Here is a 141,998-nt window from a genome sequence, read left to right on the forward strand (position 1 = left end):
GGTGCAGGAAAGGAACAGCTGAAAGCATCTATCCATCCCGGAGTCGCCCCACTTTCCGGCCCATTTTCCTTCATCGCAGGCGTGGCCAACTTGAAGTTTCCCATTTGATTGAATTTCCATTTCCATACGAAGCGTGCTCGAGCCGAACGGTAAGGTTTCCGGCTTTCCAGAAACATTCAGGCACACTTTCGTGCTACCTTTTCCGAGCTGAATGCAAATCCCAAGTGCTGCCTTCAACTAAACGGATCTGATATGTATTTGTGTGCGCGCGTGTATGTACGTTTGGTGGGTGCACAGTTGGAAAATGTTATAATTAATATTCCATATCTGTGTCCCCCTCCTGGAGGCGACGGTAGCTAAATTTAAATCACGTCCGATCGTTTCTATTAAAATTTGCATCGATATAGCAAACCCCTCCGGTGTCGAGCGCTTCGTTTCCGTATTTCTCCCCATAGAGCAAGGGGATGGACCCCGCTCTCACACCCCGGCCTTCCCCCGAAAGTCGCGAAAGCGTGTGAAGCTTTCACGTGATCCTCTTTCGTCGACCGATGAGCCACTTGAAGCGAACCCGGCAAACGCTTACCGCTTTCGGCGCGATTCCACTCGAAAGTGGACCAATTCTACTTAGTTCTGCTGCCAGCAAGTAAACGCGTCCGGAAACGGTAGTAAGGCCTAAGAAGAGGAAGAAAATAAATCCAAAGCACCATCAAATCCTGCCTAAAAAGGCAACTTCATCCCCATCCTTCGCCCTCGGGCGAACACCGCTTACTTCCTTCCAAGCGCTAAAGGATCACCGGAGGGAGCGCAAGAAAAAAAGCACCCAAGAAAGGAAAAAAAACACCAACCCTCCATAGTCCAAAAAAGAATCAATACATTCCCACCGGGCACGGGGTGGTGCGGGGTGCAACGGTGCAAGGGAAATCCAAAATAATCGAACCAGAAAAGCTCTCCTTCGTCGAAGGTCGACCTTGTCGGTGGGATTGGCAAGCGACTTTTTAAAAAAACCGTCCCCAACTCCTAGGCACGGCAAAAAGGGGATGACAACCCACCACCGGAAAACCGGGTCCAGGGGGGAAGGGGGCGGGAAACAAGAGGCTGGAATGTGTCCGTTGCCATGGTTGGTGGAAAAATCCGAAAAATGCTTTCATAATACAGTCGAAAATTGATGAGAGCGGGCGCTCCTGTTCGTCAACCTTGCGGAAGGGTTTCACCGCGTTTTAAGGGCGACGTAATTCTCGACAGTCCGGACGAGATGGAGCGATGAAAAAGAACGACGTAACCTTGCCCAAGCTCTTTAACTCTCTCTCGTACGTTCAAAGGGAAAGCATCATTTGGTAACCGTTACATACGGCCAATTAAAGCGAGACATTGTTGACGTGATTAAGCGATCTTCACTCGAGTTCAGCCCGTCGCGATGGAGATTGTCCACGTTGCTCTTGCGATGGGAAAAGAACTCCGAGAAACCAAGTGGCATGATGTTGGAGACGAAAAAAATACTTCTTTTTAATTAGTCTCAATTGAATTTTTCGATATTCATCTCCTTCGGTATACACCTAATCAAAAAGCTTCACTTAATCTGCTCACCGTACTCAAGGTGCCTTATTGATCCCAGCAGGTTATGCAAAGTAATCTAGCAGGCTAGAAATGTTTCCTTAGCAACGACGCCGGAAACACGTGCTCTTCGAAGCCTATCTATTAACTCCAATTTACGAGCCGTTCAGCAACGGGGCGGGAAAAAAGGGACCGGCATTAGAAAATTACTGCTCCACTTCTTCCGCGTCCGGAAGCGCCCAGAACCGGAAGCACCGATCCGTAGCCCGGGACCTGGTTGAGCAGTCGATCGGAAATAAACCTCCCGAGTAAATGGATAGCAGTGACGAATTTTAATACCGGTAGTTGTAATAAATATTCCCGTGTGCTGCAACGGCTGAATGGCGTCCGGCTCCAATCGAGCGCGGTGGCGTCGTACGTGTGTCGAATCTGGAATTAACGTGATTTTTGGATTCCCCTTCCCCGATTGACGGACGAACGCAACCCCCGGGTGGAGCGGGTGGGGTTGAGAAAATCTTTGACCCGGTATAGAAATGCCTTCCGATACGATATTTCCTTGATGGGTTATTTTCTCGATAGCACCGTTCCTGCATGTTGAGGTGATTTTTGACGTTTGGCACCGGTGCGAGCTCGATTTCCTCACTTGGGATTGGACCGTTTTTCCCCGCCCACCCGTTGGACTCCCCCCACCCAACAGAAATCCTTCACAAATCAAGCCATCGGATGGCGTAATGGAAGCGAGCCATAAATTCTCTTCCCTCCCCGGAATGCATTAGTGTTGAAAGGGTGTTCGGAAGTTTTTGATTTTCACATACTGCACCCGATTGAGAATCGAATTGTACCGGAAACGGAACCACCAAACGTCGCAAGCACCGTTCCGGAACGTTCCATTTTTCAAACCGGAAATGAATTAGAAGGTGCAACAACAGCTTAACGTCTAACCGCTTGTAAATAATTACACACGGCGTCGTGCTCCATTTGGTGGCACTCTGGCGGGTCCTGTTCAACATTCCTGGTTGCTGCTCTCACCATAATAGATTTAGGGTGCTTTCGTTGATTTAATGGAACATACAAAGTGGTTTCTTTTTTAAATTAAAAGTGATCGTTTTAACGTCCAGCCACATTAACGTATCGGGTCGGGTAGAGATTACTCAACCACAGTCGCGATGTTGAACTAACCTTTTACGTTGCAGCTATCGATCGTTTGAATCCGTGTCTTCACCCCATGGGTAATAAATAATTCACCCAACACCCCAACCTTTCGCCCGGCGCCTAAGCGCAGCATAAATTCTTCTAATTGCATCGTTGATTAATCGCTGGTGGCGCTACATTTGCGGCTGGTCAATTATCAATTCCTGACCCGCGTCGACCCATCAAGCATTCCGTGTCCCGTGCAAACGACACCCAAAACCGCACGGTAGCCCCTCGCGAGCAGACAACACCAGCTTAACAGCGTGTACTATGTTCGACCGTTTTAAATAAACCAAACCCGGCAGTTGCGATTGCGGCCCCTCAGGGTTTCTGGTTGAATTTTTCCTCAAACAAACTGATTTGGTGGTTTTGTTGCGCAATCCTACATCCACGGGTGAAGCCATTGGCTGATTGTAGTGAAGGGAGCCCTGAGGATGGATTCACGAATTTACTGATAGCGCTGCCTTTCTGAAGCCGGCTTCGAACCTGAGAAATGAATGCATTTGCCTCCAGATGCTCCGTTGAATCTGGATGTATGCACTAAATCCTGAATGTTTCTGTGGAATTCGGATGGCTTATATTAAAACCGGATGGCTGTGGTTGAATCTGGATGAGTCGGATTTAAATCCGAATTACTCGAATCTAATTTAAGTTCTAGTTCAAAGAACAAGTTATAGAGAAACTTACTCTCCTACGGAACCAACGGAACTTACTCCCACTGGTTATCAACTTATCGATTTAAAATGGTATATTATATCCCTTTAATATTGGTAGAACTACCGTCCATACGGAGAGCATATTGTTGTGGAAGTGTCCCGGCCTTTACAACCATTATTTTGACAGTTAGTTTGAAAAGTGTTTACGAATATTCCTGCACTATGTAGTAGATCTTCCCTAGAATCTTAAGCGAAACAGGTAACTAGAAATTCGATATCACAGTATTTTAGTTGTGACACACAGCCTCGCGGGAAGTGTCGTGAAATATAGAGATATCTCAAGTAGTCAAAAGTACTCCTCGGTGCGAAGTCATGGGATGTTGATCGCCATGATATAGCAGCAAACAAGTGTGAAACCCAATCTAACGTGTAAAATATACTAAGTTCTCTGTTTTACTCAAACATTTCGAGCCGCTCATGAAAGGTAAACAAAATTCAAACCAAGAGTCAAACATTTTCACATGGTTCAGCATGTTTCGACCGATCTTGATTTAACTTAAGGTTGGTAAAGGGATCCATAAATCTTTTCACCGGAGAACGGAGTTGATTCGGATTCGAATCCTAATGCAACCAGTGTCGACTGGATCCGACTCCGGTGGAACATCCATCTCGCCTATCACTAACCGATTGCTGTGGCCTGTTTTCACACCGCAAGCAAACCGTCCGGTTGACCGGTTGTGGTATCGGGCATGGTTGTGGGCGGTCTATTTTTCAAATCGGTGAATTGCAAAAACCCGCAACTCCTGGCATCGGCCCACAATGGCAGGCTTTTTCGAGGCAGGCCATCCTACGCGTTGATAAATGGGCACACTTTGTCTCTCGGCGCCCGACAACCATCGTTCGGCCATTTGCAAAAGGGGTTTTGATTTGTTTAAAAACCCAAAATTAACTTTATGATAACAAGAACGGCCGGGACCCTGGGAACAAATGGCTTACGAATTCGAACTCCCAAATGAAATGAAACCCGGGGAAGGCCGAGTTGAAAAATCACACCCCCGCCGAATGCAATATATTACCTTTCCGTTCGAGGGGCACAGCATTTGTGTAAAATGTTGCTACACACACAATGCTCGCGCCAAATGAACATCCGAAACAATTATGCTTTCGAAGCGCACAACCATTGGACGTCGCTTCTTGCGAAGGGCACGGTTTCCCAAGAAGCGGGCCCGCTAACGGCACTGTTTTCTGAGAAAACAATTTTAATTGATTCTGCCATAATTGGTTTCTGGTTCGCTGACAAACGCTGACCAGCTGTGGCCTCGGACGGAACGGTGTGCAAGAATGTGGGAATGGACCACTTTCGCCGTTTCTTCCTTTCAACAGCGCACAGGGAAAGAAATTGCTGCCAGCTTGAACTTATTCCGTTCGTTGCTTTTCCATTGATGATAACGTCAGTAGCACGATAACGTTGAACGCGCTAGAAAACGGAATAACGAAACACGTGCGTCTAATATTTGTAGCAAAATCACTGACAGAAACATAGGAGAACAGAAGGCAGAGACTCCGAGTGTGCGTGCAAGAAAATCTTTAAGTGGATCCGTGCGAGCGAGGCATCGATTCGTGTTTCCACCCTCCCCCAACTCTCTGGTGAAATGATTTCCGATTTCTATTCTTAGTCAATTGTTAGCTCGATCGAGCCGGCGTACGCCCGCGCCCGACCGAACAAGCCTAATATGCTGTAATCGGAAAGCCACAGCATTAATGTATTCATAAAACGAATGCCTGTAGCGCCTGCCTGCGTTACGGATCAGCTTCCCGCTTCGATCTTCTTCCGTCCCGGACTGAATCAAAAGCACACACACACACACACACGCACACATACATAACATTCACAGCCATTTGAATTTTCGGTCGATAGTCATGTCAGCCGAAGTCGGAGTGTAGTTCCTGGTAGACGAAAGGCATGTGGTTTTTCCCATTTCCGGATAATCGATAAGAAAACTAGCGTGGCCATGGGGACGACCGTCTGTGTGTGCGTGTGTTTGAGTGTGTGCTAAAGACAACCGAAGGTGGTGGGGGGGGACGTCGGAAGTTCCTGCGCCGGGTGGTTTCATTTAACTATATTCCAACTCGACGACCAACTTTCCCACTTCACTCGGAGACCACACCGAGATGCCACCGAGAGCTCCGGTTGCCTTTTGCTTTGCGTGGTGGCTCACCCGAACAACAAAAACATCCAATGCCAGGTACGTTTAGTATTTCTCTACACCGAGCCCCCGGTACCCACCCATGCAACCACGGTTTTCCCCGGAAGCCGGAAGGCCAGGGCGACCAGTTTCCCATTATCTTACCGAAAGCAAGTACACACCGTAATCCTAATCTTTGCCTCCGGCAGAAACCAGGCCCCGAACCTGGTGCCAGTTGGTGTTGGTGCGCAGTTATGCTGCTCTGCTGCTGCTGCTGCTGCTGCTACTTTTCAACTTTCAACCTCAAGCCCTCAAGGAATGGTTCGGCTTCTGCCCCCTGCCACTTCATTTCACCACTTCCATCAAGGAAACGGAAGAAGATCGAAATGTTGAAATCTTGTTTCGACTTCAATTAGTGTCAGCCGGGCGTCGATACCTTTTCTTCCCGCACCGTTGCCCTCCCGCACCGAGCCCGTGGCGTTTCGTTTCGCCCAAAGGAAACACACACAAGAACGCTCCTGAAAGATAACAGCACCAATTATGTACTTAAGCGCAGCCGAAGACGGCTGGAAAAATAACTTACCCTTTCCGTATCGTGGGCTCTCGGATGGACTTTCGGAAAAGCATTTAAAGTTCGCAGTCGATGAGAAATTTTCTTTTTCAACATTTTAAACTAGCATCATTTAATAAGATCAATTTAAGCAACCGTACCTCCACTCCTAGTCATTGAAAAACGTTTTGAAAGCCTGACCTGTCCCTCGCGCCCCTTTCTGTACGTCAAGCAAATGGTTTGTTCATCCGAGCGTAGATCCACGATTCAATGTTCTGCTTGTTCGGGGCGCCTTTTTGGGGGTTTTTCCCCGCACCCTAGCCAACCAACACGCAACACGTTTGCCCATCGGTGCAGTCGGTGGCCGGCCGCTGGAGGGCTTGAGCGCAGCGGTCCATACAGGCTCCCCGGAACTCGTGGCAGGTGAGGTTTTTGGCTGGTTTTACTGATAAAGTCAAAATTAAACCATGGTTAGCTCGAGAGAAAATCAAACATTTGCCCGCTTTCCGACGGTTCGGTTGGACTCACCCTCGTAGCAGCAATCCACGCCGAGGTGTGCATTTTCCGGGCACAGGCCACTGTTCGCCGTCCGATGGCTGCACTCGCTGGTCTGGACGCACAAACCGCCGAGCATGGCGCACGGTCGTTCCACTTTGTACAGCTTCACGCCGAGATAGGCTGGGAAAAAAGAGAGGCAAGCGAAAACGGAGTTGTTGACAAGAAGGAATCATGGTTTAGACACGGTTTGTGAAGAAAAAACGTTATTGTTTCATGAATGCTGCCGATCTCAAACCATCTTAATTTTAAAGTAATAATTTTAAAGAGGACGACAGCAATATAAACAATCAATTACAAATGCCATGGTTTTTTGATAATTTTAGGAATAAATTTCGAATTCCATCCAGAACAAAATCGAACAATACAAACGTCATTTAAAATTCGAATTTGAAATGAATGAAATTAAGGTTGTCGTGGAAAAAGAGATCGCTTCATTCGATCAAAAACAAATTCGAACTCCTTTCAAATAATTACCAGCGCTATTTCAACTAACATCTTTAATGATCGAAAAGATACAAATTCGAACGGAGTCAGTCGTACAATAATGGATAATTTTACTGTATCCTATAGAAAATAATGCTTAGAGTCGTAATAAAATAATGAAATGATGATCCGGTATATGATTAAAGTTAAATAGCAACAGTAGAACATTTTTTTATAGTTAAACAATTGAAAACAAGCATCTATTGGCATCTAAAAAACAAGAGTTTTGAATATATTAAGCATAGGACTAAAAGAATGCGAACAGTTTTGTCTATTTCACATCGAGCTATGCATTTTTGATATATCCTGTAAAATATTACCACACATTGGAAAAAGCTACACACCAGCTTACACACCTACAACAAACTAAGTGTTTAAACGAATATTTCTTGTGTATCTTAATCGAAAAAGTCAAATTTAAATATTTTTTTTACTCTACTTATTAAATAAAAAGTGTTAGAAAACATTGATAAACTCAAACTTCAAGGAGGCTATCAAATCACTTAGTGATTGCAGAATAAAAATAATTTGATTTCGTTAAAAAGCATATAAACAAGACGAAAATGTATAATTTTTTACAGTATTGCGTTGGTTGTTTTGTAAATAAGTGTAAATCTGCCACCAAAACTGAAATATTTGTTTTACTAAATTTTTTTCCAAATGCAAAATGTATTCAAAATTGTTCTTTATTTTACATTCTTTTGATCTTTTTTATGCTACAAATCAAACAAGCAGATCGTGAGTGTACCGGAAGAACTTTCACTCGCAAACACTTCTAAGGTCGTTAGTATTTATTTCCTTCGATAAATATTGATGAACTGTCGTAATGGGAAAGGTTTTTTCCCAAGCACAAGGGAAAAAAATATGAGCCGTAATTCCAACAGTACACGATCCAAGAGATCCACGCAACAAAAGAATCAACCTTAGGCACCAAAGTGAGCTCTATTATCTGTTGGTGACGCTGAAATGTGGTTTCCATCCAGCCAGAGTGGAATGCCAGTGACGGACTGCTGGCAGCATAGATTAGCTTTGACGCATCGGACACACGCTCCTGATTGGATAAATAACGATCGGTGTGCGCTCGAGCATGCATGCTGCCCGCGGGAAACCCGGTCACTTTGCTGACCTACATTCCAAGCACCACCTAAGCGCCACCCTAGCTTGGGTTTGTTGTAAGCGGCAGCGACAACCCGAGCGAACACGCATCCTTGACTGGTGTTAATTGAACCGCTACTAATTCACTCCGCTCTGCTCCAGTAACACACAGCCAACGACACCCACACGCACACACACACGCATGCTCGCACAGATGCTTGGCTAATGCTTGCCCAGCGGAGGGTTGCATTGGGGGAAGAAAACGGTGTCCCAATACGACGACGATGACGTCCGAAACGCTCCGGAACGCGTGAGCAACCATGCGCCTCCATCGGACTCCATCGAGTTCAATCACCGGTCACGCTTCGGTTAGCGATTTGCTAAACTCCATTTGGTCCGAAATCTACGTGCGCGGCGAAGAACGGTGCATCTGGCCTGAATGTAATTGCTACCCCGCGGGCACCGTCGACCTTTCCCGCCGGATACCTGTGTGCATTCGGTGCTCATTAGTGTGCAGGCCGGTGTCCGATGGCGAGCGCACACTCTCCCGGTAGTAAACGGGGCCCCTCCACTCTGCCGGGCACAAACGAGAGGATAAATGGGTCCCAGATGTAACGGACTGGAATGGGAACCGGGCGTGCACATTTGGGACCAAAACCTGGTCCGACATGAGCGCAAAAAGTGACACAACACAAAACGTGCCCACCACAATTCACTTTCAGCACGACCATAAATAGGAACGGTGCGGCCGACAGTGTTCGAACCAGAACCGGTGAGTGCGAAGTGAAAGAGTTCAGAAAAGAAAATTAAAGGAACAGATGTTTACACGTACCTGGTGCAAGTGAAACCGAGACGTTTAAGAATACTCAAGCATTACTAGCAAGTTGTTGGTATGAAAATTCTTCCAAACAACATTGTTTTCGATAATTGAAACAATGTCACAATCACGGCAAAAACTCTCAAATCTGGCCCACCATAACCAAGTAAAACAATGTAGAGCAAATGTAATACCAGCAAATCGTCCGGTTTGGATTGGGCGGCTTAGTGCTTTCATAAACAGCTTCAATGTATTGCTCCGGTTTTGTGCGGACGTTTGGGAAATACTAAACGGATCATATTTATCGAACGCTCGTGGTTTCAAATTGGATCTCTGGTAGGGGAAGGTAATTTCCCACACGGAAAGGGGTGTTTTTCTTATTTATTTTTTTTTTTTAGTTTCGATTGTGCTCGCTTCGTTCACTTTTGGTCAGTGGTTGGCAAACTTTTATTCGGATTTGTTTTATAGGATCATCATTTTGTATCAAAACTAGATTTCTTGAATATCGTAGAGTTCTTCTAGAAGATTATTTATTTTAATTTGACTTTCAATTTTCTTTTTTTATGGCTTCATCATCATTATATAACATTTAAACTTTTCTAAAATGTATAAATCTTTTTGATTTTTGTTTAAATTATTACATGTGACATCCCACTCAACATATTTGGTATGTAAATCGAAATACAACTTGAAATAATCGTGTTTGAATGCAATATGATTGCTTTGTATAAGATGCTAAAATAATGCTTATACGTACAAAAGTTGCGGCGCTAACCGTACATTGTTCAAAACGTATATGTTTAGTCGTATATCTTTCTATGTCGGCATCATATAGGACTTACGATTTACGCTAACAGTACATTGCTCGTTCATCTGTACATATGGATAAAGCAAATCGTATTACAGTCTTAATCGGTATCATATACATTCGTTAGGAGGTCCGCGACAGCCGAGCGGTAGCGCCGGTTAGAAAATCGGCCCATGAGCGCCGGGGCTCACCACCTCGACGGCGTGGGTTCGAATCCCAACTGAGACCGGACCCACCCCTGTACGAGAGGACTGACTATCCACGTACAACAGGGAAACAAGTCTCGTAAGCCCTTTACAGGGCAGGCATGACCAAGAGGTCGTTACGCCAAGAAGAAGAAGAAGAAGATACATTCGTATATTGTTCATACAAATATTCCATTCTGATTCGAAATGTACTGATTTAAGATTAAATTCATACTTTCTACGACTTCGTCTTCTATTACGTACTATCACTTGATTAAAACACACTTTTACGTGTTTCCACACCTTTGGCAATCCCTGTTTTTTACCATATTTAAGGCTCCCCATTCACCTCCCTCCTTCTTTAATATCTTATGCCCACTCCATGTTCTAAGGAATGCAAACCTCTTCGTGACATAAAAAAGGTAATTTTATATGTAGTTTTCTTTCGCTTGTTCGCTTTTCCCACCATCGACGGTGTATCGAGTGCCCGTCTTGACCGAGTGTAGGCAACGAAATGAAAAAAAAAATATGGAAAATCTATCCTCTGAAACGTTCTAAACGAATTTTCACGATCGACATATTTGATGGCAGCGTGCTGTTCTTGAATGGAACCATTAAGGGAAACGAAGGTAGTTGGGAAAAGTCAGTGAGCGGTGGAGGAAAAATCGAACCCCGCCTCTCGTCGCTCAAACAGCGCCGGTGACCAACCAGAATAGGTGAAAAAATTGCCCTCCACTCCTCTTCTCCATTACCGAAATGGGAAGAATAAACTTTCCTCGCCGTGTCCCTGGTTGGTGTGAAAAACGTGATGCGCGCTAGGAAGCCGCCACGAAAGCAAACAGAAGCACCCAGGTGTCCACTGCCGACAGTTTTCGGACGATTTCCCGCAATCACGAGCAAGACAAGATTTGCCTCAAGCTGCGCAAACCGGACGACACCGAACTCACACCGTTCGTGGCTCGGGGAAACTGGAGCTTTTCCTACGAGGCTTACGTTAGTTCCACTAGCCTCAGAGGTTTGCGGACAGCGTGGGCATAAATAAACGAAGTCCAAACGGGCAGCTTCCGGTAGGAAAGCTTCCGATGGGAAAAAATCACACAGGCACACGAACATGAACATACTTGTGTGGAAATCAGGCAGCGAAAATGGAGGTAGAAGGTTATCCGCGGAACTGATGCGAAGCGAAGTGAAAGGACGGTGTTTTGAAAGCAATCGGAAGAAAGGGAAGAAATCACACACGTTAGCGACTATTTCCGGGTTTTCTCGGTACAAAAAAAAAGGTGGAAAGCGCGTCCATTCATTCGTTTACTTTTCACTCACATCGATAGGATCGTTGCCGATGACGATGATGGTAGCGCAGGTGGTGAATCTTCGTAACGCCCGCGTGATTTCTTTGCTTTTTAAACCCTCCCCACTTCAGCAAATGGCAATCACAAGCGAGAGTTCCTTTCCCGATTGGAGCCCCGTTACGAACGATCGAACGAATCGAACCTGACCGCGGGGAGAAATGGAAGAAAAGCGCGCAGAATGCTAGGCCTGAATAGGACGAGCAATTATCATGCGCAACGTCCCGAGCGCTTCATCCCGTCGCTCGATGCCATTAACATTAATAACATCATAATAAAAATAATTTTCCGGCCTTCGGATAACCATTTCCATCCATTTTCATTTGCCGCTACGGTTCGCGCGGCACGGGTAAAAACCTCATCAATGGGTAAAATATTTTCGCATTCAAACCGAACCATCCTTTGGCGGTGGAACGAGCCTCGGCAGCAGCACAAGCATCCATCCGGCAGGCAAATGGGTAATCGATCGAGCTGGAATGGGCCAGATTGCGGATTGCCCGTGGCCGGGATGCATATTTTACGCTGATCTTTCACCGAAACGTGCACCGGCAAAGCTGGGGTGGAAAATCTTTGCCAAGGTGGTCGCTTTCGGTATCAAAGGTGCACCTGCACCGGTTGCACATTTTATGACCACCGCCGGTGCATCGAAGAACGCGCCCATTGCAGTGGAAAGGAGGCAGGCAAAGACGGTTTGCTGTGGGGTGGTGTATTTTTACGCTTGTTCTGGTTGGGATTGCCTTTTTCCTTCACTTCATCCCATCCCCTGGTACATGTGTCATTTCATCGCTTTATCGTTCGACGTGATATATCCCCGGGCACACCCACACACACACACACACGGACACGGGATGGCCGGGTGGTAAATCATTATTGAAAACAGTTAAATGGGTCCCCGCTGACGTGCGCACGGCTGAAGTGGAATTGTTTTCCGACATGTTACACCCGCCACGGAAGTTTATCACCGAGAAGTTGAACGCTGATAAACGATTCAATCTCACTTTATATTCCACTGGACAAAATCCGGTACTCTACCGTTGCATCGCTTTGCTTACACGGAAGATAAATCTGTGCGAGTGATTGCATTTGAAACGGGCGATAAATTTTGCTCATCGCACGAACAAATACACTAACATGGCGATCGCAAACCGGGGGCCATTTCAATTTCGTTTTACAGTCCGCTCGAAATGGTACAAAAATGGAAGAAATGGAATTAAAAGCTGAATTGATTTGGTGATTGATTGACCAAAGAAACAAAAAAAACGCAGGGAAAAGGTAAAAGAAGGACATTGCAAAAAAAATATAAATATACCATATTGAATCAAATGACACAAACCGAATCCACAATCAAATATAATCCGCTCGATATAGCTCGTACAGAATGAACATCGCACCCATTAGCTGAGCCCACCATGAATTATGTAAGAAAAAAAAGGCTCCACACCATCGTTAACATCATACCCGGTCGTTGATCAATATTGACACACATTTGCTTGATTCAACGCGGACAAAGCGGTCAATAGAAGCGCCTGTCATAAATATCGCATCACATCCGAGACCGATAATTTATTATTAAACAAAGCACCAGACAAACAGTGTAATGACACGGCAATAAAGAGGCGAAGTCAGTGAGAAAAAAAAACAACTGTGTGGAAATTCATTATCCATTCGCTGGAGCCCGGGAGGGTTGGAAAATCGAGCCCCCGAGAACAGAAACACACACACCCGTTCCATTCCGATGTTATGATAAATAGATATTCTATCAAACACGGCCGGCTAACAACCAATCATTAGTCATTCACACCCACACCCGCATGTGGCCCAATCCTTCCGTAGGGGGAAGGGAGGGTGCAAGAAGTTCGTGGTGGGTTGGAATCGACTTCTTACGACTTCCCCGCCGTGTTACATGCTACGGTGATTACGTTCCTGTCAGAACCGTTTACCAGTTCATGCAGGGCCGAGTTTCTATTGGGACATGGCTTACCGACACAGATGGCTTATGGCAGTTGGGCTTGAAGGTCCCAATTGCAGTGGGGGGAAATTGAAACTCAACACACGATAATTGGAAAATAATGTGACTGTTTTGTCGAGCGAATTGATCCCCCGGGAGTACCAACCGACATCGTACCGGACGAACGATTGCAATCGTACCACCGGTTAATGTTTTTGTCGACAATAAACATTTACCAAACCGGATGTAGGCAAATAGGATTGTACTAAACCGATTGCGGAGGCAAAACCACCAACAGTGTATGCTGACCTTTTACACACCTTAAAGTTTTCCGCACCGCACGGCTTTGCCACTTCAAGAAAAAGAGTGAATGCGCCTCGGAAAGCATGTCCGAGGAAAACCAAACATGGCAAGCGCCACCGGGGCAACGCAAAAAACCAAAAACAAAAAACCGAGAGAAGGCACAGAGGCTATCGCACAAACAATTGGAGTGCAATTACCGAAGTACAGCGCTGGTTGGCCGGAAAAATTGGAACCTAACGATCCAATCAGCGTGGAATTGTTCGCTTGTTTTTATTTCCTCCCGCCGGAGAGAGTGCCTTCTTTCACCGCCCCTTTTGCGCTGCGAAATCATGTTTTTATGCGAGTTTTTCCTGACCCGGCTTTCATATGTTTTCTTCTCGGCTCTTTTTCGACTTTCCATAAACTTGTTTGCGGTAATACGAGTACGGAATGCGCTCACCGAAAGGCTTTTCCATCCCGTTTGCCTCGGTGCGTCCGTCCGGCTTTGGAATGACCGGAAGTGATGAGTGGAAAAAAAACGGGGGAACTAAATTTGAAAGCAAAAACACAGGAAAACAGCGGACCTCATCCCCGCACCGGCACCATTTCAATGGCGGATAATGGTGGTGCAAATGAGCGGTGCAGCGAGAAATGACCGCAGGTTGAAGGAAAAAGTGCCAAAGAGATGCGAACAAACACACAAACTCACAAGCTCGACCCTTGTCCCTTGGAGTTCGGGTAGGAAGTTGCAGTTTTGCACCGGCATTAGAATGCATTGCGCTTTTCCAAACAAGGGTAGTAAGGTCAGGGCTCGGTGATGATTAAAGGGTGCATTCAAACGGACTGTGGAAATTCCAGTTCGTGCTTTAGATGCAATAAAGTTTTATGCCCGCTTTGCGCACCGGAAGCATAGATCTATATTGCAGAATCAACAGATGGGTTTATGAAATAATTTAAATGCAAACTTATTCCTTCTGCCTCGGGACAAGTGACAACAATTAAGAGCATTAATAAACATGTCGACCGGAGTCATTAAAGCGCTTTTCATGATATCCTTTTTATCCGCCAGACTTACGGTTTGCTCGGTCCTCGGTTTGTGAACTCAGAGGCGATAAGGAACTTAATAAATCCTAGTGCAAATAAGCACCCCCCCCCCCCCCTCCCCCTTACTACCACCCAGTATACCCCCACCGGGACGACTCTATTAATCGCTTCGATCGAGACCTTCGTTTGCCACCACGAGCGCAAACAATCTCACCATCGACACTCCATCCGCCCGATTTTCGGAAGCTCATCACCTCCAACTTCGTACACGATTCGGTCACTAAATCGATCACAATGGCGCGAATGAGGAGGCCGTGTAGGGGAAAATAAACACGATATTATAATCAATCATCATCGACGCCGGCCTCGCCACGATGGTGGAACGATCGCAGGCCCGGGAATTCACGCCCGGGAAGTGGCCCGGGAAACGATGACGATCCGGATCGATATACGCACGCATGCCAATTCCAACCCCCCAGGCACTTCCGGCCACTGTGACATCGATCCCGCGTCTAATGGCGAAGGAGGTGGTGGACATATCCACCGAAACCGTTTCGATTTGCAATCAAACCTTCCGCACAGGCTTAGATAAACGGGACGTCTGTGCGTAGAAATCCAATCTGCCGGAAATGGAGGTGATGGGTTTTTCTTCTTCGTGGCCGCACCACTATCAATCAATGCGCGTCAGCAGTTAAACTCCTCGCAAAGCCACCGCGGAACGGGCGTTACGTGCGGTGAGTTTCAAATGTAACGATAATGGCAAGTCGCCCGAAAGCGAAGGAAAATCCTGAGCCTCCCGGGGGCGGAGAACGAGGCCTACCGACCAAACGGCGAGCCCTACGAGGGAGGATTACTCCGCTACATGGGTAGCTCATGCCGGGTAAATGATCACAGGCTTTATCGGCAAACTTCGGCTCCTGAATATTTCACTCCCTTTTTATCGCTTTTGTAATTAATGATTTTATTCGCGAAAATAAAAATGTACACCAGTTTTGCTTGTGATTTACGATCACTCCTCAGTCAATACAGTGGTGCGCAATTTTTAATTCGGATACAAATTGACTTACACTTTTGAGCCCATTCCTTACCCGGTTCTTCCCCGGACCGGTGATTTCTTCCCAGTTCGAATTCTACTTTCCGAAGCGAAAAACTTTCGCTGTCACTGCTCGAGCTGCATCAACGAGTCCGTTTCCCGATCGATGCAGCAACTTCCACGATTGCTCGTCAGTAAACTCCGCGCTGCTGAATGATTTATGAGCGCTGCCAGTGCGCAATGTTACTGCCGTTCCGTGTACGGTCGCGTATCCGGTTCCCTGGGATTTTTCTTCCCCCGTCCCCCCCCGTCCCCCCAAAACTTCCCAATAGGACGTGTACCGATTTTATTAAGTCGGGTAAAAAACAGAGCAACTGTTTACTTTCGATGACACAAGCTGACGCGGCATGTCTAGGATATTTATGAGGAAAAGTTTGGTTCATTTGGTGAGTTTTGCGCTCGAGGGGGTGTAGAACTTTGTGTCTTGAAGGAGCACCGCTTGTCTTCCGACGGTCAGAACTAGATTTTGTACAAAAAACTTTTAACATTTATATCTATACCAAATTTAAACTCAATCCATTGAATTAGTGATGTGCGTACTGAGTAAGAATGAGTGACAGAGTTGAATCTTACTAATGAATGATTGATTTAAATCCTAACGAATAGTTTTTGTTACTCATTTTCTGTTTGAATCCTTCGCAGGGATTAGGAATCCCAAAAGAGAGAACGAATGAGTAAAAGAGTTGCTAGTTGTCATAGAGATTCGAATCCCAAATTAAGATTCGAATCCCAAATTAAGATTCGAATCCCATGGAGAGATTTGATTCCCATCTAAGGATTCGAATCTCAAGAGTGAGTAAAAGAGTTGCTTGGTCCTATAGGGAGTCGAATGAATACACATACAATTTGGGATTCGAGTCCCTATTTGAGATTCGAATTCCAGTTTGGGATTTGGCTCTCTGTGGCAACTAGTAACTATATTATTCACTCTTGGAATTTGAATCGTTATTTGGGATTCGAATCTCTAAGACGACCAGCAACTCTTTTACTCACTCATTCACTCTTTTGGGATTAGAATCCCTATTAATGATTCAAATCTTCTCGACGACTGATAAATCATTCTACACGTTTCAAAATAGCAAAGAGTGGCTTAAAGATTCAAACGATCGTGATGATTGTTCACTCTTATTCAGCGTTTTGAAAAAAGTTGTTATTCTCATCACTACATTGAATGCAGAATTTAATGATTCTTGATCATTATATTGTAATAATCTTGTCTCTGCTCGCCAAATTCATGTTGTTTGTGAACTTTTAAAGAAATATTTCCTTTTTCTAAAATAATGTCAACAGGCGGGGTTTTGTGTTCGTTGTTTCGATTTCGGCGGAACTTTGACATCGTCCCAAGTTTAATAGTCTTTCCCGGCCACGTGCCCGGGGATCCATATCAAACGCAGCACACGGCTCGCCTGTCACCGAAATGAGCCGGTCTTGTGGAAATTGAAAAGACAAGCTGCAAAAGCCGTACCGCCGAACAAACTTAGCTTTCACGGCCGCCCGCCTGGCGAGCGGAACTTTCGGCAGCCTCCGCACTTTCTGGCCCGAAGTATGTCGCTGTAGCTCATTAAAATCTATTTCAAATCCTACGTGCATCATTACCATATTTCTTTTGGCGAAAAATAAAAACTACGGAGCGGCTGTCGGCGGGCACAACGCACAAAAAACTTTCCATTTCCACATCAGGCTCATCAGCCAGCCGCCGTTGAATGGGAAGGAAAGCGCATCGCTCAAAGCAGCTGCTTTTAATGTATCATCAGCAGTCGGCTTTCGGAAGGAACGAAAACTTTACCTAGCAATTTCGTCCGCTCCTTTCGGTTGCCGGGTGAACTGCAACCCCCACCCCTTCGGGGGATGTGGAACAGCGGCCCGATGGGAAATTTCCATCCAGAAAACCCCCCCAAGTCCCCCACGAAAAAAAAACCACCCGAGCCGACATTACCTTTCACCCCAAAGTCGTCACCGGGCTACCCTTTCGTCGAACGAGCGATGGTTTTACAAAAACCCGTTCTTTTCGAGCCTCCCATCTTCCGCTGCACCTCCTCCTTCGCCACACCCGCTCCGGAAACCCATTAGTTTCCGAAAGTTATTCAAATTGCTGGTTGCGGATGACGCTCTAACGGCTTGTGTCGTTCTGGTTAAACTTTTCGTCCTGAAATCCGCCGGAAAATGAGTCGACCAAATGGAACGACGGAAATGCTGCAGAACGGTTGAACATCAATGGCTCCGGCCGGGTCTAAGAGCCCGGTCCCGGTGGGATGGGCTGCTCCGCCAACGAATGCTACGAACGACACTTTCGTTCGTCGAGTTCTGTCCTAATTGCCACGTATCTTCTGCCATGACAGCTGTTTCGGGGGTTCGCTATTTCGAGATCATTTTCGAACGAACGAGCACGCTGGGAGAGGCTGGAAAAACGTTAAAAGCGGAAAAAAGCTGCTCCCCAGACAAACCGCGCTCCAAAATGTGAACCATCTATCCGGATCCGGAACGACCATGCATTGTGATTGTAATGATTCGAATCCGCTAAGCTGCGATGCAATCGTCACCTTATCGGCTTATCTCCGCTCGACAAGAAATAAATCGGCTTTTTAATATATTTGATGGCTTTTCAATCCTACCAAAAAAACATCAGAACGCTGTGCAAACGAGTTTTGTTTGACTGATTTTGTTGTATAAATTTGGTGTTGAACTGTATGTGAATGGTTTTAAAAAGATCTTCTCTAATGAGACTTGGTTTATTATAATCATTTTAAACTGTAATTAGAGTGAAATTATGAGGAGGTTCCTGTTCGAAAACAAAACCATCAGGGATCTGCACTCAGTTGAAATGATATGAGCGTTTTTCTTTAATTATTTCCTGGATTATATTTTAATTTGATTTTGCAGGTTAAAAGACATATGAGACATTACAAATGTTTTAGCAAAAATTGATATTTTCAGGAATTTTCATTTAATTTGACAATGTTGAAAAGCGATTCTTTTTACTTGGCTAATTGCAGCTGTAATCTATCTCATCAACTCTAGTGTTAATTCCTTCTAAGGTTAGTCATTTTAGCCAACAGATCTTGTGTGCTTTCAAGTAATTTTAATCATACTTTAGCTGTATAGTGGTTTCTAATTTTTTACATCCTTTCTTATACCTCAAAAGATTATACCAGAATTCAAGCTGGCAAAAAGTGCTCTCCTTATTCTCAAGGCAGTGATTTGTTTCAATGTTCCAACCATATTTATGCAACGTAAGTAGTGTATTAATGACATTTAACCATATCCGGTTGAGTGTGGGTATAAAAAGTACAAGTTTCAAGTTTTATAATTTGAATTAAAATTCAAACAATTGTAAGCTTTATGAAGTACTGCTGTTTCAGTTAGTTTCCAAAGTCAAGCACTACAAATGTGCGGAATTTTTTGGTGAAATTAAGATTGTCTAATCCTGAATCAAAACGCTATATTTAGATTGTTAAAACCATTTGGGACTAGATGTCGCGAAATTGTGTTTCCCCTGTCATGTCCGCAGCCATTTTTCCGCGAGCTATTAATGCAATTAATTTTGCTGTCCTTTTCTGCGCGATCAAAAGCCGCTAGGAAAATGGAACTTTTGGTAGTTCCCAAAAAACAAACGGACGCTCGTTGGACAGTCATTTTCCTACCACCAACGCTCGCTTTTTACTGCGACCGCTTTCCAGCTCCTTGATAGCCAATTTTGCAAGCTGACCGAACCAAACTCGAAGCGCAAACTTCCGACGCAGCTCGGAAAAGACGCAGTCACCGCACCACCGTTCCGTGGGGAGGTTAGAAATTTTCCGAGCCCCATTTGGCCCGAGGTGAAAATTTCAGCAAAATCGTTTCCTCGTCCTCGGAAGCATCTCTAGCGGGACTCGCCTCCCATCCCCTCAGTTCCTTTGCGGTTCTTCCGAAAACTGCAAGTCCGAGCCATCCGAGCAGGCGAACCACGTGGAACGACTTTTGCACCGGATCTTTAGCTCACCGCTCTCACCGTTCAAATTTAGCTTAATTTTAGCACCCGGACCCACCGTTGCTTTGCTTCTTTCCGGCGGCAGCTCCAAAACCCCGATTGTGTATCTGCAGCCGCCCCATGACGGACATTTGTGTCGAAAGATTAGCTTCAAATTGGATGCTGCGGTCTCGCTTGGCTCTCGAACGGCCGCCGCCGGCAAACGAACACCGGACGGGCACTGGCAGCGAACGATTATTGAATATTGCAGGTAAATTTGCACCCAAATTGATGCATTCCCTCCGGGCCTCTGATGGACTGGTGCGGTCCGGACGAAAATCTTTCGCCAGCTCAAACATCACGTTCGACGGTGGTGGCGAATTGAAAGTCGCCAAAGTAATCACGGTTTATTATTCAGGTGGCACGATTGGCAGCACCCTGCAAGGTGATAGTCTGCAAACGATCTGATCAAAGTTGCTCAAGCTATTAAAACTCGTGTTGGGCAACATGATCTTTAATGTTGAGCCTTGGCTTGGGGACGATTTCCTTACGAATAGAAATAAAAACCCCATGCTTCCCTATTCTCAGAGATGGATCAATCTATTCTGGGTCCCTAACCGGCGGGCAATCGGTGCTCACGAGACATTTCCATCATCCAAATGTGTCTATACTAAAGATCAAGATCAGACTTATTTGTTTCATAAGAGCTTGTGATCCATTACTCATGTTTGCAGTATTGTCAAATGGTTTTTATGTTTATCGATAAGAATAGATTCTAAAAGTTTATAAATTCTTAAGTATATGCACCTGGGAAAGAGCAAAAGAATAATTTTAACAAATACTATAGTTTGAACCCGCTTTTTGTTTGGTAATTTCTTTTTTCACAAATTTTCATATTGTTGTATATATAACTTATAAAATTCATCATATTCAACAAAGCAATCAAAGTTAAAAATGTCCTTCCAATCCGAATCTTGCTGTTTATTATGGCCTCCAAATCCTCAACCAAGACGACATAATAATTTGCTATTGGAAACTACTCTTTCTGATACTTTTCCACAATCTTATTTCATTCTGTTCTACTTTTTTTACAAATTGGAATTCTTCCTACTGTTAAAAGAGGATCTTTTTTTATGGTCGTGGCTGCCCCATGAAGACTTTTTCCCTTTGAGCTCGTGGATAGTCAGTCCTCTCGTACAGGGGAGTGTCTGATTTCGATTGGGATTCGAACCCACGTCGTCAAGGTGGTGAGCCTCGGCGCTACCCAAATCTTTTTTATTAGGTTTAAATAGCTACCATATAATATTTTGATTATAATGATCACACAATACATTTAAAATCGCTCTTGAATCATGATCGACTATTGAATAATTTGTGCCTCGATTAGGGAAAACTACATGAGTCACAATACACACTTTCGATCGTGCATCGCAAGCACTTCAAGGGGAAAGATTGGACCAAAACAAGGCCAAAGAATACATATTCTGCCAAGGATTGAAAGGTAAAAATTAAAACAGATAAAGCAATATCAAAGTATACCGAAAATCTAACTAGAAATAATATGTTTAATATCGCTCGCTAAACATATCTAAAAGTGAAAAACATTAGTTACAAATAATATCGATAGTTTCTTAGGTATTCATCCCGGGTTCCCTTATGTTCGGGAGGCCCCCGCGGCTGCTAAGTCTGCTCATAAGTAGTTCCCCCTCTGCCTATTCTAGATGGAATTTAGAGAAGGCGGATGTGTTTTCGATCAAAATCGATTAACGCTATCACCTACAACACGATCATAATTAACGAAAGGCACGATTGATTACGTGCCGAGCACCGTGCGGCGCTTCCCGAGCGAGGCGAGACAAGATAGCAATCTATAACTCTCATAAAATCCTACCACGGCGCAACATCGAAAAGCAATAATTCCTGCATCGCACCGGGCAGAAACAAAGAGGGCCAATTTATGTGTCGCATGCAATGCACAATACCCGATCAGATATTGCCGCCGGCTTCCCGACCCGCGCTTCGAGGTCGCCGGCTTTCGATCACCACAACACGCGTTCGTACAACCGCGTTCCAAATTTGCTTAAAGGATTCCGTGCCTTCCGTGGCCGCACTTGATGGCGGCGTGTCACGACCGACCGGCCCTGTGGCCGAACGTGGCGACGGCAGCATTGTGTCCACCTTTCGCCAGCAGGAAGAATTCGCCGTACCACGCCACAAACGCAAACATCCTCGTGCATCGGGAACACGGACGTGTGGTCCGTCGTTAAAGGTCGCGCCGGTCCCTCCCCCGAGGCTGTTGTCCTGTCGGACTTCCCCGCCCGGTCGGGGGTAAAATTAATAATCACACTGCGTCGGTCCAACCACGCCAATGCACTTACAGTCCTGTGTCTCCGCCGACGATGCACCGTTCTGGTCGTCCTGCACCGGCAGCGGCGGTATTTCGGCACTGTCCCCGATGCATACGGCCAATGCCACGAACAGCAGCAGTGCGACGGCGTTGGAATTCATCGTTGTTGTTTTTTTGTTGGCGAGGACAATGTAGCGGGTTCCAACGGTGCGTATGGCAACGACTACGCGATGCTGACAATGTTTGCGGACACACTATCGGGAAGCACCTCAACCTACCGCACTAAACTCTAGCCCAAGGCAATAATGTCAAGTTGCAGGCAACTTTCACTTCGTCCAACCGAAACACAACAACAGCACACAACACAGGAAAAAAAACCAAGAGTTAAACAACCCAGCACACTAGGTTGAGGTGATGATGGTGTTGAGAACACTAGATCACCTATCTCGGATCCCCTTCCTAAACACTTGCACTTTGATAGTATGTGTTATCTCTAACGATCGAATCGATCGCAAGCCCGTGTGACGTTTGGTTAAAAAGCACCTTTGTTGTTTTTTCAAATCAAACACGGACTGATTTGAAGATGAACTCAGAGCAAGTGAATGCAAAAATGTCCCGGGTCAAATGTTTCAAAATCCAACTGAATCAACCGACCGTTCCGGACGACAACACAACAAACACACGCCCGAACCTGGCCCGGCAAGGTTAAAACCGTTCAAAAAGCGCAAACTGACGATGAGGCTGTCCAACGAGCAACTGACTGGTGGCGATGAGTAATCAATTGCTTTTATATGAAGCCTTGGTGCGGGGTTCTTTTGGCACCCTTTTTTTTTCGCCCCGCTCGTTTTAAGACTCGTCTCACCCGCCGCACCGAATAGGGTGGCCACCCCTTAGGCCTCGTTAAGACCGACCCCTACCTCCAACGTCCGTCATCCGCGGGGGGAACGGAACACATCGAAACAGTTGGCTCACACAACAGCGACGATTTGATAGCCATTAGCGCCAAGCAACATGTGGACGCTGTTCCAAACATTAACGCGCTCGCTACCATCATTCGAGCCCGGTCTTTCGTCTCGCTTCTTTTGCCGGCAAAGGGGTGAATTTAAAAAGAACCCATCGTCTCTCTTTCACACACTCCCGAACACACAAGCACACCGCATCACGGTGGAGTGCTATCTTCAGCTCGCGATCTGGCCACCCCACAACTGCATCCACCCGACCCGTGATGGTTGGTGGCGGGTGGCGGGCGCAAACCGCACATTTGCAAACCCGCCCGTTTGTTTAGGCGCCACATAAAATGAAGTGCTGATGAGCGTTCGCAGCCCATTGGTGCACCGTGCGCGCCATGCGCCTGACCCGCCGGCTTGGGGCTGATGACGACGGTTGATGGGTTTTGGGTCGGGCCGGGCGAAACGTGATCGCTCTTCGGTGGGGAGTTTACAAACGCCGGGAAGAGAAAGTGTCGCATTACCCATTACGATCCGAGGCGCACTATTTGATAGAGTTACAACGTTGCAATACAGAAAATAAAACATTTTACATTTTTTGAAAAAAAAGATGCTTGCGAAACTTAAGCAATACACAAAAAAAGAAAATAACCGGTCAAACCAAATGATGATAAACGTAAGTAATAGTAAATAATAAGTCAAAGGCAAACGTAGCAAAGAATTACAACATGAACAACATTGAATAGATTGCATTTAAAATTTGACACACGGGCCTCGGTTTTCGTTATAGATACAAGAGCGATATTTGTTCTGACATGAAATATTCTTTGATCTTCTACGAAGTGTACAAAAAATCATTTTTCCCACCCTGTAATAAATTAGGCCTTCAAAATTAATATTTTCTAAAAAAGTTCTCCTAATATGGTGGTTTCTTAAGAATTTATCAGGTATGCCACGATTTCCTTAAGGCTATAAGTCACTGCAAAATACATTGGTCTTTGAGCCCAATGCATTGATCTACGGCCAAGAAAATTAGATCGATGAGCAATTTTGCCGTTCTGTTTGAAATATGCTTCAAAAATAAATTACATTCAATATATATTCAGTCTTTTCCAAGTTCTCTGCACTACCACCACTATAGATGCATGCATCTATTGGAAAAAACAACCATTATATTAACAATCGGCTAGGAAGAAATAAACAATTTTTATGTATTATTGTGTACGGTGAAAATAGATGCTTTTCTGGAAAATAATGAAGTAAAATTTTGCGTTGTTGATAATTTTAAATTACCTCATATAGTGAGTTACAACTAAATACGTCATTATTGGTATCAATACCCTTCTAAAGCATGAAACTGAAAAATAAATATAATTACAAGATATATAAGATTTGTGAAGGAAAATATGTATTTGCAAGATTTACGTGAATTCATCACATTTTATTGATAAAAATTCTAATACAACTAGGTTCTTCAGGTTCGTTTGTTACTGACCTACTTCGAACAAAATTTCTCTACATTTTAGGTTTTCTCAACATTACTTCGGTTTTCTGGAATCTAAATCTAAACTCGGCCATTCGTTGCGTCTTTCTACATAAACTACACATGCTGCGAAAGCTCAAAGAGGATGTTCCTTGGCCCGAAAAAAAGCGCAACAACATAACCTCCGTCAACTGGTAATAAATAACTTAAACTGCTTCCCTCCACACCTTCACCACGATAATCCAACCGATGTCTAGGGAAGTGTTCCAACCCCTTTCCAGCAATAGCAACGTAAAGCCACATTAAACAACACGGAACTGCGGAGCTGGTACAAGCCCGATCGCACCGTATGCTACGATTGTTGCCATCATTAGTCTGCACGGCGTACGGGCCGGGTGAACGTTGAAGCATCGAAAAAAGGATATCCGTTGCACGACTCCCTGGCCGCCTCCCGCGCCATTTTCCTTGCAGCGAAAAGTGGACAGAAATAATCGTGTGTGAATAAATGATGTTGCATTCATAAAGCAAGCTCGGCCGATGATAAATACTTTCGCACCGTTCCACCGACCAACATACACACATAACTCCCATACACACTGCCCTCCAGGACGTAATAGATTTTTACATATTCCACCCCACCATCCCTACCATTGGACGCTTCGAAACCCTCGCCCGCCCACTCGACGGCGGTGGCTGGAAAATGGCTTTTAATAAAGTGCACACACAAACACACGGGGCTCGAGTGAAGCGCGTGTGGCGTGGCGGTTTCGCCGGAAAATGGGACTGCTTTTCCGCGAGCTTTAGCGGGTGTATCATCCACCGGGTAAGCCCTTGACTCCGCAAAGCGCCACGTTGGCTGCCGGAGGGTGTAATTATTTTCACATGGGTTTTTGCATGTTGATTTTATTACTTTCTGCTAATGATGTTTGTACTTGTGCCTACGGTATAATTTGTACCCGGCCATATTAGTATTAGAAACTGTTGTCCACCAGCTTCGTGGTGGCACCGGACGAGTGTGGGTGTGCTTCTACATTTAATTCCATTTATTGTTTAATCCCGACTTTTCCAGCCGATCCACTGGAGGCCAACCAGCATATCTCAAAGGTACATTTTGTGCATTTTCTCAGATACAAACGAAGCACACTCATCATTGTAACACTTGCACCGCGTGTTCTACAGCTGCGACAGTTATAGCGGATTTATTTGCAAATTTTAACTCTTTCAACATCAGCCACGAGTTGCTGTCAATTACCACCACGCGTTATCACGTTTATTTTATTGTTGTAAATGAGAACCTCACTCGCACGTACCCTCCAGGAACCCGCACGGGCTCCAACCCCACACACACACACACGTACTCCATGTCACATCTGGTTAAACAATTTAAGCACCTCCACCCACCGGACCGATGTTCGAATGCAACTGGAAATGCATGGTGATGCAACAACCACTCTGTCCCCTCCAACACTGTATGTAAATAATTGATGTCGAACGATTGAAGAGATTAAGTAAGCACCGCAAAAATACTTCAATTTGCATAAGCGTAATTTGTTCGCTTTTGGACGGAGGGTTCCAACACTGTTCCGACCCCGCGGATCCCGGGTCCTTTATACTGGCTAAAGAAAAATGATTATCATTAAAAGTTTTCTAGTCCGAATGGTGAAATTTTATTCATTTGTTTTTTTTTTGTGAAGAGATCCTGCCCTAATGGACAGGAACTTTAGTGAATTATGGGAAGACATTGTGTTAAGTAAATATGTTAATGTACGGGTCGGTTTGTTTTTCTCTTTGGCTTTTAATTTTCTTACGGTGAGTGCACTTCGTTTATTTGCACTTTTCCAAAGAACGCAGAATAAATTGTTTCTTTGCTTGTAAAAAAGCAGGCAGCTTCACGGAGTTTATTCAGGATGCTTAAATAGAATTCTGCCTGACACCCTTTTTCTATCGCCACTTGGTAAGAGTTTAAAGTTCAATTACTCTTAGCAATCATTAAACTCACAAAAACCAATTATTGGAAACGGTTCTTGAGTTGCACAAAACACTCACATATTTTTCCCCTTCCCAAGCCACGCTATTTATTTTCCCTCATAGCAAAAACGGACCATTAATTTTAATTCCCGATCCCGACCATAACATTTATCGAACACATTTTCTTCGCTATTCCATTTTGGCTTTCTTTTTTGTATCCAATAGTTTTCTGTTAGATTTATTGGTATCTTCAGAAGTTCAAAGGACCAACAAAAAGAGAATGGAAAATCATTATCGCTAATTTACTTTCATCGCACGGAAAATAAATGCAACATCCGTAAATTGCAATTGAAGAAGTATGCAATCTAATTGCAACATTGTCAGGGAAATGGGAATTCAGCATTGAACATAATATTGAAGTATACATATATCGCGATTATTTAAGCGTGAATGTAAAAAAAAATTGGAAAGTCTTTATTTTGATGTCACTATCCAAAAAAGACCTCTTTTCACATAGCTTATAAATTTGCCATGGGGCAATATCGAGATACTACAAATTATTCCAGAGCACAAAGTTGATGGCAAATTATTTACTATCATTGTTTAGTCTTCAACCTTCACAAACAAATTCTCGTTAGCATTTGATCAATCATGTAAGGTTTTAGTGATTTGCGTTCACGTTCTCGTATTTACGTTCTTGTTTTGTGACAACGCATCGTTTCCACGTTTCTAGCCAACTTCTGCATACTTTATGTTGACAATATAAAAGCATTTCTCTTGACAAAACTGCGCATTTGCTATGTCGTTTTGTCGTATTGCAACACCCATCCTTCTTGAGTAGGATTGATAAATTTATCTTCGTATAAAAATTTCGTGTGTATCACATTTGCGAAACATTTCCCATGCAAATCGATCATGCTATATCTCCTAAAGACAACTGAAACTCCATCAAAAAGTCACGTTATGGACAAAGAATAAGATTGTTATGTCAATACGGGCAGCATATCGTGACTTTCACATTGTTCGCGCTTGTGTTGGGAAGTGTTTACAAGCTTTCCGAAAATCGCACCATTGCAAACCACGTTCGACCAATTGGTAGGCACATGTGATGTGATCAATTTCCACCGCCGACTGACGTCCAGAGCCGGGGCTCTCGATGAGGTTAACAGGATCAATTACGCCAAGAAAACGTTTCGTTCCACACTCAGCTCGCGACCGTACGGGCGGGGAAACGAATAGAAGGGCTAATCAATGAAACCAAACGGAGAACTCGAAAAAAGTATGATTGAGGAAACAAAAAACCAAAACAAACGAACACTCTTCCTGTGCTAAACAAAACATTGGCAAATCGAACGAAAAACGTGACTTTGACGCAAGGAGAACTGGCCCGATTCGGTTTCGTTAAATGTTTAGTCACTAGAGTTGCTCACATTAGCTTGTTGGGAAAACCGTTATTCCAGACTGTTCGATTTGATTGATCTTTTATCTATTGTATGGGCATATTTGATCAAATTGATCACTTCGACATCGATACTATAACAGCGGCGTGTGGTGATGCTCAAGTTAAGACGCAAAACAGTTTATAAATTTAAAAAAATACGGAGTCCCGGTTGTCCGTGGTGTATGACAATTTTGTGAATAAATAACCTAATTTACAAAAGGTTAACAAAAATATTCACATCGAAATTTGGTAAAGAACGTTCAAGAAATTATATACAATTAATTTGTCAAAGTTAATATCAATAATTTAAAGTAACATTAGTTACATTCTTAAAACTAATAATCACGTGTAATTTGACGTATTTTATCTTCTGCGTTTTTAATATAATGTGCTTTGAAGATGTAATACACCTATTTAATGTTTTTCCAGATACTGTACAGCGGGTTTGTAATTGCTATGTTTGTGCTTAAAAAAATATTTTCAAATTTAAGAAATTTAAAAAAATACGGAGTCCCGGTTGTCCGTGGTGTATGACAATTTTGTGAATAAATAACCTAATTTACAAAAGGTTAACAAAAATATTCACATCGAAATTTGGTAAAGAACGTTCAAGAAATTATATACAATTAATTTGTCAAAGTTAATATCAATAATTTTAAGTAACATTAGTTACATTCTTAAAACTAATAATCACGTGTAATTTGACGTATTTTATCTTCTGCGTTTTTAATATAATGTGCTTTGAAGATGTAATACTCCTATTTAATGTTTTTCCAGATACTGTACAGCGGGTTTGTAATTGCTATGTTTGTGCTTAAAAAAATATTTTCAAATTTAAGAACTGCATTTAACATGTTAGGCAAATATAACTCATGAGCACCTTCGGGATATAGGATCTAAGGATCACCCAAATAAAAAGTGAAGGGCCCAGTCTAAAGACCCTAATCAGCGGAGGCATGATCAAAGACACTTGCTACAGCCGAGAGTAATAAAATAAAGCGGACATCATAAATAGCTCATTTCTACACACACCCTCCAATAGCGATCCCACGGACTGTGATGCAACTGTTCATGTCGGTTCAATCAAGGCGTCTACATTCAATCGATCAAACGATCCGATTCCTCCTGGGCCCTGACGTGACGCCGCAACGCGAGTCAATCGTCTACCATAAACATCAAGGCGTTGATCAAAACAAAACAAAATAATTTAAATTCGATCAGAGGCACATCATCCCCGTATTTCTACCGTTTCATAACTAGCACCGATGTCCGGGGAGCGGTACCAGCTACTGCGACATTGACATTGAGCCTGCTGGAGCGTCCGCCGAGTCAATCAAGGTTTTTTAAAACTTACCATACGAGTAGGACAGAGCCATCCGATCAGTATAGGGTGGAACGGGTGGAATTGGGCCAACAGTTGAGAAGGGGATGAAGAAGGAAATTGATCAGGGGTGTGGTTGGCCAGTGATTTGCGTTTCGGTTAGAGGGATTGAGAGGGAAACGCTAGTCGGAGGACCGATCGGTTTGGCGCCAACGTGTTTCGCGGGTTGGCGAAATTGTTTGCCAAACAATTCTATCTTATAGGCTCTCTTGCTTTCATACTCCTTAGATTTCTCTTCCTTCAGTCAGAACCGACACATAACAGCCGATGGTGCACTACGTTCCATTTGTTGTGCTGGACTTTGGCCGTTGTATACTATTTTCAAACGCGTAAAAAATGATTAATGGTAAAGGGGTCATGAACAAGATTGTGAAGGGCCTTACATACTCTCGTCTACAGCGTGTCGACTGATGTTTCAAATTAATCGTCCTGTAATACAGGACACTAATATTTCAAAAAAATTAATAGAGCACTCTATTGAACTTTAGTAATCATAGATGCCCCGTTGAACTTATGTTTAACGAAAAAAAAATTCATAGGACCATTGGCTATTAAAAAATTTCCATAATACAAATTTTTTATTTCATGGGGCTATTGAATAAATAATAATTTCATCAATTTATCATTTACTAAAAATTTGATTAAGACCAGCCCTTCATACCATTCAAATATTGTATTACCAACTTACAAAGATTTTGATCAACAAACAACCGTTCAATCGACGGGTTAAACATTTTGTAATAGAGTCCGGTTCATTACTAAGTTAAATAACCAAAATAAGTTGAACCTATCGTACTACCAGCTACTGTAGGCCTCTGAAATAACAACTTCTTATATGTTGACATTAAAGCAATATATTCATCCACTGCATCCACTACGAATAATTCACCAAATGAAGCACCTCTTCAGAATGTTAATTATCCGACGTAAGCATGTTCGAGTTGTCGTTAGTTGTCGTCACGCTATTGCATTCTCGAATTGTGCCAGTTGACACAACCGTGTGAATTGTTCAATTATGCGTCAATTAGGATGTTTCAAGGACTCCACGATTGAACCTACCGTTCTATTCTTTTCACGCTCTGCATTGCAATGCATCGTATGTAAAGGTCGGTAAATACAAATTTTCAGTCTCGAGTAGTATTTTTGCAAAAAGTAAAATACAGAGTCAGCCAATTCTGGCCTGAAAAAGAAAAAAAAAAATGATAGCATATTTAAAGTCCGAATAAATACGAGAAAAAGCATTGAAAATTGAAGTTGTACAAAAAGTTCTGTATATATTTATTGTACTTTTTATACAAGTATCAATTCATTAATTAGTCATTCTTTTGGTACTTTTCTATCCGCTTATGCAGATTTCTGTTGAACCAAAAAGGAAAAATCTGCAGGAATCGAAATACCTGTTCAGATAGTATGACGCACATTATTTCGCGATTCTATCCTCAATGGAATGTGGTACTTATTTCAGATTTCAGCAAATAGCAGCAATAGACCGACCGAGAGTGACGGGCAGGTTTTGCAAAATGCGATCAAATACTTTTAATTAAACAAAACAGGTAGCAAGGCGAAAATGGAACCTAAATTGCCGGTAGTGTTTCATAATCGGAACCCGACCGTTTCATTTTTGCGATAAAGGGTTAGCGAGGCGCACTGAGCTACCGGTCTGATCTAGCTCAAACATGGTTCGGGCGCAACGGAGTAAACTTCCGTACGGCCGTGGTTCGTTTCCACGTGTCGTGCGTGAACTGCACCGGTTTTGGCGCACAAACCTCAAACCATAAATTGCACTAACGCGCGCACGGCTTTTTAATTGTTTTGAGTTATTTACGACCGTTTTATGGCACGCCCGGTTTTAACGCGTGCCAAACACGACCGACGCGTTCCACCAAAAAGCAGTGGAAAAGCCGCTCCGGTGTTCACGGCAACCGAGTGGAATCCCGTGCGATGAGGGGAGGTGAGGAGAAAATGCAATCTGCTTGATATTAATCGAGATTTCTATGAATCGAAGTGGAAACATCAGTGATAGCCAAGCGAACTATGCGGATACATTCCCCGGGTGCATTTCAGGCATATTCAGCAGCATTTGGCTGTGGAGCGGGCTGATGGAAAACTCAACAGCAATTTGATACTGGAGCAATTTTATTGGAATGGGGCCTCGGGAAAACACAATTCGTGCCTGAGGAAGTGTTGAAGCGTGAAATGGCTAAACAGTGCTTGGAATGCCCGCCACCCGATGAGGATGGATCAATTTTGCGCCCGATTGCAGGACGATTGCTTCGCTTCAGTTTAATCGGTAAAATTTAGAGCTCCTAAAGGGTCCCGGTCAAGTGGAGCTCAATTCAAATAATGGTTTTAATTAACTTAATTAAGTTTGCCTATCGAGATAGTTTCTGCGAATTGGCACGAACTTTACCCTAACGGAAAATTTTCAAAAAGTCGATGCAATTTATTCCATATTGGATTGTGCTTCCAACATGACTATTTTGCGTGCGAACGTGTCAGTTTTGATCATGAAAACAGATGGTTGAGCTACCGAAGTTTTCCAACTACAGTGTGACGTTAAAACTTTCACCAAGCAAAACCGTTGCTCAATCACATTCGCCATCTTTTCAGACCGAACTTACCCGATTTTACAAAGTTAAACGACTGACACAAAATTTAACTTTTTTTACCAACTCTACTAGCGATCCGGGAACTGACGTCATCTAGTAAATGTTTTTTTTTTTTTGTTTTTTGACGAACACAACTGAACAAATTTAATCGACGCAACCATTTATGGAAGCAACATTCACGGGACGGGAAAACCCTCCATTATGGATAGTAGAAGGACATTTTAGAAAAACTTTTCTCGTTTCTTTTGGGCAAAGCTGGAGGCGGAAATTAAAGGCAATTCATCCGGCACACGTGCATGATATTTGTGTCTGCCTCGGGAAAAAATCAAACACTACGTCGTTGAAAGTGGCACTCTAAAGGTGGCTTTGAAAAGAAAATGACGTTGCTTCAAAGCAATCAAATAAAAACAACGATTACCTAAGATAAGGAAAGGAAACAAATATTGGCCGATTTTTCATTAAACCCAACAATATCGAGTGGGTTTTGTGTTCCCAAGCATCAGGGAATGCTTTCCTGATCCGAAGCCAACCCAGTGGGTTTTCTCCAGCAATTCGTTTATTTAAAAGTCCATTTAAGAGCTTCCTTTTAGCCTCACGATCGTTTTTCATCAGATGCTCGTCACGGCCAGTTTCCCATTGGTATAATCATTCAGAACGCAAAGACAATCGGTTCGTTCAAGCGGTGAGAACATTTTTAAAATCTCGTTTCATCTCTCTGTTCAAAACATACGACCGAAATACTTCTTACCACCGAAGAGGGTGGCAAGGAATAGACTAAATATTAAATTTGATTAATTCATTGCCTCTGAAATGTTTTCCACGATGGTGGCTCGTAGGAAAAAAACTATCCCAAAGCTGGAAAGAAAAAATATTGCAATGACAAAGAGAACTTTTAAAATTAAATAAGCAACGCGATTGTCTGGTGACAGGTCGCAGATCCTGGCAGTGCTTTGGACCCGATTTAGTTCGCCTTCCTTATTTTTTCGTTGCGTGTCTGTTTCCCGAAAGCAACCTCCCTATTTTTTTTTTTTTTCCGCTACTATTGTTCTTGCTGGGTCGTTCTTTTTCTTCCCAGACCCAACACTTGACGTCACGGTCATCGATTCGATGGTAAACCTGGCCACAGTAACGCGCAGGATATTGCTTCTTCAGTGGCGAGAAGTTAGATGAAGCAAACTTTTATGCCCCAATCAGCGAACTTTTGACGGCGTTTTCCTCACCGTCTCACTTCTTTTTGCCATTCCCCCATGACTCCTTCGCACCAGGACAGGGGTATCCAACTTTTTACGATACGGTTGAAAACGGAAAAGCGAAGGGCGATTGAATTAGAAGCAAATAGAAAGACATAAAATCGCAAAACAACGTTGCGTATCGCTTGCATGAACGGCAGATCATCCAAAAAGACAAATCGGTAATGGTAGGGGGGATCGCGAGGTTTGACCACCATTTTCTTTCAGTTTTAGTCCGTGGGGTGGAATATTAGGCGTTTTAATTAAAAAAAATCATGATGCCTAGAAACTCCAAACACAGTCTTTTCAACCTCAGATTGTTTTGTGTTGAGGGAAAATCATTCATCATTGTCTATTACAGCTTAAAGTTGTGACGGTAGGAAGGGTCTTTAAGGGGGAAAAAACAATACACCGGAAGTCATATTTAATAGTTACTGAAACATCTCATTTTAATTCACCCAGCTCCAATTTTACCTGATAAATTATGATGCTGCACGGAATTGTAACACATTTGTCAACAAGTTAACTGCTTAAGGCAATCGTCTCACGGAGCCATTTGATATCGGTGGGCTGTTTTTACCTAGAAATATTGTTTGTAATTCCAATCCGCTCGAATACAAATTGAAATTGAAATGCCATCCCAATTCACTTCAGCAATCTCCTATAGTCGGTACAAACCATTAACTTCTTGGAAATATGCGTGGAGGATCAATAACCCGGGAAAGTGAGGTACAGTAACACAATATTCAAAACAGACAAAAATGGTATGCTTAAAATAGAAAACATTGATAGGTTATATACTGTATTAAAAAAATAAATTACAAATTTGATTCCGATAAAGTTAAAATGCATAAAAAGTCGTTACACCGTTTTTAAATTTGTGTTCCCATTTCGCAGACAACTATCACGAGTAAGAATTTTCTCTTGTTTTCCATATAGTTGGGGTTTTTAGGTAAGAAACTATTAGTTTTTAAATATTTCAAAACATAATCGAGCCACCGATGTCGGTTGGGTCATCAATCTACATACACACATGTCCGTAATATTACCCGATCGTTAGGATTAGAAGAAACTGTTTGACCACACGCACAAAAGTCATCAAACCACATTGCAATGAAATGCAAAACTATCGTACAGCAAAAGTATAGTAACATATTTTGCATAACTTGTTTCGTTTACATTAATTTCGCTGTGGGCAAGTTGGCCCACACAACGTATATTTAAAAACAAGGATAAGCAGTGACAAGTTGTCCCAATTTATGCGATCATGAATTGCCTTCCGTATGGGGGAAAAATGACCCGCGTTTCGGTTCGTTCGTTTGCAAGATTTCATCGCAGCCAAACCGACGCATGTGTGACCATTAAAAAGACAATAAACGCGACCAAAAGTGCGTCGAAACATGATAACGGCAAGAAATATGGATCCGCGACAATGGAAACGTAAATTTGCATTCGCTGGATGATGGTATAATTTATCAATTAAACATCCATGTCAAAAGGAAAACCGGGCGTTGGCTCCAGCGTTTGTTTCCCGCGAAAGCGGCACTCGATACCGGTTTGCCGGTTTCTTTTTGCATTGTTGCATCCTGAAACCTGGCACAATAATTGTTATTATCAGAAATAAACTTAATTAATACTCTAATTAATAGCACGCAACCCAAGCACGAACCGGAATCGGTTGACGCGCGAATTGAATGTGGATTGACGGGGGGCTCATCATGTATGCCATTAAGCAGCCGCGGTAACGATGCACCCGGTGCTGCTATCTGGCCCAGGTTCGGGCACAATAATCCTCTCCGACTCCGGCCGGACAGACGCACGTGTCCGTATCGCATTCGAACCAGTCACCCGTTGCATCCGGTGGAGGGAAGTAGAGTGCCACCAACATGCATAATCGTGCTATGCATGTCCACATATGGTCAAACATCCATGTGGTACCTCCGTCTGCTTCCGTATGCAAATGCTCGCCGTGTGCATGCAGCAAGCGAACGACGGCATGGCCATTCCACGGACCGGATGGGCACGATAGAGAGAGCCTATAGCCAATCAGCTTCCCATTACGATGCAGATGGACGAAATTAATAAACCATCTGGGCAGCACGAGGCTGTCCTGCCGAGCCGAAAGAAATTCCTGGACGAAATACTTTGCCTTCCCGCTGGACGTTTCAAGTAGGACAAACTTCGTCAAAAATTTATTGATCGACAATGCACCGAGCCGTTTCGGTCGCGAGGTTCCAGCGCCGCAATGCGAAATTAAAATGTACCCAAAGTCCGCCCGGGACACCCATTTTCGGAGTCAACGGTTGATGCAGTGGATGTTCCTGGAACTCTTCAAAATAAAGTTGAAAACATGCTGCGACAGGAAAGAGGAAAAGTGTCGAAATGAATATGATGTTTGCCATAGTTCGTCAGCTGTCACGAAATTGACTCGTCTCCGGAAGTTGGTGGCTGTTTCAGTCAAGTTTCCGGTGGACCTAATAATTCTGCCTCCTTTTGATATCGTTTACTATTTTGATTTTTTCCTCTTCACTGTGGTTTGTTTGCATTTTTTCAAACATTCAATTGAAACATTTGTTTTCTATTGCTTATATTTTTATTTCGTTCAAATTAAACTGCTACATTTTAACACAAATAAGTTGTTGGTGGATATATTGGTAAATTTATTAAACGTATCTTTTTATCAAAATAAAGAGCACGGAGGAGAACGGAGAGAAAATGGAACCAAAGAAACGAAGACGCAGATAAATTCCACCCCTTTAACCACCTAACGACGATCGGTTTTACCAGAGCCACGTTTACCGGCAAACAGATGCTTCGGCATAAGATCCGGTATGTGTCGGTCACCCTCGCCCTTGCGCGCATACTTGGTGACGCGCTTCGCAATGTCGTGCTTCGCCATGACTTTAGCCTTCGCCTTAAGCTGTTCAGGAAGAGAGAAACCAGGGATAGAAAGAACGGTTGAGTTTCGAGATATCGCCCAAATATGTCATTAAGTGTTCTTACCACAACGTCTTTGATGCCGAGCTCGTGGCTGGGCTGTTTCCGCTTGATTGGTAGCCCGGTCGCACGGACGATCGCGCTCGATTCGCGGTCCTTCTTCGGCTTCTTCGGGCCACCGACGGCGGGCGTGAGGCTCCGGCGGATGGATACCTGGTTCTTGGCAAAGTTCGAGTCCTCCGTGCCGGACATGTCCAGCCCGAGGTTCTCCATCGTCTGCCGCAGATCGTCCGCCTTGCGGTCGCGCACCTTCGCCTGCTTGTGCCGCGGCATAATCGGTCGGCCACTTTTCATCGACATCTTGCGGGCGTCCTTCAGCAGGAAACGCTTCAGCCGGATCTGCTTGGCCATCTCGCGGATTTCGAGCAACGTTTCGTCCAGATTGAGCGGTGGCGGATCGTAGAAACCGGACTCCAGTCGTAGGCCTTCTTCGCGCTCCAGCTCCTCGAGTCGCTCGAAAATGTCCGCATCGATGTAGTCGGCGATGTTGACGCCGTTGAGGAACTCGGGTATCACGTCGTACCGCTCTTCCTCCGGGATCGTCGTGTAGTTCTTCTTCAGGTCGAGCGAGTAGTCGTCGCCCAGCTCCTGTTCGATCTCCTTCTCCAGCTTGCGCTGCCGTTTGGCAAGTTTGGCCGCGTTGGCCGCACGAGCCGCGAGCACCGCTTCCGGGATGCAAACTGGACGTTCCTTTTCGTCGCGCTTCTCGGGCATGGCCACATGCAGCCGGTTCAGCACACCCTCCAGCTTCTTCGTCTTCAGCTTCTGGTCGACGCGATAACCGAGCAGCCGTTCGCATGCTTCCAACTTCACCTCCGTCACGCCCTCCTCGGTGGCAGTGGACATTTCCAGGATCGGTATCAGCTCCCGGTCCTCCGACAGATCTTCGATGACCTTTTTCTTCTCCTCCGGCAGTTCGTCAAACTTCAGCACGTCCGTTTTGTTTAGCACCAGCACGAGCGGTTTGTTAACGAACAGCGGTTTGATACTGTCGAACAGTTTCGCCTGCTCCTCGATCGAGTGACCGCACTGCTCCGACACGTCCATTACGTACATGATGCAGGCACGCAAGTGGGCCATGGCCGTGATGGCCTGCATTTCGATAACGTTCCGTTCCTCGAGCGGATGGTCGAGAATTCCGGGCGTGTCGATCACCTGCCAGCGCAAATACTTGTAATCCATGTGACCCACGTACAGACTCTTCGTGGTGAACGCGTACGGCTGTACATCCACGTCGGCCCGGGTGACCTTGTTGAGGAAGCTAGATTTACCGACGTTAGGGAATCCGCAAACGATGATCGTACGGGTATAGGGATCGATCGAAGGCAGACGCGACAGATGTTGGCGGACCTCTTCCAGGTAGGTCAAATTCGATGCCTGACGCTTCATAATCGTTGCCATCCGACCAAGGGCAGCCTTCTTCAGCTGTTTGCAGCGGTACAGTGAATCACCAAACTTAAGCAAACGAACGTAATCCTTTGCGACTCTGTAAAGGGAACATATACCCGAACGTTACATACCAACCCTGGATAAAGCGGTTTTTTTTTTCATTTACTCACGTATCGATAAGATGCCGGGCGGTGTTAAGCTGGCCCAGGGCAAGCTTGTAATGGTCCTTATCGTACAGCACGTTCATCAGATCCGCGTAGAACGGGTGCACATCATCCAGCTTCGGGAAGTCCTGGATGATTTGTGTCAACCGATCGTGGAAGTTCTGCTGCGTGTATTTCACCTTGCGCATGTAGAACGCACGGATGCGGCTGATTTTGTAGTGCTTGTGTACAACGGTGGGCGTTTTCCGCTGTGTCTTCGATAGCATAATATCGATGAAGGCCTGAAATGGGAACACACATTGTAACATTCGAACCAAAACACAGCCGGGTACCCGCCGGGGTAAACAAATGCTGATATTCTCCGGATAAACGCGGTTTTTCTTTCTTACCTTTGCTGGCGGCACCACCATGATCTTTTTAAAGTTATACAGACTCATTTTGATGAGTTTGTGGCTGTTATTTTTCACGAAAATAGGAAAAACCAACCACGCAGCACTACAAAACACCACAAACCACGAGGTTGTGGATTGAAAAGAATGGTCGAAGTGTCAAACGACCACACGTCAAAGTGACGTTTCTATACACCTTGCCAATATCATTATCAAGGTTTATACGAATGCTATTGTTTATTATATATATACCTTGTCCGTTTCTTGAATAATCTTGGTTTTTATATTATAACCACCTTGATATTTCAAAATATACGTTAATTTAGTAATCTCTCGTTTCTCATTTTTAAATTTTCTTTCACATCACATTTCATTCAACTATCTACACAGACAACTTTCAAATAACTTGTTGCGTGAATAACATTTTTCTTTCATGGAGAAAAACCATTGATAATTTATCGTTGTTATATTCACATTTATTGTCAATCTACTTTCTAACCATGTGCTTACTAGTTCGTTCAGTACAGGCAAACTTTTGTTCGTTGTGAGTGGTTGTTGCTGAGACGGATTTACGGTTCTTCATCTAAATCGTTTAACAATTTGTAAAATTCTGTTAACTCACAACGTGACGTTGGCTAGTACGGTTCATCAATATATAGCGCCCAAAGCATATCTTCTCAGCCCTCCGAACCAACACAAAATACTCTAAAAATACGACACAACTGCAATACAAGGGAATATTTCCGGGAATGGGAGCAGGATGGGTGTAGGGTGATTAAATAAATATAAAGGAATTAAAATTAGCGATACTTTTTACAGTGCATCTCAAAGGTGATAGTTTTGTTGGGAAGTACATTCAACTAAAATTCTAGTTGACGCTCGGTATACTTGTTTGAGGAAAGGCTGGGAGATTTTGAAATGATTCAATCATATTGCAATTGTATGTTCTCCCTTGTACTATTGCAACTCAATCTCACGCACTACATTGACTTTCTAAGGACTAACTGGAAGCGCAGTGAAGAGCGCAAATAGTATCGCAAAAGGGTATCCACATCATTTGTGACTTACGTGTTCTTACTTAAAAATTGAGGAAATTAGAACGAAAGACTATCGGAAGTACCCACCACCTGACTTAGAGTTGGAAAGTGAGTGTGTAGTGATCAGAGTTGATCGACTGCTCGATCGTGCGAAACAGTAACAAATGAGACAGACTTTCGCGTACGAGTGACGCTCTAAATGCTAGTTAAACGAGGATTTAGTTTTGCTTTCCAGAGGGAACAGTGATGCCGAGCCGAGCGACTACCCGGGCCTGCCTGCTTGTTGTGAGCCTCTGGCGATATTAGCAAAGCAATCTGTTGGCGAGGAAAGAGCCGAGCCGAAGGGAAGATTGCTTCGGTAATATCTAAACTATTTGTTTAATATTTTCCTATCGCTACCTGCAACACTTTTGCTGTTGGTTCTACTCTTTTTCTAGTTTCGTGCCCTTAATTCTAAGTGTGACGGGAAAATCTTAACTGTTAGGCTCCTGCTGTCGTTCGCCAGTAGTGGTCGTAGTTTCGTAAAAACGGTGTTGATGTGTTTTGTTTTTTTTTTTCAACTCAAATAAAAAGGCATCACAGAATGAGCGCATACTCCAGCGTCGGAGCGGCGTCGATAACCCTTTCGTTTCTTGTTCAGTTTTGTTTCGTTCAATTCAACCTCCCTCGATGTCGTCGTGCTCTACCATGCATTAGCTGCTGTGCGAGAAAGCGGTGTTCGTGTAGGGACCACTGTAGATGGAGCTGCCCGAGTTCGACACGGATTTGGTGCTGCGCCGGGCGACGATGCACATCACCGCCAGGACGACGGCCAGCATCAGGCAGAGGCCGGCGATGGCTATGGCAACGGCGAAACTACGCTGGGACACGCAGATGGCGTCGTCCGGTGTCTGTGCATAGAGTAAGAAGAAGCAAATTCGATAAGCATTGACGGGCGACGTGAAGGACGGACGACGGTGTGACCTACCTTCTCCTTGAACACCGAATCGGCATCATCACTGATCACCTCAGCGTTCTCGTTGACATGCAGCCCGGAGAAGACCTCGATCGTGGCCGGCTGTCCTTCTTCCTCCGTTTGTCGTTTCGTGCGTCTGTTTTTGCTCGAACAGCTTGGCGTCTGCAGGGAAAGGAAGAAAAAGCAAGTAAGCACAGCCATTATTGCGCTGAAACATGCCCGAGATCCGTTTATCGACAACGATCTACGCGATCTTACCTTTTGACAGTCGGGACTGTCGAGAGCGCACAGTTTGACGTTGCACTGGTAGTACACCGAGGACGTGTACGGGAACTTGTGCGCCGGGAAGGTGACGGTGGCCTTGCTCCGGTCAGCCGTGTACTCGAACGGACCAAGGATTTCACTGTCCAGCGGGCAACCCTCGTCGTTGATCAGCTTCTGCTCGCCCCAGCCGAGTCCGTCCCGCACCAGGCAGTCGGCCACGTGCAGCCCGTACTGGTCCTGCTTGTCGATGTTGATGACCAGGGTCAGCGGATCGCCAATCTTGACGTTCTCCGCCAGCTTCTCGCCGGTGAAGATCTTCATGTGGCAGGCAGGCATCGCCGGCACGTCCTTATCGCCATCATCGCCAACCTTTGCCAGCTCCGCATCCTTGCCATCCATCGAGCGACCATGCTCGCGCCGATCACTACCCCCTTCCGCGCTGGTCAGTGCCTGCGGCCTGCTGTCGCTCCGATGGACGTTCTTCAAGGCCGCCTCGCGGCTCTTGTACCGGCAGCGTACGTGATAGCCCCGCCCAAGATCAGTGACCAGCTTGAGATGCGGCTGCAGCACAATCGTGTTGAAGAACTCGATTCCGCCGTCGTCCTGCGTGCGAAAAGTGAAATCGAAGGGTCAACTTCAGCAGGTTCGAACCGATCGCGAAATGGCGCGCTCTTAATGCTAGACGTCCCGACGAGACGATGGAAGTAATCAAAAAGGTACAGCGTGCACCGTGCGTAATGAGCTGTTCGGTAATTCGGTAATGAAGGTATTCTTGGCTATTCCCTTCCCACCAGACCATCTGCACGCTGATGAAATTCTTGCAGTCGTGGAATCCTAATCAAAGGCCTCACTCACTCTGCGAATCGCCAATCGAGGGCCGGTCGTGAGCAACTTTAATTAGCACCATTGCGGAATGTGTGAGAAGTGGAGTGAAAGATGCAAAAGCTCTCGACAACAACAAAAAGCCTCCCGTCTCAGATGGAGGCCTTCGTTTTGTTTTAATGAACTCGAAACAATTCCATCATTAGCAATTAGGGAGTCGATGTGGTCAAGTGGAGTAGCAAGCAAAGGTTTTCTTGCAGTACAAATTTCTTCTGTCGTTAATGGAGGTATATAATCCTTTGAGGCTATCAAATATTTAAGAAGTTCTTATACCTTATTTCTCAATATGTCGTAACGATTTTTACGCTCCTGTACTAAGCCTACGAAAGAAAAGTATTTATCTCCATCTTGTGCCTAGCTTAGACGGCATAAAACGTGACCTCTAACAGGCCATCAAATAAATGTACCTACGAATTAAGCAATCAAACATTTTCGCACCTCACTGCCAAGTTCATGAACCTCGACAGTGCCGCAAACCCTACCACAAATATTCTACATATTACAGGTTTCGTGTAAACGAACCCATCACCAGTACGCCCTCCATCTCCGCCGAATTTGGACAGGCTAGCGTCTAACTGTACAACGCCCGATTTGGAGGCGAGGCCGCCAGGGAATGACAGCGGCGGACCGTGGATCCCTGATAGTCTCCCTCCGTCGTTCTTGATCTTGACTTCCCGAGAGCCAATGTGTGTTCCCTTTTCGATCGGCTTATAAACGGTTCTTTTGATTCGTTTTCAATTAGGTTCTCCCGCGCCTACGTTCGGAAATTATTTCATCTTCCAGCGTTTAGAGCGCACATTTCGTGGGCCGTTCGTGTAGGAAGGCATGACGCACGCGGGGAAATGGCGGGGCCGCTTTAGATCGCCGTCTTAAGTGATATGAAATAGACAAAAGAATATAACAAACATCCTCAAGAAGGAGAAATCGATCAAACATTACCCATCGGCGCTGAAACCGAGTAGGAAAAGAGATAGAAAGGTAACCCCCAAAAGCAACACATTCGAGGTGTTTCAGGTGTGAGAAATCAGGTTTGGTGAAATTAATTTATAAAGCTGATGAATCATTGTGGCTCCAGATTCGGAGTCTTCCGATCCGTCCCAGGCTCCACTCGCAGTCGAAACAAACCGTGGGTTCCATCCAACGGTCGACAACAGTAGCACGCGGGTTGGCGTTGGAATAGATTTGATCAGGTTGAGGCGGACCACCGTGGCCGTTACGCTATGCTCTCCCGAACACACTTGTTCATGCAGGAGAAAAACCAAAATAAATTAAGACCGGAATCGAACCTGCCACGGTTCCACATTGGGAGCGTAATATTGTAAAAGTTGTCACTTTGTTTCTGGCTACGGTTACACTATGGACGGTCATTTAGATCAACTACAGTGGATTTGTTGCTGGGAAATGGCGTCACCTGTGAGTCCTACCTGTCAAAAACACTGTACCAAACCTGGGAACTAGACCCTCTTTTTCCGCCGGCGACGCTCTAAGAAACAATGGAACCCACTTCCGGAAGGGCTGAACATCAGATTTGAGTCCGTCCGTTTACCGTTTTCGATGGCACCGCCATGAAAAACCTCCCCCACTCAGTCCTAACCGTCCCGGGTCGCTGACGACCTCACAGCGATCTCTGACATCACGCAAAAGCCTTTCGGTGCCCCTTTCGAGCTGGGCACCCAGAACATGAGATTTCAGTAATTACTACTTGAACGGTGACTTCCGTGTAGGTTCCATGAAACGGACCGAGTCATCCACATCATCACGCTGTTCCAACCGATGTTTGCCGACATCTGATGTTAGTTTCGGGTTTGTGAGTTTCCGTCGTCGACAGATATAAATTGCCTTTTAATAGTGTCCATTCGAATGGTGAGGGTTTAAAACTGTTGCCTCAGTATGATAGAGCACGTTGTTCGGGTTTATTGACACAGCCATTAAAATGCACTTCCACGGTTCGGTGCACCCCGTAGTGCAATTTGTTACTCAATATCACGTAAACCCTGGCTCCCCGGCCGCTTCGGTGCTCCTTACCGTATCAATATTCATGTACACGATTACTGATTACAGTGGCTTTCCGTTTCGGAAGCATTCACGCCTGTGTACATTATCCAATCGTGCCAAATCGTAATCGTCTGGCCATCGTCGACTAACTCGTTCCATGATCCTCGAGCGCTTCTTCGGGTCCACCGGAGCATATCGGAGAAAGTTCCCCTGCATAACTCCACGATCGGCTTCATGATTCGTTCAGGGAAAGATCATAAGGCGATTCACCTGCGTAATGACCAATTGGGACCTTTCACCAAAAGTATCGGATGCTTCCAATCGAGTCAACCGTGAATCCAGGGGTGATCCAATACCGAAGTGGTAACATCTGTGCTCAATCATTATCGCTTATCGCGATTCTCGTGCGACGCTCCGGAAGACGTTCGCAAGGCGGGTGGAACGAGCGTGGTTGAAAAATCGGTGCTTCAAGGTCATCGACAAGCTTTTGGAAGTCTTGCCAGTACCAAAGAGAGAAGGAGGGGGTCTACTTTCTCCATACGCAACCACCGGCGTGTGGCCGGCGTGCGGAAGGAATCGAAAGCACGTCTTGGGAACACTCCAACGCGGCGTACCAACAACCGTTACATCGAGACCTGACCCTCTTCTTTTATTTTTCACCGGGAAAGGCTTTTTTCTCGAGCCAGCAAAGAGCCCCAAGCTGCCCGCTGCGGGAGGTGGCCGTGCCGGGCCATTGTAGAAAGTACCCGCCGATGTTACCCGATTCCGGGACGCCTTCTAGCGAGCCATGACTCCGTGTGGTTTTCGCCCTCTCCTCTTCGTTGGGAGCCTCCGCAACAGAATTGAGGTTACGTCGGTTCCGCCACAACGCGCGAGAAGTCACGCGAGTCAAATGCCCAACCAACGCCGATGATGATGATCATGGGTCGTGGCCTCGTTTTGCTTTTGCTCCAGAGGCGAGGCTCCGTTCCGTGTGCTCCGTTCCAGGAATTGATTCCCGTCGGTAGCCTAAGGTTCCCGAAATCGATCGAATCGAAGCCGCTCCAGTGTTGCGGTGGAGAACTCGCCGTCACAATCGCTGTTCTACTTTACGGCTGAGGTACATTTGTTCCCGATTTGAAACTCCCATTGCGGGCGGAACGTACCCTAACACCGGCGGGGTTGTAGGCAGAATCGTGCCGACTACAAGACTACGGTCGACCGACTTCTGTTTCTTTCCCCACGAACAACGTCTTGATCGCCACGGAGTAGGAAGTTTTGATCGCGAGACTTTGCCCCGGGTGTGTCAGGGACAAAAAGTTGTACGACGCTGGGAACTGGCACTGGTGCTGGATCGTAGCCTCGTTGGAGTCTTTATGCAGCCAGCAGCATTGTTCGTGAATTGAGGCCACATCACGTCAGACTACGGCCCTTAAGAGACCGGAGCACCGGTTAAAAGTCCGGACGAAGGCTTCGACGTCGGAGCTGCCTCTGTTTTTTTTTTCTTCTGATCTCGATCTCCTGTCAACCTCTTGGTGACAAACGAGGCCCATACCTCCATGGGTCGCATGTTTACAGTTAGTTCTACCTACCAACGCCCTTCGGGGGGTCCACCACTGATCGTATCGATACCGGGCAGCCCGCGTTTGGGAGTCGCTGGGAGCATTTAGGGAAATTATGCAACCATTAAGGGTAATGTGTGTTGGTTTACTTCTAGGGCACATTAATGGCGCCATTTATGCCGGCGGCCATTGCGACGCTCGCCCGAGCATTTGCGTATTCCTTCGCTCTATCTTTCTCGCACACTAACACACACACACACGCGTCCGTGGATTGCTAAAGTGCACAATTATCACAATTACACGGTTGCGTAAGTCAAACACAGGAAGTTTTCGGTGATCTTTTGCCACCGATACCCTTTGCGCCATCCGCCGCGAAATGGTTGTCGAGGTTTTTCTTCCCGGGTTTTTGTTTTCATGCTAGACCCAGGCACTAGGTCAAGTTCCCCGAGCATTCGCCCGGTGTACCGTTAGGTTGATGTGGTTGAATGTTTTTTACTGTCCCTCAAGTCGGACCAACCCTACTCCCCACTCGCAGCTCGCCGCTTCTCTGGGAGAGTTCATAAATATTGACGGAAGCATGACAGCCGCGGAGGACCATCGGATACCGACGACGAGGGACGTCTGCATCGAGTGGTGTTTTTACAAGCACCATCCGTCTCAAACGAGAAGAGGGGAAATAGGCAACGTACGAAACGCAGTAAAATAAAACGCTTCGGGATGATTGCTGCCGCTCACCGGAACTGCTGCGAATCGTGGCGCTCGGTCGCGTCTCCAAAACGCTCCCGCCGTAACGACGGGAGACTCCCGTTGGGTGACCCTTTTTCTATTTCTCGAGTTAGCGCTTGTTACGTCCGTTGTGACGCTGTTCCCTAAACCATTAAAAATTTCATTTCCGTCTTTCCGTGCGACAGCGGAAAGGATGGTTGTAAGTGTAGAGAGGGTAGGATGGAGGAATATGGACACGACAGAGACCTTTTTCTTTGTCTGGAACTTGGGGTTGGAATGTGCCCTTAGATTTCTATGACGTAAAAGCCTTTGCAAAAGACAACAATATAATTAATACACTATTTTAGCAAAAACCTTGCGAAAACACGGTCAAACCATTTGCAAAAACATGATTAATCAAACAGAGTTCCAAAAAATATTGTAAGAATGTATAAACCCGAACTTGGAGATACCCGGAAAGATTAACCTTCAAATACAGCATTGGAAATTACTTCTAATTTTAAAATTATCAACAAAATCGCCGAAAATGTCCATCACGAACCACAAGAAGTTGTTTACACTGCCCAAAAACCTCCGTTCGATTCCCGTCCAATTAAACTAACAAGTAATTGATTTTGGTTAACCCCTTCCCGGGGTAACTAGCCATCGTTCCCTCCCAACACAGATCCAAACTCCTTTCTGGGCAATGAAGCATAAACACATAACGTTACCACTTTTCCCACCGCATCCGCGCGTAGCCCGAGAATGGTTTGTTTTGATGCTGGTGATAATTGAAAAATTAATCAGATTGTCCGATCATTAAGAAGAACGTGTGGTGGGGATCGGGGATTACCGAAGGTACTACAATTTCTGACGCATGGATAGCGGATGATTACATTCACCGTTAGTGAAGCAACCTGGCTTCCCTTTTGCGGAGTGCGTGTGAAATTTCACTCGTCTGTCTTCCCGGTGTGCGTTTTATTTTATTGTAACGTTTCTAACATCAACTCAGGTAACCTTGAAGCAGAGTTTTTGGGACACGTGTTGTTGAAAATGAAGAAAAACGGTGTTCTTGCGATTTTATGGATAGAAAGCTATCCTCTTAAGGTTCTCAAGTCACTAGCCCTCTTGCTTGTCCCAAAGAAAACGGTAATTTTCTTCAATTACCTCTCCAAACTGTGCTATTTTCCTTCATTTTGCCATGTCGACAATGTCACGCAGCTTCGGTAGGGTAAATCAACCGCAAATCTTTCAGGGCAATTTTTGGAAAGCAGAGCTAAATAACAAACGCGTCGTTCTTTAGAGAAGAAAAAACTCCGTAATTGCTCTAGCGGTGCTACATCAAAACGGGAGTTGGGCTGACAAGACCTCATTTCATTAGTCCCATTCCCGAGGACGACCCGTTTCCAGGCAAATCGTGGAAAACTATTCCCCCACCACCGTGAACAGGAGCATCCGGAACCAGCTGAAGAATGGCATCGACCCGTCGCCCTCTATGGGACGTCGATTTTCCGACCCAGTTACTGTGCGCCGCCTTCCCAGGGTTTCTTCTGCCAACGTGAGTGGCTAAAAGAAGATACCAAGAAGTACGACCGGGACTTCGAACGATCGAGTGACGGCAAAACGGTGGTGCGAAAACAGTAGCGGCAACCTACGGCTGGAACCGTTTGCTCGACCGCTGTGTGTTAGCTTTGATAACGATCGAGGTTTAAATAAAAAAAAACCTCCACCCCAGCCCAGTCCCAGTCTTTTTGCAAAATCCACGGTTTTCTTCTGTCCCCTCTGGACGCGAATCCCCTTGGTGTTTTTGTGACTATGAAATACTGGCTTGGAGAAAAAGAGCGCGAATGAATGATATAAACCTCCCACTGGTTTAAGATTAACCGACAAAATATTTCACGAGGCTTGTTTTCCTTTCTTTCGTTCGTGTTACTTTTCCGTGTTGGCAAAGAATTTCCCACATCAGCCAACGGTCAGCCATTGGATGACAACGGTTGCTGTGAACGGCGAGTGATTTATCGTTGAAAATTTCCCAGCACTTTTTCCCTTCTTTTGGATTGACCTTGTCTTCTAAGTTGAGTCACTCCTCCGCGTTGGCAAAGCAAACACGGTGTTGAGAAGTTTTCTTTTATTTCTGCAACGGATTGCAATAATTTCCACTGCAACGGTTTTCCGAAATCAGCAACCTAGAATTATCTAGGTTTCGAGTGCCACGAAACGGACCAAGAATTGTGAGATCGGCATAATTGTGGGATTGTTGTTTTTTTAAATATATTTTGAACAAATTTTATTTAGGTTTTCCTTTTCTTTCCTAAATCGCTACAACTGTAACCGCGATGAGAGCGGATCGAGGCGTTTACTATGCTTCCCAACAGTCGCAGCAGGGTCCCCCCTGAGTGATGGTCATTTTATGAGCACGATGATAAGGTTTAAATTGAGCCATCAAGGTGCGAAAGAACAGTTGCACGAGAATGGATTGTGTGTTTTGGGGCCAGTATTTGCAATTCTTATAAGCAACCCACCAGCTTCATATGGCATGGGCAAGAGATCACCATAAGCCATTTTTAGCAGAAAAGTGAATTCAGTAGAGAGAGGTTAATTTAGAGTCTGCTAATTTGAGCAAAATAGAATGATTTACAACCGATTGAAATTCAGTATCAAAAGTGATAAATATAAAGTTTTTGCTAGGATTTTCATTTGTGCAATAATTTCTTATTTGCAATTTTAATATCTTCAAACCATTTTTCCAAAACTGTTTATGATTTTTTAACATGAATCCTTGTCTTGCTTGAAGATAAATGTATTCAACTCTGCAAATAATTCTGTAGATGTCAACATTAGAAATTACAAAGATCATTTTTGGAAAATTTAAACATTAAGTACAGATCCAGTTTATTCTTCGATAGAATTCTCTGAAATCAAGCTAAATAAAGCTTGTAGGAAAGAAACATTGCAGGATTAAACGAAAGCTTTTAATATTCTTGCACCATTAGAAAACAAAGATATGAAACAAAAATATACCCTAATTCGAATCGGATTATCTGCTTTTCATCCGGTTGTTTCCCCCCAAAATGGCAAACCTAAAGGGATGTTGTTGTAGAGTGTAAGAAATCAGTTTACAACCACCATCTAAATGCTTTATGAGTATCATCTGCCGCAACACTGACATAACGAGAACACCCGTCCCTCCTTTATGTAAGGGTCCGGATGTCCGAAAACATCAATCCATCTCACGAAGGTGAAAGGCGTTTTGGATCGATAATCAATTCCTTCGTTGTACCAGAAACAAACGCTCCACGGGTCACCGGATCGTTATAGTGGAGCGCAAAAATGAACCGCCTCACCGAGTGGTCAACATCATCGGAGCATCGGACATCTTGCACAACCAAACTATGATTTATGTATCGATATCACTGGCGATCGTGATAGTGGTGGTGGTGGTGGTTATGGCAATTTTGCGCACGAAAATAAAACCCGCCAGGATTGGGAAGTCCGCTTCGGTTGAACGCTTCATCTTTTATTCAGCTGTTTTATTGATTTTGTTTCCGAACGTAACGAAACGTTGCGCGATCGTCGAGCGTTTTCGAGCCGCACGAATCCTGCCGAGAGGACGGCCTTGTGAAGCGACGCAACGTTTATTGAAACAAAAAAAAAAAGAAAAGGTTTGCAAAGAGCGAGTGGAAAATGTCAGCTCCATCTGGACGACCCAAGCCAACTGGACAACGCGTGAGGACTTTGGTGTTTGCACACACCCCTTTCATAAGCCGTCCGACGATGGCGAGCGCCCGGTAGGACACGGTGGGAAACTGGTTCGCAGACGCGAAAATACCAACCGGGCGATTAAACAACCTCCGGGTGCCTGGCCTTTTTTGCTCACTCAAACAGACACACACACACCGCTCTGGTCATTCCCTCCGCAAAGCCGTTCGGGGATTAATCACGAACCGCACTAAGTAGCCATTGGGTTTTTCTGCTCGAAGAAGGTGGAGCCGGTTGTTCTGTGGCCTTTTTTTCTTAGCTCGAAATAAAAATCGAACAAACCAAGCTCGCCGATTGTCAACCGACCTTACAACCGGTCACACAGCGAAACCCCACGCGTTGATCCCGACCATGCTTGTCTGTGTGCGGCACCGCGCCACCGACCAACAACCTTGAGGACGATTACGCCGTGGCGCCTTTTAAGAGCGGCCCTCACCTCCCACCCTAAGCTAACGCCGAGTTACGAAAGCGTTCGTTGAAGCTTAAGCGGGCGACGGAATTAAACCTTCTGGCCGCTTCCTATTTTGGTCCGGCGACCGTTTGCCCAACTTCCTTTGCCCGCCCGCTCCACCCGAGGAGATGCCGAGGATAAACTCATTACCATCTCGCGCGTCTGTTCAAACGTGGCATTGAGGTGCTCAAACAAACCGTCAGAAAAAAAACACCCCTCCACAAGGGCCGGCTGTAAAATAAGCACACCGCAATGCGGAGCGAACAAGATACAGATCGTTTGCGAAGTCATTTGCATTTTCGTCCATCTTTCATGTTTTTCTTTTTTACGTGTCGTTGCGTGAATTATGTACACCGTCATGTTTGATGGTTGGAAGGTGGTGTTTTCCTTTATTTTCTCGCCCCAGCTGTTCACACGGCGACGAGCTAATGGTAATCGTTAAACCGATGATCATCGATAGCTAGCTCTGAGGCCTTCATGCGTCTGTGTGCACCTCCACCACCCCGTCCTTTACATTGCTTTCATTGTCTTACGGCACAAATAAGGTGTTACCATGCTTAAGGCAATTCGAAGCCGAGGGCCCTCACAACCTTCGATCGTGGCGCGCGGAAGTCACCCGGTCAGGATCGGTCAGGGTACACAAACAAACACAACACACACACACACACACTTCGTTGGTGAAACGGTGAGCGAGAATAAACATTCTTCGCCCAACGCGACGCCAACGTGCGTGCTGATGATGGCCACCCTTTTCGCGAAGGCGCAGACATTTATGTTTCCACTTTTTGCCCCCCTTAAACCCTCACCGTTTCTCCCTCAAACCACCCGGATGCAATCCTAACAGGCTGGCAGGAAAGGTGGTGTCTGAGCGCGCGCGTAGAATTAATGAAGGAAACATCAGCGGGACGGGGAACAATCGTACTTGAAGAAGAACTGCCTGCAAAGCTATCGTTGGTAATACCCGTACTTTAAACCACTAGCGCTGAAGCAGTTCTATTTCTGTCCGTATGACGTGATGAGGAACCCTGAATCGATGACGAATCGTCGACGCTGGAACGTTGCAAATGAAACTCCTTTTTTGTTTGGTTGGAAAAAAGGGAACGATTTCAATTCTTCTTTGAACGATAGTTTTCCATAATTCGTCATCTTCGCCGTAGTTGAGCAGTTACTTTTATCTTTCAGAAACTTTCTGCTATCTCTTCAACCGCTTGAACTTGACCTGTTAATTGATACGCCTTGCCGTAAATTGTGGATCAATTTGAAATCGGGGCATTTTAAACAACACCATTAGAAAAGATAAACGAGCTTGTCCGCAGTTTTGACTTTAGAGCATCCGCTTTAATCCACCAACTCGCCCCGGCAGTGAGTATCTGTTTTTTATCTATTCTATTTACTCCTGCACGAAGGTAATAACTCTCGTTGCCATTCGTTTCCGAACAATTGATCGTTCGTAACGATGACCACCGTGCTGGTCCATGCCGAATCAGGCAAACCGGCCGAAAACCATCCATTATAAGGAAACAGGAAGTGTCCGACCGTAGGTGGTGGGTGTTTGTCGATTGTTATGTTCCTTTTTAGATGGTGTTTTTTTTTCTTTTTACTGTCAATTAATATTGTTTCTTTTTGTGCCCGCCTCCCTTTTCCTATTGAAGGGAATTTTCAAACGCTAGAGAAGAAAACACGAAACAAACAGAATGAAATCGCTTTAAAACACGCCTGAGTGGCTGCCGGTCGGTTAAAGGTGTTATTACACCATAAACGCACCTTTTGACGCGGCTCCAAACACCGCCAAACTACGCGGAAACTGTTGGCGGCGAAGGAAATAACGAACGACTTCAACGCTTCCATAGCGGCGGCGGTAAGCGACGAACCTGCCATATGTTTTTTCAAGTCGCCCGCGTTACGCTCGCTGAAGAGCGATTCGTTTCGCGTTGATGTCATCGGCGGGACTGTTCGAGCTCCCTCGAGGGTATGATCATCATCGTTGGGCGGTGACGGTTTGATCAATTTTCTTGCGTCGACCTTTTTTTTCTTTCCGTTCTAATCTAATCTAATGTCCATTAAGCATAACCGTATGCCGTTGTCGTTAAAATCAGCTCACTTGCGTGGTGGTGGAAGCACCTCAAACATTCCCGTTCTAACGATTTCTGTAGCTTCCGAGCCGCCCTTTCCGTGTTAGTTGCTAGACGATCTGTAACGAACGAAGATCCGTAGGGCGTATGTAGAGCATTGCGAACCGGTACCACATGTTCGTGGAGGTTCGGTATGCGCATAAATGCATGAGCACATCTTTGGCTCCGGTAGGAACAATTTTGCCATGATTTAGGCAACAGCAGTAGCGCCTTTCGATCCGCTGCATAATCCTCACTAATGCATCCGTTCTTCCAAGAAAACGCCATTTCTTTTCGCTTGTTTCTTGTTCATCCAATGTTTCTTTATTCATAAAAATTCACCGTATAAACATAACGAGATGAAAACATGCTAACCTTGCCATATGGTGCCACACGTTCTAATTTTCCTTTTTTTCTTCTAGCACACCTTGTTTTTAATTCTCTCGAATCCATTTCCCATTGTGAACAATCGACTACATCCTAACCAAAGGCGTTTGGTCGGCGATGCGGAAAAACATGAACCAAATCAACATTCCTTCTGGACGACATGTGGCTCTGCGGTCCGGGGCTCGTGTGTGCGACATTCTTTTCACTAACGCAAGCCCTCAGTATGCGGTGGACTCGTAGTTGACTCGCTAACAAGGCGACGATCAAGATCGGACCGGCGGATTGAAAAGTAAACACTATTTCTTCTCCGTTCGCGTTTGAAGCAGAGGAAACCTGATATAGTTTCACACCAAAGCGGGACATGGAATTGCATCGATATCGCTTTGGATGCCCTGCTTCGGGAAAACCACCAGCCGGGACAACTCATATCGGGCTTTCCGTGAAACCGCAAACGATGTCACAGATCTTGCGCCGGGGCTTCTTTCTCGGCTGAATAAGTCAACCAGGCCACGACACGTTTATCTCATTCCGCACTCAAGGGCAACCGGGTTGTGGGGTGGAGGGAAAAGGGCCCATCATTTCCGAGACATTTTGCATATTCATTCCGAGACGCGCATTTGCATATCTGCTGACATTGACATCGGGCTGTCAAACGATAGGCGCGGATGATAAAACATTCCCGTATTGCGCAACAAACGTTCGTCATACGGCGAAGGTTTTTCGTCATTCGTTTGGCTTTTTACGGTGTTCGTCAAGGAAATAACCCCCGCGTGGGACGACCTCCGAATGCGGGTTTGCCATGAACATCCGGGACTAGATTCAACGTCAACACCGCCTCCACAAACCGACCGATCCAATCGCCTTAGGATGACTTAGAAACCACCTCGAGGGTGTCGCGCACAATTCTGGCCTGGTCTATCGATTAGAACCTCCACTCAGAGTGGACAGCTTTGCGTGGGTCGTGCAGACTCATTCCAAATATGAGCTCTCACCCACCGGAGAACGGCTCGGCGGGGAGAAAACTGGTCAGACCAGATTATCTTTCAGGCGCGTTTGGGGACAACGACTGCTAGTCCTTTCCCAGCGACATCTACTTACCGTCTCGACGGGCATCGTGTTGCAGCTCTTCAGTGGCAGCTTGTACCGGAGCGGACCCTCCTGCTCGTGGTACTCGGTGAGGCAGGTCGAATTTTTCGCCAGCCCCTTCGGGTACACCATCCCGCTGAACTGGCCGTTCAGGTTGGCCGGTGCATCCTTGATCGTGATCAGCATCGAGCCCGTTTGGCATTGTATCCGTATGGTCGGTTCCTTGGCGAGTATCGTCGCTGAGCCTGCGGAGGGACGACAAAACAAAAAAAAACAAGGTATACATTGGTGACACGACAGGGAAATGGGGGCGTTGGGGCGCATTGTTAGCAGTCATTGAACTTCACCGTCCCACTCGGGGGGAAGGCTACTCCCTGTTGCCGCTCGTGACGATATTAATCTTCCCCGACGAACGGCAAACCGTATGATCCGGCGGTAAGTACGGTTTTGGTCAGCTGTAAATGCGACATGGTTCGATGTATTTTTTTTTCTTTTCCCGTCGGCGAACGACAAGAACGTAAGCCATCCACACAACCAAAGGGTTCGTGTTCTACCCGGCATTCATGTCTTTCTCCTTCTGCTACGCGAACATCCCGATGATCAGAAGCTTGCGCAAGCGATCCAACTCGCCGAACGCAAGCGATCGTTTGCGGCTTTATTGCTACCATTTATTTTAATGTCCAAGCAGTTATTGTACCTCCAGAAACATGACGGCCAATATCTTGGACGGCCGTCCTGTTCTTCAACGCTCCAGGCCCGTCCGAGAATGCATTCGATTACGTACCACCGAAACGGTCCGACACCCGTTCCAAGGGAGTCCGGCCGGCTGTAAATAAATCGTCGACGTTGGCGTGTGGCAAAACGAATTGCCAAACGAGTCGCTCGGAATGCCATTCCGGCTTTGTCCGCTGCTGTGGCCTGCTGGCCGAAAATCCCAAAACCCGAATAGATCACACACATGCGCGCCGTCACTGTCATTGACCGCCCGCGGCCGGTGGACAAAGTTCAACGGACGTTCTACACGAATATTGAATTACCTTACCGGGGATGTGTACGTACTTGCCAACGCTTCGTGCCTTTTTTTTCATTTTCCCTCCTTTTTGAACGACCATTTTGCTGTTTTGTTTCAAAGCATCTTCCAGCGGGAATGAGCAAGAATTCTCAGAGGCTTCTTCACCGGCTGCGAAGCTGCGGAAGTGCAGCTCGGCAAGAGAGTGTGTGTGTGTGCGTGTGTGCGAGGTCGGGCTTACGCTGGACAGATTTACGCGTTTAATTATGGCCACTCCGAAGGTTCCGATGCTCGCGAATACAGTTAGGTAGTAAAATTTATTTATTGCAATTACATGCACAAAGCAGTTCAGAGCCAAATTTACAACATTCGAAGGAAGCTGGCGTCGTTTAAGATGAGCAAAAGGAAGTGAGTAGATGGCCAAGACTAGTTTTACTTTTACGATTAATTTTCTATTGGCTTTTATTTTTTTTAGCACCTTAACACATTTAAGGTATGGAGAAAATAGAACTTGTAAAAGCATAAACAAACTATTTTACTTTGATTTTTATAAGCGAATAGATTATTACTTTGTTAACACACTTTTACTCTCAAGAAAATATTGGAAAATTAAATCACTACAAAGATGATTTAAAATTTCCGACAACCGAGTTATCGTTTCTCACGATAGTTTATGACGCAAACCTAACGGATTCTTGTGCATTTCCGAACGAACGATGAGCTGCACACGATCGCGGGGCGAAGCTAAAGGTGGCTCATCTCGATGAGTTATTGTTTTCGATGACTTTCTGACACGATCAGTGCGAGTACGGAAACCTTTACCAGCTTGCGCGGGCAACCCAGAACGCTTCTTACCTTTTTGTGGTACTTTTACCCTGTGTTCCTTCCCGAAACTCCATCATTCATGCGGTTTTGCATTAATTGCTTCGGTTACAGCACAACGCAACGGCGTTCGGTAGGTTCTTTTACCGGCGAAACCGGGAAGTCGATCCGTAAATGGATCGTTAAAAGTGGAAGCTCTTTTGAATGCCAGCCCAGCGCGGGCCCACTTGGTATGAAGTGCAGCTGCCGCCATTTCATTTTGTTTTTCTTTTTTTTTTGTAAGGCCACGTGCTCGGTCCCAAGTCGAGTATTGATTTATGTGCGAGCGGAACTGCTCCACCCGTGGGGTAGTTTTCTAACGGTATGCGACCGGCTGGAGGCGGGTTTTGCAGCCCAGCTTCGTTGCTGAAGCTCCCTTCTTGCCAGGGAAATGTTGGTGTTAATGCGCTTAAATGGACCGCGGGGTTGAACCAACAACAGATGCAACTTCGTTCCAAAGTACTGAGCCACGAATATTGCGTCTTAAAAGCATTCCGACGTACGTCACGGCGTAACGGGGATGAGCATGTTGGGAAAACATCGAAAAAGTCACCAGCAAGAAAAGTCTACAAAAATCTGAAGCTGATAAACAATAGCAAAACAAATGCGTATGTAATCTTTCCCCTTTTGTGTGACATGATCGAACTCGAACCTGCTTGCCGTCCTTCCTTCCTTCCGCGAGCTTTAGTTACATCATTCGGTGTGAATAAGATTTGTCACATGCGTGGAAAGTGTCCACAATCGTGCGTTTTTTCGTGCCGCCAACAATTACCGAATACTTACGCTTCATGGATGGAATCTGCGCGCCATGTGTGAAAGTTGTTATTGTCTGTGGAGAAAGAAAGTAAAACAGAGGGAGCGTTAGAAAATCCGAGTGCATGGTGGAAAACAAACGTGACGGCATGTATGCGAGAAGCCAAAGCAACACGAAAACTACAACAAACTATTAACTAACAGCGAAATGTTGTGATTCAGCGAAAGGGGAATAAATTTTCCACCATCTTTCCCTCGACCCTAGCGTACACGGTTGGAAATACAATCGTTATTCCCGGAACGGACCTTGCGAGTCGGGTGAGTGATACACACACACAAGATAAAAAAAAAGACGGGGAAAGACAAACGCGCAAACGTGCAGATTTCTTAGGCCTGTCCGTCAGCCCGTGGACTCGGACTGCTGGTGGTGGAAAAAATGTCCAACCAAACGTCATCGGCAACAGGGAGGCAGTAACGATTTGATTGTTTGGTGTTTGGAAATTGGACAGTGATAAATTCGCTCGCCAAAGGAAGCAAAGGGTCTCGTACGCGGTACGCGCTGCACGCCCAACATAAACCCCGGGGAGAATTATGCTGCGCTTTGGCTTGTACAACGCCCGCTCAAACAAGCGCCGTCCCCCACCGGTTGGGGTTCTCTTTTTTGAAAGTTGAAAAACAACTTATACCTTAGCTGTGGTATGATGGAGGAGGACAACCGGAGGGCACGGGGAGGACAACCGGGGCTAGCGCGAAGTGAAGGTAACGAACGAACGAACTAAGAAACGAACGTACGATCGAACGCGGCCAACACGGCACGGAGCACTTACACTACAAAGCAGTGAACCAAACCCCAGGGACACCCTTCGGTTGAAGGTTTGTTTTATGTCGTGCAATGTTGGGGCGGTGTCATGCTCTTTATGGGTTCCTCTCGGGCTCCCCCCTAGTCGCTGGCCACGACGACCGATAGCTATCGGACCCGAAGTTCACGAGCTAATACGCCCGTTTGCTTGAAGAAACACATCGACCGAACCGCGATCCAATCTTTGGGCACAATGTCTGGCGAAGAGGAAATCTCGACGGTAACCGTCCGGACGTAATCACGCCGAAGTAAGGGCCGGGGCCTTTCAGCGGGTTCAACTTTGTTGAGCCTAGTACTAGCGACGGCGGCTTACACCGATCAGGGCGGAATGTACCCCTTAGAGAAAGCCCACCAGCTCTTGAGCGCCGACGGAGACTTATCGTATGTGAGTGGCGTTTTTCACGGAGATATGTCAAAGTGCCTTGCTAACGGTATACCGTTGCTTTTCCAGAGCTGCGGCCTTAGGAACGCTCCAAACGGCGGTTCCCCCTAAGGTTCTGGGTCAACCACCGCGGAGTGGGTGGTGGGAGAGCGGCGCACCGATCGATGTCGACCACGGGCACCAAATGCAACGATCACGACTTCTTCCTACCGGACCGAACGGCAAATTAAAATAATAATAATGAAGAGAAGAAAAATAAATTGTCCAACGTGGTGTGGCGGTCGGCGTGGAGTTCCAATTTTCCCGCCACTGGAATAAACATTCCGAGAGAAGCTGAGACCCTCTGAATGTGTAATTTCGCTTCCAACGAATGGATTCCGTTGGAGTTAGGAGTTGTTATTTTTTGTAATTTTCCACACACACGATGCGAGGCGTCAAAGGGAAAGGTCATCGTAGGCCACAGCAGGTCCGTTTCGTGCGGCCATTGTTGCGCGAGCGTAAACGGTGAAAATTATGCCCAGGTTCGTCGTCTCCGTCGTCGTCGTCGTCGCATGTAATTGCACTTCCCGGTTGCAGCGCCAACGGAATCTCATTCCCTGCGAGTTGGAATCGCCGGCTCGAAACCGAAGGACGGGAACAGTTAGAATAATGAAACACATACATGACTCATCACAATTTCGCAACAATATGAGGAGGAGCGGGAATACGAACCTTCTCTTCCTCCAAACTCGGACAATGGTCAGTCGCGGGAGCAACGTTTCGAATAAAAAAAAAAAGCACCCTTCCCAAGAAGATTCTTGAAGTGCTTCTTCGCTTCTCCACGCAACAGTAACAACAATGGCAACAGCTGGGTCCGGCTAATAACGAAACACCTCGAACGCTGATCCGCGTGGCCACGCGCGTTCGGAAACGTGAGGCCCAGACGGCGAACCTCCCGAAAGGGCCGAACGAACCGAGCCCGTGGACGGAGGCCAGCTGTTCACTGACGTAACGTAACAATGTAGCCAATTTGCATCGAAGGCCCTCATACGCACATACCCTCGCCGCAGCCTCACCCCTGTTGTGGTGTAATGACTCCATCTCGTGATACAAAGTGTCCCTGGCAGGCCGCATCTTTTTTTATTCCCCACACATCTTCTGCCGAGCCAATTGCGAGATTGCACTCGTGGAGTTATTCTGCCTTCGGAAGGCGCAGTTCGGTAACACAATATACAACGCGTACCGCCGAGCTACCGGACGGCTTCCGAGTTCCTCGGGCCGGGGGTGGAAAACTGAGAACTCATTACACCACATGCCACCAGTGGTGGTGAAAAACGCCACAGGTGCCGGCCGGCCCTGTAGCCACCGTTTCACGGTTGGATATCGATCGAAATGGTACGCTTTTTATTCACCGGTCAGCTCAAACTCCCTCCCCTGGGGTGGATTGACTTTAAATCAAACCGACTTCAAAGCAACCGACCGACCGATCCAGCTAATTTAGACGTTTGCAGTGATCTTCTTGGTGGGATTACTTTCGTCAGCGCAAATCGGTCGATCGGAGCGACAGAGTGTTCTTTCGATTATTGCAAATAATTAACTCCTCTCGACGGCGAACAATCATTAGTTACCTGGAACCACTCTTCGGGTGGAATTCTTTCCCTATCCTCTGATACTGACGTCGTTAAATAAACATTTTGTCCAAATTCGCCAACCAAATTCCTGGCCCCGTGGTGGTGATAAACATCTCAACCGAGGCGAAAGCTGTCCCAAAACACGTTCGAATTCTCCTGTCAAGAACTATTCCGACGGATCGTGATTTCTTCTTATCTTATGTTTTCGATATGGTCGTAGGCACAGTTGTTCAACCCTTGAAGGTAAGAAACAAGATGTTTTAAAAAAAATAGCTTTTGAGTACAAACACCAGTTGATTTTGAACTTTTAATGAACAATAAATTTGTAGGATATATTAACTCAAACAAAAACAAAGAAATATTTTTTTAAAAAACATAAACATTGCAAAATGGGTTCGAATCCCAACCCGGACCCTCCCCTGTACGAGAGGACTGACTATCCACCTAAACTTACGGTAAAAAGTCTCGTAAGCCCTTAACAGGGCAGGCATGACTAACAAGGTCGTTACGGCAAGAAGAAGAAGAAGAAGAAACATTACAAATTTTAAATTTCTTGGAACGAATGACCCAAAGAATCCTCGATTTAAAGGGCAGGATTTTTAATTTGAAAATAAAAAATTTACAATATAACTTCCTCAGAGTATTTTGATTAAAATAAAAGCATTAACATATTTTCAACTGCTGGCATTAAAAATTGGTTTTGAAAATGATGACTTGAGGTAACTTTCAATTAAAATTAATTTAAAGGCTTCATTGGAACAATTTAACTGTATTATTTAGGAAAATAATGTTTGCACAAAAATACTAGCAATCTCGAACAAAATAAAATTATTCAAGAAAAAAGCTTTTGTTCATCTTTATAATCATCATCTTTTTCAGCTTTATAAAGCAGGTAAAATTGATTTTGGACAATGTGTTTTCTAGTAAGTTGCCAATGTCACACAAATATTTACACTTTGCTGACACTGCTAAATTATGTTGCCTCTTTAAGGGTTAAAAGCTCGCCTATCTTTCTATCCAGTCGGGCCATTAACACATCGCCCGAAAAAAGCGTCGTCGTCGTCGTCATTCCGCGTTGCCCTACTTACGGACAGGTTCCACCACGACACAGGCCGCTCCAAAATCTGTCGATGAACCCGAGCGTAGGATTTCGGGAAACGTAACGCTGCTGGTGGGGTTTTGCAACGTAATCCCAATGGCCACCACCCCTTTGAGGGCGGTTGGCGATGTGGTACGTAAAACCGTTTCCATGTTAACCTTGCCCTTGCCCCGGTGGGCCGCCGTGTCATTTACATACCCCGATGGCACGTCTTATCTGGATGGCAGGAAACGTTCTAACAACATCACAATTCCTTCCTTCTCGTCCCGAGATTGAAATCATTGCGAAGGGGAAGGAAGCGGCGCCCGGGCAAGTGGCATTCCATCATGTGGAAGTCTTGACGGGCTGACAGTGACACGCCGTGGAGCAGAACTATCGCCCGGGTCCGATCACAACCGTTGCTTTTTCTTTCTTTTTTCCACAAACCAACGTTACGTCACGCGATGCTTTGACGTTTCGCCCCGAAGGGAGACAACGTCGGCGAACGTCGGCGAACGTCGGGGCTTCTTGGCGCAGCTGCCAAAACGACCACCGTGGCCACCATGATGGCGGCAAAGGCTTTTCTTTCCAAACGGGTTTCCAATACAACTCCTCCGACGAAGCTGATTGAGTCCCATGGAGCTGGACGCATTCGCAGGCCCGATCATTATCATCGCGATGCGAATGCTCAGCTCGAAAACTCGTTGCGCAGTCGGGCAGTACAAAGTGATTGGATGATGATGGTGCTCGGCGGCCGCCACTGCGTCCGGAACGTCGTCTTGGTGGCGTCCTGACGGTTGTTATCTACCGCATGGTTTTCTCTCGGGACCCGCCAGGAACCAACAGGTTGACTGGTTTGCCTTCCGAACGGGACAACTTTTGCACGTTTACTGTTACCGCCGGCCGACCCGCGGCCCCGCCCCTCCGCCGCCCATTCCCGGGTGGCATCCCGGGTGATTGGGGTTTGACTTAATAGACGTGCGCAGTTACTCGTCGGTATCGATTCGGCCCGGACACACGCAACCGGAAATTAAAACCACGCAGCACCCCGAGCGCAGCGGCCGGACGCCGGCGCAAGTTTGATGAATTTCAAAAATATGGGCCAACGGCACTCCCCATCCAGCCGCGTTCCAAACCGGTGGTGCTTCCGGTGAAATGGTTTCGAACTTGCGCCGGCTACTTACCAAGACGTAAAATATCGTGCTAACTATCGGGTGGATCTCCATTTTGATTTCATTGATGTGTCTGCAAGAAAGGGAGAGAATAGAAAAAAGGGAGAAGGGTTAGAAAAAGGTGATTAAACTATTGATTGAAATGCATTTTAAATACCGTGATACGATAAAGGAAAGGAAAGATCTCCGAATTGATAGAGAAAGCCTCCACAATGTTGATTAAGGTTAGCTTGATTAAATTTATTGCCAGAAAACACAAACATAATAGATGATGCTTTTTCATACAAAAAATAGATCTATAATACAAGCACCCATAGATAACAAAATTTACACTTTCTTAAATGATTTGTTTTCATGCTGATTAAAATTCGATCTTTTTAAGACTCAGCATCGATCTTCATTTTAAGGTTTTCTGATACTTTGTTTAAAGCTGGTGAAATCGAACTAATTTTAAACATTATAAAAACAATTCTTTAACGTGTTCAAAATTTAAAGATATTATTTAAGCATTTGAGCGAGATTTTAAGTCATTCTCGCTACCTGGATTAAATTTATTGCCAGAAAACACAAACTTCAATAGATGATTATACAAAATTTATACAAAAAATGAATATTTTCAAACAAATGCCCAAAAATTAGCAAACTCGATCATGTTAAGATGCAGCATCACTCTCTATTTTGGGTTTTTCTGATACTTTGTCTAAGGTTAGTGAAATCGAACTAGTCTCAAACGTTATAAAAACAATTCCTTAACGTGTTCAAAATCTGACGATATTTATTTTCACCCTTTGAAAACAAAGTCGGTTAATGGTAGTTTGATTAACTTTATTACCAGAAAACACAAACTTAATAGATGGTGCTTTTTTTCAAACAAAAAATTGACATATTTAAGCACCCTTGGATTTAAAACATCGCATTTTTTATTGATTAAATCGTTTATTTGCATGCTGATTGAAAACCAATCTTTTTGAGATGCAGCATCGCTTTCCATTTTAGGGTTTTCTGATTCTTCATTTAAGACTAGTGAAATCGAACTAGTTTCAAACGTTATAAAAACTATTCTTTGGCGTGTTCAAAATTTTAAGATATTCATTTTCACGCCTTTAAACTGAAGGAGAAACTTTGCCCACAACAACCGCGACAAACTGGTTTGCAAATTTAAAACCTGCTGCGGCTCGACGAGATGAGATCATCGAAAATTTCACCCGAAACGAAGTGTCATGCCGTGCGCCGACCGTTCCTCTTGCTGGCACCGGTTTCTTTTCATCCAAATGGCGAAAGAAAGTCCGGTGAGGTGGCGATAAAACGCGTACATCGAACAATGATTGTCATCGTCGTTGTCGAGGCGGAAAGCGGAAATCGAAACACCATACAGAACCCGTTTGGAATCCAAACGACACACGAGCTTTTCATCCAGCGGGTCATGCCGTTGGGAAATAGGAAATAGGAAACGCATCGCTTCGGCGTCTCTGTCGTTTCCTCCATCCTCCCATTTATGGCACACTCTTCTGGGTGGAACGAACGAGATGGAAGACGTTTGTTTGGCAACGAGCCGGAAAAACAGGCAATAGGCGCACCATCGGTGATGCCATGTGAGGTTTTTCCTTCCGCACTTCCGTTTTTTTCCGCATTTCGTAAACACACTCGCACACACCTGCCATCGGATACATCTTCCGTTCGGTTACGCATTGGTTGCTCCCATTCCTCTTGCCTTTTCAACCCACCCCCCGGCCGCCGCAACTCCAAGGGTGCGGAATTTTATGCAAACCCGAGCTCGTCTCGTGTTGCTCGATCTGCAGCATGCTTTCATGATCATCTTCGGCATGCTTTCACCCCAAACGCCGACGGGAGGGGTGGCCTTGTTTGGTGGTGGTGATTTATATTTTCCTTTCCTCTGCCATCGGCACCGGGCTCATCTCTTTTTGCATTGATTTATGCGTCGGCAAGTGAGTGAGTGAGTCGGTATATGGTTACCGAGTTGATGTAATAGCTGGGCAAGAGGAAAAAAAAGTGTGCAGCTCAAGGCACAGTGAGACATTTCACGTATACGGTTACGTATTTCTCTCGGAAGACGCACGAGTTGAGCCGTCGTTCATCATTCAATTGCGCTTGCGGAACGGAAGTGAATGTAGGTGACGCTCGATCGGGGAAAAAGTATTACAAATGCGTGCAGAGGCAAACCATTTTGATCACGAAATTTTGTTCAGCTTTATTTACTTCCCTGCTGCGATAGAAGGAAGAGAGTTTATTAAACCGTTTACTTAAAATAATACACACTCTTTCTTAACATGTGCCACGCTTGAGAGCATCCTCCATCGTAGCTTGGATGGAACGTATACAATTAATTATTGTTGTTGAAATAAACATCACGTGCCGCAGGTTCCCTAGCACGCAATTATTACCTTCTAAAATGTTATATTGTTTAATGATAAATTGCACCCCCCGAAGTGGGTAGAATTAACCAACCATATAGTGCACGAAGGTTGGTTTTCCTCGAGGACCTCTCCATGTCGTCCGGATTAATGGATGATCGCGGGGTCCATGATTTCTTAACGCGCCCAATAAATCATCGTTGAGGCCGGCGTAAGACATACCGAATCCATGATCTGATAAAGTTAGACATGGACGCATTGCGCCGGTCTTTCCACGCCATCAGCTGACCTCGACCAACCGCCGGTAAGAAGCTGGCGTCCTCAACCGCCTCCCGATCGGACACGATCCTCGTCACGATTTGCACGACGAAAAAAAACTGGCCCGCATCGAAAGAACTGGCCGCCGCTTTTGACCAGCAGTTTGCCTCGAGATTTAAGGAAAAAATAGGTTTAAAAAAAATGGCAACCATGCTGTAACCGCAGCTTACCTTAAACGGTCGCAAACCGATAGCGTGCGTCATGTCGCCGCGTGCCCAAACGGGCGATCGCGAGCCTTGGCCAATGAAAAATGGCCACGGAAAATGGGTGGTGATGCTTGAAAGCCCTGTTAACCATAACACTCACGAACGCTTCATGTTATGTCGGGGTGTTTGCCCTCCTAGTAACTCATGAATAGCATAAAATTCATGAACCTAACGATTAGCTCAACCAATCGGCAAAGGTACCGGAGAGAATCACGCGGAGTTTGAAGGGAGTCGGGCTGGTTGAACCTTTCCTTTTCATACGTTCGATATGATGACATGATGTAGGCGTAAATTGTAAGCTTCGATCGTTCGAATGCGCAACCAGTCAGGTGATGGAAAGCATTTATACACCTTGGTGCAGCTTGATTAACCAGATTTGCAACGTCCATTATGGGGTACGTGAAAAAGGGAGGAAGGACGTGTCTAGGGTAGTGTCTAAATGTCTTCTACTCCACCGCGTGTGGTTGTGTGTGGGTTGGAACGATGGAATGATGACAACATTTCCATTTTGCACCTCGAGCCAATTTTCATTTCTCGCTCGCGAATGCCTCAAAAAAAAACAGAGTGAGCGTTTGTAAAATATTCCACAACTGCCAATCAACCTTTGCTGCGGTGTGTCTCGGTGTTGCTATAGGAGGCCAAATTAAATCCCACCACCTTCGCGCTTGCTGCAAGCACAACCGATTGCATTCGAGTGCATTGTTGTGAGGTGCGGCGTCCGAGATGTGCGAAAGATTTACGGATGCGTGAAAGTGAAAGGAGTTAATGACTGGAACGGACCACCCGAACGGTGGAGTTAGGTTTAGGATGGCCGTATGTGTGTGTGTCTGTTTCTGTTAAGATGGCGTCAAACTCCTCTGCTTCCTGACAGCCATTTCCACCCACCCGCAATAACAAAAAAGCATCGTAAATAATTCACGTACGGCATATTTATCTCTCACTCGTTCGCTCATTTCGTTTTCAATGACCAGTGTTGTTAGAGAAAGGTTTAGCAAACAACTCAAACTGTCCACCGGTTAGTTTCGTTACGCAAGCCGGTTTGTTTTGCACCTTTCGGGGGGGGGGGGGGGGGGGGGGGGGGGGGTGCAGACGGTTTACGTGTTTTTTTTGTCGTAAGACAAACGACATAAGACGTGCTTGCATCATCGAGCGCTTCTTCAGCGGTCCGTTCTGCTGATTGCAGGGTCACGATTATATCACCAAAAAAAGTGTCCATCAACCCGGTTGTGGATTTGGTAGGCCAAGGAAAATTGATACTTTCAAATTCTGAACCACAGCTGAAAGGCGAAACAACTTTTAACTTGCTTGATTTGGTTGAGGTCGTGTCCTTCTTTAAAAGAGACTGTATTGTAAAAGTGTTAAACAAATATGTGATACATTTGAACAAAATGGAAAGTAGTTAAAACTTGGTCAAACCATAAAATCAAATCTGCTCCAAAGTAAACGAAAGACAAATTAGGTATAACGAGCCACGATTATCCAACATGCTTAAAGGCCACGCCGTGCCAATCACAACGTAATTTCCACGACACTTGCTCACTCGCCGCTAAAGATCAATTGTGCTTTTTGTCGACGAATGAAAACATAAAGCAAGTTGATCTTTCCCCGTGCGCACCGAATCTTGGCCAAACAATTATTGACATTTTCCACCGGCTCCAGAGCGACTTTGTTGCCTCCGGTCAGACGTCCCAAATGGCCGTGCGAAAGCCACCAGCCACCAATTTAGCGGTTCCGATCCGTCCATCCATTCATCCATCCAACCGACGGTCGGCTTGAGACAGTTTTGCGGGCTGGAACCCCGGGTTTGCTATGTTCAATGTCAATTTTAAAAATAATTATGATGTGATTTTGCCACGAGATGAGATAATCGCGACCGTCTCCAGCCGCGTGGTGTGTGCGTGAGGAAGCTAACGATGATCTTGTGTGTGAGCGCGCGCGCGCGCCAGAGCGCACTTCCAGCCTTAATTGTCGTCGTGGCGTCGTGCCGAGCGCGACTTCTGAGTTTTGTAGACAAAAGATCAACCACTAACCCGGCACTTGCGGGCCGTTGGGAGGTGCTCGGAGGCGATACGAGATACCCCAATGCCAGCATTAAGTGGTTTGAGATCCCAGAAGATGCCGCAGGTCTCTAAATGGTGGCATTGTCGGGAGGAACGCACCGTCGCCATTTCGGTCGTTTATGGCGAACCTGAAAGCTGATCAAGCCTGTTTCTTTCACGAGAGGTAGAGCGGGTGAAGCGTTCTAGGGACCCAGGCAGCAACAAGTTGAAGGTCCCAAAAACATATATTACACTCAACACTCAACTTGATATTTCTAGATTTATAACATTTCAACATCGATTTAGGCATTCTTTTTTAAGCAGGAATCAAATAAAGATTAAACTACCATTTTCCACAATTTTATCCCAAGTTTATAATATCGAAAGATTCTTTTTCAAACCCATAATTCATGCGGAACTTTCGAAGAGAATCATTTTGCACTGAAAGTTTTTTCGATGATCAAAATTGATGAGTAATTCAATTTTTAACTATTTAATCTAATTATTTTTTATGTCTTCCGAATACCGAAAAAGTTCTTGAAAGTGAAAAGTTCGAAAAAGAAAAGGTTAATACAATGTCAAGCATCATTATGATATATGAAAATATGCAGGGCATTGCATTTGCTGTTCCATTTCCATGATCCTCAAATTATTCTGAGTATTTTCCTCTTCTTCAAAACAATCCTCACACTGTTCTCTGTTATGTATCACTTAGTACATCAGTATTTTAAATTTTAACTTAAAAACTACAAAAATGTGACATTTGGTAACCTTTTATTAAAAACAACATATTTCATTTGAAAAATCCATCACGCATTTGATAAGGCAAGCAACTTTTTTGAAAAATGATAAAAATTATTCCAATGATCGATGATGAAGGTGAACTGATGATGACAAGATATTTTAAAAGATATCGATCCGATACCGATAATTTTATTATGGCATCTTTACAGCGATCACGATCTTGAAGATATACTTTAAGAAATATGCTTCGTCGGTACTTCAATGGCTATTTGTTTCACTCCAAAAAGGATTGAATGAACACATTCCTCCATTTTTTACTGTAAAGAGCAAAGTTGGGAAGCAAAACAAACCCTCCAACAATCCCGTTTTCAAACTGATTGTCGATAAGCTCGATAGTATCATAACTTCTGCCAGCATTCGGCTCTGTTGCCTTCTCTCGCCAAGATTTATGACATCACCGGCGCGACGTTGACGCTGATGGATTGATCAGCATCGAACCGGGCGCTGCATTTTCCCCGCTTCGCCGAGCGAACCTGCATAATTACCGCCCCAACCGTGCGCCCCGCCGATGCATAAACGCGCAAGCATAAACATCCGGAAAGCGTCGTCTAACAGTACCTCCCGGGAGCAGCATTAATCGATCGGACGAGCAACCCCGGACCGTCCGGAGGCCGATCGGTTGATTAATGCACCTGATCTGCAACTCCCGGCGTGTTTCACAATTAGCATTCCCGCGCCGGGAAATGTGTCTTCTTTTCCCGGATCGCGCCACTAAATTGTGCCATCCGTCGCCGTAGCGGGTTTTGTGCGAGTGTGGCGTGAAAAGATTCCCGTTCGAGACGGTTGTCCCGCGCGCTCAACCGGATCCGCGTGCAAACCGTCATCCGTGTCAGTGGCTTCCGTCAACCAAAACCGGGAGAAAAAAACGTTGTGTTTAAACGAGGAAGAGGAGACGGGATGTGGAGAAAAAAAAACATTACCAATGTTCAAACCAGCAACAACTTCCCTTTTGTGAGATGATTCGAAACTAACGATGATGATGACATAATTGCTGATCTCATCGATTGAGGCAATTCCTTTCTCCCGTCCAGGATCTCATCGCGTGAATCAACCGTGATTAGCAACACATTAATCATGCTGATCGCTGTACACACAAATTCCACCACGATTTGGAGGCCGATAAACATTTGCTACCCGAACAAAAGGCTCACCGATTGCCAAAAAACCGTTTGTGCGCCATTTTTGGAACGGTTTAAAACGGGCTTTTCGGTGTGTCGGTTTAAAAGCACTTTATTTGCTGTTTATTTGCTCACCTTAACACATTTCCCAAAAGAGTGCCAGAAAGCGGTCCCGGAGTACGAAGATAATCGAATCGTCCAGTTTGGTTGGACTCCTTCTCCTTGAATCTCTTGTTCGGGTTTTGTGACACACCTTCTTCGCAGCGAAACGGTTGCGCAATGGCGAACGACATACGCGCCCGAACGAGTTCACGCCGTGCAGCGCTGCACGAGATGAACGAACGGCGTGACCGACACCCCGAAGTGCAAGTCGTGCCGTGGAAAAAGAAAACTAAACAAAGTAACAAAAAACAACTATAATCCACAAACCAGTGTTTAACTTTAGTTGAGGGTTCGTATTACCGAAGGCATCTGACCTCGTCGATCCCCGGCGAGAAAGGTGAAGTGTCAAGAATGGAGCCGGGCCCCGAAAAACTGGGTCGGTGGGCGGTCGCTTTTTGATGATCGTACGAAGCAAACGAAAAAATAACTACCATCGGTGTAGAAAAATCAACAATCACGTGGTGGAAAATCGCCGACGACTCGCCGCGGTGACCTTTCCCGCTGGACGCGTTTGCCTTTCGCTTCGAATTCGGATTTAATTAAGCCGCAGTATCAATCACCTGTACCGTTTTGTGCCAATTTATGACTCCACCCATCGGTCGGTGGCACCGTGAAAAAGGGATAAAATAGTTTAACAAACAATAAAAAAAGAAGGGGAAAAAAACTGGGGAAAAGAAACGCAACCGCAACGTCACACAAGACGTTCGTCCGTTTCGTCCAATCATGCTACGGGGGAGATGGTGAGAATTTGGTCTAATTAATTCCGTTAGGTTTCTTTGTGTGTAGCAGCACCGTTTTGGGGCAGCTCTTGGTTCGGAAAGGAAGGAGCGGGGTTTTGCGGCTTTTAAAGCTAAGTTTTGCGGTGTCGGAATCGGATGTGGTGACTGTTCAAACTGATCATCTCCAAAGTACGAAGAAACTGTGTTCTGTTTTTTTCCGTCCGTCAGAAGAATCTAAAGGAGACAAGCAGAAGAACATCACCGAAGCGACGGTTTTCCCTATACGTAAAATTATGATCGCCAAAGACGATACAAGGCGATACTCCGCTTGCCGCCGGGGCCCAATCCAACGGGGCGATTGTATGTTAATTGCAAACACGCGGTACAGAAAATGAGCCCCCCCCCCCCCCACCCTCCTTCCACGGTCGCAATCGCGAAGATCTTGCCGTGGCGAATTGTGGAACCTCGGGATCAATCGCGTTGAATCAGCCATAAATTTCAATGAAGGGAATGTTGTTACGTGTAGCAATCGGGCGACCGAGGGTTTTTCGGAGTGCGCTAATACTGGTAGAGATGGAGGGAGTGATGGTGGAGAACCCTCACCAACAATCTTTCCGATCTAGCGATTATTCACCCATTCAAAAAGGGAATAATCAGCTGCGTATTAGGCTGAAGCAAAAAATAAACGAAGGAGCTTCAAACGCCGTGGCCAGATTCCTTATTCTAACTGTACCGAAAAAGCACCCGGCTCGGTATTTAGTCGTTGTTTACTGGCCTGGGCCCGGTGCGCCCGGAAAATGGGTAGGAATTTTCCGCTAGCGCGCGATAATTGCCGGTGTGGACGGGAGGTGCCAAATAGAGCCTCTCGCGTCTCGCCGTTTAAACTGCTGAAAACCCCGTTGTGCATAAAATTGGGCGCAAAAGTAGATCAATGGGATAGAATCGGAATGTGTACGGTTAGATGACCTTCCGAATGGACGTCTCCATCGGGGGAAACGATTAACAACGGGATTTAGTTGGTTTTATGATAAACAAACCACACAGCCTTTTTCTTTGGTGATTGGAAAATGGCGATCCCTCTATTATAGGATTATATTGATCGAGGAATTCATCGCTCATTTGCTAATCAGCGGAAGAATAAACCTGCTGGGAGAACGAAAATAAAACATTCTTCGACGGATTTAAAAGGAGTTTTAACTACCAGAACAGTTTTAATTGGAAATGACATAATACTGTGCGCTGCATAATGAGCTAGCGTTCTTCCAAACCGCTCACCGTCGGGAAGAAAGGTGCTTCCAAGAATGCACCACAGCACTTTGTATGTCACAGCAGCATAGCAAAGGCAAACGATGACGGAAGCACTATCGGGAAAGCATTAGCATAAAATTGTCATTTTCCTATACACCGATACGGGCATGGCATTCCGTCGATCCGCACGTGCTGCCGCAGGTGAGCAGGGAGAAATTAATTGATAACGACAACTCCGTTAGCTTTCCACCACATCCACAAAGGCGACGACGGTGGAGAAGGAGCTGAAAGTCCCTTACGGTGTCTTTATAGAATAAGAAATTGTCCCCCGGACGAGGGACAACCGTGCCACAGGTGACTTATCGGGACGCGATTTGAATAACTGCCACACACTTCGTTTTCCACACCGTCCACCGATAGTTGCTCGACGGGTTGCATTCCAAACTCGGACGGACCGGAGATTGGGTTTTGTTGTACCAGAACCCGCTTTACAATTTTTGAATGTTATAATTATCGCTTCCTCGCTGCTGGAAGAAATCCGTTCGCGATTTTTCCACTTCCCTTTGCGTTCGATCTGATTGATTTTATCCTTTGCTTCGCCCTCGAACCGGAGCGCCCTCGAGACCGGACGTGGCGATTCATTAAAAATTCAAATGTTTGCCAAATTGTTACGGTTTGGTTTGGTGGTTGGTCTCTTTATGGGTCCGACCGTCTTTAACCTCTTGGCGGGGTTCCGGATGGCGAAGGTTTAAGCCGTTTTATAATATTAACCTTCAAAAAGATCCATCCGTCGTTCGTGCAGCGGGTGGGTGGAGAGGTTAGGAGGTTTGGAGAGAGAAGGTATAAATTATTGGTTGGGGTTTGCTAGAGGTTCCGGGAGTAAAGTCGCCCAGTCGGACAGAAATAAGGATGAGTGCTTGTAATGCAAACTATCATTTTTTCAATTTGCATTTACTCCGAACGCATCGGAGCTTGCAAGGGAAGAGTGAAATGTGAGTCTGGTGGGAGGGGGGGGAGGGGTGGAAATGTGGGCCAACCAGTATCCCCCTAATGAGCGTTCGGGAGCGTGCTGCCATTAATAATCGCCCGATCAGACCTTCCTTGGGTTAGAATTTTCCTTTGATCCGTCCAACCGTTTCCCGAACCCGGGCTGGGATCGATCGATCGAAAAAAAAACCGGACAACCCCGGGATCGATCGACGATCTCGCCGCGGTTCGTTTGGCTGGCTTTGGTTTATCGTTAATTCGACCTGACCCATTTTCGAGCCCCGCAGTGGAGCGAACGAGTGGTTGCCGTTCATGCAACCGGAGGTGATGAATTTCTTCTTCGACGAATCCAATCGGAAGATCGATCGAAGTGTGTTGGCCACGATTAAACCTATTTTCGACGATCGACAACCGAGCTGGGAGCTGAGAGGAAGGTAGAGAAACGTAACGTGGACGGTGCGGAGAAATTATAATTAACCACCGATCGCTACAGCCTTCTCGATCGATCGTCAACGGAGATCGGTCGTTTTTTATTGGCGATCTTTTCGGTGATTGGAAGATGCATCGAATTGAATCGAAGATTGCTCTGTCCTCGTTGGTTTGTTGTTTTTTTTTCTATTTCTTCCTGCAGCTCGCACCAAAGATCTTCAACAAAGATCAACTTAGAAAGTTTTGTTTTCCTACCATCGGGTGGTATTGAATCTAAATTGAAAAGAAACTCCAACTTGCAGCAGGAAGTTTGGTTAGAAAATCTCTACATCCGTCGGTGCGTTGTGCATCGATGTTACTCAAGGTCCGTTGATGGTATTTCTATCCTTTCAAAGGTTTCAAGGGAGCAACACACTTTGATTAAAGCCCAAGCACACTCCAAATCTTACTCCATTGGTTCTCTTACAGAACGATATGCTTCCCGAAGCGCGGTCGGCGGTTCTCAAAGCACCCGAAGGAATGCTAATGCACTACCGATGGCAACGCATCTGGCGAGCCAATCATCGCCATTGGCATGCTGCAGCATACCGAAAACGTAGCGGTACCTCGGCGTTGGGAAATCGAACGACTGCGAATGAATTCCATTTCCATCTGGGCGCTTTTAGGCCGCTTCGCACGCACGCACCGGTCCGTGTCCCGCCCCACGAGCGTGAAAAGTACGTTTGCTTTCAATGACCTCCGCCGACGTACGCCGTACGTAACGGATTCCTATCCTATCGATGTTTTGTACTCCCCGCAACCCCTCGCTCGACGCTCAACTTCCCCGGGGATGGTTGGCGGAATGGGCTTTTCTTTCGGACGCGCACGAGAGATTTCCTCGCGCGTTTATGAACTGGTCGAATCCAGGCTACGGCGTTCTGGTTTCCTTTTATCTGGTTCTCGGTCAGCCGCAGGGAAACGAAAACGCTTGCCTTTTTGGGGGTTTATTTTTGGGCAATGTTCCTGCCCCTTGTTTTTACGGAGACCATTTTCAATGTTTATGAAAGCTTTATCGACGATGATCGCGGGGGAAGCAGAACGGATCTTGATATGGTGGAAGTGTGTGAAGCAACATGTGTTTTAAGATCTCACACACGGAAGTTCATACACGAGCGAAGAAACATTACATTATAATAAGTACTTGCTTGACGCCCCGGCGATGCTCGATGAAGAAGGGTTTGGGAAAAGAGTTATGGTTTTTAATCTTTACTTGGAAGTTATGTTTTAATTTAATAGTTACAATAACGGCATTTATTAAATGGTTGATATTTCATCGCTTTTTCAAGTGTTGCATAACTGATAACTTTTGATTTTGAACACCTTGACATAAATTTGGTTAAATATGAATGAAATCCCGTGCTTGGTACGAATGATTATTGTTTTACCTAAAAACTACTGAAAGTTGTACTCAATCTTTGGTTGCACAACAACACAAATAAAGATTTTGCATACTTTTATGTTGTTTTTTTTAGTCAACAAGAGTAGAATGTATACATGCTTGTTTTGTTTGAGCTAGAAAAACTGGAGTTCAATTGTAAAATTTAGATGGTTTTCTCAAAACATAGTCATCAAACAAATCTTTAACAACATCTGCAACATCTGTTTAAACTTAATAGGAATGTTTCAGAATCGACGGTTCAGTATTGGAAAAGTCAAGAAGTTTTTGTTCATTTCACTTTTCTGCTGGGGCCTTTTTTAGTTTGGTTTTATTACAGACGGTACAGCGAAATTTTATGATAATTTAAACAGCGGACCATAGTTAATTTAACTTGGACAAATTTTGTTCAAATCGCTGACGAGCAAACTTTAAACTACTCTTGGTCTTTATGAGTCATTACTTGTTTCGGAAAGAAGATTTCTTTTTAATAATTATTCATTAAAAAGAAGTATAACCGATTGGAACTGAAATAATTCTGTCGATAATTTGTTCTTCAATTTCTCCTACAAGAAATTATCAAAAATATTAAAGGAAATTTTAAACCTCTTGTCTGTAGACTTAACAAATTCAATAGAAGTAAAAACCCTAAGCAGCAACCGTTAAATTGCGTTCCACTAGGAATTAAGTGCATCACTATTAACAACTTTTCTACTCCATTGAACTCATTTGAGGGAAATTTTTCAAGTAACTTGCGTTCGAATCAATCTTATTTGGCTTTTTGTCTGGGGTCATCAAATATCACTCTCATTCGCAAATTGAGCATCACGTGAAAATGCCAGTTCAATCTATCAACACATTTGGAGCCTGCGTTTGCAGAGCGGAATTAAAACGTCGCTACGCTAACCACGGTGTGAATTGAACCACTTAGTGTTCGGAGAAAAACAGCTCAGAAAAAAAAACAAAGAACTAATCCCAAACCAAAGGGAAACTTCATTCAAACCGAAACTTTCCGTACGGTGCGCGAATTCGGCCCGGCGGTAGTGCATTAGTCGGAGCACCAAAACAATAATGAACAAACATCGCGTGCAATTTATTTCGCCGCCGACGCCGCCTTGGATGGTGGATGGACCCTGGGCCAAGAAGGTGGTGGTTCGGGGTTTCTGTTTCCGAGCGTAATGAAATTAACGCAATCATCGTCCATCTCGGCAAACAGCCTCCCCTCGATGCCGTGTGCGTGCAAATGAAGTAATCGAGTGCGTTCTCGTTCGGCGTACTTCCCCACGACCGGGGGGGGACTGTGGATTGTGTGTGAATACGACCTCCCAGTGGCATGATCTAAGTGGGATTTTTTTCCTCCAAACGTAACACACTCATCCGAGCAGAGAGGTCACAGACCACAGAGCGGGAGGGGGTCGTTGGATCCGATCTGGCCACGTCGTGTTTTAAAATGCTTCTCCATCTGACGGAAGTCAGCTGTCTCCGGCGTGGGTGCACGTAAGGGGGTGCAACCAACCAACGGCGACACACAGCGACACTAACGAACGGACGCCTCCACGCCGGCGTTGAAGTCTTTCGTTTCTGGTGACTTCAAGTATAGCGATGACATCATGCGGATGGAGAAGGACGGATGGAACCCGCAGCGAAGCGCGGAGTTGAAGGTTAATCGCGTGTGTTTGTGAATGTATGTGTGTGTGTCAGATGTAATGTCACGTCGACCGATCTGGGCGATGAATTCCAATGGCTGGTTTGGTGGATGATTGAGTAAGAAATGAATAAAACTTCACCCTCCTACACCAGACGGTGGAAAGAACGCAACGCGTTTTAAAACCCGGCGTGGGTTTCGAGATCGATTTATTATTTTATCCCTCCTTGGCCGTCGAAGCCAAGTTCTCGGGGTACATGAAGTACGCGTTTGGCCAAGAATAAAGCTGCACCTTGGATCGTTCAATCTCATATGACTCACACGCAGACAAAGGCTCGCTGTGGATCACGATCAAATGAATTACTCCATTCCATACTCTCATGCACGGCCCGAAAATGGCTTGGCGTACATTTTATACCTCACGTAGGGTATGTAGTTTTACTTATTTATTTTTTCTCCTGCCCATTTTATTAACAATTCGTGCACGCAAATTTAGTACACCCCCGTGCGATCTTCACGACTTTGCAATTTCACCTCCAACACCTGGTGTTTCACTCTTCGGGTTCCTCGCTTGGAAGTGAATTAGCGATAGTTTTTTTTCCTCTCTTTATTACCACCCCTCGACCTTGCCCTGAACGATGAACAAGTGTTCGCGGTTTAGCTTCACCACCATCACCTCCACCACCACCAGGGCCAGATTAAGTTAGATCGTTTTATTAGCCTAGGGCAGCGGGGTTTGAAGGCTCCCGGCGGGGAAAAGTTCATGGGAACGCGCTATGAATGGAGAAGAACCTTTGCAGTACTCTCCCCCATTTCGCCATTGCATAACCTTTATTTTTTTTATCCCCGCCGGGGGGTGTTTTTTGCGATAACAATTAATATTCTGCGGAACGCTAGAGCGCACCGGAACCGGCTGTTCTTTATCCCACGCCACGCCGAGAACCGGCCCTTGGATGGGAAGCCTAACGGTGGGAAGGGTTAAGTAGAGCGAGGAAAGTGACGGTAAAGGCGCTGGATTTGTTTAAACGGTGGTACGGAAACAAAAACACTCCCACAGCTAGCCTTAAACCGGAGGAAAGGGCCTGAAGGGTTGGAAAAAAGCCGTTAGGAAAAGCGTTATATGCAATGAAATGAACTCGATTTTCTTGCCCACAACAACCAAAGCTGCTATCGTTTGAATTATTATCGGTGCTGTTTTTAGAGCTCATTTCCTTTCGAAAATCGACCTTCAGACAGTTTACGACGCAACGGTTAGGAAACTCCGAATCATTTCAATAAATGATCATTTCCGGAAGTTTAGCAAATAACAGTACCGGAATTACGACCCACTCGTCGGCTCGTGGCCAAAATCGTGCCTGTCCCGTGACGTGCGTTGAGATCATCCCTCTAAAATAGCTCATCGTTCGGCGATCGATCCATCGCCGGTTGTGATGGAAAAAGATCTTCGAACCCATGTTTTTTTTCGTTCTCTCAATTATTAACAACCGTGACGAAGTACTTTGCAGGGCACTCGTCGAGCGTCGGCGGCGCGAAGCAATGAAAAATGGCAAATTCGTCCCATCCCTCGGTGAAAGCAAACGGAGCAGAAAATGGCAGTTCAAAACGAATTGATTTCGTTTCGTTTCATCTCATGCCACGATCTTTTCCTGAACCGAATCCTCGGGCCACGGGAAAACCCTTAGCCCCCGCTGGACTAAACACAACCATAATCGAACACCCCGCACAAACCAATCACCCAGTAGGCCAGTCTTTTTGAGCTTGCCGCAATTCATTTTCAAAACTACTTACTTTCGACTTTTTCGAGGTTATGCAACGTCGTCGTCGTCGTCGTCCGAGCGAAAGGGTGATCAGGTTGGATCACTTTGGGTGTAATACGTCGGTTCTGGTCCTCTGACTTCTTGCAGCGGCTACCCAACGAAGGCGTTGAGCGACGTACGCCAAAAAGCCGCACAGAAATCCTGTTTCGTTCGACTTCTTCGCCTTTGTCGAACTGCAAGCCAACTGCATTAACTACTTCCTTCGTTCTCCCTTGCACTCTCCACGGTTGGCCTTGGAACACACGCACAACGTTCACTTATCTCACTTGATTCGGCCCTTTTACGAGCCTTTTTGCTTTTATTTCCAATTTTTACTCCTTCCGTGCACCTCTCAACCGCATCCTTCCCTTTTGGACCTTCGAAGCCAAACTCGAGCTCGCTCACAGGATGGGATGGAGTGCGATCACCTCACTGCACGCATCTTGCAAAACACTGTTGGGCTTCCTTTTTTTCCTTGCAGCTGCACCGCGTCAAGCCAAACGAGCCAAAGCAAATATTTAAAAGAAGAAAAAAAAACATGATACACCATGAACAAACAGAAAGGAATAAAATAAACACGTGAAACGGAATGGAACAGGAAAGGAAATTAAAATTCTGCCACCCAAGTGAAGAGTCCCTTCGGGGCCCGACGTTCCGTCACTTGAGTCGCTAGAACGCACAGAACAAACAAAAAAAAAGGAAGACGAACCGGTACGGATCGCGTGGGCACAAACACCAGCGGAATTGTTGTGGTATATCTTGGACACGATCTTTGTCGAAACCGCGCGGCAGCAGGAAACCGTCAAAGACACCACGAACGCACACACATACACACACACAGACACACGGACACACTGGTGGACAAAAAATGCTGCGTGAAAATGCTTAATTTTATTTCCCTTCTTTACTTTGTTGCTTCCTGCAACCTGTTGATATTTCGGGTTCCTTCGCTAGCGCACAGGATGCGATCTTGGTGGGATTCCGTTTTGATTTTAATTTTACCAGCGGGTGCCAAATTGGGAGGGAATGAAATGTTCGATCCACCCGATGAAAGGGGGGGAATGTGAAAAAATCTGCCAAACTATATGTTAAAATTCCAAACAAGAAAACAAACACCAGGATTAAACAACGCAACGAACTAGAGCCTCCTACGGCGAGCGAACTACACGACGGAACAAAAACAGATGGTAAAAGGGGTTAGAAAAGCACACACGCGTCGAAAGAACTGGCCACAAGGTAAAACCACGAACAAAGTCACTGCAGTCACTTCCAGCCGCACACGGGAGATGGTAAGAAAATGGAAAACTGCTGTTCGCGATCGCGCAGATCGACGGTCCAACGAACGGACGAGCGGGTCGAGCGTGCTCGGTGACGAAACGAGAACGCAACGTACATTCCGCCAAACGAGGGAAACAAATCAGGACCGCCAACGAGGCCCCCGGGACGACGACTTACTTTACCGCTACGATGCCACGGACCGACTGAGCCTATTGCGTTAGCCTGGGTGACTTCAACGCGCCCGCAGACCGGAATACCTTGAAAAATCGTTGCGCTCCTCTGGTGTGTTGGCGCGAGTTACGATTGTGACGGACAGTGCTCGAGTAAGAAGTATCGAGATTTGTTTTTAATATTATTTTTAATCATGAGAAATTGTTTGTTATCAAAAAATTTATATTTTCTTAGTTGTTCTCTCACACGATAAAGTATTTTTCAAATGTTTCACTGATATTTAGATGGTCATTAGTTTTTCTGCGATACGACTTTAAACGGTATCTATTTATTGTTGGAACGACTGATAAATGAGTTGTGTTTGTTCACGAAACTAAGATTTTAAATATTTGATGTTTTGTGTACAAGGTTTAGTTGGCGTTTTCTGCAGTTAACCTGATAATTGTTATTACTGTTACTGTTAAATTACGTCACCTGTTTCGTGGGTGACAGTAACAATCATCATCAGCCTCTTATACTCATATAGTTGTGCAATAATATTTGAGCTGACTATAGTTAAGTACAAGAATGTTTCCATTGGCAAGCTTTGTCTGTTCATCTGTTAGTCGAATTCATACTACTGTTAGTCGAATAAGTTTTGTGAAACCGGTTGGTAAATGTAGAAATGTAATGTGACGGGCCGTGCTCTTAACAAACGTAGAAATTAAGCGATCTTTCAATTAAATACTGTCTGATAATAGTATCTGAAAAAAACTAGGGTTTATCAATCTTCAGGCGAGATTCATTCATATGAATCTTTCACTTAAGATTCATTCAGATTGATTCATGAATCTTTAAGGATTCGAATTTTAAAACGTCGATCAATCTTTGGAAACCTCAATGCATCTTTTATGAATGTTTCACGAATCTTCATGATTCTTTCATTGGCGTTAATTAAACGACCAAACACAGGGTTGTCTCTTGACTAATGTTTTGCACTGTTTTGAGCTTTACTTTTCTGTTCATTTAACATTTCTGAATCTCTCGTTAAAATATTCATTAATCTCAAAACCTAAGCAAAGAACCGTCCAGATTCATGAATCTAAATCGTAATTACCCAACTCTAGAAAAGATACAAATGCAATAAGGAGAAAACAACAACACATAAAATATTGAATGTCAAGACTGAATGTGAACATAAAATCTCAAGACTAATAACAGAAAAAAATCAGCAAATAATACAAGGCAACATTTAATCAAGGTAAGTTTCCTCTAGGTATCTTTGACACCTTACCGAAGATCGTGTTCGGTCTTCTCTTTCGTACCGCTTGACTTTGCCCACAACTCTTTCCACCAACGACCGCATGCATCGGCAGCATAGTGTTGGTGAAGCATTGCCATGCTGCTTGCGATATGCTGCTTAACACAACACAACACAACTGTGCAACAGTGCGTTGTGCATTATAGCACGATCGTACCGAAGCCCACGATCTTCTCAGCGTGCGCGCACTGGTGTATTGGTGTGCGGCGCAAGATCAGCGGGAACCCGCCGCGCGGCATAGTGGGCTTAATTTAATTTGTATCTTGGTCCAGGACCAATTTTCCTCCGTTAAGCAAGAATAATTTAATTGAACAATTTTGTGGGTCAGTACAGTTCATTGGAATGTAACGTGAGTTTTGCGGGGTGAAGGAAAAACACAAATCATGTAAATTTTAGGTTTTGTTTTTTCCGGAAAGCAAGCAACACGTGGGGAACATTCCTTGGGATTGATGTAAATGCTGCTCGAGATTGACGTACTGCCCGTTTCCGATCCAAAACAATTTACCATTTCGTTTTAGCAAGCCAGAAAAACTCCATTTCGATGCCTTTTGGCGATGGCTTTGATGTTTGAAATAAAAACAATTGTTATGGTATTTGTGCATAGAAACAAAAAGTAATATCTGGAATGTCCTTCCCCCCCAGCCTTCTTCCTCGGGTTTGCTTCCGATGCGGCACTTCACGTACAAAGTAGCAGCGCCACAAATCATCACGTACGTATCTTTAACGTCTCCATCACCGGCTGTAAATGCCTCGAGGAGCCTTGAGGGGATATGAAAAAAAAAAACAAAAGTGACCTTAATCTGTCCCGGGCCGCGGCCTGGTGATTAGGAAACTTTTTCCTCTCATTTACTTTCATTCTGCTGCCCCAAACCGGCCCACGGCGTGCGGCATCGATCATAACGACTTCCTGGGCGTCTGAGAAATGGGTAAAAAAAAAAGCGAACCAACCCCCATGCGCCAACGTTTCCGCCAAATAAAGACAACATGTTGCGGAGTGTTTAGAGAAAAAAACAAAAACAACCCCACCATAGCTCGAGTCCGGGGAGGGAAAAACTAAACGAACATCAACCATCTCGAAACATAATCAGCACAGAAGTAAAAGTGTCCTCATTTCCATCGGCGCCGGTCGAAAAAATGGGTCACTAACGAGCATCAGTGTGCACAGTGTGGTCATCATCGGGTTTGGAAATCGCCCCCCTCTCCCTCTCCCCCGATCGCCCCAGCGATCGACAAGCCCTCGTCCCTGGTATCAGTCGGCACACACAAACGAACGGACGTAAACCTCGAGTTGGCCTTAAAACCTCATCTCGTTCGCGACCTACGCGACTGCAATCACACATTCGTTCGCATGCGGTGGTGCAAACTGCAGTCAAATACCCCCCGACACACACACATACACACACGTACACCAATAGACGCGGGATTGCAGTCAGGCAATGTGCAATTTTCCAACATGGCCGGCTCGGCCGAGAAACAGTGTGCGACTCACTGGAAACCGGACTGTTGCATGCACAAATACTACAACCGACGATTGGGTGAGAGAAAAAGAGATGGCGCACGTGTTGGTGGGGCCGTGAAATGCAACAAAATGCAGCCCGCGATCGGTTGGAGCTCGCAGCACAATCAGACGAAGCAGAAACAGTCAAGAATGCAAGAATGTGCAAGAAAGACCGCTTGGTCTTGGAGGTTTTTGGAAAAAAGACAAACGCAACGTGAGGGGAGGAATAAAGGAATCGGGGAGTGGGGGTGTGGTTTGACGAAGGCGGAAACCGTGAAGAAAAAAGAACTTGCCACGGGAACCTGAAAAAGGGTGGAAACCGGGACGGGACAAACAAAAACGCTGCCGCCGACTGCGCCGGAGTTTGGAGTTTCGCCTTTTTCGTCATCTTACCATTTCCGTTTTCCTTCCCTTCGTGGAGCCGCAGGAAAACTCCCGCATGCACATTCGCGCGAGATCGATCAGCGCGCTGCATATAAATGTATATGCACTCACCTTTTTTTTCGTTTGGTTTCAAGTGCTGTTTCAAAGGAATGTGCAGAAAACATTCATGAGTCGCGGCGCATTGCCGTTCCGGTTCTGGCATGACTAATCGTGGCCAGCTCGACCCAACTTTTCCATCGCAACACTCTTTACCCTCTCCGGGCATAACCTTTCCCCATTAACATTAACGATTCAGAATGCATTTCCTTCCACAACACGTTCCGAATATGAATGCGCGAAAAATGTGTTACTTTATTGTCCGGACCGGTCTACAAATGATCGAAGACGAAGAGCTCGAAGTCGTGAAGGTAAGTTTCAATAGGAAGTGTCTCTTTACCCTCCGGAAGCGACTCACGGCAGCGGTGAGGACGATGCCGCCTCCTCCAGATGCCGAAAGTAGTCCTTCTCGAAGTCGTGCAGCAGCTTCGACTGCTCCTGGTTAAAGTTCTGCTTCTTCATCTGATCGACGCTCAGCAGCAGCTTCTTGTAGTCGGCCAGCACCTCGGTGCGTTGCTTGCGAAGCTGCTTGATCTGCTTCTCGTACGTTAGCCGTTCCTGCCGGGCAGCATCTCGTGTTTCCTGGGGGATCATGAGAAAATTGAGAGGAATGGAAAATACAGGTGGAGGTTTGCAAAAAATTGGAAATTCTTCAAAACACACATCTTAGTACAACAAACAATGGAAATATGTCTGTCAGACAATAACATAAATATGCAAAGGATAATGTATGGTTCTCTAATTCAATCAATGTATTTTGGTCATTCTGATCAAACAATGCTGTTGAACCAAATTTTAAAAATATTAAAATAAGTTTTCCTTGTTTTTTTGGAAATGTTCCTGTAAAAATAAGTAGAATGTAAAAAATAGTAATTAAGAACTAAGAATAGAAAAAATATCATGCCTGGCTTGTAAAACGTTTCTAATAGAGTTGTGTAATTCAGATTCATTATTTGCATTTTAGAGATTCGTTAATCTTTTAATTAACGATTCATGAATCCCAAAGCTTTGTTAACTGATGAAAAGTGTTGAGCAAAAACTTGGTAGAGGACCACTGTTTTTTGGTCTCATGATCCTCGCTAATGGAAAAATCATGGAGATTCGTGAAATGAATCTTAGGTTAAAGATTCATAAGACACAACACTAACTTCTAATAATCAAACAATATGTTTTACCAAGCATTGTAATATTTTTGTTAAAAATGTTATGTTAAAACGATGGATCCAGATTTTGAAAGGTGTTCATTTCATAAAGTATGTTTGTTTGTTTGCCAAAAGATAAATTTTAATTTTTGTATTTTTACATATTAGAGATAGGTTAAAACCAAACATAAAACAACAAATAAAGAACGAAATAGAAATCGTCTCAATTCGACATAAAAATCAACAAAAAATTTGCGATGTAGGTTACTGTATGAATTTTCAGTTTAATAGTTCTTCCTAATCTTATTATTTTGTATACTTTTCCTACTCCTTAATATAAATTAATTTGTTGTAGTTGGATTGCTATCTTGATTGCGAGAAGTTTGTGCTTTTGTACAAAATTTGTGTTTCATTAAAATGTAACTTATTGATGTTCAAAAATCTCCGATTCTAGACAACGTGTTTTATCGTTGTGTTAAATCAATAAAACCATATCGAAATATACTAAATGAAGTGCTTCAACAAACATAACAAACCGGTACCTTTTCCGAGTCGTTCGCAATGTTTAGCTTGACGCGTAGAGTTTCGACCTCTTCCTGCGCCTTGAACAGGCGCTTCTCCTGCGTCTGATTGATCTGCGCCAAGTTGCGAATCTCCGATCGCGCCCCGAACAGCTCCTTGGCAGCCGCGTTCAGCTGGGCATCCTTTTCCTGCAATAAATCAAATTTGATTTCCGTTCGTTTGCTTTACGCTTGAATTCTACCGAATCCCGTTTCTGCGTTTACCTTTAGAAGTTTGTCCAGCTCCAGGTTTCGCTCTTCAAACTTCTTCACCGTCCGCTCCAGCGCGCTGTTCTTGGTCAGCAATTGCTCCTTGAGGGCCTCGAGCTGCTTTAGGCGGTCGAGCGCCAAATGCAAGTCCTTGACATTCGCCTCGTTCTGCCGCTGGCTCGTTTCCAGTTCCGTCTGAAGGATGGCGACTTTCGACTTGAGGAATCTGCACGCAGCAACCGGTTCGCGGCACGCGGAAATTTTAAAGGTCATTCTAACGTAAAATCCAAGGCCAGACGCTGCCGATGACGTTCGATACTCACTTGATCAAACCATCCGAGCTGATGTTTTTCTTCTCGAGCACTTTCGGCACGACGTCGGCCATGTTCTTGGCGAGATTCCGCGCCGTCGCAGATGTCACCGATTTGCTGCTGTTGCCATTTAGCAGCATTCCCGGCGATACCAGACCACCGTTCCCCGCCGCCCGCTGCCCGTTGCTTACCTTCCGCTCCACCGAGACGGTCGTGACCTTCACGAGCTGCATCTGCTGGTTGGAGGTGACGTTGTTCGAGCGGCTGTGTTCTTCCTTGATCGCATCGCATCGAATCTCGGTGAGGGTCGTCGTCGTTGACGGTGCTTCCCGCTGCCCCCCAAATGGGCCCTTCTCGCCCTCCCCATCGCGGCTCACCTCCAGGGCCGAGAAGATCACAGACGCCGAGCGGCCAGGTTCACTTTCCGGTTCTTCCTCGTCCGAACCGGTTCCGGTGCCGTGCAGTTGCGTCTCGTTCTCCTTGTCCGTCGTTTCGATCGAGCCGCCCAAATCGGATGTGCAGGAATCATCCCCCGCCGTAGGTTGTAACGAGCCCGCGCCAATATTGTTCAGCTTCTTCAGCCCGTGCCGCATGCGACGCTTCGTCGTCATCCAGCTGACGTTTTCGTTCAGCTCGAACAGTCCCCGCGATTTGGCGTTGATTTCCTCGTTCATCCGGAACAGGACACGCTCGCGCTCGAGCAGCACCGGATCCATCGCTCCCGGATCTATCCCGAGCGAATCACCGTGCAAGATTAAACCACTTCAAATAGTTAGCAAAGAAAACAAATCACACAGCAAAAAGGGTGTATCGACCTTTGCAAAGCCTCTTTGGCCAACCGAGCGTGTACTAATTTCACACCGTCTCCTTTCCAGAGCAGTGGATTTTCTCCGTTTTTTCCGATGCGATCCGGCGAAAGGTTCGTTCTCGAGTCGTCGCTCAAACTGCAAACCGGCGTCATCGGTAACCAAATTTGGCTTGGTTTGCGTAGCGATGGAAACCAACCGTACGGCGACGGTTGCCATGGGGAAATTATTTTTCGCGTATCGATGGAGCGGCGTACCGAGTAAGGGGTAGTAGCTGTTTATGCCGCCAAACAGTGCGACCTGTTGATGATGGTGGCTGGGTGGCTGACTGGCGTTCGACATGCAATCCGATTCGCTGGCAGCAGTTGCGTGCACGGGATTGTTGACATCGGAACATATTCGGGGGGACAATGTAGGGTGATGTGTTTCCAAATCGAACCAAAAAGTTCCGTTCTAGATAGAAGCGAAAGGAATTTGGTTCATTCAAATTTAGTGACCGTAGAAGCAAAGTAGTGCACAACATATATTCCAGTGTGACGGTTCAGATTCGTTTACAAACATCAAATTCAGTATGGGAAGGTTTTATTTAATTTACTAGGTTCTAAAACACGGTTATAAAATGATAAGTTAACTTGATCATTTGTCATAAGAACAGATAGAGGCGGATTAAGCCCAAGGTTCTAGCCCAAGCACCTACAAACTGAAGGCGCCAAAAACGTACATTACACTCCACATTCAAATTAATTTTTTTAAATTTAAAAAATTTCAATTTGAAACGCACATTTTTAAACAGGAATCTAATTTAGATTAAACTACAATTCTCCTCAATGTTTTTCTAGGTGTTTATTGCCAAAAGCCTTATTTTCAAAAACATATTTCATGCAAAATCTATGAACAAAATAGACGGGATATTTAATTTTTTACTTTTCAATCAACTTCAACTTTCGGTCTTTTGAAAACCAAGCATTACCAATTTTTGGAAATTTCCCGTAAAATTATTTTTATTGTTTGAATATATAAACAACCTCTTTTATATAGTGCATAAGCATTTTATATTTTAACTTCAAAAGCACCAAATTAATTCATCACCCATTTCATAAGATAGGCAACTTTTTTGGAAAATAATAAAAAATCTAAAAGTACGGGGCCCTCGTTAGCTCGAGGCCCTGAACAGCTGCTTACCCTATGATTCGCCTCTGAGAACAGTATTATGATTTATTTGTTTAGAAAACAGATGTTACTGTTGTAAACCTATGTAACAATGTACGAAATAATGAAATGAGAAAATTGTTTTGTTAGAAATACAAATGACAACAACTTAGAAATACAAATGGTATACAAAATACGAATACATGTTATATTATTTGTTTTAGTCCTGATTTTGCCAAACTTAGTCTTATTGTGAGATAATAGTTATAAAATGATAAATAATTCTAATCAATCGAAAATAAAAATGCATTCTGTACAAGTGACGGATAAAAGAAACGGAGCAATACAGTAACAAGTGTATTTTTCAGAACAAACTATATGTAATGAGTTTATGGGAAAATGGATAATAAGTTTTGATGCACCACTAGTATAAAAATGTATCAAAGATCATTCCTTCTTGCTTTACTTGCCTCAGAAAAATTGAAGTTATCCAAATCACTTTCATTAAAAAATATTATTTAAATATTATAGTATGTCGCAAAACATTCAATAAATGAGTAATATTTAACACATTGTAATTGCAAAATACATTATCAACACATTTACAAACTTAAGCACACTCACAACCAAGTCAGATAACTAACCACCAAGTGAAACTAGCAGTCGAAGCCCAGATGAAAAGAAAAATGAATCAGTACGCCGTCAAACGCCCTTATCGTTATCTTTGAACGACTTGTCACTGATTGCACCGCAATCGCTTTATGAGAAGGTAATTTATTGTGACAGTCGAACCGTGGAAAGTGAAGCCTCCGAATGTGCGATCCAGTATCTTCGGTTTGGGAGAAAGTTGTGTAAAATCGCATTACATTTTAACAGTTCAATAAAACGATGACTCGGCTGTCCAACCTGTTGCTGCTGTGCGTGTTTTCGCTGGCCGGGGCTCAGATTGAGCTGGCAAAAAATTACGTCTGCACCGATGACTTTTGCGATGTAAGTCATACGCGAGGCCGAGCCAACAAGCCTTGGTTGCAGTCTACAAATTAAATGTGTACGTGCGTTTGTTTCTCTGTTTGATGCCTCTCCTCTAGAACTATCGCGAAAACAGTCAATGCGACACGCTGAAGACGGCTTGTCGGGCGCAAAATTCCACCCATAATGGCATCATTTTCCCGTCCGCAACGCCCTGCTCCTGCTGCCAGACGTGCGTCGAGAATCTGCGTCTCGGCGACGACTGTTCCGTGGGTGGACTGGGCTATCCGGTGCCGGCGGGCATCTGCGGACCGGGACTGTACTGCAAGGTGGGCGAAGGGGACGAACATCCGACCTGTCAGCCGAGTGAGTCGCTTTTTGATCTCACCTCCAATCGCAGGGTTTCTTTATGAGGTGACGATGGTTGCTTCTTTCCTTTTGTATTTCCAGTGCTGGAATCAAGCAAATGTTTCACCGCTCAGAAGGAATACGATGATCAACGGGAGGCTGGCCTCATTGGCCATTTGATGCAGCGGCCGGAGTGCGACGGTGATGGAAACTTCCAACCAGTGCGCTGTATACCGGGTCAGACGTAATTGAACCTTCTTTAAACTCTTGATGATAACAACACACAAACAATGTGATACTTATAAATTATTTTTCCAGCAATTTGAAAACACTTGCTTGCTTGAATGGTTTAGCACTAGAATACATTCCTATGGAATCTTGCAATAATGCCTTTTAGCCCTCATTTTGACCGCTTTTTCGAAGCTACTTCTCAACTTTTTAAGATCATTCCGCTAGCTTGGTGTAAAACAAAACAAATAGAATTGAACGAAGTTTTAATCCATTTGAACTTTTATGTTTTCAAAAATAAAAATGTAAATTGAAAACCACTAAAAAGCTATATACTAGGCCATCTATGAAAAATGGCTTTCATATTTTTGAGATCACAAATGACGCCACGAGTTTACCTTGAAGTTACGGGTTTCTTAATTTTCCATAGATTGTTTCCATTCTGTGCTTTGTTCCATTAAATATTCTGTACGCGAGCGTTAAGTGGAATGCATTACTATGGAAATTGGCATTATTTTTTAACTTTGAGGTCAATTTATTTGTAACTGCAAAAATATGGTTTTATTTTTTAATGCATTTGATTTGTAGCGCATGCTTTGTTTTGAAATTTATATTATACATTTTGTAAATATAAAAGATGAAAAGAACTCAAATTAGCTCTATCAAATATCAAAAGATAGTCAACAAGTATAATTAAAAACAACCGAGTACAGATTTGAAAAATCTTCAAAAACAGAAAAGTTATAGCGTCTTAAAAATAGTGGTCAAAATGACCGCTAAAAATCATTTTAGGGGTGGTCAACTTGGTTTTCTTTGTTGCTAAATTCCTGCACTTTGTTAAATTTAGCATAAAAAATAATCTTCAATTTACTCTATTGTTGTAGAATTATAACTAAATTCATGAGTGTAATAATCCTAAAATATTAAAAGTGAAAATTATGGGACCTATAATCCACAAAATATGCTTTTATTGATTCGTCTTTTCAGATGCTTCTGTGTCGACGATGAAGGGAACAGGATCTTTGGGGAGGCCGTCCATACCGCCAACATACAGATATCGATGAGATGTGGTAATATATTACCTTTGGATTATAATCAGCCTCAAATTAATCCTTCAGAACACTGGCATTTTTTGCGTAATTTACAGAATGTTCCCGACTGGCAGCGAAGGCTCGCAAACTGCTTAACTCTCAGTATCCGGTGCTGAGTGCCCGGTGCGACTCGAAAGGATCCTACGATCAGCTGCAGTGCGTCGGCGATATGTGCGTCTGCGTCGACATGCACACCGGCCAGCCGACGTCCGATCTGCGGAACGTCACCAAGGGGGTTTCCATTCTGCCGTGCTGTATGTAAGGCCCCAAAGGCGCACCGAAAAAGCTTGATGTATCGGTTTTTCTCTTGCCTCCATCCAGTTGACAAGCGGCTCCACGAGAACTTCACCTACCTGCGGGACTGCGAAACCGTGAAGCTCGCCCAAATCTACGACATCGTCGAGTTCACCGACCACGACTTCAACGTGCTCGAGTTCGACCGTGACGTGTGCCAACCGGACGGTTTCTACGATCGCATTCAGCTCCATCCGACCGGCGGCTACCAGTACTGCGCGGACAAGGACGGCGCCATGATCGAGAACTTCCAGGCACCGCGGAACACGCGCCTCGCCGCGACCATGAACTGCAGTGAGTTCACTAACGAACCCGTGAAACCTTCAAACTCCCTTTGACCCCAGTCCTTCGGTATCAGCATAATACACTCTCCCCCTCTTCACCAACCCTACAGAGTGTGCCAAGGCGAGGAAGTTGCTGCTGGATAGCAAAAGTCTGGAGGTTCCCGAATGCTGCCCCAATGGTAACTACAAAAGTTTGGCGTGCCGTCGCGGAGAGTGCTACTGCGTCGACGAGGATGGAGGTCAGGTTGGGATCGAGCGGCCGGAAAAGGACAAACAGAAGCTTCCGTGCTACAACGGGGGAGATTATTGTCCACTCGGATGAGACTCAACAAGTGCCGGGTAGTAAAAGTTACGAACGTCGCGAATTCGTCCCGTTGTTTGCTTGAATTTCAAAAGAACCTTCCGGTGAAGTCATATTTTGACACGTGTCAAACATCCGAAGGTCTCCAGGGTGGGCGCAAAATTAATCAATAAACATCAGTTTGATGCAACCGGGTAGCTTTTGATGTGCGATCGTACGAAGATCGTACAAAGGATGTGTTATTGCTCACGTCCGGTTGTGTTATCACAATTGTGTGCTTCCCCATTAGCATCTTAAAGTCAGCGTATTTGAATAGTTGTTTACAACAATGCAAGGAAAGGAAAGACAAACGACCGGCGGCATTCTATCGTTCAACATTTTAATCAACTCTTGGTAATCATAAAACTTAACTAGCGCTTACTTAGAATGGCACGTACACAACAGCTAAAAATACAACGCTCCCTCCCCGTGCGGTTAATACGCCGAGTTGTTGAGTGGCCTTGCCCAGTCGGGGAAGGTAGCGAGCTCCGGATAGATGATGCTGCCCCAGGTCGGAAACATGGCCCAGCTGATAAGAAGGGTCGCCACGGTTGGTCCAATGCCAGCCACGGCCATATCCTTGATGCGAATGTTGCCCACCCCGGCCACGATCGCGTTCGGGGGTGTACCGACCGGTAGGTGGAAGGAGAAGCTGCACACCATCGCCACCGGAAACATGAGGTACAGTGGATGAATTTCAATCGCGATGGCCTGCGCAGGAAAATGCAAACGTTATGAGTCTCTTGTCGGCTGTAGTGTGTCCCTCGGACACGGTTGATTTTTGGACGTTGCGGAGAAAATATGCTTACCACTTCCGCCAGTACCGGTAGTACCACGTTGCAGATGGCCACGTTCGAGGTAAACTCGGTGAGGAACTCGCCCACAAGGCAGAGGACGAACAGGAGAAGCAGTGGGGGAAGCACCTTCAACCCGGCCAGCGATTGACCGAGCAGAGCGGACATGCCGGAAGTGCGACCACCCTCGGCCAGCGCAAATCCACCGCCCAACAGGAAGAGCAGACTCCACGGTGTCTTCTGGTTGATGAAACGCCATGTGATAAGCCCTGGGGAAGCTCTGCGCGGAAGACGACCTACGAGAGGGAGGGAAGAGATGGTCAACGATCGTTCCCGAACCGGTGAGCTTTGCATCATTCGATGGCGGTCATGTTTGCCCCGAATGTTATCCAACAGACATGATTCAATTTTATGATTAAAGTCAAATCCTCAGCTTCTACAATTTAGCTTATAAGGTTGCATCAATGTTTATCTATACGAAGCGTGAATTTTCAGGGGTTGATCATAAAATAAGATGAAAATACATTTGAAAGTTGTTCAGCGGATAACGAATGTAAGCTCATTGGAAACAATTAAAAAGCTCCGCGAAAGCTCCTTTGAGTAGAGGTGGGCAACACGATGATCTATGCTCGCGCTTACCGCTCCTCAACGTGTGCGGTGAGCTATTATGATTCCACTCCCAGAAACATGAAATAAGTAACTTTTGTATCTGTTTGTGGTTGAAATTTAAAATATGCCCTAAACAGTAACAAGATACATTAAGCATAAATTAACTTCCAACGTCTGTGAAATTAGGACTTCCGAACCGGTAACTCACTCATTGAATTAAGTTTCAAATGTTCACCTTTAAAAAATGTGTTTTTACAGTTCGATTTATGCTTACTGTTTTAGCATATTGTTGTTTCATTTTTTCTTTTTCCAGCTATTTCCAACTGAAAATTCAAATTTGGCCAAACAATTTTTAAATATAAAAGATTTCAATGCTAAATATAAGAGCATTCCTGAAATAAAACAATAAATATAGCTTATACTAAGAATGCCTAACAATAGAAATAAAGTTCTGCGAAGTTAAAGAATGAAATGACACTTAAAATAGTTAAGCATGATTGAAATGATTAAAAGAAATGAAACTGAACTGAAATAATGTCGAATTTTGGAGTTAAAAATACCCAAGAGGTATTTTAAAGAGCGCAGCAAGAGGAGAGAAAGAGGAGGTTAAAGAGAAGAGCAAGGGGAGTTAAAAATACGCTAACAATAAATACGGCAATAAATTTATGAAAATTTCAAAGAATCAATCTTATTAGAGTATAAATGGTAGGTTTTTCTAATGAAATCAAACTAAAATGATTTAAAATTAAACTTTAAAAGCTCGCGTACTTACCGCCAGATTTTCGGAAGAACGAGAAGCAGTTCCAGTCGGCCGGCACAATGAACAGCATGATCACCACGAAAATGGCGGGCGTTGCATCTTTGATTTTCCTGCGCGGAGAGTGAACACGTGTCGTGGAAATATTCATGTCACAACGGTATAGGGCTCTTACTTACACATTCGGTATGAGATCAGCCCAGCCCATCATGAAGCCTGGTTCGCGGGTGAAGTACAGGACGACCGAAAGTACGAAGAAAAAGGCCACACCGATTTCGTGCGACGTCATCGGTCCAAGCTCCTTGTAGCGCGTCTCGATGACCCGTTTTGCCACAGCCTCACCCTCCGGCCCAATGTTGGCCGCCCGTGCCTCGGGGCTGTTCGGTCTGCTCGAAAACGGGGGGGAAGGGAATTAAAAGGAACGTGTTGTCTTTCCAACATCACCATCGATCGTTACCTGAACATTCCCATGAATAGCCACTGGAGGTACACCCAGGTAAGGAACGTGTACATCAGCATGCCCGGGACGTTGTAGAACATGAACGAAGGGAAGTCGATACCGGGCGCATCCGGAAACCGACTCTCGTAGATTCCCTTCAGCGTAAGGTTAACGCCGGAACCGACGATCGTTCCCACTCCACCGCAGGTGGCCGCGTACGCCGTGCCGATGTAGTAGCAGAGCGTTATTTTGGTCGGTCGCGGAAGCCTGCGGACGAAAACAACACAAGCCGGGTTACCTTGGCCGAAAGCCGGAACATTACCTTCGCCACGGCGAACACTTACTCTTCCTCGTGGTCCGAGTGTCCTTCGAGAGACTTTGGTTTCTCGTTGATTTGACACAGTCCTTGCTGGAATTGGAGAGAGAGGGAGAGCGAGAGGGAAAGAGAACCGTGGTTAAAAAGGAGCAACGCACCCAGGCGACATTACGCACCGATTCCAGCTCTTCTAGGACGGCCTGCACGATCGGACACATCATCGCCACGGTGGCCGTGTTGGAGATCCACATCGAAACGAACATTGTCACCACGGTCAGCCCGAAAGTCAAGCGCCTCTGGCTGCACCCGACCAGCGAGATCACCTTGAGGGCGACTCGCTTGTGGAGGTTACAGTACTCCACCGCGAGCGCCATCACAATGCCACCGATGAACATCAGCATCGTGTCCTTCATGTACATCATGCAGGTCCTGTTCGTGTCCAGGATGCCCATCATCGGAAACAGTACGATCGGCAGCATGGACGTGATCGGCAGCGGGAGTGCCTCGGTGATCCAGAACACCGCCATCACCATCACGATGTACATGCACCGGAACGCGGGCGTCGTGTCGACGAGGAAAACTAACGCCGCCAGGCACGGAACCAGCAGCACCAGCAACGTCTTCCAGTAGACGCCCATGAACAGCGTCATCCGGTGGCCACATCCTGTCGGTGTTTGTGTCCTGTAGGCGATGAAATTAAGTCACGGTAAATCGACAACCGGAGCGAACGCATGCAAACCACTTGAAGCAAATCTTCCCGAGAACTTCCGTGGCCTAAAAATATCACTCACTGGCTTTGATCCAGCTGCAGACCGAGCTGTTCTTTGCTTAGCACCACCGTCGTTTCCCCCATTCTCGACACCTTACACTAATCCACCAGCCTATCCCGGCACCACCGCACACAATTGTTCAATTAACGGAACTCCCGCAACAGATCTCGACACCGGGGAACATCCACGGAAACCCCGAAACACTTGCGAAACTCTCGTCGTGTGCACGCGGCGCGTTCTGATCCTCAACTCTCCACCGGTGCGTTACGACTGATAGTTTTATCGTCCGAAAAGGCGGTGTACTAGACCTCTCTCTCTCCGATGTCTGCCACCGAAACGGACTGGACTCACTTTGATCACAGTTGGCGGCGCTGTTGCCCGGCAAACCTGGGCAACCTTCGGAATCGAACGAACGACGGCTTGCTCCGATCGACGGAAGCAGAATGAGACGCTTCGGTGCTGAGGCCACCGCTAAAAAGCATCCTTTGTGACTGATAGTGGCCGCGAACACGACCGCGGGGCAACACACGATCATCATCAGCGGCGTCGTCGACGTCGTCATCGTCATCGTCGTCGGCGGCGGTAGATTCCGACGGAGGTTTCGTCGATGTACTTGCGCACAGCTGTTTAAATCTTAGGCCCAGAGGCGGAACGAACAGTTCTGGATGCCCGTTTTTGTTACATTTTGGAGGGATAAATAGCTCCGTTTAATATGAGATTAGATCAAAAGCAACGTTAACGGATCGGAAACCAACTGCCGATTGGATTTTCCAGCTTCGTCCAACGCTCTTTACACCTCTTATCGCCGACGGCCTTAATGACCTAAATTTGTAAAACTATTATAAGGTTAAGTGCCGCCCTATCCGTCAGCGATAACTGGCTGATATTTAACCGCACTTCATTTTTAAATAAGATTACGATTAGATACGATTACTTTACGCCTAACAAAGCCATCCATTGCGTACGCGGATTATTCAATATTTTCCGTTTAAAACTCGTCCAAACTGAAACCGAAACCGGGCTGGAAACTTGTACGTCCACCCTCTATATCCCCTATCGAGCACGCGCACTTCCTGTCGATTATTGACGGGACAAATCGCCAATGGGCGATTTGAATGCAAACGCTGCGACATAATCTCTTCCAGGCATGGCACAGAGGAGAAAAAAAAAAGAACAGGTTCAATGGCTTGTCAAGACCCCTCGGGTGCTCCAGTTGAAGGGCACTTAGTGGAATTGCGTTGTTCAATGATTTTTCAAAGTTCGTTAACGTATTTGAAATTTCCCGAAACAAAAAATGTCATCTTCTTCGGAAGACATAACAGATAACACCCCATGAGATTGGCAGCTACAAATAAGTTAATCTACGTCATCCACAAACTGCAATGCTGGGCTCTGGTACAACGTCCAAAGGGTGTACGAACCGCGCTGGGCGTCGGGGTGAGGATCACTAAACGCGCATTGCGCACGTTGCAGGCGCCCAAAGGGCGACCAATCAAAACAGGAAGCACGTTTAAGGGGGCCCGTTACGATGGCATTCACGGCTACAGCGCAGGCAATCGGCCTTGCCGTGATGTGAGTTTAATTTCAGGCACGTCGCCTTCGTTGTGTGAATCGTGTGGTCACCGTCCAAGGGGCGATTTTACCTTCAATAATTCGGCTCGTTTACGATTGTGGGTCATTAATTGGAGCCTATTCCACTGCCTACTACTCGCGGAAACTCGATAGTGCACTTTTGACGTCGGTTTAGAACTTAATTAGTGAAAGGATCAGTGCGGGATGTAATATGCGATTTGTAAAAGTCCCCGCACCGATGACATCAAACGAAGCGTGTCCAACTCGCAGTTCGCTGATCAACGCATCCGAATAGCATTAGAGCGCCATTCCAATACCAGAACACGTGGCGACATAGATTCCATAGATGGGTGCATTCTAAAAAACCTACCGCCTCTCGCTTATGTTCAAATGGAGTAAATATTTTGCAAAACACATGTTGTACGTCACGACCTACAGGTCTTTCCGGCGGCATTGCAACCGAGTGGTCCCTTGTTTTGCAAACATGGCGTGTAAAATCTGCACTGTTTGTAAACCAAGGAAATTCAATTTGCACCACAGATAACGCCGAGTCGCCACTGGCGGCCATTTGCGAAGTTTAGTACAACCGTTTTAGTACAGTCGTGCGGCACAAATCGATCAAGTAATTGTTTAGACACGAAGGCTACAACGCAGTTACACCGCACGGGGAAACGTTCAATCATTAAAAGATCATCAAGGGAACCGAACAGAGGAAAGAAATAACTTTTCTTTCGCCCAAGGAGATAATGCACTAATCGATGGCCGGGGGTTTCGAGGGACGGTAGGGAAGCGAGCGATAAGACTTTGCACAGTTCTGCTGCAACATTCAGCGCACATTAAGTCATCGGGAATTTAATCAATGCCATGTCCATCCGGTGTTGAAGATCAATGAAGCATACTTACGTCTCATCTCAACCGAAGGCTGGTCCTTGGGACGTCACCCTAACGACACACAACAACCCCAGGCTGGTAGGTTCGTAAACGGTATTTGTATATTTAATTTATGTCACTAAGATCTAGCTTCGTTTTGCCACGGCTTACACATTTTGTTATCGTTTCCTATTTTGTCCTCAACAAATATCCACCCTTTAAAGGCATCTCGTTCGAAAGAAACGGAAACGGAACCGGGTAAACGATCCCCAAAAGCCCCACCGCGGTTCGCCATATTACGCTAAGTAGTTCATTGTTCGCTCGATTTTGTTTGTTGTTTGTCGTTTTTTGCTACGAATTATGCTACTCGCCTCTGCCCCCGAGGACAGGTGCACTATGGAAGACTAACACGAAATTGCACTTGGAGGCAAGCTGCACCATTTGTCGCTAAAGTACGCAGCAGTCCCAATCATATATTCGACCGACGGTAATTGTCTGTTACGCTGCGGAAAGTAGCAGCGGATGGATGATAACATTAATATAGGGAAAATATACTCCAACAGCTCCAGTTCTTTTAACCAAAACGAGAAAAATAAAGCAAGCTTTGTTTGGTTCCTAAGCCTCGCTGAAGCTCGCACGGACTGGCAAGCTGCAGCAGAAATGCGGTAGTCCGGTTTGAACTAGAACCAAATATCTATTTCCTTCGGTTTGGCTGTTCGGTCGTTCTACTAAATGCACCACAAATTTCATCCGTCCTGAACTAATAGCCTGCTACGGTCTCCGGATCACTTTTGGCACACGGCTTGATACGAATATCCTGACAACAAAAAATCCTATGGCTACTTTCGATATGCCTCCTTGTATCCTAATCTGAAGTACTTCTAGCACTATTTAAAGGTTCACAGGCTTCACAGGCTCGCCGTCACGTTCGCCACGACCGGTCGGGCCCAGTCGGGGAACGATAGCAGCTCCGGGTACACCACGGTTCCCCACGTCGGAAAACTGCCCCAAATGACGAGCAGCGTAAATATCGACGGGCCAATGCCGGCCACCGCCATATCTTTGATGGCGATGTTACCCACCCCGGCCACGATCGCGTTCGGGGGCGTTCCTACTGGCATGTGGAAGGCGAAACTGCATGACATGGCCGCCGGGAACATCAGATACAGTGGATGGATCTCGATTGCGATGGCCTACGGGTAAAACAAAACAGACATATTAGAAGACGAAACTTTACAAAGGCTTCCTCCTCTAAACGAACATACCATCTCGGCCAGCACGGGCAGCATCACGTTGCAAATGGCCACATTCGACGTGAACTCGGTCAAGATCTGCGCAGTGAGGCAGACGACAAACAGCAGCAACAGTGGGGGAAGGGTTTTCAGACCGGCTAGCGATTGTCCCAGCAGGGTCGACATACCGGACTTGTTTCCGCCCTCGGCCAGCGCAAAGCCACCACCGAGCAGGAAGATAAGACTCCATGGAACCTTCTGGTTGATGAACTTCCACGTGATCAGTCCGGGGGTAGCTTCCGATGGGAGACGACCTTAAAAAATGGTAAGGAAATGATATGAGTGACGGTCCGGTCGATTGCCTTTCAATCGTGGGCTCACCTGGGTTTGAGGTGCAAAATTTGAAACAGCGCCAGTTGGCCGGGATCATAAAAAGCGCGATGACAATAAACATGGCCGGTGTTGCATCCTTGATTTTACTACAAATAAATAAATGGGGATACATTCGAGGTAATACTAACTTTCATAAACTCATGCTTTTTTGCGCAACTTACACAGTGTCTAAAACATCGGCCCATCCCTTGATAAATCCTGGCTCGCGGGTAAAGAACAGGACGACGGCCACGACGAACAGAAAGGCGACACTTTTTTCGTGCGAAGTCATCGGTCCCAGCTCCTTGTAGCGTGTCTCAATTACACGTTTTGCCACCCGCTCACCTTCCTCACCGATATCTGCTGCCTTAGCCTCGGGACTGTTCGGTCTGTTAGTAGCGACAACGGAAAACATGGTTAATAGCCCTTCCGAAAGGAGATCGGCACGTGTGTAGAAAGGTTACCTAAACATTCCCATGTAGAGCCACTGCAGGTACACCCAGGTGAGGAACGTGTACAGCAGCATACCGGGGACGTTGTAGAACATAAACTTCGGGAAATCGATGCCGGGTGCTTGCGGGAAGCGGCCCTCGTAGATACCCTTGAACGTTAGGTTAACACCTGAACCGACAATAGTTCCGCATCCACCGAGGGTTGACGCATATGCCGCCCCGAGGAAGTAGCAGAGTGTTGTCTTGGTCGGTCGAGGAGGCCTGGTTAGAATTAGAACGAAAATCGAAGGAAAAAAAAATTGGTGAGATCACGTCGTGGAGATTAAAAACTGCATTTCCATTGACAACTCACTCATCATCCTCCTTCTGCTTGCCCAGCATGCCTTCCTCCTCGCTCGTTTTCTTCTTACGTTCGTACATCTGGCAAAGCCCTTGCTGCAAAAAAACAAACGATCAAATTAAATTACCTTACGATCGATTCTCGGAAGCGGGCGTCACCGCAATTTGCCGTTCGGCACTTACCGACTCCAGCTCCTCTAGCACAGCTTGCATAATCGGACACATCATGGCGACGGCCGCCGTGTTGGAGATCCACATCGACACGAACATCGTCACCACGGTGAGGCCAAAGTTGAGCCTCCGCTGGCTGCATCCGATCACCGAGATCACTTTCAGGGCGACACGCTTGTGCAGGTTGCAGAATTCGACGGCCAGCGCGATAATGATGCCACCGATGAACATCAGCATCGTTTCCCGCATGTACATCATGCACGTTCGGTCGGTTTCGAGAATGCCCAGCAACGGGAACAACACGATCGGCAGCATGGACGTCACGGGCAGCGGGAGAGCCTCGGTGACCCAGTACATCGACATGATCAGCACGACAAACATGCACCGGTAGGCGGGCGAATTGTCGATGAGGAACACGAGGGCGGCAATCAGCGGCGCGAGGACGACCACCAGCGATCGCCAGTAGGCGCCAATGAACTTCGTCGTTCTCCGGCCGCATCCGACGCGCGGAGCAGCCATCGCTTCGCTGCGGGAAGCGGATACCGAAAAGGGAAAGAAAAAACATCCATTAACGAAGGGCCAAGAACGAGAAAGTCAATTACTCAATCAATCTCCTTGCGGGCCTCGAAATCGAATTTCGAACCAACGCCAAAGGAGAGAAAGGGCTACTTACACTGCTACCGCATCTTCGAGGGCTTTCTGATCGGCCATTGTATTTCCAAAAACCGGACCCTTAGCTGATCATATATGGTTCAACCGCGACCGCAAACTGGTCCTGCAACGGAAAAGAAGCAAAATAATTGGTACAAGTAATGACGAGTAATAAGGGACGACGACGCTATACTGGACAGAAAATTTCAAGTATCTTTTACAAATGACGTTGGAAAGTTCTGTCAGACCTGGTATACTTTTTTAACGTCAATTCAGTCGACCACGAACTGTTTTCCAATTATCGTACAATCACAACAATGACCGGCACCGGCTCTGATCAAAATTGGTTTCGATGAAGCCCGCAGGACATTGCCCTTAACACAGCGTGCGTTCGCGATACTTTCTGGGCAAAGTTATTGCGTATGTGTACAGGGTTGAAAGGTTATCAAACCAAATTTAAATTCCAAACAGTTTCAGCGAAGCACGGTGGACGCAAATCGAACAATTTCTGTGATTCGCCGGAGTTGGGTGTTGTTGCTAGCGAAGCGATTAGGTAACACAATTATTGACGAACTTCAATTGTTGATTGTTTCACAACGACCTGGCTTTAGTTTTTTTAATCTAATCGCGAAGATAAGCCTTACGTCAACTCGAATCAATGGGCTGGCGAAGTGTTTTGATTTATTTCTTTACATTGAATGGAACCAGGAACGATGATGGACCACAAATAGAAAAACAAAATCAACGGGTCTATCACATACGGGGAAAATTTGTGGCTACTAGATACAAATGTTGCAAATAAAATATCTCTTCCACGGTGTGATCCGGATTTGAATCAATTCTCTAACTGATCCGGATTTGAGTCAATCGAGGACTTCCTTAATCGCTTTGGTTTCTTATTGCCCTCGTCTTAACTAAGAAATTTCGGTTATTGTAACAAGTATAATTTTTATAAAACTTTGTAGCGTAGAGAATAAAGTTAGAACATCAATATAGCTTTCATAGTGCAGTAATTCTGGTGTTGAAACAGACCACGACATTAGTATAATCACCCTTGACAATTAGTATATTCACCCTTGACGACAATTATACTAATGTAACCTGATTAAAATCACAACAACATTTCGCGCAAGGATATTCCATAGAACCGTATTTGCTATTCTCGAAGTCTGAATAGAGTATAACCTTTTTAAATAGTAAAGCTACATAAAAAGTGGTAAAAGATAAAAAATATTTGAAATTTTGTCGTTAAACTTTTAAAACATTTCCATACTTATTTTCGTTGAATTGTGATTTTGTTTTTCAACATATACCAGGAACACCTCGTTCAGCATTTTTAATCCTCCATTTTTGGAGAGAAACAAAACCTGACATCGTGAACAAATCCGAAAAATTGAAATGGGATTTTTTGTACGAAACACCAAAAATTGTCTTACAGGCCGGAGTTGCCGGACCGGACTTTGCCGATCCCTGTGCTATCTATATATTCAAAATATTTAAAGCCAAACCCAAGATAGCGACTTCCGAAATAGACAGTTTATGAATTCCGATATCAAGTCTTGTTCGATCTTGACGTTGATCCTGACTGTAATACTATTTATAGTTGAATACTATTTATAGTTTGATTTGTTATTTATTTATAGTGAATACTATTTATAGTTGTTCACAGCACGTTATGAAAAACGTGTTTTCTATACTTTTCGATAAATATGTCATTTGCAAAACCCAACAACAAATGTGAGCTTCGAAGGTTACGTCTTTAAATGTACATAACTGATACTCACAATCTGCTTTCCAGGTTGAAACAAAATGCAGCAGATGTAATTACGATCGTCCATTACTGTCCATAGCAAATGGAAAAGAAATCATGATTTACAAGCCAACTCATCAACTCTTGTACAGCCACCGTGCCCTCCTATCTTCCCCCTTTTCTCTTTCCCTCTCTGAAAGGCGTTCTTTGGAATGCAGTTCCTAGAATTGCCTTGTGGCTAGTAATGGGAACCCTTACGGGCTATGTTGATGCGACATACAAAGTCTAAACAAGCGTCGCAGTCGCCATCGTCGTCTTCTATGTCAGCAGATATCACAACAAATGCTATTGCGTTCCTTTACTCTCGGCGCAAGTGGGATTTTATGTCCGCCATGTGGAATTTTACCAACACGGAAGTTTTTCATTTTTATCGATAAGCTGGAGCCCACTATCAGACCGCTGTTTGTGGCGTTACATGTCAGCATGTGCAAAACTCCTTCTATCGTGGATGGCAATAACATTGCTCTGCATAGAGGACTACCGATTTATGGCTCTGGCAAACCTGTTTCGCCTGCATCGTTGAATCGGCTTGGAAGCTGCGCCTACCAACAGTGACACTGAACTTGACCAAGGCACTGCTTGCCGGGGGCAGGGGGCGCCCTGGGAGCGACTGTTGGTTTCAGTTTTTATTCAAAAACCAGTTCCTCAGCGAAGGTATCCCCAGCAACCGGCTGTTAGCTCTTGTGTCACCTGGACGCAGAAGCAATCTTTGCGTGGTCTTATTTGCATGGTAATGAAATTCACGGCAGCGAACGGCATACTACCGGACCCATTCTTCCATTCATCCCAGATAGGAGATCGATGAATTCGCAAACTTCGAGTTCCGGAACTCCAGGTTCCAGGTGTGTAGAAACCGAAAGTGTTGAAACGCAATCTTCTCGCTTATCAATGGCGCCGTGCTGTAGCGTTTACTTCTGGGAGGAATGCGTGACAATGCGCGTTTCAAAGGTCTTTCTCGTAGAGATTAAACCGAGACGCACCAAGCGAACCAACCTATCTGGACTCCGGACCTGACGCTCTGGAACCGCAGACCAGTTGGCAGGTACTTGATACCCTCCAACACATTGTTTGCCAGTGAATAATGAATTAAAATGTCCACTTAACACATCGCTGCAAAGCAAACGATGTAGCATTTAAAGATTCACTCTTCGCCCCGAGTGGGCCGACTCGTTGGTCGCGATAGCGCTTATCAACCAGATCCAAACATGGCGGACCCCCCCGGCAGGAAAAGGAGGAAGTTGCCGTACCCTGTTTACTCGCACGACTGTGGAACGCGAGATGAAGCTAGTTCGAAACATTGTCCGCCGGTTCGAATGGTGACATAACGGGTCTGTGGACAGTGGGGATTTTAAAATATTTAATGAGAAAACATATTAGCAGGCAACTAAGCATCATTCCATTCACCATAGTCACTTTCACTACGCGCTTATCACGCGCGGTGACTTTACGTGCGATTAAACATCGGGCTTCGTTGGGACTTAGATTTGATAAAGGTAAACCCCGGTCAGTGGTGTTAACGAGGTACATTAAACAGTGATTAATTTGGATTTAGCAAACCTCGATGTTTTCCTGATCGCGATAGCCAAAGACCGCAAGGGGAAAAACCTTTATCTTATCAATGATCGATGGCTAAAAATATGGTTTGCATCGAAATCCTCCCGAACTTGCTCTTGTTGAGGAACATTGAACCTTCTTGAATGCTCTAGAGAGTTGGACATTGGCCCTTGGGTGCATTTCTCAGCTGGTCCATGATTGACTGGTAAATATTGACCATGAAAATCAGTCAACGCCCGATACATGTTTCGGACTGCTTTTCCTTTAACCCTGTCGACGACTCCTCAACGGTATTGCTGTGTTTAGCACCCGGGGAACTCTAAAAATATTCATTATTCTCATATCCATCAGTAGGAGAAGCAGTTGAATGAGAAAAAAAAAATACCCCAACATCAGCATCCCTCTGTCCGAAAAGGACGTTCTAGCATTATGTAGAAGAAAAAAAATTTGCTAATTGACGTCAATTTTACTCCATCATCACCAGTTTTGTGAGGAACAAAACAAAACGAAACATAAAAAACATACGTCGATATCGATTCTCAACCAACCCAACCACCCACCCGAGAGGGTTCGAGCCGGTTCCGGGCGCAAGGTGCGTTGTGTGCAAAGGTCGTTTCGCAGAACCAACGAGTGGTTACGCAACCAAAGTGGGGTTCCGTTTTTTCGGTGCTTTAAAATAGCCAAAACGAATCGAGTCTGCCGATAACATAAGTCAAAAAATTCTTTCCCCCGGGCCAAACCGGTATACCGGGATTGAAGTGGGAATCCGTGCGCCGAAGGACTTCCCGACACAAATGGGTCACTGCTGACGCCCGCCCGACAGTGGGCTGACAGTGGCCCGTCCCTTCGTTTCGGCGTGTTTTACCTTGCGTGTTTGTTGTTTTTCCTTTGCCAAATCATTTTCCCATCCGGCGCACAACCGGACTGATCTTGAACGATGCTAGCGACCAATAGTCTAATTTTAGGATAACGCCAGCGCAGCGCCGAGGACGCAATCCGATCCCTGGTCGGCGGTCGTGAGCGTCTTGAAACTTATCCCGCCCGCAAAAAAAAAAACAAACGGTGGCAGAAATGGAGGGGCACGCAGGCCAGAGAGCGGGTGACTCGCGCGCGTCAATAATCACGTGTAGTTTCGCAGCTGAACTTGATCTACCGTCTTGCGTCATGCTGCAGCGAATGGTTGATGTCTGTAACAACCCCCAGGCTGGATTTTTTTTTTGTTTTTGGCGATGTCTTCAACACTCGCCTGTCTTCCGGCCGGGTGTTATCTTCAATATTGACACAAGACGAGCCCGCACTACGTGACGTTCCAGCTCCAGACAGACGCCGCCGCAGTAGGACTTAGCTCATCCAAAGTTGATGAGTAAATCAGGAGCCCACCGATGGCGCCGCTTGCGGAAGAAGGCCTGCCTAAAAACAAAAACATAACGCATACACAAACAAACGCTTCAATGCAGTATGTTTGCAAATATCCATCGTCCCTGTGTGTGGCCCCGTTTGATCGAACTGGCTCGCGGTCGATCGTGAAGGTAGTACGTGATCAGCTGCACGCTACGCTTGGGTGAGGGACTTTTGGTGACCGCGTGGCTTGCTCGAGAAAATGGAAAAAAGAACATGCTCGGAAAAAACGGACACATCCAAAGAAAACTGGTTCCAGAGCAATGCACTTGGTGCTGGATGTACAGGCAGATACACATATCCACATGCGTTATTTTCTACATAAACGCCATGCGGTGATATCCCGAAACGAAAAACGAGATAACGGTGAACCTTGGAGGAACACACGCAATATTTTATGTTGTTTGTCTAACTGTATGGTTGGGAGAGGGTTTCCTCGCATACCCAACGTTCGGAGGTTCTAGGTAACAAAGATCATATCGCAACCCAAATTCCAAAACCAAACCTAAAATGATTGCCCAACGTTTTAGAACAAATATTCGAGGTTAAAATTTCGACTTTCGATTCACACTCTCAATACGACACAGATTGAGATGTAACGCCACAAAGGACGCGCGGCAGTGCACCGAATCACTTAGACCCGACACGTCAAGTGGAAAATCAAACATGGATCCATCGTCTTATCGTATCCGGCGAGAAAACAATTGCCACGCCGTGAACCTGAAAATCGTGCCCCAAACCAAACCGAACGATACCGAACGGGCTCAAGAAAACGTGCCTCTTTTCGGTTATGGCCTGCTATCTGACGCTGCTGATAAAATGTGACCGATTGGCGAACGAGAGAAGCATCGCGTGCGTCACATAAGCGATAAATCGATCGGCAATAATTTTCCACGACGTGACTGGGTCATCTCGTTCGCGGGGGCGACCGTACATGGCATGCGTTTTCCCGCAGACCACGACCACGATGACGTATTTAGTGCAGGAGCGGTTTACTGTAACGTTATGTAACGCAAGACCATCACGAGCACCATGATCAAGTAGCCTAAGTAGTGCAGCATGAAAAAAAAGGCACACTTTTTTTCCAACCGTCTGGTACGCTGACGTTGGCAACGATCACACAGCACGGCAAAAGCCGGACTTTGATGACCCACGGACATGGGTCAGGGATCGACCCGGGGAGCTATCAAATTCACGCCCATTGCGTTCGGCCTGATAACGCTCGATCGTGTGATGGAGGGATCGGGAGCAAACAAGAACCATGTTTTGATCGTCCCTTTGAAACAACATTGAAATACACGACATGGAACAACCGATGGCTCGTGGCTGTGTGCCCTCGGATGCAACTCAGAATATCGTTAACAGCAGCGTTAATGGACGTTAATTACGCGCCATGGAGTACGACCGACTGAGGCCAACCGTATAGACTCCTGGTGCCTTCCACTATCCTCGTGGCCAACGCTGACGGACGAATCGCTCGAGTTGTACTGGTCCACTTCCACAGCTATTATAATTACAGTGATGGGCATATGCGTAACACACTTGTGTGTCAATACCACCGACAAAAACATACTCACAGCTGTGGAAAGTTTAAATCTCCCAAACCTCTTCCCGTTAGCGTCATTCTTCCCAAACATTCTTCATTCTCCATGTTTCGCTTTGAAGGCCCTTTCTTCCGCGCACCGCTGCAGCATAGAGAGGTTTTTGTTTGAACAACCATTCGCTTTCATTTCCACCTCCTCCCTTCCTTCCAAACGTTCTCGAGAATGCGTCGCTGCCTCGCAGCATCCACGATCAAGATCACCAAGGGAATGGAGATATTTTTAACTAGCCCCCATCGGTGAAGTTATTTATACAGGGATGATACTCTCGACGCTCTCTCCCAGACGCGCGCGCCCGCCGCTGCGTGTCTTTTGCTAACTTCTAAACACACGTACTCTAGAAAAGCACCTCCGCGTGACGAAGTCGTCGGGACTTCGGACGCCCACTCGAACCACACGCCTCCAGCTTTAGAAAAACTATTACCGATTCCGATTTTCTCAACCATCACAATGTGGTTGTATTTTCCGTTTTTCTAAAAAGGTTTTGAACTGGCACAACCGAGCAGCAGCACTTGAGACAACACACACGCGGCCAAGGAATAACCCAACTTCCGTCCCCGGGTGCCGAAGCCCGAGCGGTGGTGGGTTTGCGATAAGCAGACGTATTCTTCAGTCGACCCTAAACCACCCCATATAGCCGCATAATAACACACTGTCGGGACCCTGTTTCGACTGCGCCGTACCTTTTTTTTCCTCCCTCCTCTCTTGGTGCCTTCCGTTTGTGTTCGCCCCTTTTTTCAAGGTGCAATTGCAACTGCAACTGAAGCACTTTTCTTTCCGTCTTCTTGCCTGCCAACACCACCGTGCGGCCACACGCACACACACACACACACTGATGACGCTCGACGTATGCACCGGAGCACCGACTTCCGGGACCTCTCGTGCGCTCGCAACCGTCCGCTGCAGTCAACCGAACCGGACTGAAGTGCGGTCTCTGCCTGCCGGCCGCTCGAGTTGCCGCTCAATGGACGGTGCTTTGGTTGTTGAAGCGGCTCAGCGTGAACACATGTTGGCGTGTGCGCGACCACCATCACCAACATCTACGACCACGCGTGCGTTCATGCGCTACGCCAGAGATCTTGCGCGGAAAGTCGCGGGACGATTTTATCAATCGAAGATATCGTCCGCTATCGGACGGCGAGGTCCAGCCTTCCATTTAGCACTTTACTGGTGTTACTGCTGGGGACAAACAGTACCACAAAAAAAAAAGATTAAATCCAGCAGCTTGCGCAGTGCGTTAAACGCAGCGCAGAATTCCGTTGAAACTTTGTCGCGCAACACACCACGTGTTGCGTGCGCAAGCGGGTCGCGCGCGCGTGGTTTTTAAATCCCATGCATGACATCGTTATGACGAAAGAATTATAATTCTTTGTGCAATGGATGAGCTAAGCGCCGGGCGGCATTTCGTGACGAAATAATTTGATGCAGTTGCTGGCTTCTCTTCACTCCAAGACAAAATTATTCAAGACAAATGAAAGAAGTAAATGTGCTCATATATAGCAGCATGTGAAGCGAAAACGGTAAGGTATTAAAAACTAAAGTCTAAAACTAAACCAAACCGGGACAATATTAAGGTACACCAAATGAATTGCACAGAATGCAATTTTTAACGCCATTATGAAGTAAAATATGCCACAATATTCAAAACTTCCCTACGCTGAGTTGCTTTACTTACTGAAAATAAGCCAGTAAAGCCTCGATATAGTATCGATCTATCGAAAGAAGATTTACGAACATTTGATTTTCGAACAACGTGATACTTGACTAGAATAGACACCATTAGTTGAGTAACTGATTAATCTCAGGTATACATAAAGAAATCAATTTATAGTACAACGAACCAAAATTTAAATTTTGAAGAAGTATAAAGTTCAACGAAAATACGGCATGGTAAAAATTGTTAATAAATAAATTTCAAATATTTTATCTCAAAAAATTCTGGCGCACTGTTTCGGGTCCTTTTTCATCATATGACCTTATTCAGGAAACATATGCCGACCCCTAGTATGGAGCACTTGATGAGACCATATCAATTCAACGCAACTATTGACAAATTATCCCATAAACTTTTTCCACGAAAAACGGGATAACCGGAAATGAAAATTGCGAAATTGTAAAAGGCATATTAGAACCATGTTGTTTTGTTATATTTAATAAAATGATCAAGGCAAGACTTCTTTAATAACGTGAAAGAAACAAATCCCCAGACATTCGTAAAAGTTTATGGTATAAAAGTTATGAACCGACTAAATTCAAAGTATAATTAACATATTTTAGTAACTAAAGAAGTGCAGCACGCTTACTTACTAAACTGGTTAACTCGACTTACTTAAAACCGACTATAGACGCTGTCCAATATTTTTTAATGGAACAAAGCCCAACTAATGGCAATTAATGTGAAGCTTTATAATAATTGTGTCAAACTCCTTCTCGCGTTGAAACGGCACTTTTCCAATTTCAATACGAACCAATACACTCGAGTGCCGTGGAAAAACTGACCCACTGATGGCCGGTTCGAACGAACGAACGGCCAGCAACGTCCCTTCTGCACGTTCCTTCCTCGCCTTGCCTGCCGTATCGATTCCTGGCGGCCATCGGGAACGCTGTTGCATGCCGCGTTGATGATAATTCCATACATTCGACATGTTGAACGCCTCGCCAAGGGCTGCACCGTGCCCTTCTAGCACCGTGGCCATCGGCGGTTCTTTATGTGGCCATTCGAAAGATGAATGATGGTAGTGTGTGTCGGTAAAGCGGCACGGTCCAGTGTGCTGATTGATAGGAGACACCCCACCATCATCATTCTCTGGTTTCAATGGCGCAACTTGTACGGTCGGAAAAGTCCCCTACACCTTTTTCCTAGGGCTCATCACAAACGATGGACCGTTATCAGTCGAGAAGCATCGAAAAAAGAGGGGGTGGGGGGGAACGTCATAAACACAAATTTGGTTTGGTGAAATGAAGTATATTGCTGCTTTTCCTACTGCATCGTCCTTCTCGTTGTCACCTTCGTAAATATTGATTGATTCATTGTCAGGTGATCCAGCAGGACGAAATATAAACTACCTTCTCGTTAACAATAAAATTAGTGCAGTAAAAAAAAACAGGACCTTCACTTCCCTTGCGTGTCACTGTTTTTTTGTAAGGTCTATCCTCAATAAATCCGTTTTCATTGAAACCGAACCCAGCCAACCAACACGGGGTTGCGTGACATTGGATGTCCTAAATTATTAACTTGCCATCCTGGTGGCACGAAAATAATTACGAATGTCGTTTACCGATCGATTTCGTGGCCGATTCACGGTTGTGGGGTTTGGGGTTTTTTCTTCCAACTGAAAGGGAAGTGAATGTAGCTGGGAGGGTTGCATTAACGGTTGAAAAATCGAACAACTTTGACCTTAGACTGTGCGCATGTTTCAAGGATTAAAGTAAACATCTCCTTCTTTAATGTGTAGGCGTTTGATAATGAAATTTGCTGTGACATCGTTTGAACATTTTAATTTTGACACAGCAAGAAAAAGAGTACGTCACGAGGTTCGAGGAAGACGTGGAACGCAAACCCGCATATTGCGCGGATACTTGAAAGAGCCCCGGCTCAGGCGTGCGTTGCAATCCCTTCGCTGGGACATGTTCGAAACGTGTAATTAATTAAATAAATTCTAACCCGGCGCGCCTAATCGCATTCGCGCCTGCACCGAAGGCGAACCAAAGGATGGCAGAATTGTTTGGGGATTTCCAACTAACAGGCCAGGGATGCTGTTGCTTTCGGTAGGATCTTCGGCCTTAGGGCCGGGGACGAACCGGGATTGGTATAAAAGATATCCCGGCGCCGAATGCTGGTATCAGTCATCTGTTAGCTCACAAAGCCATCACAACAGGCTTCAAAAGCAGTCTAAGTAACGGTTTCCAACTACGAGTTTCTAACCTTAACGGTAACGCAACCCCCAAAACAAACACATCACATACAATGGCTTCTTACAAGGTGCTTACCAGCGTGCTTGTTGTCCTGCTGGTCGTCCTGGCCCTGACTGGACACGCTGAGGCTGGCTACAGGAAACCCCCGTTCAACGGCAGCATCTTTGGCAAGCGTAACGGCAATTCTGTTGGTGAGTAGAGCAAAATTTGAAAAGCGTACCAATTAATCCGCAGGAATTCTAGAAGATTAATCTCACCTTTCGCTTTCAAGACTACGAAGGTAACGCCAAGGTCCTCTCCACCATGTGCGAAATAGCAGCGGAAGCCTGCCAAAGCTGGTTCACCCAGGAACAGAAGTAAACTCCGCAGCCCACCCTCCGCATTTTGCCCACACAACCGGTCGCCGAAGTGCTTCAGGAACCTTTTCTGTACGCCCCAACCTATCCACATATTGACTCGATGTGAACGAAGAAATGTAAAGAAAACAAATCATCAAACTCGTAGTGTGAACTGAAAAGTGTCATGAAGCTTTCTATTCCGGAATAAAATGTTTTGTGTTAACTACCAGTGAACCAGGTGTTAGACTGTGTATCATTCTATCGTTGGAATTGAATAAATTAACATTTAAAAGCACCACGCTGTTTTGAAAAATTATACCTACCGTTTAGAGATTTAATTTGAAAGATTCCCTTGTTTAATTTGACAAACTATTCGGAAACGCAAATATCTTCAAATTTGTCTTGTTTTAATCTTTTTGATGTGCAATAATGAAAATATTTTTTTTTGTTCCAGTAAATGGTGGAAAAACACTTTATTACTTCTAGTCGTTCGTGCAATACAACATCCTAGAGTGGGTCGACATTAAAAGAAAAACAACTCTTTATGTCAAACATCTTCTTTCCAGAATGAAAACATAAGTTATGGAAACCTTTCCAAATCATGAATGAGAATTTTTTTTATTGTGCTATGTTATCGTCATGGCTCTTTAAGGGTTAAATCTACACTATTTCAATTGCTTATCTTCTTTTATACATTTTCTTTTTCAATTTCGGAACTTGAATATCATGCGGAAGAGAACTTTACTTAAATGTTATTGGTTATCTTTTATTCATATCACAATAGTAAAATAATAGCAATACAATGGACTTGTGTGAAGACGAGAAAAATAAATCACATCCACAGATTGAGGTGGCCAAAGGCTCACTCACGGCAGTTGTACGAAAAAACAGGACAGACTTTTCTCACATTCCTTTGCATACACCTGTGGGCGATTGGTTGAAGCATTGTCGTTATTATACGTGGTACGAGGAGGAATTCGTTACAATCTGCGTTTACGTTAGTACATTTCATGTTCCATACGAGTTAAGGAAATATTTTAACAACTTTCCGTTGCTTGGTGGTCCTTTGCGTAAGTTAAGAACCATTGTTTTGATCTTCGATGTATTCTAAATTAATTGACTAAATATATATAGAACGTTTTTAGCACAAAGACCTCGTTTTCGGTGTGCAGTGTAAACATTCCGAGGTCAAAGAACGACCATTCAGTTCCAAGAGCATGAAAATGCAAACATTTGTAAAGCAGTGTAAAATACAAACTTTAGTAGCAACACAACTTATGTGGAACGAACTCGGAGGAAAATAAATGCGTCCTAAATTCGAATGACTTGCCGGTGGTGATTAGTTGATCTCGCTCTCTCCGAGCGGATGCCGTCTGCAGGATGGTGGAGTATATGATTGTGTGTGTGTGTGTGTATGTGAGTGAGTGGCTTCAGGCATTAGATGATGCACCGTGGCCACCAGGCACTTTTCCTTGCTTGCGTAACTCAGCAACGTACTTTCGAAGGTAGGTCATGTAGTCTTGCATTAGGGTAGTATAGGCCTGAAACGAAGGGGGAATGGGAGTGAAGAATAAGTGCATAGCTTCTTAAACGAAGGTGAGGGGTTGATACCTACAGTATCTAGAACGTAGCGTGGGATATAGCCCTTCAGATCCAAGCACAGTAACCACTCGAAAATGCAGTGATCCTTTTGATTTTCAAGTTCTCGCATTGCCCAGCACGATACTTTATTTTCCCCACTGCAAGAAACCAAAGTGAAATCAATGTTAAAAGGTGTACATTGAAGGTTTAGGTGGTCATTACTTACCGAATATATTTACTAGTGGCTGGAGCCCCCGGATAGTCTATACTGATTGCAGCACTAACGTACACATTGCTTCCCTTGGAAGAATCACGCACCTCACGCAATCCTTCTCGCTTCCTCCTTGGGCCCTTGGCACCGTTCGATTCATGCGATGATCCCTTAACTTCCTGATCATCCGTCAGTGCGTCAGAGAAGACATCTTCCGGGTCCGAAGCGCCACCACCACCACCACCAAGGGCAAAGTCCTGAGCACCCAAGCTTTTGCTGAGCGTTTTAAAAGCAGTCTTATTTCGAGTCTCCCCAGCAGCAGGTTCGGTATCTTCCGCGACTATCTTCAGCTCACCGTGGGATTGACTCATTTTTGGAACCGATTTGGAAGGCTTACCGTCCGCATCGCTTAAACGTTCCTCTTCCTCGCAGTCATCGTCGTCATCGTCGCTCTGCTCAACCGATCCGAGCCCTTCGCGCTCTTCCGTCACCGGAGATAGGTTGATCAGCGGATTCGGCAGCAGGTCGACGCCCTCGATCACCCGCCCATCGCGGCACAGATGCCAGCAGCGGAGGTTAACAAAATCGCGACACTTTACCACGCCACCACCGCCACCGACCGTCGCTTGGTAGGAAATGTCCGTGTGGCTGTCGATTTTCTGTTTGCGTAAATCGAGAAAAAAAAACCGTGATGGAAGTTGTCATTTTTTTTTCAATAAATGTTTACGAAATAGTTACCCGAATGATCTTCGATTCGAGCAGCGTCGGATTCCAGTTCGGGACGTCCTCGATTTTGTAGAACAGCTCCTGCAGTAGCTTCCGGGCGGGATAGTGAATCTTGGCGGTCAGCTTGTAAACTTTACCAATCTTATCCTGCTGGCAGCTCTGAATCGTGTCGCCCTTGGTGGTAACCTTCTCTATCTTCCAGCCGTCCGATTCGAGCAAAGTGTACGCCTTCCGCACGCATTCCGTGCCCATCTTCCGGAACTCATCGTCCTGCATGGTGCAAGTACAAACAAACGGCAGAATGTAAGCTTTGCTTCGGAACAAAGAAATAATTTCGTGGATAGTTTTGTAACATCCAATCGGTCCAAAATCTACAACACAACTGATCCTTTCACTTGGAACTCGATCCTTCGACGATGGCGATACCGTTGGGCGCTTGTATTTGGAAGGCAAATGTATAAGCGTGTATAAAATATGTACTCGTTTCGAAAACCGATGATCTGGACGAGTTGATCAGCATTGTTAATGCGGTCCGATGTGACACACGGGACGGTTTCTTTTTCAATGTCAATGCGAACGATTATCGAACTCTTTTGCATCTCGCCCCACACAACCGGCCACGGGATTATTGATCACTCGCCGTTTTACCTCTATCAGGGTATAGCTATCGCCCAGAAAATGACACACAACATCATGCCCGGTGCGATCCCCGGTCACTTGATGTTTTCGGGAGCTGAATAAATTTGCAAAGAAAATCTTCATCCCCCGCCATAGCAGACCTGTCGGTTGGGGTTACGGATCAATACTGAACCGCGAACTGGTACGAATAAGATCCGCTATACGCCCTACTGGGACAATTGAACCACGAATTCAATCGAGAGCTCGCTACCGCAAAGACTATAATTCATCGTCACATTGGTGCTGCTAATTGAATCAATGCAGTTAATTGCCGATACAAAGATCGCTGCGGTTTGTTGCGTTACGTTACTAATTGGTGTCCGTTCCCATACCTGCGCATCTTCCTCCTCGTCATCGTCGCTATTGTGGATCGAATCGTAGGGGGAATAAAAGTTCCCAATGCTTTCGGTTCGTCCACCTACGGAAGCACGCAAAAATGGATCCAACAGGGGTGTGCGGGCATCCATCGAGCCGGGATTTGTTATAGCTGGATCGAGGAGAAAGAATGCACGTTAGCGAATTGAAACAGTCTGGGACAGAGTGACGTACCGACAAAATAATTTCTAGCGTAGCGTTCTTGCGGGATGACTCGACAGTCTAGGAACCAGGCTTCGCCCCATGCAAGGACAAACGAAACCACTACCAGGAGCACCTCGAACACCGGCTGTTGTGTCGCCGGCCACTGGAAGAGGGGAAAAGCGACCTTCGTAAGCTCAACATGTTTGATATCGATGAGACGAAAAATACACTTACGTTGTACAAGAATACTTTACTTATAAGAAAACCACAGGAACTAGTTGTAGAAAGCTATTATATGAGAGAAAAACGAAAGGCATATTAGATAAACCCTGTCCACTCGGCTATGATTCTTTCAATCGCCGGTAACCTTACCGCTATCACTAGCCAGTGGCTTATGCTCAGCAGACCGTAGAATAGTATGAGAAAAATAAACCTTACGAGGGCGGCAATAACGACATCGAATAGTGAGGTATCGATCTTATAGTGAACGACCTGAGTTTCCAGTGCGTGCATCACATTGTCACCTGTGATCTGGAAAAAGTGTCAACCCGGGATAAACGATTGTAAACTTTATCCAAGCAGCCACCGACTCGCGAGCATAGAAACGTACCACCACACATATGATCCATAGTAGCGAGATGAAAACGACGTCAAATGTTACGAATAGACAAAAGAACCTCCGGACAACCGACATGCGGCCTTGCTCCATGTATCCGGCGATGAAGTCCTCGCTCAACAGGTTGACCGTGTGCGAATGGGAACGCGTCACTAGAAAAGAAGGGCGGGAAAAATAATAAGTTTAACCATAAGTAAAGTATCGTTTCACGATCGCAATGACTCACTGCCTATTGCGGCCATTGGCGGACCGCTGCCGTATCCCTGTGCTGCATGCATTAATGATTGGTGATGAATGGTCGTATGTGTTGGGCGCAGCAGTAACTGTTGCTGCTGCTGCTGCTGCTGTTGGGTAGTGTAGAACGATTGTACCGCTGTTCTGATATCATTTTCGTCTGCCATCTTAGTTCGGATACCATAAGAAAATGACTGGCAAACGCTGCTACCACATTAACCTGCCGGAAGCTGTAAACAAGACAAATAGAAATTATGTTATTTATTTCGTAGATGATGTGCCTAACTCGTTCCTCCTTTTTGCATGTAGCGTACAATCAAATAGTAAGCGAATAATTACATGGGAGAGGAAATGAGAATTTGTAAAAAAAACTGTGATTTACATTATCGAAAAACTCTAGTTACACCGTGCTGGTGATAAACAAACGGATGTGAGAATGTTTGAACACGTGCAGCCAGAAGGTTAAACTAAGTTTGCAGAAGTGTAACGATACCATTAAGATATAGAACATGGAGCAAACACAACAAAAAAAATTTAAGGACCAAACGAACACGACCCGCAACACAAGGGAATCTCTTTGTTGTTAATTCCATTATCATCGTTTAACTTTCCGCCCTTTTGCTCCAGCGGTACGCTACAAACAAATAAACCAAAGGTGTTTAACTAGATTGGTGCGATAAGAAAACGATGGACATATTTACAAGTAAACCAACGCGATCAGCCAGCACCCATACACCAAATGAAGCATAATAACAATCAAGTACCACGGGTAATCCAATGCCTACTGTGTGACTCAACATTAGAACAGTGCATTAACATGCTGGTACAAATAATGCCCGCGCGCGTTCGTGAGGGCTCCAATTTACCATTCGCAGTCAATTTGCCGCCAAATTCGTTACCGCTAATCGGTGCCACTGCTCATCCGCGCAGTCTCACAGATTCGCTGGAGCATTCGATGCCAATTTGATGCCCCCGGAGGTAATCGAACTGCTAGAAGTATTTGTTTTTTGTATGACGCTGCTCCTTCGGCGTCGGGTGGTTGGCAAAAGCGATAAGATACAGCGTAGAGACTACGTAGCTATCTGGGTGATTAATTCTACCGTTCAAACCCGCGTTCAGGGCACACAAACCATCCACCGTAGAAAAGAAATCCGCAAGAAAGTAGAACGGTCACGGTGTCTCACTGATTGCTGGTTTGCTGCGATTTGACCCCTTCGTCGTTAGACAAACAGGACTCGGGCGGCGAAGCTGAACAAAATGAACAGCAGCAACAGCAGGAAAGATAGCAGACACTTGAACACTTGCGTGCAGACGACTTTCATCTTTCGTCGTTTGGGCGTAGCTTTCTTGATGGGCTCCACTGTGAAGCCGATGCGAATGGACTTTTTGTTTACGTATTTTCTATTCGCGGGATCACCGGGATGACGATGTTGCTCAGAGTGTATTACTTCCGCAATGAAGCGCACGTAGTTTTGCTTCCGCGTCCGTTTGCTCACCAGTGTGTCAGCATTCGTTTCGGGGTTGTACACAACTCTTTTGCTACGTTATCGGATGCGGAAGATTATCGACTGAGACCACTTTCAACGCAACTTCTACGTCTTTCTCCACATCTTCTTTGCAGAAGAGTGAGTGCATCAAAACAAAAATGAGGAGAGTTTGACATTTATTCATATCTGTCATTTTGACGGGAGGAAACGAAAACGCTCGTTTTGAATAGCTCGTTAGATGTAACATTTGGCTTAGAAATTCTTCGCACTTTGTTTCACATGCTTGCTAACAATAAAAAGTGATTAATTCATATATTTTTTATTTCACTCAAGCTGTCCGCAGCCCAATGTTTTGACTTTATTTTCGTTACTAGTACTAATAGTAAAATGTATTGTTCATCCACGCATCATCACAATGCTTGGGGCCCATTCCTATCAATAGCATTATAAAAGTTTTATGAATGTTTCATCCATGCATGCCTGGCACAAATATTTCCTTGGGTCCGCAAGCTTGGTGCAAATCTTGTGCATTAGCTGGCCACCGCAAACACTGCAACCCACCATCTTCATTACATTTCTAGCGTCCTTAGTGGAAGCTAGAGCACAATCAACAGCCGTACACTTTCTTTTGTGCAGATCTTTAAATGCTCCCGGTTCGCGCTCCCACGAAGCATCCCGACTGGGGACAAAGATTCCACGCGGTGCCACATAATTGTTGTAATCTTTTGAGAAGCAAATGGGACATTTAAAATCGTAGCCGGCAGAAAATGCGAAGTGCTGTACACATTCACGGTGCATCCGGCCGGGTTCACAGTCGTCCCCACCGCAAGTCCGTATGATCGCGATCGGGTTGTAGTCCGCATCAGTTGGGCGGGGAAGAATCTCGTAGCAAATTTCACACTCATTATATTTCGTTTGGAGTGGTTTGCTGTATTCCTCTGGTAGATGCTGGTCACAGAACGACTTGTATTGGCCACAAAACTGTGTAAGACACGAGTTTTTGTAACCGCAGATATAATGGAACCATCGATCGCATCCATCAACGCAACACTTGATGGAGGCTGAGGGATGGCAACAGTACGCGCACTTTTTATCGCGATACTCGTAAAAGCTATTTATAATATCGCGTATGAGGAAGCCTGTGATACCCGCCGAGTTAACACCCCTTTGTGGAATAAAGGTGCCCGAGAGCTAGAATAGAGGAAAACAGTCACTTAGTTTATTTTCTGGGAAACAACTGCAAGCTTAGCACATACCAAACAGAAGTAGTGGCACCTCAAGTTTTCGGTCGATTTGCATTCCTTCACGATAAATTCCCCGTAGCGAGCCGGCTTCCATTCTCTCAGAAGACATATATCGCATGGATCATCTGTTTTCTTCTTCACTACGTTCAGCTTAAACTTGGGGTCCGTGCAATAGCTGAAATTAAACGTATTTTGTGTTTCCATACTTGAAAACGCCTACTCCGCCAATTCTAATCACTTTTCGTGTGTTTGCTTTTCGGAAACCGCTTGTTTTGACTCGTTCTGACAGCTCTACAAAAACATTCTGCAAACTAGGGTTGGAAAATAGGAAAAGGATTCAGTCCCTCATCGGAGCAATTCAAATTTAAGATTTGCTTTCATGAAGAAATCCGTGTAAACATTGCAGAGTGATTATATTGCATCTTTAAGTAAGATGTGTAAATGTACAATCTGGTTCTGTTTTGTTTATCATTGCAATAGAGACAAAGGGAAGGATTCGGAGAATCGTCACGATTACTCCTCGATGAGGTGGTTCTTTTTATCCTTTTCTCATCACTAGTTTCCACAAATCGATCGACAGAGACGCAGTTTTGGTTTGTGCCAAACCGTTGTATGAAATATTTCAAAATAATTTGTTTCGTTGCGCTTTGCGTGCTCTGACCATTTGAGTACATATTTTTCCAGATGAATCAGCCCGCCGGAATGGAGGATTACGAAGAGATGACGCAGATCCAGTGCATGCGGTCTGGTTGTACCAACCAAACTATCGACAGTATCGACTGGGATCGAGAGTTTTGTAGCAATCAATGTGCCGTGTTGCACTGTCGGTAAGAGGAATTAATTACGCTGCTGGTATCCTACAAGGTGAATTTAATTCGGATGTGTGTTTTTTTCTTGATAGGGATATTTTTGAGCAATTCGTCAAAGAAAAAATCGAAAACTCCAGCGAATAGCGATCACAGTCATTTTCGGTGGAAATGTATACGCTTCATCTTAACAAGGGCAAACTGGAGAAGAAAGGGAAGAACTTGGGAACACAAGAAGCAGTGAAGGAAACAGCAGTAGTTACGGGTCGCAGAGGAGGAACTTTGGTTTCGTTGTATGTACGATACTTCCTGGATCGTGTTGAGCAATCGAACTTCTCGAAATTATCATAGAAACTCCACACTCCATAGCAACGGTCTATTAGATTACAGACAAGAACACCATTATATCAAACTTACATATTCAAATTTATTCGTCAGTATCCCTTTCAAGTATCCCTCTCACTTGCTTGAAGTTTCGCTTCTTGTGTTTGGAAATAAACTGCAACAAATTGTTTCATAGGCCCCCGTGAACAGACTCGGCATGGAGAATGGATGGAATTAGTTTCCAGTGAAGATAAAGTGCTCCAGCGAAGAGAACTTTTCGAATGCTTTCAATTCCAGGCTCGTAAGATTGTTGTTCGAAATGTCCACATGTGTAAGACTCTCTTGAGTGTTGATTCCATCCGATTTTATCTGTTGTACGTGACTGTTCGATACGTTCAGCTTGCGAAGATCCTGCAGCTTCGTAGAGATAGTGCCAATATCCAGCTCGCTAAAGTCGTTGAAGGAGACATCCAGATCGACCAGAGATTTAAACTGCACAAAATTGTTAAAGTTGTTGAACCGATTGCGTTGGACGGAAAGCTGGGTGAGTGCGCTGGATGAGCCGCTCGTTTGATTAACTTCGATCCTGGACAGTTGGTTGTCAGCTGCTGATAAAATCTCAAGGGTTGGTGAGATTTTCAGCGATGTAAGGCCATTCCCATCTATGTTGAGGTTTTTCAGTGTGTCCTGGAAGTCTGTGGTCGTCAGGTCGAAGCTCACGAACTTGTTGTAACCCAGATTAAGTGTGTCAATTCGCAACAAGTTGCTGAAGAGGTGAGGGTGCAGAGTGCTTAACTTGTTGTGGGCGAGGAAGATACTCTTCAACCGCAAAGCTCCCTCGAAAACGGCAGGGTCCAACTGTTCGATAGCATTGTTCTCCAAAGAAAGGCTTTCTAGAGAGAACAGATTATGGAAGATTCCATTTGGCAATGTGGATAGTTGATTACTGCTCAGATCCAGGGTGATCAGTTGGTCAAGACTATCAAAAATGCCGATCGAAAGGTTAGTAACCTTTATATTTTGTAGCTTCAGAGTTGCGAGTCTGCTGGTTTCCTGGAACAAATCTTTGTCCAACGTTTTCAACGGATTGCTGGAAAGATCCAAATATTTCAGGTTAAACACAGGATCAAATACTTTCGGCTCCAACGTGGTCAAGTTGTTGGTTGATAGCGTCAGCTCCTGGAGCCATGGGACATCTTTGAAGAAATGTGTGGGAAGCGTCGACAAGTCGTTGTTGTTTGATATCGTTAAAACATCTAATGAGATAGAACAGGCCTGGAAGAAATCTGCTGGTATGCTGGAAAATCGGGAGCCCTGCATGTACAGCTTCTTGAGCGATGTTTTATTGCTCAGAAAATTATTGGGAACAATCCAACTATCCGCAGAAATCGAAAGTTCCTCCAGTCGATTGAACTTATTTAAACCACTCAAATCTTCAATGCTCACTCCCTTATTGTCGTTTAAATAGAATCTTGTCAACTCATCAATGCCATCCAAATTATTGTGTCCCACTTGGGAAATTGCGTTTCCAGACAGATCCAGAGTTTCCAGTACGGATAGGAATGCAATAGAATCGTTACCGAGACTGCTCAGGCCTGTGTTTTTCAGCGACAACAACTTTGTTTCATGATTTAAAATTTCAAACGAGCCATTTGTAATACGATTTAGAGGATTTCCGTCCAATCGGAGGCTCCTCATCCCATCTACGAAGCGGTTTTCTAAAGGTCCAGTTATTCGATTTTCCGCTAAATTCAATTCGCGAAGGTACATGGTTCCAGCAAATGTATCCTCTTTGATGTCCGTAATCCGGTTCTTGTCGAGGTCTAATTTATGCAACCTCGGATAATGTGCTACGGAAATGTGTTCAATCTCATTATTTGATAGGTACAATTGAAACAAAGCTCGCCATCGCTTATCGACAGAGGTTGAATTGATGTTGTTGTTTCTCAGCGACAAAATTCTTAATAACGACAGTTTCGTTATTCCTTTCGGGATGGCCTCCAGATGATTATTATCCATATTCAGCTCTCCAAGATTGGTCACACCTAGAAAAAGATTTTCCGATAGGTTGTGGAACCGATTGTTGGACAGGTCGAGCTTGGTTAGGCTTTCGAGCTACAACGAAATGTTTTGCAGACGATTCCCGCTGAGGTTGAGGTCTTCCAACTTTTTCAAACAGTTGAATGCTTCGGGATGCACACGACTAAGCTTGTTTCCCTTGAGCATTACAGTCTCCAATTGTTCATGCGCGCAAAAAAAACCCTCGTCGATCGTCCTGATTTCGTTACCATCCAATTCGAGTACCTCCAATTGGTTTAATCCTTCCAGAGAACGATTTGTTAAAGCTTTGATGTGATTGTTGCTCAGCTCAAGTACGGCAACGGATTCAAGTTTCCGGAACGTGCCATCATCTATGGAAGATATGCCATTATCATCCAGGATCAGTGTTTTCAGCTTCGTTAAATGATCAAATGTGCCGGGTTTGATGTGACGTAGATTGTTGTTCTCCAATTGCAAGTAATCCAACTTGCCCAAGCTGTTAAACAATGCTACATCTAGAGTTTGTAACCGGTTGTACTGCAACTCCAATCTTTCCAACCCTTCCAATGTGTTGAAAGTGTCAGGATCAAGATGAGTAATTGAATTATTGTTTAGGAGTAATGATTCTAGGTTAACGGTGTCCCGGAACAAATCCTTCGGCAATGCCTGCATCAAGTTATTCGACAAATCCAGATAAGCCAACATACTGAGCGGTGAGAATGTTTCCGGTGAGAGAGTCTTCAGATTGTTCGAGTTTAAAATCATATAAGCCAGCTCTAACAATGGCTTGAACACTTCCGGGTCGATCGAAGCGATCCGATTGCCTTGCAAATCGAGCATTTTAAGCTGAGGCGTACCAACGAAGACATTGCTGGTGAGTTTTTCGATGTCGTTTCTTTCCAGGGAAAGTATCTCCAATGATAGCAGATCGTCAAACAGATGATCCTCCAGATCCTTCAGACGATTATCAGCTAAAAATAGTCGCTCCAGATTTCTTAGGCCAGCGAACAGCTTGGGTGGAAGTTTTCGTATGTTGTTATTACGCAGATCAATTTCTAACAACCTCGACAATCCTTGAAAGGTAGTCTCGCTGATAGTAGCGATCTGATTGCCACGAATTCGGAAAATTGTTAAATTTTTCGCATTGGCAAACGGATTACGGTCCAGTTCCTTGATGGGGTTTTTAACCAAATTAAGTATTTCCAATGCACGCGCTTGGGCAAATGTATCTGGATGTATGGCTATCACTCCGGCTACAGGTACGTACAGTTGGGTTATTCTGTTTCCATTATCACCATCGAAAAGTGACGTCGGGATTGTAGGCAAACTCGACTTAGTAAACTCCACAATGATTGGCCCATCTTCCGCAGTCAGAACAAATGTGAAATTTTCATCTTCATTGACTCCCTGCCGTTGAACCTCAAAGCGGCAGTCATTACCAGAACACTCATACAAAGGGTTTGCCGAACTGATTGTGACGTAAACGAACAGACAAATAACTATCAGTATGCTAGAGAAAAGGGAAGGAAAACAGAAAACATGTTCACTATTTAACTATAAATTTTCTTCTAACCATAGCTTAATCAATCCACAAAACTACCTTGCTCTTGCAAAGCCCATTTTCACAAAGAACGATCTGCTTCTACTCACTGCCAGATCGGAACTGGTACGCGTGGTGGCTATTTTTGTCGGTTACCCGTTAAGCTTGAGCATCGCTTTCAGTCTGCGCAAACGAACGCAAAAAATTTAATACTCGTATCAGAAACCTGCTGAGGTTAACAGCATGATAACCGCTAATTTAGCTAAGGTCAAGGGAAAGACATCTTAAGCTTGATGGGCCCATCCGTTATAGCACGCCGGTCTAATCCGATGATTGTTGGTCTATCTTCTTCCCACTTCTTCCCAGGTTAGCATAAACCTTTTAATCACTAATATGCTTCCCAAGACATGATTTCGTATGGCGTGGTACAGCACGATCACTGTGTTTGGCTTACAAGCAAGTGTTTTGAACAATGAAATAATTGATTCAGAAAAACTACACAACGAAAACCTGTTAGACTCGCTTTCTATGAGTAAACATAAAAAAAGGTAACTATAATCTTTCACTGATAAAAATAATCGCTACTTGAAAAAAAAAATATTTAAAAAGTCTGCGTTAACTGGTGCCTATGTATTTAATTTACTAACTATAATATTTACTATTTACTAATAGTAATTATCCAACGAAATAATTAGTTTGTTTAGTCCAACTGGTAGTTGATTATGTTCCTTTATGGCCTGACATTCTCATTCTTCTTGCCAAGTGATACGATAGCTGTGCTTAACGTTGTGATCCAATCCTATGCACAAATAATGCCAATTTGACATACTTTACTTCGATTGATTGATTATGTACAATGAATTTTGTTCTAGAATAATAATGTTTGCTGATGCATAGATTTCTTTTGAAATTTATTAAATTACTGTATAGCGGCCTGGGACATGCTACGGAGTTGGATCATCAGTGAATCTCCAGTGTGTACAAACTCATTAACGAAGTTACGCTGGCAAGTTATCCGCGCTTATAGCTCCAGCATACACCTTATGGTGCTACGCCGTTTTGCCAATGGGGATGATGTGCCAATGTGTGTTTTTTCAATTGTTGTCAAGCGTCGAATAGGCTGACTGATAATTGCTGCATTTAATGAGCCGTCTCACACTGTCGGTATTAGGAATTCATTACGCTGCTGGTATCCTGCCATGGTGAATTTAATTCGGATGTGTTTTTCTTCTTGATAGGGATATTTTTGACCAATTCTTCAAAGAAAGCATAGAAAACTCCAGCGTATAGCGATCACAGTCGTTTTATGTGGAATTGTTTACATTTCATCTTTCCAAGGGCAAACTGGAGAACAAAGTAACTTGGGTACAGAAGAAAAAGTAAAGGAAACAACAGTAACCACGGATCGTGGAACAACAACTTTGGTTGCGTTGTATGCACGATACTTCCTGGATCGTTTTGAGCAATAGAACTTCTCGATATCGATCATCGAAAATCCCACCGGCGACCCACACTCCATAGCAACGGTCTATTAGACAATAGGTAGGAACACACACTAATCAAGCTTTCATATTCAAATCTATTAGTCAGTACCTTTCAAGTATCCCTCTCACTTGCTTGATTTTTTTGGAAACTTGTGGTTGGAAATAAACTGCAACAAATTGTTTCATAATCCCTTGTGAGCAAACTCGGCATGGAGAATGGATGGAATTAGTTTCCAGTGAAGATAAAGTGCTCCAGCGAAGAGAACTTTTCGAATGCTTTCAATTCCAGGCTCGTAAGATTGTTGTTCGAAATGTCCAGATGGGTAAGATTCTCTTGAGTGTTGATTCCATCCGATTTTATCTGTTGTACGCGACTGTTCGATACGTTCAGCTTGCGAAGATCCTGCAGCTTCGTAGAGATAGTGCCAATGTCCAGCTCGCTAAAGTCGTTGAAGGAGACATCCAGATCGACCAGAGATTTAAACTGCACAAAATTGTTAAAGCTGTTGAACCGATTGCGTTGGGCGGAAAGCTGGGTGAGAGCGCTGGATGAGCCGCTTGTTCGATTAACTTCGATCGCGGACAGTTGGTTGTCAGCTGCTGATAAAATCTCAAGGGTTGGTGAGATTTTCAGCGATGTAAGGCCATTCCCATCTATGTTGAGGGTTTTCAGTGTGTCCTGGAAGTCTGTGGTCGTCAGGTCGAAGCTCACGAACTTGTTGTAACCCAGATTAAGTGTGTCAAACTGCAACAAGTTGCTGAAGAGGCGAGGGTGTAGAGTGCTTAACTTGTTGTGGGCGAGGAAGATACTCTTCAACCGCAAAGCTCCCTCGAAAACGGCAGGGTCCAACTGTTCGATGGCATTGTTCTCCAAGGAAAGGCTTTCTAGAGAGAACAGATTATGGAAGATTCCATTTGGCAATGTGGATAGTTGATTACTGCTCAGATCCAGGGTGACCAGTTGGTCAAGACTATCAAAAATGCCGATCGAAAGCTTAGTAACCTTTATATTTTGTAGCTTCAGAGTCGCGAGTCTGCTGGTTTCCTGGAACAAATCTTTGTCTAACGTTTTCAACGGATTGTTGGAAAGATCCAAATATTTCAGGTTAAACACAGGATCAAATACTTTCGGCTCCAACGTGGTCAGGTTGTTGTTTGATAGCGTCAGCTTCTGGAGCCATGGGACATCTTTGAAGAAATGTGTGGGAAGCGTTGACAGGTCGCTGTTGTTTGATATCGTTAAAACTTCTAACGAGATAGAACACGCCTGGAAGAAATCTGCTGGTAAGCTGGAAAATCGGGAGCCCTGCATGTACAGCTTCTTGAGTGATGTTTTATTGCTCAGAAAATGATTGGGAACAATCCAACTATCCGCAGAAATCGAAAGTTCCTCCAGTTGATTGAACTTATTTAAACCGCTCAAATCTTCAATGCTCACTCCCTTATTGTCGTTTAAATAGAATCTTGTCAACTCCTCAATGCCATCCAAATTATTTCGTCCCACTTGGGAAATTGCGTTTCCAGACAGATCCAGAGTTTCCAGTATGGATAGGAATGCAATAGAATCGTTACCGAGACTGCTCAGGCCTGTGTTTTTCAGCGACAACAACTTTGTTTCATGATTTAACATTTCAAACGAGCCATTTGTAATACGATTTAGAGGATTTCCGTCCAATCGGAGGCTCCTCATTCCATGTACGAAGCGGCTTTCTAATGATCCAGTTAGTCGATTCTCCGCTAAATTCAATTCGCGCAGGAATTTGGTTCCAGCAAATGTATCCTCTTGGATGTTCGCAATCCGGTTCTTTTCGAGGTCCAATTCTATCAAGAGTGGATATTGTGCTAGGGAAATATGTTCAATCTCGTTATTTGACAGGTAGAGTCGAGACACAGCCCCCCATTCGTTATCAACAGAGGTTGAGTTGATTTTGTTGTTTCTCAGCGACAATGTTCTCAGTGACGACAATTTCGTTATTCCTTTCGGGATGGCCTCCAGATGATTATTATCCATATTCAGTTCTCTAAGACTCCTCACTCCCAGAAAAAGATTTTCCGATAGGTTGCGGAACCGATTGTTGGACAGGTCAAGTTCTAATAGCCTGACGATCGACAACGAAATGTTTTGCAGACGATTCCCGCTGAGGTTGAGGTCTTCCAACTTGTTCAAACAGTTGAATGCTTCGGAAGGGACATGACTCAGCTTGTTTCCCTTGAGTGTTATAGTTCCCAATTGTTTTTGCGCGCCCAAGGCACCCTCATCGATCGTCCTGATTTCGTTACCATCCAATTCAAGTACCCACAGATGTTTCAATCCTTCCAGAGTACGGTTTGTTAAATCTTTGATATGATTGTTGCTCAGCTTAAGTATGACAACGGATTCGAGTTTCCGGAACGTGCCGTCATCTATTGAAGATATGCCGTTATTTCCTAGGTTCAGTGTACTCAGCTTCGTTAAATGATCAAATGTGCCGGGTTTGATGTGACGTAGACCATTGTTCTCCAATTGCAAGTAATCCAACTTGCGCAAGCTGTTAAATAATGCTTCATGTAATGTTTGTAACCGGTTGTACTGCAAATTCAATGTTTCTAAGCTTCTCAATGTCTTGAAAGTGCCAGGATCAAGATGAGTAATGCAGTTATTGTTCAATTTTAACCATTTAAGGCTAATGGTGTCCCGGAACAATTCTTTGGGCAACTCCTGCATCAAATTATTCGACAAATTTAATAAAACCAGTATACTGAGCGATAAGAATGTTTCCGGTGAGAGAGTCTTCAGATTGTTAGAGTCCAAAAACATAGACTTCAACTTTACCAATGGTTTGAACACTTCCGGGTCGATCGAAGCGATCCGATTGCCCCGCAAATAGAGCATTCTAAGCTGCGGCGTACCAACGAAGGCATTGTTGCTGAGATTTTCGATATCATTTCTAGCCACGGAAAGTATCTTTAACGATAGCAGATCGTCAAACAGATGATCCTCCAGCTCCCTGAGCCGATTTCCAGCTAAAATTAATCGTCCCAGATTTCTTAGGCCATCGAAAAGCTTAGGCGGAAGTTTTCGTATATTGTTTTTACTCAAATCAATATCTTCCAACCTCGATAATCCTTGGAAGGTGGACTCACCGATAGTAGCGATCTGATTGCCCTGAATTCGGATAGCTGTCAAATTTTTCGCATTGGCAAACGGATTACGGTCCAGTTCCTTGATGAGATTTTCATCCAAGATGAGCGTTTGCAACGCATGCGCCTGGGCAAATGTATCTGGATGTATGGCTAACACACCCGCTCCAGATGCGGTCAATTCGTTTATTCTGTTACCATTTTCACCATCGAAAAGCGACGTCGGAACTATAGGCAAAGTCGAACCATAAAACTTCACACTTATTAGACCATCTTTAGCAGTCAGAACAAATGTTGTTGATTTTCCATCCGTGACGACTTCATCCCGTTTTACCTCAAAGCGGCACTCATTAGCAGAACACTCGTACAACGGTTCAGCCAAACTTTTTGTGACGCAACCGAACAGAAAAATAGCTATCAGCATGCTAGAAACATGGGAAGGAAATAAGATAACATGTTCATCATGTAATTCAAAGTTCACTTATTCTATTAGTTAATTCAATCCACAAAACTACCTTGCTCTGATAAATTTTGTGTTTCGGATGGGCCTTTTGCAGAACAAATGCAACGCGTGTGTTCACCGTTTCCGAGACCGGAAGAAGGATGTTTCAGGTTAAAACATAAGAATGAATGTCAACTGTCTTATGACAGTTTAGTGGCAGTCAAGGTGAAGAAACGAGTGGCATACAGCCTTTCACGATGGATACCGTAAGCTGAAACGCGTTGATCGCCTTTGTGAACTTCGATATCGCACCTTGAAACAGGAATATGACATCTTGCAATCCTTCATCGCGTTTGTGACCTTCATTAATGATGCTATAAACTTGAATATGATATCCTTAAACTTCATTACCGCCCTGTCAGATTGCAGGCCGGTTTGTTTTGGGTTTCATAGATGCAAATTGTGTACACATACATATATAGTCAACCATTCGAAAAAGACGTTACTGTTCACAAATAACACACACGGTGTTAATTCATGGATGAATAAATTATTATTAAATAATCAGCTATACTAATCCCCTACAGTACAGCCTTTTCTATGTATAGAACAAGCTGATCGCCTCTGTGAACTCCGGTATCGGATCCTGTAACCGGAATACATAACCAGTAACGTCTTTTTCGAATGGTTGACTATATATGTATGTGTACACAATTTGCATCTATGAAACCCAAAATAAACCGGCCTCCAATCTGACAAGGCGATAATGAAGTTTAAGGATATCATATTCGAGTTTATAGATTCATTAATGAAGGCAGAAACGCGATGAAGGATTGCAAGATGTCATATTCCGATTTCAAGATGCGATAACGGAGTTCACAAAGGCGATCAACGCGTTTCAGCTTACGCTATCCATCGCAAAAGGCTGTATTTCACAAATTTATAACAAACTCCCTTTTTCGGTAGACCTAGCGCCGTCCGCTCGCTGCGCTCGCTGCGGGCGCGCCGCCGTTTCAAACTCATTTCTTCAGTCCATGTAACGAAGCGGATTGTCCAGCCGAGCGCGAAGGTAAACTCGACTGAGTGCGTCCTCGTTCTGACGCGAGAATCTTCACCGGATTTGGAGGTCCGTCGATTTCGGTATCAACGTGTTCGGCCCGTGTTGTGACGTGCCAACGACGGTGCAAACAGCGTGTGATACCTTGATCTAAAATTAAGGGAAACCGAGAACCCGGTCCGCAGCGTGACGTGCCGCTGAACGGAGAGGTGTTCCGCGAGTTGTCCTTAACTCTTTTCGGACGAGGAGTTGGGAATGCTTGGCAGCGTGACCGGTCCGAGCCGTGACTTGCCGGCAGCGGAGAGGACCACGCAGAAGCGGGAAACTTATTGAATCTTCTAAAGTTCCGTCCGAGCCGTGACTTGCCGACGTCGGAGAGAAGCCTTCAGAATTTTCTCTAAGTATTTGGAAGGGTTTACGAGAAGCCGGTCTGCAGCGTGACGTGCCGCTGAACAGAGCAGAATCTAGCGTAAGTTCGGAAGGGTTTGGGTACTTCGTGAACTAATTTCGGATGAACTTGAGTAAGGAATTTCAGGTACTTTACTCGTAGGCGTCCTGGTGAAGATAACTGCTTTATTCAATTTTTTGATCGCTTATATATCGAATTGATTATATTTAATTAATGAGCGCGAGCGAGATAGAAGATCTCGCTCTAATTCCAGATCGCCCCCTGCTGCTGGAGAACGTTACATGGTTTCGTTCTCGTCACACGTTCTATTCCTAAACGTTTCACTTTCCCCTAATGAGAAAGCGAGGGTTGCAGCGTCGATCGATATCGACCCACTTGACGCTTCATCGCTCGATCACGTCGATCGCGCTAAGATTAACCCTTCATCGCGTGGGGCGTCTGGTTATCGTCACATCGACGTGACGATTCTGGCTATAAAATTTTTCCTTCGATGGAAACGTAGTTATTAATAACCGACCCGTTGGTCTTTCGAGCGCATGCATGCTCGTTTCTTGCGGCATCATGCATTGTCGCCTATTCCTAAAAACGTGGCTTCGATGCACACGATATTTTATTACTTGCACTCGAAATTTCCATCTGGAAAACATAAATTTATTTTGGTTTTTCTTTCGAAACTTATCCTCGCTTTTTTCTTTGTTACGATCTTCTTGTCCTAACCTTTCTTGGCTTGTGACGGGAGAATGTTGACCTATGTCTTTTCCCATTTTCTCTACTTTCTTATACATTGTTTTTTCTTTACTCGCGGTTGGGGGTGAAATTTCCTATCCGTTGGTATCACGAACGAAACATATCGTCCGTCCGTAACACCGCCCCTCGTAAAACGCGTATGTTAAGTTTTACGACACTATAGGACGATGTTTCTTTATAAAGGTGTTATTCCTTGTTAGGTAACTTCAATCGCGATGTTCTAATTGCCTATCTGTTATTATGATATTTTAATATTTTGATTGCGCAATGTTAGTATTATTCGCTACTCAATTTGGGATTGATCCTCGCTCCGATATGTACGTTCTCTGCTTCCATGCTGCGTAGTCGGATGTCTTCGTTCTGCTACAGACGTCACTACGTTGGAAACCTTTGAGCTGCTGCGTCAGGTCATTTTAATCTTGGTTTTTGATGAATTAATTGTATGGAGCTGGTTGATCGTGATTCTCTGCTACCTGCCATTTGTTGCCGAGATGAAGCTGCCGAAGCGTACTTTGGTTGCAGCTGAATATTTGCAATTCCATATTGCTGCTGGCAGGTCTAATCGTCTACTTTACTGTTTGCGTTCGAAGATGCTGGACGGAGACGTGACTTTGTTTCCTCCGCGTGTCGATACAAATGCTTGATGCGTTTCATAGTCGGACGCTGTTGACTATGTTAGCGTCGATTGGTTGTTCTACGATCGAAGATGACTGTACTTTATTGCTTCTATCGACTTTGGACTCCGATAGTCAATTCGTCTTGTTGTTTTGCTGTCGTCGACGTAAATCTTTCTCTTTGTTAGCTGAAGCTGGGATGCTTTCGACGAAACCGGATGTGTTGTACGGCTCACCGGATGATTGGTGGGTAGCGTATCTAAGTCATCATACTTGATACGATTACATCGTTTTGTCGGTTCGTAGGTAAGTTGCATCCATAATGAAGTATGTGGATAGTCGTCGGGATCAACGAGATGGATATTAATAGCGGGTGGTCCACCTCCTGTTGATCATGTGCAATGCCAATGTCGTCATGGCATTGCCGTTGCATAATTTGACACGTCTGCTGTATACGATTCTCGAAGATGTCTCGATGAAAACTTCTTCCCAGTCTATTGTTTCCGGCAATCGCGAAAGTCGATGTGATTTTAACGCATCTACGGGTGTAGGTTCTTCGAAGCCTACGGCTGAAGTATCGTGTGGCCACCACGTCCTTAACCGATAACTGCGATGGAACGTTTCTCCGATGATAGCGTGCTGCGTCATCTATTGAGCAGCCTTGTGGTACCGAATTTTTGCTGAGATGATGTTTCTCAGCATACAAGTTTTTGCTCCTTCTGAATCACTTGTTGTTTAAGACCTGACGCGAAGGTTGACCGACCGTTGAATGTTGCTGCAAGTCGCCAGTTGACTTCAGCGTCGTCGTGTCCAGGATGTCTGATGGTAGCACATGCTGTTGATGCGGCCCTCGTCGTCCAGTGAGTAACTCGATATGATGAACTCCTTATTCGTACAATCGTGAGCAATCAATCCCTTTAAACTACTTTCAAGAATTGTTTCTAATGCCCTTTATATTTGGCATATTCCTATCGTATGACCTTCCTATCGTATGATCTTCTGACATTTTTCTTTGATGTTTTATCTATTCAATCATTTTCGAAGATTAATTGTACGCAGTATTTAGAATAATTTTTTACTGCATTTTTACTATAAGTGAACTACCTTTTTAATTATTTATCTTTTTTAGTTTGTTTGAAATTCCTTTCTAAACTTCTTGGCAAGAATTTTAAGCACGGGCAGGTATTTTACCGGTTAAGCCGGTGCTGTTTTCTCAATCCTGACTGATTGAACTTGTTTATACTTGCATTTCAACCTTTCTTTTCCTTTATGCCGGTTGCCTTGACCACTCTGCGTCTCTGCTCTTACCTTTACCTTTACCGGCTCGGAATTGTACTTCATGGTCGATGTAGTTACTTGTAGTTGCACTAGAGGTGTGTTCCTGGAATTAAATCTCTTGAAAGCAGATTTTATTAGTTTATTTACTTTGGATCATGCGTAATTTTCAGAATCTTATTGTATGTTCTCGTGCCGAAACCCGAGTCACAAATTTTATTTTGTATGCGAACCGCTACTCCTTTCAACGAGTAGCTGTTAATATTGATATCATTGCAATGGTAAGCAATTAATCCTTGCAAGATATTCTTAATACCTTCGTAATCATGAAAGGCAATGTCAAATTACGAGTGATTTTAATTCAATGAAAATACCTTTGATCCTCGATTATTGCCGTGGCGTTCATAATCGATTTCTAAAGGGTCCGCCTTGCATTTGGATGCCTTGGCATGTTTCGTGGCATTTTGAATTTCTCCATTTCTCCATGAACATGGATTGATGCTTGAATTTAATTTAGACCTCTTTCTGCCCGTTGTTTCAAGGGTGGTCTTTTTATGAGTTTCCGCGTGAAGAGCGACAAATTTTTCACTTTTACTATCGACAATTACCCTTGTCGTATTTTTCGCCTTCGCGTTTACCTCAGAATTTTTTGTGTTATTGTTTACCCCTGTTTGTTTCATTTTGATTTTGGGGCTTTTTTCGTTTTTCTTTTTCTTACCATCTGTTTTGTATTTGTTAATCACGATGAACGTGCGAAGGTAAAACAATGTTTTATAATCTTTTATTACTTCTACCGGGGATAATTTTCTTGAACATCCCATCTCAACATTATCCTTTACTGTATAAATGGCGCATTTAATTAATTCAGGATCCTTGCGGATCTTGTGTTCATGGTTTTCAAACCTACTTATATTGTTAAGGAGGCTGTCGGGAAATTTATGATTATCTCGTTTCCACGATTGGCCAACTTGATAATGCCCATCAACGAATTCTAATGTTTTCTTTAAAATCTCATTTGCTTTTTTATTGTATGTCCCTTTAAAAATTGGCAATTCTTTAAAGTTACTAAATTTGGGTAACTGCGCTAAAGTTTGTCTCTTTAGCATTGTTCCCATTGCTGCTCTTTCTTGAGCACTGACCAAGCCTCGTACAAATAGTGAATCTTCAACTTCTTCCTCGTCCAATGATGATGCGCGAGAGCTCGTTTTCACCGGCTGCTTTTCATGAGCCTCCAACGAACTCCTTACGGAAGCAGTTTCCTCTTCCACGGCATTCGCGTTCGAAGTTGCCTTCGAAGATTCCCCCTTTGAAGGTTCCCCTTGCTCGGCATTGACCGCTTCTGCTTGATATCTTTTAATGATACCCAGGAGCTCTTCAACACGAGCCTCAAGTCTATTGGCATTATACTTTTCAGTTTGGCATCTTGGACATAGCCACGTTTCGGTTTCCGATGGCTTACGAGTCTTCCTTACGCAAGTTAAGTGGAACAAACGTTCACAATGGTCACAACTTAACATTACCGAATCCTCGCCATCTGCATGTTGACACAGGCGGCAATTGCCGTGCGGGTTGACAACGAAATCCGGGAAAGGCATAATGATGCCTTTATTTTCCCTTCTTTTCTTTTACGTACCCTTCTTGGTGTTACGTAAATTTTCCGGGAGCCGCCTTGGTTCCCTTCCTTTTGTCCTTTCGGACTATAGATCCTTCTTCAAGGGTCTGAATGAGATGACAGGAACAATAATAAAAAATAACCCACTTACCTGTCACTCAAATTCCGGTGAATTTGAAATAACTTCTGTTACCTTTCCTCCTTTTGGGCCGTCCTTCGTGGCTGGTAGTGTGGGTTTTACTTCCGAGGTCTGCGCCGCAATCGGTATGGAATCTTCGCCGGATACTGGTTAGCTGGAACGGCGCCTTTCGCACTTTCGTCACCGATCCTTAACCTTTTTTAACACTTGGCTCACTTGCACTCGGTTAACTAGTCTTGCAGGACTTTTCCCGCTAATGTTTATTCTTTCGTATGAAAGATTATACGATCAATGTTCAGATCTTTTTTAGGGGTGCGATAATCGCAATTCCCTCTTTGTTGATGCTACTGTGCGTTAAACGGCGTCGTTAGCCAAATTATAATAATTTGGCATTGGTGATAATTATCACGCTGAAGGAATTACTAATTCGAACTCTCTCTATTAATGAATTATGATCTAATTCAGAGCAGTCGAACCTTCACTCTTATGTACGCGTACTTCAAGCACGGACACTTCAGCCGCCTATATTGCCGTTATGGCGGTGGTGTGGTTCCCTTGACCGGAGATCTGTTCTCCTTTCTTGGTCTTGGCCCAACACCAGCAAGAATTCTCCTTTGAGAATCTTACCTTTTAATGCACTTCGCGTTTTAACTTGTTAACACTTCACAGGTTAACACTTGAGGATAATCTTTCGTTTATCCTCTTAGCGATGTTATCGCAATAGTTCGTAAAGGTCGCGAACACTTCACTAACTTTTCACTGAATGTTTTTTAACCTAAGGCTACCTTTTTGGTGCTTATCACCTTGGCTTTACGTCCTTTAGGTTTTTTAACCGTTTCCTTTTGAAACGGCTCACTTTGTTAGGCGACGCAACGCCTTACACTTTAAGCTATTCTTTAGGCGATAGCACACCCTCTTAAGCTGTTCTTAAGGCGACAGCACACCTCTTTAAGCTGTTCTTAAGGCGACAGCACACCTAAAGGAGAATTCGTTCTCCGAGTACAACTGCGCGCGATGTTGTACTCCTCTCTGGAGCCACCATGTAACGAAGCGGATTGTCCAGCCGAGCGCGAAGGTAAACTCGACTGAGTGCGTCCTCGTTCTGACGCGAGAATCTTCACCGGATTTGGAGGTCCGTCGATTTCGGTATCAACGTGTTCGGCCCGTGTTGTGACGTGCCAACGACGGTGCAAACAGCGTGTGATACCTTGATCTAAAATTAAGGGAAACCGAGAACCCGGTCCGCAGCGTGACGTGCCGCTGAACGGAGAGGTGTTCCGCGAGTTGTCCTTAACTCTTTTCGGACGAGGAGTTGGGAATGCTTGGCAGCGTGACCGGTCCGAGCCGTGACTTGCCGGCAGCGGAGAGGACCACGCAGAAGCGGGAAACTTATTGAATCTTCTAAAGTTCCGTCCGAGCCGTGACTTGCCGACGTCGGAGAGAAGCCTTCAGAATTTTCTCTAAGTATTTGGAAGGGTTTACGAGAAGCCGGTCTGCAGCGTGACGTGCCGCTGAACAGAGCAGAATCTAGCGTAAGTTCGGAAGGGTTTGGGTACTTCGTGAACTAATTTCGGATGAACTTGAGTAAGGAATTTCAGGTACTTTACTCGTAGGCGTCCTGGTGAAGATAACTGCTTTATTCAATTTTTTGATCGCTTATATATCGAATTGATTATATTTAATTAATGAGCGCGAGCGAGATAGAAGATCTCGCTCTAATTCCAGATCGCCCCCTGCTGCTGGAGAACGTTACATGGTTTCGTTCTCGTCACACGTTCTATTCCTAAACGTTTCACTTTCCCCTAATGAGAAAGCGAGGGTTGCAGCGTCGATCGATATCGACCCACTTGACGCTTCATCGCTCGATCACGTCGATCGCGCTAAGATTAACCCTTCATCGCGTGGGGCGTCTGGTTATCGTCACATCGACGTGACGATTCTGGCTATAAAATTTTTCCTTCGATGGAAACGTAGTTATTAATAACCGACCCGTTGGTCTTTCGAGCGCATGCATGCTCGTTTCTTGCGGCATCATGCATTGTCGCCTATTCCTAAAAACGTGGCTTCGATGCACACGATATTTTATTACTTGCACTCGAAATTTCCATCTGGAAAACATAAATTTATTTTGGTTTTTCTTTCGAAACTTATCCTCGCTTTTTTCTTTGTTACGATCTTCTTGTCCTAACCTTTCTTGGCTTGTGACGGGAGAATGTTGACCTATGTCTTTTCCCATTTTCTCTACTTTCTTATACATTGTTTTTTCTTTACTCGCGGTTGGGGGTGAAATTTCCTATCCGTTGGTATCACGAACGAAACATATCGTCCGTCCGTAACAGTCCAACTTATTGGTTTATGATGTCCATCTTGCTCAGTTTAACCGATTAGTTCAAATCATTACAGCTTCTAACGGAAAATCAACGGTTCAAATATTCAAACTGAATTGATGTGCCACCTATTGCATAACTTTCAGGCGCAAACGTGGAAAAAATTATGACAAAGCGTCGCCGGGGGGGGGCTCCATTTGGGATTTTACCGCAAAGTTTTTGGCAGCTAACCGCAAACTCAAAAACCCCAAAAAAAAGAAGATGAAGAAGAAATAAATGTGGTAAAATCCCAAATGAAGCCCCCCCCAGCCAAAATCGCTGTCGTGGCTACACCATTTGTGAGCGGATGTACCTTAAAGGTATGCAATTGGTGAAACAAATGCCGTTGTGTGAACCGTTTGAATTGAATTCTCGTTAAATTAAAGATGATTATACTGAAAAGGATCTACAACATAAACTCCCTCATGCATTACTTGCATGAGTGTATGAAAATTCGGCTACGCCATCAACCTAGGGGTGCGGTATGAGGGGGGCCCACGGGCCTCCCTTATTTCACAAGTTTATAACAAACTCCCTTTTTCGGTAGACCTAGCGCAGTCCGCTCGCTGCGTTCGCTGCGGGCGCGCCGCCGTTTCATACTCATTTTTTCACTCCAAATCATTGGTTTATGCTGTCCATCTTGCCCAGTTCAACCGATTAGTTCAAATCATTACAGCTTCTAATGGAAATTCAACGGTTCAAATATTCAAACTGAATTGATGTGCCACCTATTGCATAACTTCCAGGCGCAAACATCGAAACAATGATGACGATGCGGCGACTAGGGGGCCTCATTTGGGATTTTACCATAAATGTAAACATAACAAATCTCAAAAACAAAATAAACGGACATACGGTGATAAATTTACGTGTTTATTTTGCAGCTACGGTAATATTTTGTCATTTTATAGCTAGAATATCAATTATGGTAAAAGAGTAAGGCAGCGCTCTGTCAGCTATCGAACAAGACAAACACGACAAACACGACAAAAAAAAACGATCAAACCCATGCAATCATATGGAGGTGCTCTGTCAACCTGCATCGAACATCTCAGACAAAGGCAGCGCTCTGTGAGCTATCGAACAAGACAAACACGACAAACACGACAAAAAAAAAACGATCAAACCCATGCAATCATATGGAGGTGCTCTGTCAACCTGCATCGAACATGTCAGACAAACACGACACAGAACAAAACAGTTTGATTTTGTCGTGCAGGGCTGTATCCCACTGTGAAACTGTTATACCTAGTGTATTCTGCTACCTTGCTGCTTGGATGAGTGACAGTTCTTCACGACAATTCGCAGAGCACCTTTCCGACAGTGTCGTGTTTGTCGTGTTTGTTGGACTGTTCACAGAGCGCTGCCAAACACGACACAGAACAAAACAGTTTGATTTTGTCGTGCAGGGCTGTATCCCACTGTGAAACTGTTATACCTTGTGTATTCTGCTACCTTGCTGCTTGGATGAGTGACAGTTCTTCACGACAATTCGCAGAGCACCTTTCCGAAAGTGTCGTGTTTGTCTGGTTTGTTGGGCTGTTCACAGAGCGCTGCCTTAGGCGCTCAGTGGGATACAGCCCTGCACGACAAAATCAAACTGTTTTGTTCTGTGTCGTGTTTGTCTGACATGTTCGATGCAGGTTGACAGAGCACCTCCATATGATTGCATGGATTTGATCGTTTTTTTTTTTGTCGTGTTTGTCGTGTTTGTCTTGTTCGATAGCTCACAGAGCGCTGCCTAAATGAGGCCCCGGGCTAGATTCTCCTCTTCCTACTGGTTCACATTAAGCGCCTGAAGCTATGCAAAGCGCGACACATGCATTCGTTTCGAATGTTTGAACGCTAACGGTTTGCTTAAAAGACCATAACGGTTTTAAGCCAATCACGCAGTGGAGGTTGAATACGGGTTAATATACTTTTACATGTTAAGTTACTAGTAAGTAAACTATACCACACATGATGAACAGCATGAAACAATGAGTTTAGCCGAAGAAATGATTTGGAAACGGCGGCGCGCCCGCAGCGAGCGAAGCGAGCGGACTGCGCTAGGTCTACCGAAAAAGAGAGTTTGTTATAGTTTTGAGAAATAAGGGGGGCCCGTGGGCCCCCCTCATACCGCACCCCCTAGATTGATTGCGTAGCCGAAATTAACGGTACACACTACGGTTCAAATACTCGTTGGTTGAATTTAACGAATTAATGTATCACCAATTGCATACATTCAGTTTAAACGTCCACAAGAGGTGTAGCCACGATCGAAAACATGGCGGCCGGGGCCTCATTTACTCTTTTACCTCAATTATAAGTTCACTATAGATGTACTTATTTGCGATTTATTTCCTTGTGATGAAACTAAATTACATTTCGGTAAAATCCCAAATGAGGCCTCCTAGTCGCCGCATCGTCATCATTTTTTCGATGTTTGCGCCAGGAAGTTATGCAATAGGTGGCACATCAGTTCAGTTTGAATATTTGAACCGTTGAATTTCCGTTAGAAGCTGTCAGTTCCGTTAAAAACTGACTAATCGGTTGAACTGGGCAAGATGGACAGCATAAACCAATAATTTGGAGTGAAAAAATGAGTATGAAACGCATACTACAACGCAGCGAGCGCAGCGAGCGGACTGCGCTAGGTCTACCAAAAAAGGGAGTTTGTTCTAAATTTGTGAAATAAGGGGGGCCCGTGGGCCCTTTCATTTGTAATTTAATTTGAACATTGGAAGCGGAAAACAACTCTAGGAACGAGAAAAAAGTCAAATTGATGCTTATCGCTTCATTGGCAAGTCGAATCATGAGATTGGTGTGCTAATAAATAGATCCACAAACGTCGTTAACGATTATGTAAAAGATTCCAGTTAATATGGGCTTCAGAAGTCTCCTGGTCGTCTTCAAAATCTTTCCTCGCGTGATAATCGGAGGATTTTTTAAGTTGCTTTCAATTCAACTAAAGGTTGCGTAGGACAAAAAACGATTTCTGGTTGAATGTGCACAAAAATGCTGTGTTGCGAGCTTTGAATTCATGTTCTGATGCTGTAAGAGAGTCCATGAAGAAAGTTTCTGCCCTCAAACTTCACCAAAAAGTCGATAGATTGGAGTTTGCTACAGAACATATGACATGGAAGAATGAGTGGAGAAACGTAAGTTGTCACTTTGTAGTCTTGTTCTAATTTTAAATTAATAATTCATGTTAGGTGGATTATAATGATGAAAAAATGTTCAATCTTGATGGACCGGATGGAAACATCGTTACCCACGTTTTTTTCCCTAGTCGCAATTTTGAAGGTGAATCGGTCATGATTTGGGCTGCGTTCAGCGATCTTAGTAGAAGTGAATTGGCCATTATACCAACATGTATGAACAGCGATATGTTTATTGACATCCTGGACAATCATTTAAAAAAGCCTTATCTGGAAAATCACAACACCCAACAGCTTATTTTTAAGCAAGAAAATGCTGCCGTGCACGCAAGCAAGACAACAAGAACTCACCATGCACGATCGAGTATCGAAACAATGTCTTAACCAGCCGTTTCTCCAGACCTTAATCCAAGAGAAAATGTTTGTGGAAGGCTAGTTCAAGAGATTTATGAAGATGGGAGACATTACGAGACCATATTAGAGCTTAAACTTGCTATTCGAAATGCTTGGCGTTCCTTGTCAGTAAATTCGTTAGAAAAATTATCGGAGAGCATGACATCAAGAATTTTCCAAGTAATAAATCGTAATGGGCGACTCACGGAATACTAAATCATGCGTTTTGAATCCATTTATGCTATTTTTGTTGATAATTTAATCAAAATCCTAAGTGAGGCTATCATTTTGGGACACCACTGATTTTAGTTTCTTGGTACCAAAGGGATTGTTCATTCGTTTTCTTCAACAATATTTATGCAAAGTAGTCATTGTATACTTAAAAATATTTGTGTATTTAAAAAAAAAATATATATATATATGCTCGGTATTCGCCCTGCACAGAAAAAACTAGGCTATCATTTTGGGACGCAGTGTATACGTTTCATACGCAGTGAAGGAAACAACAGTAGCCACGGGTCACGGAACAACAACTTCGGTATCGTTTTATGTATGATACTTCTTCGATCGTGTTGAGCAATCGAACTTCTCGATATTAATCATCGAAACTCCTACCGGCAACCCACTCTCCATAGCTTTGGGCTATTAGACTAAAGGTAAGAACACAAACTAATCGAACTTACAAATTCAAATTTATTCATCAGTATCCCTTTCAAATGCCCCTCTAAATTGCTTGTTTTTTTTTTGCTTCTTGTTGTTGAAAATAAACTGCAACAAATTGTTTCATAGTCCCTCGTGGGCAGACTAAGAATGGAGAATGGATCGAATTAGTTTCCAGTGAAGATAAAGCGCTCCAGCGAGGAGAACTTTTCGAATGCTTCCAATTCCAGACTCATAAGATTGTTGTTCGAAATGTCCAGATGGGTAAGATTCTCTTGAGTGTTGATTCCATCCGATTTTATCTGTTGTACGTGACTGTTCGATACGTTCAGCTTGCGAAGATCCTGCAGCTTCGTAGAGATAGTTCCAATGTCCAGCTCGCTAAAGTCGTTGAAGGAGACATCCAGATCGACCAGAGATTTAAACTGCACAAAATTGTTAAAGCTGTTGAACCGATTGCGTTGGGCGGAAAGCTGGGTGAGAGCGCTGGATGAGCCGCTCGTTTGATTAACTTCGATCCTGGACAGTTGGTTGTCAGCTGCTGATAAAATCTCAAGGGTTGGTGAGATTTTCAGCGATGTAAGGCCATTCCCATCTATGTTGAGGTTTTTCAGTGTGTCCTGGAAGTCTGTGGTCGTCAGATCGAAGCTCACGAACTTGTTGTAACCCAGATTAAGTGTGTCAATTCGCAACAAGTTGCTGAAGAGGCGAGGGTGTAGAGTGCTTAACTTGTTGTGGGCGAGGAAGATACTCTTCAGCCGCAAAGCTCCCTCGAAAACGGCAGGGTCCAACTGTTCGATAGCATTGTTCTCCAAGGAAAGGCTTTCTAGAGAGAACAGATTATGGAAGATTCCATTTGGCAATGTGGATAGTTGATTATTGCTCAGATCCAGGGTGATCAGTTGGTCAAGACTATCAAAAATGCCAATAGAAAGGTTAGTAACCTTTATATTTTGTAGCTTCAGAGTTGCGAGTCTGCTGGTTTCCTGGAACAAATCTTTGTCCAACGTTTTCAACGGATTGCTGGAAAGATCTAAGTAGTTAAGGTTAAACACAGGATCAAATACTCTCGGCTCCAACGTGGTCAAGTTGTTGTTTGATAGCGTCAGCTCCTGGAGCCATGGGACATCTTTGAAGAAATATGTGGGAAGCGTCGACAGGTCGTTGTTGCTTGAAATCGTTAAAACTTCTAATGAGGCATAACAGGCTTGGAAGAAATCTACAGGCAAGCTGGAAAATCGGGAACCTCGCATGTACAGCTTCTTGAGCGTTGTTTTATTGCTCAGAAAATGATTGGGAACAACCCAGCTATCCGCCGAAATGGAAATTTCTTCCAGTTGATTGAACTTATTTAAACCGCTCAAATCTTCAATGCTCACTCCCAAATTGTCATTTATATAGAATTTTCTCAGCTCACTAATGCCATTCAAATTATTGCGTCCCACTTGGGAAATTGCGTTTCCAGACAGATCCAGAGTTTCCAGCGTGGATAGGAATGCAATAGAATCGTTACCGAGACTGCTCAGGCCTGTGTTTTTCAGCGACAACAGTTCAGATTGATAATTTAATGTTGCAAAAGAGCCATTTGTAATACGATTTAGAGGATTTCCGTCCAATCGGAGGCTCCTCATTCCATGTACGAAGCGTTTTTCTAATGATCCAGTTAGTCGGTTTTCCGCTAAATTCAATTCGCGAAGGTACATGGTTCCAGCAAATGTACCCTCCGGAATGTTCGCAATCCGGTTCTTGTCGAGGTCTAATTCTATCAAGAGTGGATGTTGTGCTACGGAAATGTGTTCAATCACGTTATTTGACAGGTAAAGTCGAGACAAAGCTCGCCATTCGTTATCAACAGAGGTTGAATTGATGTTGTTGTTTTTCAGCGACAATGTTTCCAGTGACGACAGTTTCGTTATTCCTTTCGGGATGGCCTCCAGATGATTACTATCCATATTCAGCTCTCCAAGATTCGTCACTCCCAGAAAAAAATCATCCGATAGGTTGTGGAACCGATTGTTGGACAGGTCGAGCTTGGTTAGGCTTTCGAGCGACAACGAAATGTTTTGCAGACGATTCCCGCTGAGGTTGAGGTTTCCCAATTTTTTTAAACAGTTCAATGCTTCGGGAGGCACACGACTAAGCTTGTTTCCCACGAGTGATACAGTCTCTAATTGTTCATGCGCGCACAAAACACCCTCATCGATCGTCCTGATGTCATTACCATCCAAATCGAGTAACCACAGTTGTTTCAATCCTTCCAGAGAACGGTTTGTTAAAGCTTTGATATGATTGTTGTTCAGCTCAAGTACGGCAACGGATTCAAGTTTCCGGAACGTGCCATCATCTATGGACGATATGCCGTTATTTGCTAGGCTCAGTGTTTTCAACTTCGTTAAATGATCAAATGTGCCGGGTTTGATGTGACGTAGATCGTTGTTTTCTAACTGCAGGCTATCCAACTCGGTCAGGCTGTTAAACAATGCTTCATCTAGAGTTTGTAACCGGTTGTACTGCAACTCCAATGTTTGTAAGCTTCTCAATGTGTTGAAAGTGTCAGGATCAAGATGTCTAATTGAGTTATTGCTCAGGATCAACCTTCTGTATAGGTTAACGGTATCACGAAACAATTCGTTAGGCAGTTCTTGCAACAAATTATTTCCCAAGTCTAGATAAGCGAGCAGACTGAGCGATGAGAATGTTGCCGGTGAGAGAGTCTTCAGATTGTTCGAGTTCAAATTCATATAATCCAACTTTACCAATGGCTTGAAAACGTCTGGGTCGATCGAGGCGATCCGATTGCCTTGCAAATCGAGCGTTCTAAGCTGCGGCGTACCAACGAAGACATTGCTGTTGAGATTTTCGATATCGTTTTTATCCAGGTACAGCACCTCCAACGAAAGCAGATCGTCGAACAGATGATCCTCCAGTTCCCTGATGCGGTTTTCAATTAAAGATATCCGTTGCAGATTTCTTAGGCCAGCAAAAAGCTTGGGGGGAAGTTTTCGTATGTTGTTTTTATCCAAATCAATATCTTCCAACCTCGACAATCCTTGGAAGGTGAACTCGCCGATAGTGGCGATCTGATTGCTCCGAATTTGGATAGTTGTCAAGTTTTTTGCATTGACAAACGAATTACGGTCCAGTTCCTTGATGAGGTTGTCATCCAAGATGAGCGTTTGCAACGCATGCGCCTGGGCAAATGTATCTGGATGTATGGCTAACACACCCGCTCCAGATGCGCTCAATTCGTTTATTCTGTTCCCATTTTCACCATCGAAAAGTGACGTCGGAATTGTAGGCAAACTCGATTCATAAAACTCCACACTGATTGGCCCATCTTCCGCAGTCAGTAAAAATGTTGTAGATTTTCCATGCGTGATGACTTCTTCTCGTTTTAGCTCAAAGCGGCAGTCATTACCAGAACACTCGTACAAAGGTTTTGCAAAACTTATCGTAACGTAAAAGAACAGTAGAACAGCTATCAGTGTGCTAAAGAAAAGGGAAGGAAAACAGAAAACATGTTCACTATTTAATTCAAAATTCACTTCTAAGCATAGCTTATTCAATCCGCAAAACTACCTTGCTCTTGCAAAGCCCATTTTCACACAAAACGATCTGCTTCTACTCGCTGCCAGATCGGAACTAATACGTCTGAACCGTTCAATGTGACCATTACACCCAGGCTTCGCGAACGGACGCAAAAACTAGAATAACCGTATCAAGAACCTGCTGAGGTTTACGGCATCATTATCGTTCGTTTTGGCAAGGTCAATTGAATGACAGCTCAAGTTCCATGGAATGAGTCATTTTTTTAACACTTTTGATTATTTATTCATCTAGTCTGGTCTGGGACATTACAGCACACCGGCCTAATCTGA

General features: G+C 44.8%; 13 protein-coding genes across 13 annotated transcripts; 2 read left to right on the forward strand and 11 right to left on the reverse strand.

The window, feature by feature from the left end:
- Window positions 1-6,433: 6,433 nt before the first annotated feature.
- LOC131281809 (U-scoloptoxin(19)-Tl1a) lies at window positions 6,434-22,249 on the reverse strand. Its single transcript, XM_058311163.1, has 3 exons — window positions 22,118-22,249; window positions 6,663-6,812; window positions 6,434-6,579 (listed from the first exon to the last, which is right to left on the reverse strand). Exons 1-3 carry the CDS (start codon window positions 22,245-22,247, stop codon window positions 6,452-6,454), a joined length of 408 nt encoding a protein of 135 aa, XP_058167146.1. The 5' UTR covers window positions 22,248-22,249; the 3' UTR covers window positions 6,434-6,451.
- Window positions 22,250-35,852: 13,603 nt separating this feature from the next.
- On the reverse strand, window positions 35,853-38,214 carry LOC131282794 (nucleolar GTP-binding protein 1). Its single transcript, XM_058312371.1, has 4 exons — window positions 38,084-38,214; window positions 37,701-37,975; window positions 36,148-37,627; window positions 35,853-36,064 (listed from the first exon to the last, which is right to left on the reverse strand). Exons 1-4 carry the CDS (start codon window positions 38,129-38,131, stop codon window positions 35,909-35,911), a joined length of 1,959 nt encoding a protein of 652 aa, XP_058168354.1. The 5' UTR covers window positions 38,132-38,214; the 3' UTR covers window positions 35,853-35,908.
- A 1,598-nt stretch (window positions 38,215-39,812) lies between these two features.
- Window positions 39,813-61,034, reverse strand: LOC131281241 (cuticlin-3). The gene is made up of 6 exons (XM_058310509.1): window positions 60,993-61,034; window positions 55,910-55,955; window positions 53,269-53,501; window positions 40,334-40,942; window positions 40,088-40,237; window positions 39,813-40,010 (listed from the first exon to the last, which is right to left on the reverse strand). Exons 1-6 carry the CDS (start codon window positions 61,032-61,034, stop codon window positions 39,813-39,815), a joined length of 1,278 nt encoding a protein of 425 aa, XP_058166492.1.
- A 20,284-nt stretch (window positions 61,035-81,318) lies between these two features.
- Window positions 81,319-83,903, reverse strand: LOC131282070 (uncharacterized). The gene is made up of 4 exons (XM_058311460.1): window positions 83,200-83,903; window positions 82,892-83,102; window positions 82,649-82,816; window positions 81,319-81,546 (listed from the first exon to the last, which is right to left on the reverse strand). Exons 1-4 carry the CDS (start codon window positions 83,901-83,903, stop codon window positions 81,319-81,321), a joined length of 1,311 nt encoding a protein of 436 aa, XP_058167443.1.
- A 2,127-nt stretch (window positions 83,904-86,030) lies between these two features.
- On the forward strand, window positions 86,031-88,678 carry LOC131294216 (thyroglobulin-like). The gene is made up of 7 exons (XM_058322262.1): window positions 86,031-86,132; window positions 86,231-86,477; window positions 86,562-86,703; window positions 87,675-87,757; window positions 87,835-88,032; window positions 88,100-88,366; window positions 88,467-88,678. The coding sequence occupies exons 1-7, from the start codon at window positions 86,031-86,033 to the stop codon at window positions 88,676-88,678; spliced, it is 1,251 nt and encodes a 416-aa protein (XP_058178245.1).
- Window positions 88,679-89,131: 453 nt separating this feature from the next.
- On the reverse strand, window positions 89,132-92,464 carry LOC131294219 (protein I'm not dead yet-like). Its single transcript, XM_058322263.1, has 8 exons — window positions 92,403-92,464; window positions 91,788-92,292; window positions 91,640-91,704; window positions 91,314-91,562; window positions 91,036-91,242; window positions 90,872-90,969; window positions 89,506-89,786; window positions 89,132-89,407 (listed from the first exon to the last, which is right to left on the reverse strand). Exons 1-8 carry the CDS (start codon window positions 92,462-92,464, stop codon window positions 89,132-89,134), a joined length of 1,743 nt encoding a protein of 580 aa, XP_058178246.1.
- Window positions 92,465-95,731: 3,267 nt separating this feature from the next.
- Window positions 95,732-98,100, reverse strand: LOC131294220 (protein I'm not dead yet-like). The gene is made up of 8 exons (XM_058322264.1): window positions 98,063-98,100; window positions 97,402-97,915; window positions 97,232-97,314; window positions 96,892-97,140; window positions 96,610-96,816; window positions 96,437-96,534; window positions 96,089-96,369; window positions 95,732-96,016 (listed from the first exon to the last, which is right to left on the reverse strand). Exons 1-8 carry the CDS (start codon window positions 98,098-98,100, stop codon window positions 95,732-95,734), a joined length of 1,755 nt encoding a protein of 584 aa, XP_058178247.1.
- A 10,270-nt stretch (window positions 98,101-108,370) lies between these two features.
- On the forward strand, window positions 108,371-108,785 carry LOC131287647 (neuropeptide SIFamide). The gene is made up of 2 exons (XM_058316720.1): window positions 108,371-108,509; window positions 108,590-108,785. Exons 1-2 carry the CDS (start codon window positions 108,371-108,373, stop codon window positions 108,676-108,678), a joined length of 228 nt encoding a protein of 75 aa, XP_058172703.1. The 3' UTR covers window positions 108,679-108,785.
- A 1,224-nt stretch (window positions 108,786-110,009) lies between these two features.
- LOC131282710 (steroidogenic acute regulatory protein-like) lies at window positions 110,010-113,388 on the reverse strand. The gene is made up of 10 exons (XM_058312241.1): window positions 113,214-113,388; window positions 112,982-113,139; window positions 112,744-112,902; window positions 112,606-112,659; window positions 112,402-112,534; window positions 112,185-112,339; window positions 111,187-111,444; window positions 110,464-111,107; window positions 110,272-110,395; window positions 110,010-110,197 (listed from the first exon to the last, which is right to left on the reverse strand). Exons 1-10 carry the CDS (start codon window positions 113,386-113,388, stop codon window positions 110,087-110,089), a joined length of 1,971 nt encoding a protein of 656 aa, XP_058168224.1. The 3' UTR covers window positions 110,010-110,086.
- A 1,690-nt stretch (window positions 113,389-115,078) lies between these two features.
- Window positions 115,079-116,190, reverse strand: LOC131281455 (PHD finger protein 7-like). The gene is made up of 2 exons (XM_058310787.1): window positions 115,965-116,190; window positions 115,079-115,899 (listed from the first exon to the last, which is right to left on the reverse strand). Exons 1-2 carry the CDS (start codon window positions 116,154-116,156, stop codon window positions 115,153-115,155), a joined length of 939 nt encoding a protein of 312 aa, XP_058166770.1. The 5' UTR covers window positions 116,157-116,190; the 3' UTR covers window positions 115,079-115,152.
- Window positions 116,191-117,316: 1,126 nt separating this feature from the next.
- On the reverse strand, window positions 117,317-120,742 carry LOC131294221 (toll-like receptor 6). Its single transcript, XM_058322265.1, is given in 2 exon segments — window positions 117,317-120,632; window positions 120,723-120,742. Coding segments are annotated over 2 exon segments (3,336 nt in total).
- Window positions 120,743-122,372: 1,630 nt separating this feature from the next.
- Window positions 122,373-125,690, reverse strand: LOC131294222 (chaoptin-like). The gene has a single exon (XM_058322267.1). The coding sequence runs from the start codon at window positions 125,688-125,690 to the stop codon at window positions 122,373-122,375; it is 3,318 nt and encodes a 1,105-aa protein (XP_058178250.1).
- Window positions 125,691-135,902: 10,212 nt separating this feature from the next.
- LOC131294223 (toll-like receptor 6) lies at window positions 135,903-141,719 on the reverse strand (the record flags this gene model as incomplete). The annotated part of the gene is made up of 4 exons (XM_058322268.1): window positions 141,700-141,719; window positions 139,841-141,609; window positions 138,432-139,648; window positions 135,903-135,956 (listed from the first exon to the last, which is right to left on the reverse strand). Coding segments are annotated over exons 1-4 (3,060 nt in total), but the record flags the coding sequence as incomplete, so codon positions are not given.
- Between the last annotated feature and the right edge of the window lie 279 nt (window positions 141,720-141,998).

Source organism: Anopheles ziemanni, chromosome 2 (genome assembly GCF_943734765.1).
Source record: "Anopheles ziemanni chromosome 2, idAnoZiCoDA_A2_x.2, whole genome shotgun sequence".
Taxonomy (NCBI): Eukaryota; Metazoa; Arthropoda; class Insecta; order Diptera; family Culicidae; genus Anopheles; species Anopheles ziemanni.

Bases quoted from the DNA above. Each gene is read 5' to 3' on its own strand.
- LOC131294222 (XM_058322267.1), bottom strand. From the start codon at position 125,690: ATGCTGATAGCTATTTTTCTGTTCGGTTGCGTCACAAAAAGTTTGGCT.
- LOC131287647 (XM_058316720.1), top strand. From the start codon at position 108,371: ATGGCTTCTTACAAGGTGCTTACCAGCGTGCTTGTTGTCCTGCTGGTC. The intron at 108,510-108,589 runs GTGAGTAGAGCA...TTCGCTTTCAAG, and splicing joins GCGTAACGGCAATTCTGTTG to ACTACGAAGGTAACGCCAAG.
- LOC131281241 (XM_058310509.1), bottom strand. From the start codon at position 61,034: ATGGAGATCCACCCGATAGTTAGCACGATATTTTACGTCTTG. The intron at 40,238-40,333 runs GTAAGATCGCGT...CTTTCCCTGCAG, and splicing joins ACAGTCCCGACTGTCAAAAG to ACGCCAAGCTGTTCGAGCAA. The intron at 40,011-40,087 runs GTAGGTCACACC...CTCTATGCACAG, and splicing joins ATTCGGTGTTCAAGGAGAAG to ACACCGGACGACGCCATCTG.
- LOC131294219 (XM_058322263.1), bottom strand. From the start codon at position 92,464: ATGGGGGAAACGACGGTGGTGCTAAGCAAAGAACAGCTCGGTCTGCAG. The intron at 92,293-92,402 runs GTGAGTGATATT...CATCGCCTACAG, and splicing joins CTGCAGCTGGATCAAAGCCA to GACACAAACACCGACAGGAT. The intron at 89,787-90,871 runs GTAAGTACGCGA...TCCCTCTCGTAG, and splicing joins GTTCTTCCGAAAATCTGGCG to GTCGTCTTCCGCGCAGAGCT.
- LOC131281809 (XM_058311163.1), bottom strand. From the start codon at position 22,247: ATGAATTCCAACGCCGTCGCACTGCTGCTGTTCGTGGCATTGGCCGTA. The intron at 6,813-22,117 runs GTAAGTGCATTG...CTTTTTTCCCAG, and splicing joins GTCGGCGGAGACACAGGACT to CCTATCTCGGCGTGAAGCTG. The intron at 6,580-6,662 runs GTGAGTCCAACC...TGACTTTATCAG, and splicing joins CGTGGATTGCTGCTACGAGG to TAAAACCAGCCAAAAACCTC.
- LOC131294216 (XM_058322262.1), top strand. From the start codon at position 86,031: ATGACTCGGCTGTCCAACCTGTTGCTGCTGTGCGTGTTTTCGCTGGCC. The intron at 86,133-86,230 runs GTAAGTCATACG...CCTCTCCTCTAG, and splicing joins GCACCGATGACTTTTGCGAT to AACTATCGCGAAAACAGTCA. The intron at 86,704-87,674 runs GTAATTGAACCT...TCGTCTTTTCAG, and splicing joins CGCTGTATACCGGGTCAGAC to ATGCTTCTGTGTCGACGATG.
- LOC131294220 (XM_058322264.1), bottom strand. From the start codon at position 98,100: ATGGCCGATCAGAAAGCCCTCGAAGATGCGGTAGCAGT. The intron at 97,916-98,062 runs GTAAGTAGCCCT...CGCTTCCCGCAG, and splicing joins CTCGAAGATGCGGTAGCAGT to CGAAGCGATGGCTGCTCCGC. The intron at 97,315-97,401 runs GTAAGTGCCGAA...GTTTTTTTGCAG, and splicing joins TGCTAGAGGAGCTGGAGTCG to CAAGGGCTTTGCCAGATGTA.
- LOC131281455 (XM_058310787.1), bottom strand. From the start codon at position 116,156: ATGGAAACACAAAATACGTTTAATTTCAGCTATTGCACGGACCCCAAG. The intron at 115,900-115,964 runs GTATGTGCTAAG...CCTCTATTCTAG, and splicing joins GGTGCCACTACTTCTGTTTG to CTCTCGGGCACCTTTATTCC.
- LOC131282710 (XM_058312241.1), bottom strand. From the start codon at position 113,388: ATGGCAGACGAAAATGATATCAGAACAGCGGTACAATCGTTCTACACT. The intron at 112,903-112,981 runs GTACGTTTCTAT...CACTTTTTCCAG, and splicing joins TATGGATCATATGTGTGGTG to ATCACAGGTGACAATGTGAT. The intron at 112,535-112,605 runs GTAAGTGTATTT...CCCCTCTTCCAG, and splicing joins GTAAAGTATTCTTGTACAAC to TGGCCGGCGACACAACAGCC.
- LOC131282070 (XM_058311460.1), bottom strand. From the start codon at position 83,903: ATGGATCCGGTGCTGCTCGAGCGCGAGCGTGTCCTGTTCCGGATGAAC. The intron at 82,817-82,891 runs GTAAACGCAGAA...GATTTATTGCAG, and splicing joins AGCTGGACAAACTTCTAAAG to GAAAAGGATGCCCAGCTGAA. The intron at 81,547-82,648 runs GTACCGGTTTGT...ATGATCCCCCAG, and splicing joins TTGCGAACGACTCGGAAAAG to GAAACACGAGATGCTGCCCG.
- LOC131282794 (XM_058312371.1), bottom strand. From the start codon at position 38,131: ATGAGTCTGTATAACTTTAAAAAGATCATGGTGGTGCCGCCAGCAAAG. The intron at 37,628-37,700 runs GTGAGTAAATGA...TTCCCTTTACAG, and splicing joins GCCCGGCATCTTATCGATAC to AGTCGCAAAGGATTACGTTC. The intron at 36,065-36,147 runs GTAAGAACACTT...CTTCCTGAACAG, and splicing joins TCGGCATCAAAGACGTTGTG to CTTAAGGCGAAGGCTAAAGT.